We start from the raw sequence: 121,896 nt of genomic DNA, 5'->3' as shown, positions 1-121,896 counted from the left end.
CTCTCTCTCTCTCTCTCTCTCTCTCTCTCTCACACACACACACACACACACAGACACACACACACACACACACACACACACACACACACACACACACACACACACACACACACACACACACACACACACACACACACACACACACACACACACACACACACAGTAGTTAGAATTACTTTTTGTTCCAAACTGAGGCCTTGATTGTACTGGATCCCTTCTACAAGTTGAGTGCTTAAAGGCCAAAGCTGTGATCCAAATATAAACAAAAGTGCTGAAAAAGATTCAATGCACAGGGACCTGCTATGACTCCTGAACTGACTGGCAGATCTTTCAGTGCACCAAACAACAACTGATACTCTTCAGTTATGCATATGAATTTGGTACAAATTTATATTAGGATTGGCACTTTAAGCACAATGTAGCCAGGAACATAATGTTCCCTAATAAGGACTCTAACACTTTGGGCTTTATTTCACTCACGCACACACAAACATTAAAACACACACAAAGTGGGGAGGAGTGGACTCTTTATTGGTACTTACGTCATGGTGGAAAGAACATTTTCTTGCCCATATTCCTGTCTGAGGTTAACGGGCAACATCCGTCTCTTCCTCGCTCTCTCCCTCCCACATTCTCACTTTCCCCAACTCCCTCGTCTTGATTTCTCGCTCTTCCCTCGCCCACCCTTTCTCTCTCTCTGTCTGTCTGCCTCCAACACACATTTATTTCTCTGTGTAGGAGAGCCTTACTGCAAGCATGGGCCCACAGGGACCCTTTCACACTGCTGATGTGCACATTGGCCGCTGATTGTAACCTTATGTGCCACTGCAAGTGAGTCAAGCGAGGTAAAGAAGGTGTTTGTGTGAGTTTTAGAGACAGTGGAAAGACAGTTCCGTACAGCTATTAAAGAAAAAGCCAGGCTACTGAATGTGCCTTTCATAACGTGGTAATCAGCTTACGCATTGACACTCACTAAAAGCATTATTATGGAGTCCAGACCCACAGGGTGCACATTATGTCTGGCCTCGGAGTAGATATTGATTCAGCACTCTGGTGCTTTACATACTAACACATCATAACGTCATTTGTGAAGTTTCGAAGTGTCATCCATTCAGCAAATGATGTATGGCCCAATTTTAAATTATGGATAGCAGTCATTAACATTGCACTATAATGCATTTTTCTTCTTTATTTTATAAGGATTCCTGGGCAGGTTTCAATGCTTGTATCTGTGTTTAGTGATCATGTTACAATCTCAAAAGTAAATGTTACTGTTGAAATTATTTTATTATCTATGATTTTATATTTGATGGTTAACCTCGTGTTTTTTTACAAGGTAAACCTGAGATAAAAAAAAAACAATAAAGTCTCATAACTGACCACATATTGTTCAATTATTTACTTGATGATGAGTGAAATTCACCTCTGACACAAATGCCAGCCAGACTGCTGTGCTGACGTTTTGCCAGCAGGTGGCATAACGCAGTCTTGCTATTATTGAGTGTTTCAGCTCTGACTGCATGGCCTCAGGCAGCATGACCACAGCAAAATAGACTGACTTCACACTCCCCAGTCCACTGCCAGCATGACAGCGCTGGATTACTCAGCTGACAGACACACAGACACACACAGACACACACAGACACAGACACACACACACACACACACACACACACAGGTTAAGATGCCACGCACATTAAGAGCTTCTGCGTTTTTATTTTTAATAGAAAAAAAGTATTCCAAATAATACAACAGGAAGTATCGAGTAAAGATGTCAAACAAAAAAAATGTGATCAGATCTGTGTCTCCACAGCAACCATCATCCTCCCCCTTGAGCTAAGCCCAGTTTTGCTGCTTCAGTGCCCGAGTGTGTATGGATGTGTGTTGATGTGTGTGTATATGAACACTGAAACAAAACAGAAATACAGAGCTTGGCATAATACCTCTGAGTGATGCACATGAAAGTCTGCTGGTGAAATGAAAGGGGGATACGATGATGAGTGTTTGTCTGTGTGGTTTCTATGTACAAGCAGAGGTGTTTTGAAATGAGAGTGTGTTGCCAAATGTACAATAAATTCCTCCATATATGTGCGTGCGTCCGCTCAGCTGTGTTATGGTATATGTCGGAGGGCGGATTGGGTTGAGACACAGATGCTCTGAATTACGCAGCTTCAGGTCTGCCTGCTGTGGTGATGAGGATGATGATAATGACATTGTTGATGATGATACACTACGAAGGAAGCCAAGAGTTTAACAAACTGAAGAAGGAACATCAGAAAAAGGGAGAAAAAAATAAGTGAACGAGTGGCTGCGGAACAGAATAAAAAATAAAAAACAAGATCCTTGACAAAAGAAGGCAGGAGGAGTTTAGAGTTTCTGAATCACCAGCTCGCTCCCTACTCTCTCTTATTAAAATATCACAAAATTTCCCCTTTCTTCTCCATCTTCCCTCCCCCGCCCTCTGCCCATTCTCTCAGTCCCTCGTGGCCCAGACCAGCCTGGCTGTAGGTAGGCAGGTTGGAAAGTTCAGTGCGGATCCTGGTGGCGTTATGCAACTCCTTTGCCTTCACCATCTTTTCCTCCCGAGGCTTCCTTTCTTGTCCATGTGCGTGTCTCTCAGTCCTCCACACACACGCCCACCAGGACAACATTTGTCCTCACTGGGCCTACTCCATATTTGGGAGTTCCACTTTTCCAATAGCAGGGGTTCTTTACTCAGGATTGGACAACAGAGGGACAGACGGACAGATATGGAGGGATGAGGAGCTGCCGTCCCGCTCGAGGAAATGACTCTGTCTGACCAGACTGTGGCAAGTCCTTCCCTCCGTTCATAACGATGTGTGCCCATCTGTCGTCACGTTCTCCTCCATCTCTTCCCTCCTTTCATCTGTCTGTCCCTTCAACGCTCCACCACCTCCATCTGTCCGCTCAGGGGGCCTGAAGGGCTGAGGCGCTAAGAGAGGAGGGCTATAGTCTCTGAAGAAATTGTTCTTTATCCCATTCTCTCTCCCTCGCTTTCTCCCATTTATACCTTTCATTCACTTTTTAAAAATACTATCTTTGCCATATGTTCAAAAATCACACACATGTTCATACCAACACATACAGTGTCCTGTTACATCACCGCCCCATTGGTCAAACATTGATTCAACTCTGTCTCTCAGTCACACATAAGCACATACGTATGCACACACACACGCACGCAGACGCACGCACACACACTCTATGAGGCTCTCTGCGAGGATGAATTCTGGGGGCCTCTGTGCTATGTCCCATCTTCCTCCTCCTCCTCCTCCGAACAGTAGTCTCGTCCCTGCAAACACACAGATAAGAAAGATTTGTGATAACCTGCAAAGTGCATCTTCTCTTATTTGTTCCAGTTAAGTATACGCAGTAATAACCTAGCCTACTTTAAACGACACTCTCTAAACTGTCTGCATGCAGCAAAACCCCCACGCACTTGTTACTCCAGTCACATTTAAACAAACCCTCGTCTATTTGCAGGTACTCACATAGAAAATACTTGATGAGGCAGTAAAGTGCTGACAGGTGGGCTGTTATGTTGTTTTGTCTTCCGTCAAAATGAGGATCTAACTTAACTGCTTCTCTTCCTCTACAGAGCTCATCTAACAGCTCGCCTATAACTCTACACTCGGTCTCTCTTCAAATATGGCTTTAAATCTCAGCCTGCCTCAGTAGTACAATGAAAATTAGTGATGGAAAGTACACTTAGATAAGAGCGATGCATATGTATTATTGGGTACTTAACTGCTGTATGTATACTGTACATAGCAACCATAATGTTTTTCCTCTAACTAATTATACATTTAAAATTCTCATTGCATTTGTCTGACTGCTTTAGTGATTAGTTATTTTGAAAATTAGAGCTGAATCAATCAGTCAATCAACAGAAAAATTAACAACTGTTTCAATATTTGAAACTTTGATCCTGAAACACTTTTCAAGCTAAATGCCAAACACCTCATAATTGTCATAGTAAATTGAATATGTTTGTGTTTTGGACTGTTGGAAATGTGGCTTCTCCATTTCACCATTTCAGTATTGATATTAAATAGACCAAACAACTAATGGATTATTCAGGGAATAAAACTGTCAGAAATAATTGTTAGTTCCAGCCCAATTGCAAATTAACATTTAAAAAACATGAGAGATATGACTATTTCATGAATGGTGAAGCATTGTTTTAAATGTAACTGCCCCACAGTTGCTGCAACATTAACCTGCTGCTTACACATTCACATTCATCTTTAATAATAATGCAAATGTCCAGCACTGTGAAAGGGTCATTATTTTGATGCTTTGAACCTGCATTCAATGATTTTTTGGCCACTTATGCAACAAGCTGTAATCACGACACAATGCAACACACTAAAACCATATAAATAACCATATTCACAGAGTTGACACATGTTCGGCAGCAACATTTATATCATCATCAACATTCACTCTTATTTTTTGTCTTTCTGCCCTTTGGTGCTGTACAGCTGAGGAGAACTGCCCAATGTGTTGAGAATTCTTGGTGGGTTTGTCAATATGAGTGACCAGTTTCACATTATAAATAATACATTAATCCTTATAATATAACATATTGATTATAGGCCCTTAAGTATATTTTACAGATAATATATATAGGATTTAATTATAATTTGAATACAGGACTTTTACTTGTAACAGACAATATTGCCAGTTTACATACTTCAATAACCACTTCTCCCACCACTGCTGAAAAACACTCTACCATTTCTACCATGGTAGAGTTAAAAAGTGAAAGCAGCTCCCAAAGCAGAAGCCAACCATTACCCACTGCTATTTCACTCTGCAGCCTAATATATAGTCAGAACCAACCAGTGAAGTGTCAGACAAAGAGTAGTAAGTGCTCATCATCAGTGCAGCTATTACATGTTCCTCCACCTCAAACATGTGGGGCCGAGTGTAGAGCTTGTAAGCAGAACAACATTGTGGACTAATGGATGCTGCTGCTGTTGTTGTTGCTGTTGTGCAGCCTGTCTCTTTAAATGTTGAGACCCAGCTGTTTCTTTAAATGCTCTGAGACCCATTCCCCTTCGCACCCCCAAACCCCTTAAGAGTATGCAAACACACAGCCCACCCCGACCCCCTCTCACCTTCTCAATCTTCTCATCCAGCATTCTGAAAAATTCCTGCTGGCTCTCTGACGTGTGAATACTGGGAGAGAGAGAGAGAAGGAGAGAGAGAAAACAGAGAGCGAGAGGGGGGGGGGAGTTGGATGTTGGAAACGAGGAGGAGAAGGGAGGCAACAAACACATCATGAGAATTTTCCATTACACCCCCCACACAGCACAAATGTACACATAAACACACACACACACACACACACACACACACACACACACACACACACACACACACACACACACACACACACACACACACACACACACACACACACACACACACACACTGCAGGCTGAGAACTCTGAGTTCGGACGCTGTGAAGGAATCTAAATAATTATTTTATAAAAGTATTAACCCTGTCTCCCATCCAAACACTAAATACTCTGCAGCCTCCAGCAACCAGTATAGATATATATACAAAGACACGCAGAGTATGAAGCTGGCCAGACACAAAACATCACTTACTCCACACATCATAATATTACCAAACTGATTTAAAAGTTGGATCTTAATGGGTATTATCAAGGAACTGTTTATTAAAGGGTTAGATAAACCACATTACTTTAACAATACTGTGAAAATGAGCAGCTGACTATGATAAACAGGTTATTAAAAAAAAAAAATCTACCAACATTTACACTGCAAAGAGTGCGGCCAACGAGCAACTTACTTGGACTTAATGTTTGCCCCGGCGACCTCCTTCTGCTGTTTGCCCCTGTACTGCACATTACTTTTCTCCTGAAAGACACACAAACGCACATCGTTAGTTCTCGTTATCAGCTGGCAAAATGGGTAAAAAACAAACATCTCATATCAGCAAACAGCCTCAGCACCGAAAGCATATGTCACCTGCATTACAAAATTATCTCCTCACCCATTTGGCACCTCCCGACATCCATATGACATGAGGATATAACTGTATCTAGATCTAATAAAACTGATTATGGTTGGTGGCCTTGCACAGTTTTTTTTAGATCTATGTGTGTAGTTTTCTGCTATAGTAAAACACTGCTGTGATTCTGAATATGATCAAGCAAACTGTATTACAACTACAATACTGTAACCTGCACCGTTTACTCCCAACCATCAACACTCACTCTGCATATATGTGTGTGTGTGAATTCCTCTCTGAAGGAAACATCTACAGTAATAACAAGTGTAAAGAGACAAATACTGGTCTGACCATATGTAGAAGTGATTGGAGATTACTTGGTTGTGTAAAAATGTGGTTTGGGTCTTCTAATAACCTACCGTCCATTTTCAAAAAAACAAAACTCAGGAGATATCAGGAATGAAAAGTTGTGTCTCAATCATTTTGCCGTCATCTTATGTACAACCAACAAATCTGCTGACACCTTTCTGCATGTAGCTTTCAGCTAAGCATGAGTCGAGCAACATTTTATCTGATGTTTACATAAAAATCGTTGCTGCTGCTGGTGCTACACAGTGAGTTTCCCAGTATAAGAGGTGCTTCCCCTTTTGGTTACTGTGATATGTTGGCTGGGTATTGAGCTACAGTAATATAAATCAGTGGGAGTGTGACACTGCTTCCGTTTTTTAATCAGGATTTATAGTTACACAAGTTATTGTTTCACTGCTTGCCAGGATGCCAGGCAGACTGACCTGATTAACTGAACAAGCACACAGGATGTCACTTCACACTAACACACTTTTCACTCATTTAGTGTTGTTGATGAGGATGCACACAGGTATATTTTTAAGGGGTAAATGTGCCCGGATGTATTAATTATTTACGTTGTTTTGAGAGACAGTTGAGCTATTTGACTCTACCAATATGTCAAACAGTAAGAAGGCTTTGCAGGACAGAGTCAAACCAACCAAGCAATCAGCCCCCACATTCCACACACACCAGCATGTTGTCTCTACCTGCGTGTGAGGCACCATTGTGTGTGTTTGTGTGTGTTTCTGCACAGACATTGTGAATGTGGGGAATGTGAGGGCTGACAGAGCTGCCTTTGGACACACACACACACACACACACACACACACACACACACACACACACACACACACACACACACACACACACACACACACACACACACACACACACACACACACACACACACACACACACACACACACACACACACACACACACACACACACACACACACACACACACACACACACACACACACACACACACACACACGCCTGTTCGCTTGAGCTGATGAACTGTCAGGAAAAGGTCTGTGTGCAGATGACGAGCTGTCAGCGGATGGGTTTATGTGTGTTTGTTTTTGTGTGTGTGTGTGTGTGTGTGTGTGTGTGTGTGTGTGTGTGTGTGTGTGTGTGTGTGTGTGTGTGTGTGTGTGTGTGTGTATGTGTCTGTGTGTGTGTCTCACCAGGTTCTCCTGGTTGCGGGCATTCACCCGGTTTTCATCTCCTCTCATGTACTTCACCTCCTCCACTCCCTTCATCTTGTATTCATCTGAGGAGAGAAAGAGGTTTGGAGAGACAGCGACATGATTAAAGGAGGGAGAGAAAGGCAAGAGAGAAATAAACAACATGTATTTATCAAACGACTCCCAGAGAAGAAACACTGACCAGATTCCCTTCATTCATCTTGCTCAATATAATCTGAAAGGTCAGAATAATTGAACCATGTAATTTTACTGCATCATATTAACATACCAATGACTATTCCATCGATTCACATTACAGGGGCTCCAAGGTAATCTGATAAGTGAGACCTGACTCAGTGCTTTATAAAGTGGACATGGCAGTTGAGGTATAAGTGGGAGGACACTAGTCATCTCCGGTACATTTTAGCTACAACAACTCGAAAAACAGAGAGACAGCGAGGGCGAGAGGGAATACACGTGTAGCGTGTAAGTGAAGTAAAAGAGGAGACAAGATGGTAAAAAGAAAAGGAGGGAACAGATAAGAGGGAGCAAGCTGGAGGGGATTAAAGATCAGTTGAACAGCTTCTAGTCTACATGGACTGCTTAGACAGTTAAGACAGTTAAGACAAGCTCAGTGGCAGCGAGAGTGGTAACACTTCTACAAGACTGCACAGCACCACCACGATCACCATCACCACCACGCCCGGCACTGAGCGTCCTCACTCACTGCTAAAGATAGAAACATTGATGAATAACTTAAGTTATTGAATTGCTGAAATGATGAATTTCTTATTAGTCCAGGTTTAAATATAATGCAATTTTAAATACAGTAAATATGTCTGATTGCAATAAAAAAGAAACTAAGAATAGCTACAATGGCCGGTGCCTTATCAGAAGAGGGTCAACTAATCAATCAGCCTACAGATGTGCAGAGTCTTTAATTGGTCATACATAATTAGAACAAATGAATCAGAAGCAAGCCAGTACAAGAAATTAAATATCATGCACTGACGCAATAAAACAAAGCTTCACTCATTTATCATGATAAATTTAATTGTGACTTTTAACTGTATATACTGTAATAGAAAATCAAATACTAATTTAATAGAGCTGAAAATGAATCAGCAACTATTTTGATTTCAAAAACCAAAAAGTTACCTATTTGATATTTTTAAATAATTGTTTCAGTTATTTTTCAGATAATATTAATAAATGATTGCAACATTAATTTCATGATATACGACATTCTCTACTGATGTCACCTCAACACTGTGTTTGCCTTCCTGGTTGAAATGTTCAGGACATTTGCTGTGTCGCAACCAATGACGCTTTTCATGATTTCATTGTTACAGTTCATTATTTCTACAAATGACCACTTCATCATTTAGTGAATAAAATGTCAGAAAATGGTGATAATAATTCTTCATATTCCAAGGTGATGTTTTTAAATAGCTTGTTTTGACCAACCAACAGCGTAAAACTAAAAGATATTCAGGTTATAATCATATAAAAACAGAGAAAAGACGTACATTCTCACATCTGATAAGTTTTACATACGTACATAGTAAGCAAAAAGTGTAAATTTTGGATAAATAATCACTGTTCTGCTTCATCGCTATTGCGCGATCATGATTTCACATCCATCAAATGCGATGCATTGTATTGTGGGATTGTTAGCAGAAAGCTTCACTGTGGAGAGGTTTGAAAGGCACTAAATACTGCAAATACTGTTCAGATACTCAAATAAAATGAGGGAAAGTACATATAGTGCATTAGAATATACACTCATTGTGTTCCTAATATTTTCCCTCCTCACGTATGTTAACGGAGTGGACAAAATATTACAAATATCATTCAATATAATGCACTCCACTACATCACAACCACTCACTACGACCTCATTTAGAAACATAAAGTAGTAGTAATTATAACCTTTCTGACAATGACAGCAAAAACAGTATGTATGACTGTATGAGCTTTGTAAATGCAGGATTTATAGCACAGCTGTTGTGTAAGATTAGATTGGATTGCGAAGGTGCTTCTCATAAAGTGGCCGGGGAGTTTATAGAAGATGAAGAGTGACATTAGACACAGCCTAATTCTTTCAGCGCCAAATGCATTAAGCCACGAAAATGACCAAAAGCCAGAGGAAGAACCCCTCCTGGAATTTATACCAAGGTATCAAACTAAAACTGGCAGTGATGTAAAGTGATATGATGTTTGAAAACTCAACATACAGCACCTTTTATTTCAGACTGAACCCATCTAACCTTGAGCAGAACAATACAATCACACCCGCATTTCTGCTGACTCCCTGGTTGTTGGACATTTAACTGATAAAGTACCAGTGACATAAACACAAGCGCGCACACACACACACACACACACACACAGTAAGTAAACGCCCTCAGCCTTATCTCTTGCACACTTTGTATTTTGCCCTCACTCTATCAGCAGTCGGTCTGTGCCCAGTTGAAGGGTTCGCTCCTCCCTCTGGGGCACACAATCCACCTCTCACCTGGATCACCTGTGTGTGTGTGTGTGTGTGTGTGTGTGTGTGTGTGTGTGTGTGTGTGTGTGTGTGTGTGTGTGTGTGTGTGTGTGTGTGTGTGTGTGTGTGTGTGTGTGTGTGTGTGTGTGTGTGTGTTTGATCACCTGTGTTTTCTACATCTCACACGTGTGACACTATCGAGCCAAACATGGGCTTCACTTGTCAGATGAACGCAGCTGATTTGAAATGACTTGGAAGAGAGAAAGCTGGCAGAGATTAAGAGAAACAGAAGGAGAGGACGAGAGAAACAAATGCTGGCTACTTTTCTGCTGTTTGTCTCAGGAATGTAAACGAGTCAGAGCAAAGCGGCTCCTGTCTGAACATGCCGACACACACACAAACGTTTTTTTAACACTAAACAGGCTCACCGAGCTCAGATCTGCTCTGTAAACATGCAGCACATACAGTGCCGGAGCAGGAAACAAAATTAAGAGCCATTTCCTCTGCTCTCCTGCATATTACAGGGGCAATCCACATAAATTTCAAGCTATATAATCTGTTACTTGATTGGTGGATGCAGACAAATAGGAAGTGGTAAAATTAGCTGCTGCTGTGGGCTGTGTAAATAAATGTGAATGGACATTTTCAAGCAGCAATTGCGAGAAATGTCATTTTATAATTTGGGTGAGCTTCGGTCTCACTGAGCTTAATGTGACGTGCATAGATAGATGAAAGTGACCCAGCTTCATCACATCAAGACTCATCACATCATAGACTTTGCTTCAATTTAGATAGGATCAAGAACTGGTCATGCTGTGTGAGTGTACGGGGGTGTGTGTGTTTGTGTGTGTGTGTGTGTGTGTGTGTGTGTGTGTATGTATGTCATTGTCACGAGAAATGACAAGGGTGTTTCGTCACGCCGATGACGGGCTAGATTTAGGAGAGAGGGAGGGCAACCATCTGAGAGAGAAAGATGAAAGGGAAGAACTATTTTGAGAAGCTGTGATTTTTGTGATGTGGACATATTTCTCATGTCTGATTAGAGGCTGCGCCGCTGCCCTGACCTTAAAGTACCGACACTGACTACGTGTGCATAAGTGTGTGTGTGCATGTTTCTATTTCAGATAGCAGCGCTGTGTCTTTGTATCAGCACGTTTATCATTTTATGCAACTGCAGTGCTTGTATGGGTGTGAGTCATTTAAATAGCCTTCTTTGGGTGTGTGTGCGTGTGTGTCCTGTGGCTATGTCACTCTGTCCTTCCTGCTGTTTGTCCTCCCTCTTGGCCAGTCTGGCTCCAGGCCATCACCAGCCTAGCCATGACATTCACACACACACACACACACACACACACACACACACACACACACACACACACACACACACACACACACACACACACACACACACACACACACACACACACACACACACACACACACACACACACACACACACACACACACACACACACACACACACACACACACACACACACACACACACACACACACACACACACACACACACACACACACACACACACACACACACACACACACACACACACGACTAACAACCAGTTCAGAAAGAAATATATAAATACATGCTCTAGCCTACTGCTGACTGAGATGTAATGATGAAAACTGACTGATCTGAAAAGACATTTTGAATTGTTTTTCATTTTTCTGTTACTGTGATGCCAATTTAAAGCCATTGCTGGAACTGAACTATTAAAATTGCTGCTAACCCCCTGAAAGTTTCTCATCACCCACTGAAAAGCAACTACTACAATCACCTGAAAGAAAAAACTGATTCACTGACAGTCAGACTTTTCTGTCCCTGTAGTCCGAGTACATTTAAAATGATACATGACATGCACATGTGAACAAACATTAGCCTCCACTGGCAAGCAGCAAGAGTCATCTCATTAGCTTAATGTTGCAGAAAGTTCAGTGAATTATGTGGTGATGATTGATGATAAAACACAACTGCAATTTACAGATGCTCTAAATGTGTCTCAAAACTATTAGACAGACACGGACACTTCTGTACTTCTGTACTATGAAGACTGACCTCTGCTCTGTGATGGCGACAGGGCCGTGGATTGATGACGTTAGCATGGATTGGCTGCACTAACTATTGATTTCATGTGTGGACCTCAGGTGCATTCAATAAGCCACAGATGTCACATGGGACATGGTGGTGATTTTCAGGAGTTGATCTTTTCGATGAACTTTAACTGTGCCGACACATTTCAGAGAGGTCTCTCTCTCGTCGGCGCATACAAATCACAAACCAGACTAGCAACAAAAATAATGAGAACAGTCAGAGTGGAGAGGGAGAACATTTCCTATTGGGCCCGTACACAGAAACAAATACATGAGGCATGCTGGGTTCAGAGCATCATGCAACAGTTCAAGTAAAGGAAGGGAATTGAAAATACAAAAAAAGTAAATATAAAAGTGTGTGCCAATGTGTATTAAGAACCAGTGGAGTCTGAAAGTCTGAATGGGAAAGTAGTCTCAGACTTTTGGACCCCCCTGTGTATATGTATATATATATATATATATGTAGCTCCATGTACGTGCATGTTGTGTTATGTGCATTTAAGAGATGCATGCACATTCTTTTTCAATTCAGATTGTGCAGAATTCTTTCCAGGGACGCCATGCTCCACAGTCACACTGTTCCCAGTGCGACCACAGTCTGATCTTTTAAGCGCTGCTCTCTCACTTCCTGCATCCACATTTATCCGAACAGCTCAAGGTCACTACCTTCAGGTCATTATCTGCACCTCTATTTCTGTGTATTGCCTACACATACAGTACACAGAAACCATATTTGTTGTGACTTCAGTGTTTAATTCATGTTTCCAGTTTCTCAAGGAAGAAGAGAGAATTCTCTGAAAAGTGGTGACACAAAGAAGCTGTGTACATGATTATATTTCCAAGGACTGAGCGCCAATTCAGCGGTGAGATGAAGACAGTATGATTGAAGTGACAACATTTCTTTGAACTGCTAATGAACCGAAGAAGAATCTGTAACCTAAACAACATTCCTGTTAGTGTCTCTACATTTGTGTCATGTTTACACACACACACACACACACACACACACACAACCTGCAAATTGTCAGTCAGTAACATCAGATCAAGTCTGTTGGTAGGACAGACCTTTACACCACTCAGCTGTACTGCCGCCACAACACAACAGCTAACACAAACAGTGAAATCTGCACCGCCACAGTGTTCTGTGTATATGTTAGGGTGCCACGTCTACTTGCATACACTCATGCAGCACCACATAACGCTATCTACACTCCGATCTCCTCCGACTGTGATAATTGCAGACATCAATTGCATGATGTTGTGGAGAGTGTTGCTATTTTCCCTCGTCGTCCTTCAGTGTTTGTGTAATGGAGCTCAGCCTTTTCCGGTTATTGTGCGAAAGCGACCAAGAGAGGAGGATGGTGGTGGTGGGGGTGTGGGGGGTTAGTGGCCGGAGTCTGGCAGAGCGGGCAGCCAGAATATCTGGGACAAACACACACATACACACACACACACACACACACACACACACACACACACACACACACACACACACACACACAGGCATGCACACTCAGGCACACATACAAATACACACAAGGACAGACTGACTGGCAGACAATCTGTTGGAGGCGGATCAAGAAGGGTTCACTGTCTGACTGAATGCATTGATACACACACAAAATATACACAAATACATATGTGAGCATGCACACACAGACATCCACAGTCTACTGGGGGTATATTTATGTGTGTGCGCGGGCTGAGTGGCCAAACTTTTCCGCCTCAATCATGAGAAGTGCACCGGATGCAGTGAGCCAGTTTGACTGGGGTTAGAAAGGGCTCTGACTTAAGTGGGAAAGAATGACTACACAGTGATGTGATGCAATACAGTAGAGAGGAGCTAGAAGTGCAGAAGAAACAAAGATAAGAGTGGATGAAGAAAATATCGGGGCTCGGATAACTAATCCACGCTATCCGGGTCAGCAGTCGCTTTTCACACACACACACACACACACACACACACACACACACACACACACACACACACACACACACACACACACACACACACACACACACACACACACACACACACACACACACACACACACACACACACACACACACACACACACACACACACACAGGCTGACGAGCTCAAACAGTAGTCTGGTCCACACTGGATTCCCCTCTAACCAACAGCCAGAGAGAGCGAGGGATAGCATGGGAGGAAGAGGGAGGAAGGAGGTGAAAGGACACAAGGTTCTGACCTAATGTTGTGCCAGAAATGAAAGGAAAAGAGCTGGAGAGAAGAAAAACTGGGAGATGAAGGCAGGAAGATATGGGGGAAGGGGGGGCAGACACCCAAAATAGAGAGACATAGAGAAAGAGTGAGGGAGTACGAGGCCTTGAGCAGGGGAAGGGAAGGAGAGATCTAAATGAGACGGAGAAGTTGAGGAGAGAGAAGAAAAAAAGAGCAGCAGTGTCAACACAGCGTCATTCTCCCTTCCTCTCTTTCTCTCTCAAAGAACATGCTACACTCCTCCTATCACTTTCTCTCTCTCTCTCACACTCTCTCTCTCTCTCTTCCTCTCATCTCCTGCCTCATTCTGTTGTTCCTTAAAAGACGACGAGGGAAACAAGACGTGAGAGCAGAGATATGAGAGGGGAACGTGTCGGAGAGAGAATAGAAGGGACGAGAAAGAGCAGGGAGTCAAGAGTGAGGTCGCAGAGAGGGAGAGGCTGAACAGGAGGGAAGGAAAAGGGTCAAAGAGAGAAAGGGATGGGAGAGGGAGAGGGAGAGGGAGAGGGAGAGAGAGAGAGAGAGAGAGAGAGAGAGAGAGAGAGAGAGGACCTCCTGTGGATCATCATCTGCCACCACCATCCGCCCATGTGTAGTTATACCAGAGTGTTGCTCCTAATTCTTAATCGCCGTTAATCCCTCAGCCGCCCATCAGCGCTCTCACTCTCATTTCTGTCCCTCATTGCACAACAGTCTGCCAGCTATAATTGAAGCCGGGGCTGCAGCTGACGATCGCACGATCGCATTCATCACGATTCGTTGGTTATCAGTTCATTGATTAATTATTTAGTCTATAAAATTACATTTCATTAATTTAGAGCATGGTTTTGTCCAAAGCAACTTACATTTTTGCCATGTCATGGTTGAGTAACTCAGGATACTAGATGACACTTTGACATATAAACAGGAGGAGCTGGGAATCAAACCACCAACCCTAACCCTACAATTAATGGGTGAGCCGCTCAACCACCTGAGCTACAGCCATGTAAAATGTCAGAACTATTACCAAAACTCTAATAGGGAGGGGGAAAGGGTCAAAGAGAGAAAGGGACGACAGAGGGAGAGGGAGAGGGAGAGGGAGAGGGAGAGGGAGAGGGAGAGGGAGAGGGGGAGAGAGAGAGAGAGAGAGAGAGAGAGAGAGAGAGAGAGAGAGAGAGAGAGAATGCAACAGATTATAACTCAAATAGCTTTTAGAGTTGAAAGTATTCAGAATTTCACAATGAAAAAAGAACAATTAGAGAAAAGTAAGGAAAAAATATATAATTTGTTCAGCAGAAATGTGTTTCCTTTCCTCTTTTTAAAAAAAAATATTTCATTACTCAAAACTCATCAGATTTATCTTACTTCCCCTTAAAGGGTCTTAACCGTCGGTTAAAAACCACTGGAGTCATCAATTAACAGGTTTCTGCAGCGTTCACTCAGACTTTTAAAGACCTAACATACCAGCCATTATCAAAGTATGATGGAGAGCAGTTGGGACAATGAAGGCCTTGAATTATTTATTGTTATATCACATCCCAGCAAGATGTAACAATAATTCCTGATGGCAGAATTAATTAAATTAACATGACCTGGACCTGGATAAGCGACAGAAAATAGATAGATGGATTAATGGATTAGTGAAAATGGACTCATTCATTTAAGTTTTAGCTAAAATCTTGACTTGTCCACTCAGAGCGAATTCTAACTGCCTTAGCGAGCAGTAGCGACAGCGTTTCGGATTTTGCTGACTGAAAATCCACAAAACAAGTTCCTGCAGCACAATCCACTGTCACACCATTCTCACTGGTAGTTTATAGATAGTTGTATGAATGTCTGAGGCCTTGTGATGGGGAAACTGAATTTGATGCTTTTTAAAACAATAACCAATAATCGTTTCATCACTAACAAAATTCTCAACTGTTTTCTTATCTCTTTCTTCTACTTGCTCTCTCTAATTTCAGCTTTTCTGTCCATTCCTCTCAGTTTCTTCCTCTCTCCACTTCTACAAACTAAAATATTAAAGACACACAACACCTGAGTGAGCAGCCTCACACACTCGTTACTTCCTCTCTCTTCCATGTACTGTCAACATGGATGACTACCATAAAACTGCAGTGTTGACAGTTACTGTCTGAAATGGAGAACTTAACACTCTGCCAGAGGACTATGAGCTATAATGAAGAGAATATATTGTAAGGGCAGACAGGGCAATGGGTCCACACTGAGCAATTAACTGAGTGAAATGGAGCTGTGAAGCTTTTATTGACATCCCTGCATGTGTGTGTGTGTGTGTGTGTGTGTGTGGGTGTGCAAACTGACCGGTGAAGAGGTCTCCATTGCTGTAGGCCTTGCCGCGTCCCTCCTCATCGTTGGGCACGGCCGACACCTGCTTGGCCGAGGTGCAGCCCATGGCCTCACACTCTGAAGCCTCTCCTCATCGCACTCACACCTGAGCAAAAACAGAAGAGAGAGCAGACTTTTTTATAAGCAAGACAACATAATAAAATGAACACTGCTGTTGTGTTTTTACAGCGCGCCATGCAGATGTCATTTATCAAAAGTACTGTATTGTTTGTTTACTCGTGGTAAGTGTCAAACAAACCAGCTCCGTCAATGTGAAAATGCTTTGTGCGGTGTTTTCTCACAACAGCTTTTGAGATTTTGCTTCTCCTCAAAAGAGGACACCGAGAACCGCTGATCTGTTCAACGCTATAGCCGCAAACTGTTCGAAATGCCTCAGAGCAGGGTGTTATAAAAGCAATACCGCCTTTCTTAGAAATACAAATTTAGTAAGAGACGTTATCTCGCACCGGGTGCTCAGAGCCACAAATGTAACAAAAAAGACTGACAAAGAGGGCATTTATATGAAAATTTAACAGACGATGACTTCACCCTCTTTTAGGCTTTAACATAACCACTATTATTACATGTGGAGAGCAGGAACAGCAGGGTGGCCCAGTGCATGAATAGATCACATGACCTAGTTCCAAACAGGGCTGTCATTTATGATTTTCATTTTTTCATTATCAGACAGTTGATTATTTATATTTCATTATATTAAGCTATTGGTTATTTTTCTAGCTTTTAAATTAATTGTTTTTAATGTCAAAAACAGAAGATTCACATCACAACCAAAACCAGAAGTTTTGTACAAGGAAAAAAGGTAAATTGTGAATTCAGCTGTGCGATCTAAAATGAAGAAAAGCTGGAGGTACTCACATTTTTTAGAGTCTGAAACCTAAAAAGATTTATTTCTATTTGTTAAATTACACATTGATTACATTTTTTTGGTACCAGCAAAATAAACTACTGCAAAGCTTGTAAGAATCACTTGGGTTCACCATTCACATTACACATATTGTGTTGATTCATTGTTCATGTATAAATTTTGAAATGAATAAAATTGATGAATCTGTCAGTCAGATCATTTCTGCATTACTTTAAACCTCTTGTGGCTCTAAATCTGCCCTGTTGAAGTTTCCTTGAACCAATCAGATATCTCTGCACATCATAGGGGTGGGAGCAAAATAAACTTGACAGTTATTGAGAAAAGAGGAAAGCGAGACCCTCCCACCCAGCAGGGCAGCTGACATGAGGATGTGGACATTAACTGTCAGTCAAATCACATGCACTGTCAGTGGAGGCCTTGTACACTGTCAGACACATTACACTATAGATAGTCTCCATGTCACTCACACAAGCCATATGCTGTCATTGAAGGAGCCCATCTGACTGCTGCCAGTTACCAAAATGGACACACACACACACACACACACACACACACACACACACACACACACACACACACACACACACACACACACACACACACACACACACACACACACACACACACACACACACACACACACACACACACACACACACACACACACACACACACACACACACACACACACACACACACACACACACACACACACACACACACACACACACAAAGGCAGGCAATGATTACCCATCACCGAAATGTAATCTACAGCGCTGGTACACAAAACAGGAGTGGGAGGAGATGTCAGATGAAGAAGAGTGGAGAGGCTTTTTGGATAGAGTGGAAACACTGAAGAGACAGAAAAGACAAAAAAGGGAGGGAAGTAGTTGAGATGATGGGGGGACAGGGGTGAAGTAGAGGATGGAAAATGGGTGGGATAGAAAGAGGCCAGAAAGGAAGACAAGTGCAGAGCTTCAAAAGAGCACCAACCGCCCCTCCTCCCTCTCCTTCAGTGATCCTCGCAGCGTTTGAAGTTGACAGGAGGCCAGTGTTTACTCCTGTGTTTAGGCTGAGACCCACCGGCCTCCGTCTCGCTGGACACGACTCAAAGCGGCAGGTGGACAGAGAGCAGGGAGTGGCAGTAAGATTAGTAAGACTGTACAGTTAGATTGAGGCTTACTGTTGTAGTTGTGGGTGTCACCCCTTACTGGTAATAATAAGATGACACTCAGCAGGTTACGGCTGAGATTTGGGAACGTACTTACATACAAAAGGAAAAGGAACATGAGCAGTCATACGGGTTTCGAGGTTGGTAAAGAGGGATTATTATAACAAGCAATTCAGATGTGCTCACTTTCATTTTCGCTTTTTTCTAAAGCGGTTTAGAAATGTTGCTACACTGTTGGCTTGTTTATAACCTGCTTGACTGTCTGAGAACTTGTTTCTTTCCCTGTTGGACTTTGTTGTAGGGCTGTCACCACTCCCAGATCTCACTAATTAACCTTTATTTCCCTTTAAGGCTGTCAGTTTGAATTCAAAATTCAAAGTACCATTCAAATGTGCATAAATGTAATACTTGATCAGCGCTGCAATTTTGGATTATTTTCATTATGAATTAATTAGCAGATTATTTTCTTGATGAATCAATTTGGTTATAAAATGTGAGAGAAAATGGGCGTTATAATGTCTTAAAGTTCGAGGAGATGTCTTCAAATGTCTCGTTTTGTCTGATAAAAAGTTCAAAATCCTCACATTTGAGAAGCTGCAACAAGTAGCTAAATATTTGGCATTTTTCCTTAATAAATGACTAAATGCTCTGACTGCCACACTGATTTACTGCATGCTCTGTTGTCCTGTCAATAAACTAGGCAGCTGTTGTTCTCTTTGCTAATGAAAATTTGAAGAAAATAACGAGCCGTGCTGAAAAGATAATCATGACACGTCACTGTCTGAGAAGTAATGTCTGGAAGCACTTTGGATTCAACACCACAGGCGGAGCATTTGTGAATTAACATGAGCGTCTTTGCTGCCCTTTAAACATGCCGCTGCCTTCCAGTAACGTTACCATGACAACAAATATGAAGTCACCTGTTTGCTTACCACTTATCAATTCCCCCGTTTCCTTGATACTTGAAAAAGAGTCAGTACAATGTTATTACTGATAGAACAGGTGACCAAAACTATAAAGACCCAGGTTTTGACGAATAATCCTGTAATGCTGCTTTGAATGTGTGTGTGAGGTGTGTGAATGTGTGTGTGTGTGTGTGTGTGTGTGTGTGTGTGTGTGTGTGTGTGTGTGTGTGTGTGTGTGTGTGTGTGTGTGTGTGTGTGTGTGTGTGTGTGTGTGTGTGTGTGTGTGAGGTGTGTGTATGTTCAGGATAAAGGAATTTGTATATAAATCTCTTTCTCAGCTCCTCAGGTAAAATGACAATAATCTCCGGAGCCTGAGCAGAGCTTACACATGAATTTCTCAAAGGGCCTGCAGGTGAGAGGTGGCTTTACCTAGGAGGAGGACAAGATCAAACACTCACACTCACACTCACACACACACACACACGCACAGCTGGGAAATCTCAATGCGGTCTGAGGCGCGTCTTTGCCAAGAGACACTGGCTGCAAAGTTTCAAAAATAATCTCATCCAGCATAATCCGCCTCCTGACAGCATCGTTTAAATGAGGATTCTGCGCTGAACAGCATGAAGTGTGTACCTGGAAACCCTGCCACAGGGGTGCGTGTTACCTGCCAGAGAACCCCGTGAAGCAGAGAAGTAAAGCCACTGTGGAGCTACTGTACAGAGGAAAAACACGAAGGGGAAAAAAAGAAAAGAAAGCGAGAGAGAGAGAGAGAGAGAGAGAGAGAGAGAGAGAGAGAGAGAGAGGATAGAGAGGGGGAACATTTCAGTCTCTCTTAACTCCGGGTTATTAGTGCAGAGCTGAAGTGAATATTAGATTAGCAAAGAGCAGAGACTCCCCTCTCTAACCACTGAAGCAACCGTATTGAGAAATGTGAGCAGCCTTGATAGATTTTAAATTTCAAAGGGTCTCCAGTGTCTGGGCAGCATCTGTGTGAAGGGCTTTGATTTGTGTGTACTGAAACATCAAATTGTGAGAAGGAGCAGGCTAAAAATAGGCCTAGCAGTCCCAGAGCTATTGTTGTGTGGAGGGATAATGCTAGGCTGTATGAATCTGTGAGCCAAGCTGCTATTACATGGGTTACACATATGAGCCACAGCTAGTAGACAGACTATTACGAAGCCAAATACATGTATAAATAAATAACAGTGAGGTCTGTAATAAAGCAATAGACACAGTGTTCATTTGGTGATTAGTGAGAGAATTAGTTGTGTTGAACACAAACAAAAATCCATCATTTGGTTCCATGTTTTAATTTAAAAAATAAAATTAAAATCAGCACTTTCAAGTCCATCAAATCCAAACTACTTCTCTGAAATGTTCAGTTTTCATCCTAAAGCAGTGGCTCCCATTCTGAGAGGCTCACAAGATTATTACCAGAGCAGGAAAGAAGAAGAAAAAAAACTTCTGCTTCACAGAACTCTGTTTATTTTTTTTTTAAGTTTTTGGTTTTGTTTCTTGTCAAATACTCAACTACTCCCCATGTAGATATTGGTTCGGGTTTACAAGCAACAAAAAAAAAAAAAACTAAAGGATCAGGATGTCTCAGTGTGCCACTCTTTTGCATCCACATACTAGCTTTTGCATGTGTTTCACTGTCCAACGAGATCAGTGCATATACTTTGGCGACTGCAGCTGGAATCAAAACACACAAGCCCGAGCTCTACCCAATAAGCCGCCCGGTGCCACATGTGAGACCGCAGCGGGGCGTTGCTCAGTGTTGATTTAACCCACAGGACAGCTGGACTGTGCTCCTCCGAGTTCGCCTACGCCGCTGTAGACGTTCAAGTGTGTCAACAGGACAAACTTAGTCTGGTAAGTCAGCTAAGATCGTCACACACACACACACACACACACACACACACACACACACACACACACACACACACACACACACACACACACACACACACACACACACACACACACACACACACACACACACACACACACACACACACACACACACACACACACACACACACACGCTGAGCCAACTGATAAACATCCAATTTCTGAAGGGGATAAGAGTTTTTAATACTAACTGGCACACAAACACTCCAGGATTCATACGACTCGCTCCAGATGCTTATCATCCATCGTGGGCACACTCGCCAAAGCAAAGTAGTAGCCTAATTTAGAGATAAAAATAATGTTATGATGTCAGCTCACAAGGCTTGCGTCATTTCTAGCTGAACTTGCGCCAGTGTTGGCAGAGAGCCTCATGTCGATGTTTCACCCTGCAAGCGATCTTAAATATGTCAACACAATAATATAGTGGAAGTCTCGGCAACACAAAGGGCTCTAACTCTTTTTAAATACATGCTAAGGCCAAGACGTGTCTTTAACACACGGCAAATAATAAAACCCTTAATATGAATACGATTTGGCAAACACACAGACTCGCCCGTGTCTGCATACCTGGAGGTGGGACGTGACCTACTCTCAGTTGTGTGAATAAGCCTCCTTTAGAAGTCAGTTTGTCAAAGGAGGAACTCGAAAAAGGACTGTGGAGTGAGATGTGAGCGTACACGCTTGCTTAAACACACAGTGCGCACACAGGCTGAGCAGTGTGCAGTCAGTGCTGCTAAGGTTTCTCAAACAGCAGACTGTGCCAGAGGCAGAGCAAGCAACCACAGAGCCTGAAAAACTGGCTGGGCAAAAGTGAAAGAGAGAGAAGAATACTAGTACTACTTTCTTTTTCTTTTTTTTTAGGGAGGCATGGAGCAGGTTATTTTCTGTATGGATTTGATTGCTGTCTGAGTTTATCAGTCCACATCATAAAGCTGCTGTAACAGGACAGGAGTGCCCGGCTGTGATTCAGCTTCCTGGAAAGAAAAGAGATTTGAAAGCCAGGGAAGGGAAGTGATGACTTCAGCTGCGGTAAAAGCCGCAGGGAGACTCAGAACGGCAGGGCAGGCCTTTCAGTAAACCCACCTGTGACATCGCAGAGATTCACACCCTGCTTCATCATGATGCACTGCTTAGTGCTGAGTCGTGCTCTGCGGCTCCGTGTTAAAGTGAAGTGAACTGAGCAAGTCAGTGAATTGTTATATGTTATCGGTGCTCTTTGCTCTTCTGTGAGTCAAACAGGATTGAGTATCAAGTTTACCCAAAGAAACTCATCTCATGATCGAATTAGATAGTGGATAACAGCCTACTGCCAACAACTGTCACTCTAAATAAATATACTGTATATGGCCTTGTGGCACTGTTTGAAATAGTGTATCTGCTGTGTTTTCCTTGAAGTTAATGTTTTATCTCATAAAAATATATCACGCTTTTATGATGTTACTCTTTTTTAAGTGAGGTATCCTACCTCTGCTACTGTATGAAACAGTACAGGAAACCTAAAATGGGGTTGAGAAATGTGATTATGCATATGACAGCAAGCGGTCTTCAATGAGCAGGACAGATATTTCACTAAATCACATTATATATAGTACTGTGCAAACGTTTTAGGCACTTTAGATGTTTAGAGTCTTCTCCATAATGCAATATCATCAGGCCGGCATCTGATTGGTCCCAATTTTATTTTGCAGCATGACAACGACCCCAAACATCACCACTGACAACAAGGAGTCCTTTAACAGATGTACTACTTCCACAGAACCCGGATCTCAATATCATGGAGTCCGTTTGGGATCACATGAAGAGAAAGAAGCAACTTAGACAACTTAATCCACAGAACTGCGGTAACTTCTCCAAGATGCATGAATAACCAACCTGCCAAGAACCTTTAAAAAACTGTGTGCAAGTGTACCAAAGAGAATTAGTTGTGTTTTTAAAGGCAAAGCCTGCTTCCAACAAATATTGATTTAATTTAAGTTTCTTTTGTTTACTGCCCTTTGTATGAAGTTAGCTGATGAATGAGAACTATTCATGGCATTGTTTTTGAAGCATCCTCACATTACTGCTTAAAACTTAGGCACAATACTTAATATCAATATTTCCCCATCAAAATTACCTCTATAGAAGCTTTTCTCTACATGGCCCAACCCTAATATGAAATGTCCAAACCATTCAAATGAAAAAAATAATTGTTGTATATTTGTGACCGTATTTATTTGTTTTATGCTTATCCTCTGTCGTGGTATTCTTTCATATCATAAAGCAAAAATAAATAATAATAATAATAATAATAATAATAATAATAATAATAAAGCACTTTATTTACCCCTGTAAGTGACTGTTTATGGATAAAATCACCAGACAACAATGAGAAAGTTGAGACATTTTGACTTGTCACGGCAGTAAAAGCAGAAGTGTTACTAATAACATAAACGATTGTTCAGCTCTATTCAAGTGTCCCAGTAACTATGACAGTGTGACAGTGAGCCAGCACGCACAGGATCAGGACCCTGAAATTGAAGCAGCAAAATGGAATTCAGCCAAAGGCCTACCAGTGACCCAGAGATATTAAAGTGATAGCGACCACAGTATGAACTGAATGACAAGATCGACGACAGCTGACAAATGTATATTGTACATCATCTCAAAGCATATATTGTGCATATTACTCAACCGTGGTGCAGCTGCAGACACTTCCCACTGATGGCTAACCTAAAAAACTGAACAGTATGTTTGCCTCTTACAGTAAAAGCAATCTAAATTACATACCTGAAAGCAACTTCACGACACGTGAACGGTGGAGAGTCACTGCTGTGTTTCTTTGCCTCTCTCCTCCGTGACAGAGCAGAGTTTCAGCACAACTCCTGGGCCAACGCGCCATAATATTTACTCTAGCCAGGCAGCAAATGCTGCACCTCTCCTCCTGTCCCAGTTTAAGCACTCCATCAGTCTGACAAGCCCAGGAAGCCGTGCCAATGCACACAGGCGAGTGGACAGTAAAGGTTTCTCCTGAGTGGTGTGGTGTTGCTTAAAAGTGTGCGTCTCTGTTGTCAGTGTCACTGCCTGCTGTTGTGTGAGAAGGGGCTCTTTCCTCTTTCCTCACTGTTATAATGAAGCTGACAAGTGGTCAAAGAGGGTACGGGGAGGGGGGGGGGGGGGGGGGGGTTGCTACACACAGGAGCTCCTCTGTTCTGTTGGCCTTGTGACTGACAATGAAAGACATATTGCACATAGCTACAACATGTGCTGGTATGGTGTGGTAAGACAGTTGAGTTGTTACATACATACTGTTTATTTTGGCAGAAGGCCTTTATGTCTAGGCCCATAGAAACCAGTTGAGTCGAAATATAGACGTTGGCATTGCTCTTACCATTTCCTGTCACTACTGTAGTCTAATTCACATCTGGCCTACTGTTTTTATAGAGCTACAGTATATTGGTACAGGTATACCTAAACCAAACCACAAGGGATTGCTCTACCCAATACAGACTAGGATAAAATATCTCCTCCAAGGCCCATTAATGGCTGGAGTTTGTACACCTCAGTCCTCAAGAGCCAGATGGATTCAAAGAGCAAAAGCTCATTTTATTCCCTCTGATACTCCTCTGTTCAGCCGTTTCCAGTCGGGAGGTAAAAGCAGGTCAGAGTCCAAGGTGACTGGTTGGTAAAGAGAAGGATCAAAAGGGTGGAAAAGTGGGAAGAAATGCTCCAGCAATATCGTGACTTCCTCCTGTGAAAGACTGACTCAAACTCAAACTCAAACTCAAACTCCTCAGAGGGAGAATACAACTCCAGCATCAGGTGGGTCATTAATAGCTTTTCAGTGATAGTGGTGAATTTTGTCGAAGTTTGACTCTTCTATCAACCAGTCTGCAAAGTGCTTTGATCAACCTTTGATATGAGAACTTGTTCTATTCTTAAGATGTATTTAACAGGTGTATGTTTGGTTTTAGCAACACCTGCGGTTTAAAGAAAACCTTTTTTTTTGTCACGGCTTCAGTTCCTCAAAAGTGAAACAACTGCTTCTAAATGCTCATGTTAGGCTTATGAAGAGGCCTGCATTATGGTTGTTTTTCCCATCATTGCATTGACGTATTCAAGTTCAGTATGCGTGTGCCTGCTCATCAAATTCACTAACAGACAGTTGCACATGGCTGTGTGGTTGAACACGAGAGATCATTACTTCTCCAACACAGCGGCCACACAAGGTCAAACATGTTTATGTTTTCTCTTCCAAATCCATCTGAATTGCTAACACACCAACCCACAAACCGGCAAAATGAAAGAATACCAGCATTAATATTCATTCGAAATTACCACAGCTGAAAAAATAAATAAATATCAATCTATGCCTAATTGGCGAACATGCTGCAGGATAATTGGCAACGCCGTTTCGGATGTGTGCCTGGGTGCAAATGAAACACATTGAGATGTTTGCCTGCTGTAGTCCTTCACCAACAACCAGCTGCAGATGAGCCTGTATTTCATGTCTCGACATGGCTGGTGTGATCGCCACAATGTTATTCTTTCAGATGCAAACCAGCGCTTTTACTCGTCTATGATCCCTTACAGTGGTACCCTCACTACAGCAAGGACGCCTTTCATTCAACGGGCCCTTCATCAGTTTTTAATCATGTGTCCGATAGACAAATGACAGCCAACATGAGGTTATGATGCTTCACAATTAGCTGACAGTATTGTGTGAAATGGTTGAAACCTTTATCAGAATATTAATTGGGATATTTCCCACTATTCATATTAGTCACAATATTGCAAATGTATGCAAAACATATAACAGGGTTTTGTCCAGGAAATGGTTGTGCCAAGGTGGTGAGCCACAGAAGTCCTGAAACATCTCATTTCATAATAAGTTTACTTCATTCATTAAATGTACTATGTTTATGGTCATCTTTTTCCTAAAGATTCATGTTTTGTTATATTAAAGTTGTATTATGTTAAAGCAGGTGGTCGAGGTGAAGTGGTGCACTTTTCTGCATTACAAGAGACCAAACTCAACAGAAAGTGATTTTGTTAGTTTTTAAATGACAGCTTGCCTCAAACTCATTAATTTGGTACATTAGAAATTTAAAGAGGGCCTGCAACTCATGATTGTTTTAATTATTGATTAATCTGTTCATTATCTGCTTGTTTAAATTATTAACGCTTTGGATTAGTCGTTAGTCGTACAACAGTGAAAAATGCTCATCACAATTTCCACAGGTGCCCAGGGTGACGTTTTCAAATCGCTTGTTTTGTAAGACCAACTGTCTACAACATGAAAATATTTTGTTTTCTACCATGTGTGGAAAAAAAGCCGCAAATCTTCAGAAAAAAGGAACTGCAAACAATGAATGTTTGCAATTGATTGAAATTAATTATCGTAATAATTACTGATTAACTAACTGTTGATTGACTAATCAATTAGCTGTTTCAGATGTAGTTTGAGAAACAATAATTAAGGCTGAAAAGTAGTCATTCGACAAAAAAATTATCTGCTGCTATTTCTGTAAACAGCTGATCATTTCAGTCATTTTAAAAGCCAAAACATTTGCAGGTACTTCTCAAACTTTGAGAACTTGATGCCTCTGATTTCGAATCCTGCAGGAAAAAAAACTATTTGAATATTGACCCTTGGTTGTGGGCCTTTTCGTTACTTTCTGACATTTTAAATAGAAAATGCTGAATTGACTAATTGACAAAATAATCAGCACTGTTTCATCACAATATGACTCTCAAAGTTGATGAATAAGAACACTAAAGTAGATGATTCACATTCATGGCTGTAATTTCTAATCTGTCTATACAAATCAATGTTGATGCATCAAGCAGCATAAAGACTTGTTTTGTTTCATTTCTCCTGCAATGCCATATCATGTGAAAAGCAACTAATTTTACACAGCAACATCTAAATACTGCATAAAGTAATAAACTCCTGTAGTTTGTGCACATGGGAACTATGAAGTAACTCAATCACTGCGCAGACATTGTATTTTCAAGGATATCTGATCCAAGACAGTTAGTATGCTTGAAGTTATTTTACATTCCCCTAGCTTCATATTAAATGTATGGGGTTTTCATTGAAGGTTGAACACTCCATTTGTCTTCTCACATCAATCTAACTGAGGATTTATCATTATCAAGGAACGGGCCTGCAGTGATCCAATCAGAGACCACGTTATCTATGGTGGAGGTGGGAAACAGATTCATTCTAGGAAAAATGATGGGAAAAATCTGTGCAGAGATTCACACAGCGCTTCAGAGTGAACATAGGAGTAAGAATGAGAGGTAAGCTAAATCACTACCGAACCCTCCATGTCCCAACCCAACTGGACTCTGAACACAAACTGCACTGTAAACACAGTCAGGGACACAGAGATGTTGCTTTATCATGTGACAGACACAAGCACACAAAACATGCATGGGGACTAAAGGCTGCACGGCCGACCCCCTCTGACTCAAAGAGAGCAGTAATGAGGCAGACCAATGGGAAGAAACAGCCTATGTCCACTGATCTGCACGTCAGCTGCAATGCAGACACACACACAAACACGTGTGTGCGAACCAGACAACAAAGCAGACGATAATATGACAAAAATGCAGTTTTTCAGGGTTTCATGCTGCAACATTTACTGCTTAGGCTTTGATTATTCAGTCAGATAGGCAAACCGATAGGCCGGCAAGCCGATCAGTCAAAGTGACACACACACAGGAGCCGGAGAGATCGTGTTGTGCTGGCCTAGTGCTTTCTGCACCGCAATATAGACTACCTCATCACACCTGACAGCATGAGCACTCCCACAGACAGAGCACAAACTGGAAGTAAAGAGACGGCCACGGGAACTCCTTTCCACACCCACACACATACACTGACAGACACAGAAGACATCCTGGTAACCATGGAAACCCTCCACCTACTCACACGGTGACATCACAGGTGTTGCATCATGACCCAAACAGAGCCCCAAACAATCACCTAAACTATACTGTTAATCAGCTCAAGGTGAAGAGGCCACGGGTGGACAGGCTGGAGGGACAGGGTGGGGGGCGTGGGGGGGGTGTGATGATGATAATAGTGATGATGATTGAAGGGGACGAAGAAGAAAGAGAAGGACTAATAATAGATCTTCCCGCCTCTGAGAAAGAGACAGAGTGAAAGAGAAAAGAGTGAGGAGGAATGAGACTGTCTCTTCTGATAACCAACGGAACCAAAAGCCATATGTGAGCAACGTCACACACACACACACACACACACACACACACACACACACACACACACACACACACACACACACACACACACACACACACACACACACACACACACAAGTCTGTGAGATAGGGAGAGAAAAGCAGATGGAGGCAGATAGATGAAGACGGACAGATAAATCAAGAGTAAAGCAGGGGAGGGGGACTTGCAACATCCACTCACAGGATTGCTAACCTATATACTGTAGCCCTGATGTAAGCTGCTGGTGACAGGGGGGTATGCGCCACAACCCCCGGCCACACCAACCTACTTTCACACCAGGGCAGCCACCAAATGGATGTAAAGGTGATGTAATGGTTGATCGCAGGCTGAAATCTACAGTAGCTAGTGGTCTTATGGCACACTTAAACACAGTGTCCAGGAAGGTATTCAGGAACTTCTTGAGCCCCTTTTGGCAATGTGATGTTTTTTAATAATGTCTGAGGAAGTGAGGAAGGATGCATTTGAAATAGACTCGGGCTAACTTTTACTTAATGAGCTGCAAATGAGCCTATATATCAAATCTAATTCTGGCCACTGTTACTTTTCCTAATATTATCCAGCAGCTCCTGCCTTCCCTCTGAGGCAGACACATTGCTACATACAGTAATGCAGCTGCCTTCAGGGGTTTCTAACGTTACTCTCCTCTCATATCAGACTATATGTGAGCTGGGAGGCAGCACATCAGCAGCAGGGGCAGCAGGAGCTCCTGGCCTCGGCCACAGAGCTATGCCCTGTGCTGTCCTGTCCTGGGGGCTTGCAGAGCTGCAGCTCGGCTCAACAGCTGTGTCCAGCTGCGCTACAGGGAGACACTGGGCGCTTTGTTCCCCACAGGGGGGAGGCAGGCAGAGTTGTGGGCAGAGGCAGTGCAAACGGTCTCAGTGTATGTACACATAGTTTCATTTCCACAAAAGGTTAACGGCATGTAGCCTCCAAAGACAAACGGCCTTCCAGCAGCAGCAGCAGCAGCAGCGGCTCCAGCAGCAGACAGACGGAGGGAGAGGGAACAGCGGGACAGGGTGGCACAACCAACCAGGATGTGTGGAAAATTTGAAAATGAGCTGAGCCAACGTTGTTCAAGCCGAGCGAGCACATTCACACACTCAAAAGGAAAAAAACGAGAAACGTGCACAATCTCCTTCGAGTCCTCTTGTGTTTTAGCTGCCAGGAATAGCTGAGATAAAGCTGCGTTTAATCCCCCCTCCACCCGACATCAAAACATCGACACAGGCTGATGAGAAGCCCCGTGTGTGCAGGAAGGAGAGCGCCGGGTAATCACGGTACTCTCAGGAAGCAACAACAAAAGAGAGGAGTAAAGAGAGAAAGAAAGCACGAGCAGGGACGTGCTTTTTTTTCTCTACTGAAGGATACACGACACCTCTGGGAGACAATTAACGAGCGATACACGCTGGTACTTACTCAGATGAACCGGTGCAGCTCGGTCCACTGGAGGTTTAGCCGGTCGGTCTTCCGGCTGCGTCGGGCGGGATCTGCGCTATGGAGACAGGAGAGCTCAGAGCCTGGAGGACTGAGCGTAAACTGTGGCTTGCGTCATTTCACCAGGATGCCACTATTGCGCGCAGCAATGCAGCCATCTTGCTGAGGAGTGCCCCAGCAACTCACCAATCACTGCCGGACCCTGAGCTGCTTCCTTATTGTGGTTCCCAGAAATGAAAAGGAACTGCTGGTATTTATGCAGACCATGCATTTACTATACATCAGTTATGTTTTCATATGCCCCCCCCCCTCATATAAAGATGCTTGCAACTTTAATGCAATAGTGGGAAGAAGATAAGTACAAGTATTTATGCTACTTTACTCAACTACATGTATACATATTGTACTTTTTCACTTGACTTCCTTCATCAGTACTGTTAGTATTTGTTGTGTTATTTACTATTGTATATTGTCAATATTTTTACTTTGGATCTTTTACTTGCATCATGTTTTGATTGTAAAGCACTTATTATTAGTATTGTGTATATAGTATATAGTGTTATTATTAGTAATAGTGAGAAGTGACCACATAGAAAACATGAAAAATGATGCATTGTTAAAGATTAAGCTACCAAACAACACATTAAGTAGTTATAATAAGCTCCATCTAATACTGTTTTAAATCATCAATAATAATACAATATGATATACAGTGATATAACACTATGATAGTACTGCCCAACAATTTGTAGTAAGTAGTTAAAACTTTTGGTACTTTTACTGAAGTAACACTTTGAATGTCGCAGGATTTATACATTTCCACACCTGTGTATTTCAGTCTTTTAGAATATTTATTTTTATCATTATTCTAATCCCTATCCTTATTTTGTTATTATTGTTTTATTCTATTCCGTGTATTGCTGCTGTGACAATGAGATTTATCCCTAAGGATTATTCAGTACGTACCTTTTAAATTTCACAGTATTATCAGTTGCTTTTTCTGAATGAAAAGCTGTGAGATCCTCCTCCACCACATCTTACAGTAATGCTATAGTATATGGTGCATTATGTGAATTTTCCAGACATATGTCACATTTACTGGACTGTGTGGGTGTCCGCTGACTGATTCGAAAATAAAATCTTCAGCTTCCACTCAAATATTCCACTTTCTTCGTTTGTTTTTTTCTTTACACCATTTTCTCAGCAAAGGACATGACCAAAATATTCCATAAAGCCCTTTTGACATCATTAAAAAGTGGTAAGACAGTTAAGGTTTACAGTAAAATCAGAAACTTGTTGGATTCAGCTGTGTCTGCACCCAACCATCATAACTCTGCTTCCATTTTACATAAATTCACTGACAGTTTTGCATTAAAACCAAACATTTAGTCATCAAACAACAAATCCAAAGAATCAAGTCAGTCTTTCCAGTTTCCTTCTCAATTTTTATTTGTTTCATCTTGTTAACTTATTGGCTTATTTCTGCTCCTTTCAGTCAGTCAGCAGCTACAGCATGACAGACAGATCATATAGCACCCTCCTGTGGCGATCCACAGGGGTGTAATCAATCCCAACCCACTGCTGAGGGTGTGTCTGCTCCACCCAATATGGTCCACAGGGGGTGAACCAGAACCTGAGCAAACACTATATATTTTTTTTTTCCCATCAATACATCTTGACAAATACATATTTACACTGACAGATGACTTCATATATCCTCCAGAAAGATTAAGTTTGGTGTTGAATTTGTCTACCATAAAGCCATAAAAAGATCCTGCAGCTTATTATGTCACTGACCCTTAACTGAATTAAGTCCTTAAGTCTTAGTTAACCATCAGTGTGTACATATGATTAGGCCCAAACCCCTGAAAACAGTTAATTTTGCATCACAAATAAGTCATCGCTTTTAAATAAAACAAATTGGTCGATGGATTAATTAGTCTAAAAGTAGTTGTTGGACCAGCATTCATTTGAGCTAAATGAGTCAAAAATGCATAGAGAGAACAACAGTGTGAGAAGTAATTTGGATTGGAAAGTGAGACGCTGACACATACAGTCTGGTCCTTGTCATTCATTAGGATTTGTTATGACAGATAAACAAACTGCATGAGAATGTGAGGTAAGAACCCTGGTCTCATCCGTCATCTACCAGGCTAAGAAGGACTCCCTTATGGTCCAGATACACAGTATGTGGGCTGCCTTGGCACTTGATGCCATCCACAGAGGGCAAGAGAAGAAGCAGTCATGAAAACAGTCGATTTTTAACCATGTCTGATGTTTAAAAAGAAAAAGAAAAAAAAAAGGCTTCTCTTCTGCTTCTTCTCATTTCTTCAGTGTTTGATTGAGGCTGGTGACGTGTGAAGATGTGCTCCCTCCGGGTTTCTTCCCACGGTGGGATCAAACCACAGTCACAGGGCACGATGTGTCGGACAACTATCAGAGCTCATCCTTCTCCATCTGCTGGAACGCCTCCAAGTCTTCCCGCCAATCAGCTAGCAGTTCATCCACTGACTGGCTGCTGGAGTCTGTGTCGCCCTTGTGCTCCTCTTTCGAGTCTTTCTCCTCTTTAGGTTGTGGCACATCAGTTTCTGCCTTTGTGGGATGAGCTACCTCTTCCTTTGGACTAACTTCCTCTGTGGGACTAGTGTCTTCCTCTACAGGAGAAACTTCCTCCCCTGATGGCGGAACATCCTCAGGAGAAGATTCGTCTAGCTCCACCGTGCTGATTTGCGATTGGGTAGTAGGTGCAAAGGAGGTGGGAGTGGTTGCCTCAGTTAGGCAATCCTCCTCTGCTTCTTGCACGTCCACACCTAAAAAGACAGCAGGGGTGTGAGACTGAACTGCTCTGTAGAAAAAAAAAGATGAAGAGACACACACACACACACACACACACACACACACACACACACACACACACACACACACAGCTCTTTACCTCCCCCTCAGTCACTAATCTATACAACATGCCTGCCGGTAGCCATTCTCAGTCAAAAATAGAACAGTTTTCATCAAGGGGCTGTCAACTATAACAGCACGATGCTGATGGTGAGTCATGTTTCCTGCAGGATAAAGCCTTTCTCATATAGCGGCACAACCAAACTGAGAGTCAACTGAGAAAAATAAATCTGGAAAGAGAGTGTCCTGTGAATTCTGTGCAGATCAGGTTCAGGAAAGAAATATCTGATGTGTTATAATACCTAAAAATGTGACCACTTTTTTGCTCTGCTTGATGTAAAATGTGTTAAAAATACGGGTCAGTGATTTTAATTACACATTTGAGGGAATACACAGGAGACAGCTGCAACATACAATGACAATAACTTAAAGGCTTACATGATTCCGGTACAGCTACATGAAGGTTTTAGTGTCAGGCTGGTTTTGTGGTTAGAAAGACAAGTCATAAAGCAAAGAATCTGTGGTCCAGTGTCTGTCCTATAAGCATCTCTGCTCAAATCCCTAACAGCTCTTGAGGTGCTGCAGGTTACTTTTGATTATAATAGTCCCTATTTAAGCTTCTTGGCAAACTGAATACATAAATGTAAATGTAGTTACTATCAAGACAAACTGACCAGAAGCTGCATTAATATTAAATGTGTTGTACATGGCTTAGATAGAAACCTAAAAGTAGGGTCTAATCCTGCCATTCTGTCCAGCCTTGTATAACAACTGGTTTGCTCTAGTGATATATTTAAAAAAACTAAACATTAAGAGCTGTCATGCTCCTGGGCTCCCAGAGGGGATATAACAAACAACACAACACAACACTGTGATGGCACTAAGCTTTTCCGTCAAACACAAACAGAATCCTGTGGTTGAAGGGCAGACTGAGAAAAGGGGAGGGGTGGAGAGATAAGGGGGCATTAAAGACTGAAAAATTATAGAGGAAAAGGATAGGCTGAAATTGTGGCTAAGAGATGAAGAAAGAAGGGAAAAGAAGAGATACTTACTGCCCTCAATCAGGCTGCCAGGAAGAGGTTTACCTTTGAATATGGCTGCTGCTCATCCAAAAGGTTAGAGGATTGTCAAAACACAGAAGAGAAATCGAGAAAGACAATAGAGGAGAGGCACCGTTACAGTCCAACACAGGGATTACAGGGATTTAACAAATGAGGAAAAAGAGGAAAAGGACTAGGATGCAATATTGATAAAGGTGTAAAACCTCCAGCATGAAACATTATAACCACAGCTGGTGGGTGGCTTTGGAATGAGTCATGATCTCTAAAGATTTCAAATAACGCCTGAATCCCTGCACCTCAACTTTATTTTAAGCTCAGCACATAATGAGACTCAGTCAGTAGAGAGATAGAAGCACACTGATGTGATCAAACTTTCAGTATCAAGAGAGATAAACAGAACAAAGAAGTATTTAGAAAGCATATGAGGGATGTCATACCTCGGTCTCTGGCTTTGTCACTCAGCAACACCTCCACCTCCCTGTACTCCTTCAGCGCCTCCAGCAGGATGTTGCCCTCCTTGTGGAAGAGGAAGAGAAGTGGCAAAGTGATGTCATCTGTGCTGCGGCCATCCCCGGCCATCTGAAAGAGGGGAGCCGTGTCACTGCTGCTGCCCTCGTTGTCATCTGGGAGAAAAGGAAGGGACCAAGAGGAGGAGAAAAATAATAATTATAATTGTCAAACAATCAAATCAATTAACTACCAACTACTATTATTGCTTTGACAAGTTAAACTGACATTTTAAATTTTAAATCCATTGCAAAGAAATGTGTGACTTTTGATGAGAAAGGTGCAATACTGATTAATATTATAACTATTATTTCATTTTTTAATAAGTTTAAAGAAGTTTGCGACAGAAAAAAGCGCATATCAGTCATCATATACAGGACCACTGTATATAAATATGGACATCATGACAGCTCCCCAAAAGTGAAGCCAAAACATCTTCATCGCCCCCTGGTGGCTGGCAGTATAGGCATTAGTCCAACCCCCTCTATGAGAGCAGATGGGACATGAGCCAAACTAAAAAATATTTAGGTAGGTCTAACCATGCTGATGTTTGTTCAAGTGCTAATTTTTCTGATAAACGTTTGTAATTAGTTATTAGATATGAAAAGGGAGTGTGATGTTATGATTGTGCCACTTTCAGACCCCCATCAAGCAGCAACTGACTCTTCTGCACATACTCTGGCTCCAAATGACTCCACACAAGCAAGATGGCAGCTCACAGAAAAGTGATATGTTGGCTGACAGTATGATCTCCATATTTATTTTTCAGTCAACGAACAGGACTTATTCAACTGACTGTCCTCAAAATAATCTACTTATTGAGCCCTAATCACGTTGATATCTTCCGCTTTGAGTCATTAGCTGCTTGTGCTCACCAATGACAATGCCTCCAATGGCACCAGCCTTCTGGATGTGTCGGGCCTTCTCTGCAAACATACACTGACCCCTCTGGAGCAGGGCAATGTGGCCCTGGACGTAATCAGCATTAGTTATCTCAGTACAGCCACTGTAGGGTTCAGCCACAGTCACAAAGCCTCGTACCTATACACAGAAGAAAGGAAGCAGAACAGGTGAATTCTTGCAAACAATCAAGGAACGTGCTTTAATGTTATGCCGTACAGTACTGCGGTCTCTCTTGGGACTGAACCTTATATTTCCTTCTGTCTGGATTATGAAAATATTCTGTGAGAGGAAGTGCTCTCTCAAAAATACAGGGAGATACTGAGTGGTTCTCTCAGGCAGCAGGACAGTTAAGTGCCCATTTGAAACCTGACAGCTTGGTGAAGTTACAAAACCCACTCACTCCTGTGGTACTTTTGGAAAGGTCGGTGCCAAACTGCGCTGGGCCAGCGGTCAGCACAACCCTGCCAAAGAATGGATGTGAGACGATCTGAATGGCTCTGGGAGGCAGTTGCTCTTTCTGCTGCTGGCTGGACAGCTCCATCATCTCCTGCATGAAACGCACACCGTCCTCTGCAGCTACAGCGCTCACTGCCTAGGCGTGGGTGTGCCAGAGTGGGAGAGGAGAGGAAGAATTTTAAAAAGTCTGGATGGAAAGAACACCGTAATTTGCAGGTTTGGAAGATTTTATCACAAAATGTATACAGTCTCTTGCAGTTCCTTCTTGGTACACCTGCACCACTATCACAACATGTCCTCTTGCTGTTTTACATTTAAATGATGGCACACACATTTATAATACATAATCATCATTGGTAATATTATTGTGGTACCATTGCTCAATGTCACCCCTTTTTGTTAGAACACATGGAAAAAGCAGAGGTGAAGCACACTGTTAGGAAACAGAATTATTTATTCCATCAATTTTGTGTTTTTCATGACAATCAGTCACTAATGAGAACATGTGGTTGTTTTCTTATTGCTAAACTATTTACCTGCGTAGCGTGCTGTACAAGCTGCACCCTGCCATCTTTCAGGTGGATGAGACTGACTCCCATCCTCCTAAGCAGCTCCAGATGTTCAGGGTTGTTTGCCATGAAGTCCTGAGCTCTCAGGGGCGGACGGCCCATGCCAGGCTCCCTGCATGGAGGGAGAGGGAATTTAATGAAAGAGATACAGAATGTAGGGAAAATAAATAAGTGCAGCTACAGTATACAACTTGAGAATATCTATATGTTTGCATACCGGTAAACAGCAGGGCGGGGACAGCTCTTATCCACGGCGCTACGGATGGGTTCCCTCAGGTTACGAGGGAAGGCGGGGTCAGGAAACAGGAGGCGGGTGTTCGGGCAGGTCCAATCAAAATTAGAGTCGTCCAGCTCCCCCTCCGTCTGAGGTATCATGAGTATATGACAGGTTGTTAGAAACTGGATTGTATAAAGGCTTTCATCATTTTTGTCAGATGTAACTATAATATCTCCAATGACAGTTACCGTTCTATTTGAGGGAATAGATGAAGAGTGAGGGGCCGTGGAAAGAGACAGAGGCAACAGGTGTGCCTCAGTTGTAAAGATATAGTCCTCCACGTCAAAAGGCAGGTCCTCCGGGTCAGCAAACAGCAGGAAAAGGTATTTAAACATCTCCGCAAGGAAGAATGAATCCATTCTAAGAGGAGAGAGCAGACATAAAATACGGGGCATTGGGTTAATAAATGGAACATGTTTAATGCATCTGTGTTTTTATTAAATAATCAATATGGGCATTAAAAAGTAGAGCCTGACCTATTGACAGACAAATAATATTTTCTTACTGTAAATCATACCAGCATATTCTGTATGCTGGAAGATATAAATAACATCTTTCTCAGTATTTAAACTGTGCTTGTTCCTTGCACAGGCTGTAGTTCATGCCATGCTTTACAACATCATATGGTATGTGAAGCATGTCTGAATGTGTCCACAGTTGCAGTTTAATAGTCTATCATCCAGCAAATACTCAAGTTCTCACCGGTCCTCGTGGCTCCCGGTGCGCACATCCTTCATTGCAGCGAAGCCGCAGGGAACACGAGCAAAGCGATTGAGGTTGTCCAGGATAGTGCGACCTGCCTCCAGGTAGTACGGGTCTCCTGTGGCCTGAGAGAAAGAGAGAGGACAGTGGTGTAATCATAAAAGAGGACAGCACATCCACTGTGAAAGCTCAGGTCAAACACGAAACTGTAACTTACACTCCTTGGACAAATTATATCAACTGTTTTTATCATATTATGTTCCTTCATTACTTACAAGACATCAGATTGCTGAAGGCAAAGTATCAGCATATGATCATTATGAACACTAATTACAGATCTGTATGCTGGAGGTTGATTAATACCTGCAGAAATGAAGATGGTGTTTCTGAAATTTTGTGAAAGAGTCTAGTGTTTTAGAGATTTTGGTTAATTCCAGAAACTCATATCATTATTTTAAAAACATTTAAAATAATGATACATGATTATATTCATCTATCTCTGTACTGTGATGCTGAAAAGAGAATGTATCCATTTTGTCCACCTTCCTTAATAAATTACCTTGTAAAGAAAATAGGTGCTCTCTGCAAACTCAGGCCTCAGGGGATGCTGGGCCCAATGTACCCTGAAATCAGTAGTGAAGGCCTGGGGACAGATGCAGAAGGACACAAAGGGTCAGCACACCATTCCAGCATTGTAAATAACACAGAAAGACGAAGCTCAAATGCAGCTGTGTCACACAAAATGCAAGCTTATTAATTTTGAAACAGTTTTGGCTGCCAACACAAGCTATACAGAGTTATTCAACTCAACAGTTAAATGATACTTATAGTAATTTATTGTGTGTGCAGTTAACATCCAGGTAGTATTCTAAGTTGGACACACAAGAGACAGATTACCTCTGGGAGGAAGTTGTGTTTCTTGGTAACTTGATATAACATTTCATGAGTCTCGATGGCCGGACGGATATCCCCCTTCAACACCTGGATCACATACAGTATAAACAGTATGTACAGAGTTACTGAAATGGCAAAAGACAATAGAGATAGTAAATGCTTCCATTCACGTGATCTAATCTGACCTGCAGTCCCGGGAAGAAAGCCAGCAGAGAGTCCATCCAGGTGCGTGCAGGAAGCAGAGGTTTGTGGATGTGGACATCCAGCAGCAAAGGAGGTTGGCTAATGTACTTCATTATAGATGCATAGTGCTAAGTGGGACAGAGTGGAAGGATTTAAAATATGGTGCTTGGTGGAATAAAACAGAAATAAAGAAAACACAACACAAATAAATATACAAAATTAGACCAACATGAGTGTCAGGTTAAGAATAAAGTATTTATCCAAGTAAATATAGAAAACATAATATTATGAGTGCTACTCTTTATACTGACTTAACTGAACCTTGTAATTCAGTAACTTAAAAGTATAATGCTGTCTTTTGAAGGAGAAGCCTTTGTCACAAAATGCTATTAGGCAGATAGAAAGGTATTGAGTTTCTCGCCCTAGAAGTGTGTGTGTGTGTGTGTGTGTGTGTGTGTGTGCTCACAATATTAAACCGCTGCAGAAACTGGTCATCTCCCAAAAGGACGTAGGCCTTTAGCAGATATTCATAGTATGAGTCAATTCCTGCTCCTACTCCGCTGTCTGGAAACACAAAATCATACAGGACTGTTAATTTGAATCTTCAAACAGACACTCTTTTGACTCGTCGACCATGTTATCCTTCTTCCTTCTCTCCGTCCCCTCATTTACACCCCCCCTTCGTTCACCTCTGCGAACCCACTCTCCAGAGTGGATGTTGATGGTGGTTCCCACCAGATTGCTGTTCCTCTGTCTCTTCTCCCACAGGAAGTCCAGGGCTCTCCGGGCATGGGCCTGCATGTATGAAGAAGGGTGCATTATTGACTTAAAAAATAAAAATCAATCTGCAGTAGCTGTCCACTGTTAGAATGATTACAATGATTGACTATGTGCTTGTTCAGCATTTTACCACTGCCAGGAAATGATCCAGTCCCAGGGTTTAACACTGTATCACAAGCAAATATATCGAGGGGTTTTACAAAAACTTCATGCAAATAAAATTTACAAAGAAAAAGAAAAGGAGTTGAATTTTTCAGGTTGAGGCAGGTTGAATAACAAGCAAAAAAAAGAATACTGGTTCAATATAATGTTACAGCCCTTTCACAAATTGACTACAACACTAGGTTTAGCTTATTTTTATCATAAGTTTGTATACATGCAAGTTTTAATACTTAAAATGTTTCAGTGGTTTTAAATAAGCAGTTTAAATGCAAATATTTTATGCCTAGCTAAAAAAATCTGCTTTCTCAACTACTAATGATGACAGATCAAAGAGCTCAAAGTTTACGTCTATCATGGATTAGCATGGACGATATCATGGTAGCAATTTAAGTCTGCATAGACTGTTTTTCACCATGTAAAAAGGAAGTGGCATAAAATGGTTTGTAATGAAGGGAAGAAAAATATTATTTGGCACAAACTACATTTTATATGCTGCATTTTCTTTGTGATCAGTTGGTCCATGTCCAGAAAACTTAACTGTTGCTCTTTGATTTTCCTGGTCTAAAGTGATCAGAATTAATAGTTGGCTACACCTAGTCCATAAATCTATATATAGTATGAGCAGTGTAATGAGGTTAAAAAGTTAAAAATTAGGTTAATACATGACAGATATTGTCTTTCACATCATGTATAGTCAAAACAACAGGGTGGTTTCACAAAAGAAAGTCTCTGCAACCTGACCTCAAGAAAACTAAAAAGACACAGTGTAACTTGGCCTGCAGATAAATGAAGAAAGATGAGCCAATTGAAGGGTGCGGCTGTTCAGCCTGGACACATATCAATTTAAATAGCTGAGGGCTTTCTTACAATTCAAGAACTCTTTGACAGCAGTGATGCATACATATGTTAAAAATTAGGCTTAATATCACAGTAGACCCACAAACACAAAATGGAAGTTTGTGTATTTAAGCGGTTCTGCTTAAAAATAATTAAGAAAGGTCAAATACATTCACTTATTGAAGTCGAAAGATAAAATGATTCCTAATAATTATATTGCTGTTTTAGATCTTCATCTCATATAATTTATTGAACAATATATGGCGTAAATCTCTTCATATTGGTGATTAATATGTTAAACCAACATCATGATGGTTAATATTTCTAGTCGTTTTCACCTTAATAATGTGGACAGAGAATTTGGAGTTAGTTAGAAAGACATGAACATTTAGACATGTGCTTTGGAAGAAAAAAAAAAAAGAAAAAAAAGGTAAACTAATTTACATGTTAATGTAAGCATGAGGGCGCGCAGGTGGTCGAGGGGTTAAAGCGCATGCCACGTACGCAGCCGACCCTGGTTCGAATGCCAGCCAGAGGTCCTTTGCTGCATGTCACACCCCCCTCTCTCTCCCATGTTTCCTGTCTGTCTACTGCTAAAATAAAGGCATCTATTCTGAAAAAAAACCCCCAAAAAACCCAATGTAAGCATGGGATAATCTGATTATTTGATGTGTTACCTCAAACACAGGATCCCCAGTGAAGCGACTTAAGGCGGCAAACTCCAGTATGATGGTCCCTGCACACGCTGTGCAAGTGTCTGTTTCTGTGCCAGTCCTCGTCTCAGGACCCCTGACACCATATTTCAAGTTCACCTGTTAAACAGGAACAAAGGGATTTAAAATATGTTTATCGAGTCACATTTGGTGTGCATGAGACTGTGCGTGAAAACCAGTCAGCCAGAAAATGTCTGCACCTAAAGCTGTGACAGCTGTGTACGGAGCACTGAAGCAGAAAATGGAAATATGTAGTCATGATCTGATAGGATGCTACGAACAAATGTAGTTGTCAGCTTGACTAATATCAACCATGGGTACTTGTGTGTAAACTCAAATATTTATTTTTACAATACATATATGATCAAACATGTTTAAATGCATTTTAAACTGTATTTTATTTAAGTGGAAATGGTCTGTTTTCATTGATTCTCCTAACTTAACTGCAATAACCCAAACAATAGCATGAAAACTGTATTTGAAAAACATGAAAATTGATTAACCTGGGAATACCAAGTAGCCGAGTGTGTATTAGCTTCTGGTTAAACATCCCACCTTATACAGATTACAGTGTGTTTAGATTTGTTTCTGGGATTAGGGGTTGAATTTATGTATTTCAGTCTCACCCGGGGGTAAGGCAGGCCACTGCTGGTGTTAAATGCCGGCAGCAGTCGGAGGCCCAGGTCTTTGGCCATATGCAGGAGCTCATCCTGGTACCACTGCATGTGTTGACCTCCCTCCTTCAGCATCACAGCCATAGAGTGCCCTCCTAAAAGACCACTGCAGACATGCACATATACAAATCAAACATACATTACGATTTACATACATTACAACTACTGATTTCTTCTCTCTACTGCTTTTCTTCCCTGTGTGAAAAGCACTGTCACTATAATGTGTGAGCAATTACATGAGCAATTTCCTAACAGGAACTGTGTGTTTATAATCCAGTCCAGTCTCACCCAAGGACTCGAATGTTGGTTTCAAAAACGGACACCACGATGTCATTGTCCAGCCTCACATCTGACAGAACTCTCCTCACTGCAGCCTCAAATTCTGTCGTCTTGTTCAAAAGCTGACAATGAGAAATAGAACAGGACTGTAAAAATCAGCCTCAGACTTTTTCACTGTTTAAAAATGGAATTAAAAGGACTGACCCCAAAAATATTTAATTAGGGCCTTGTTCATTTGTATTTAGTAACACTCACATTTCTCTGTACCTTTAATAAAGGACATGTAAACACTGCAAAAATGACAACTAAACTCCAAAAATACACAAAAGCCATACTCACCACAAGAGTATCCAGAGTGTCTATGAGAGTCAGTGAGAACCTAGCAAAGAGACAACGCAACTATTTACCAGGTTGAAATGTCTGATGGTCTGCCTTTATTGCTCCATTAATACATTAGATCTAAAGGAACAAAGACAGTTTGCTACTCACTTTCCCAGTGCGTCGTCTACATCACCTCGGCTGGGTTCTAGCCCACGTACTCTTCCTCTGCATGTTAGAGGCATCAGCTCATCTGCTGGATATGCATGGTCCTGGGCGACACATAAACACGCACTTTTTTAATTCATGCTTTGAATTTCAATTTTGTGAGATCCATTGGAGGCTGGCTTGGTGTAATTAGACCTTAGGCCATCTTAAAACACACACAATATGACTTAAACCAACAAGAAAAAGCCACTTGAGGTGTTTTATATAATTATATTTGCTGTGGGAATTACATTAAAGATATGCAATGAAATATCAAAAAGTGTAATTATGGATAGATAATTAACCATTCCAGGCCTTAAACAAACCCAAATATCATCATCAACAAACTCCTGTTATTTTGAAAAACTTACCATGTAATTCTGATAGGCATGGTCAAACATCTCGACCACTTGGTTCCTTTAGTGAGGGGAGAACAGAGATAAATCAGCATGTGTGACATCCTTAAGTGGGACAAAAAGTTTTATTCTCACATTAAACTCTGAGAGTCTTGTGTGTTATTCTCAACTCACCTCAACTTGTGCTTCTCCTCTCGTGACATGGCTTGTCCGGAGCTAAATAATGCTCCGAGCAGCATCAATATGAACAGTACAGGCGGCATTGTGGTAAGTGGGGAAAATTAAAGCAATACAACTACGGTTTGGCTTTCAGTCAGTCAGTGAGCAAATACACTGTCATCCCCGCCACCCTTTTCCAACAGCTCACACTACCAAAAAACACTAAAGAAACACAAAGCTACACCTTCTTATCAACATTATACCTCTAAGATCATATCATCAATGTTTACAAAAAGTATCATGAAATATCCCAACTTTGTTGTTCAGTCTCGGTTGCATACGCTCCATCTGGTGACTATGTACAATGTGCGCTTCAATAAGTACACCTTACAGATGAAATACTTTAAAGGAATGTTGTTATTTCAAGTAATCAAATATCTAGGTATAACTGATAGAGATGTACCAGATGTACCACTAGTGCAAAGTTGTCGCGAGTGCTGTGAGCAGGGTTGTCTGTCAGACTTATTTACTTTTCCAAGCTGTAACCCGGACCTAAACTGATGTAAACAGGGCGTGCGACACGTTGGCATGCAAATAACAAAACGTTACATGTAAATGTGCCTTAAAGAAATGCCATTAAATCAAAGGAAATCCACCTAAATATGACATTTACACCAATGTTACTTCCAGGTGCTTACAATTTCAAGGCAACTTCTAGGCTTTTCAGTTATCAAGACCCACTGTCATGTTAAAAGAAGAAACGTCGAGTGTTATCTCTATAATATCTATAACAGAGTTTACTTACTCCAAACCACCTAATGTTACAACCAATTTAACCAACTTAGCTGATACACCCGCAGTCCTTGAAAGCTCCTGTTCATACCGGCTCCTTCTTATCACTCTGGTGTGATTATTAGTTAATAATTTCCTCCTCCTGACAGTTTTTTCTTCCGTCAGCTAGTCAGACAAGCAGCCGAGCACTTGTCAGGGTTTAATTAGCCAGTTAGCCGGTAGTGCTAACTCGCCTAGCTGGTGGCACCGGACATATTAACAAAATAACAGATATCGACAAAAGAAACTCATCCATTGTTTGACAGACGACCAGACCTCGGTATCTTTTCTGTCTTTCGAGGTGTTGTTGAGGGTATTTTCACCGTATGCGGCTATTTCGCTAAGCTAGCCTGCCTTAAAAAAAACCGGATGCTGTGATGTAGACGTCAACAACTTCCTGGTCTTTTACATAACCCTGAGTTTTGCTTGTCAGGCAGCACTCTGGTTCAGTGTTACAATAAATCGCTACTCCTTCACTGAAACTGTCAAAGTACAATTACATAAATGAAATTATGATCCATATAACCAAGAAATAACACTTTTTCAAATGGATTCTGCTGGAGTAACACCAGTTATTACCAAAGTAGGAGGAAGAGTTACCTGACAGTCATTATTTAGGACATTAATAACTCAACCACTTCCACTTCCACTTTCTCTTGTGTTGCCTTTACGTGCTGTTCAAAAAAGCTCGGGGAAAAAAACTTTATGATCCTGGTGCGCCCAAGTACACTCATTTGTAGGTAGTAACGACATATAATGTATAGTAATCTTAACATTAAGCGTATATTATTATTTGAATTAATTAAGCAATGCTAAATTTATGATAAACATTTATAAACATTTTATTTAAGAAGAAAACTTAATTAGGCCCACAACACAATTTCTAGGCTATTTGACATGGCCCCTTCTTTACAAAACATTTTCAGTTACTTTACAGAGTATAAATGTATTATATTTAGTATTAGACGGATGTTTAGCAGGTCTCTATTTCTTTCTGCGTATCCACTTTGTGTTTGTATCATATATTTTTAGATGACATTTGAAGTCAGGGTTGATGTTTTGTAAATCAAAGAAAAAACGACAAATTAAACTCTAAACGAGAGAGAAAGCATTTGGAAAACGCTGGTGGCGTATTCAAATGAGAGCTGTGTATTTTATAAATCACAGTTGGATTACGTCTCTGTTTTTTCAGTGTTTAATCGGTAACTACATTTCCCACAAGGCTTTGCAGTGTCACTTGATGTTTGGTTGGTCTCACATGACAGTCGTATGAATAATTCCCTGACAAGCATAAACAAGTTAGTTTGAATCCGGTAGGCTCACTTGCACCCCCGGAACATACATTGATGTCCACAACTCAGCGAAGGAAAAAAACTTTAACAGGTAGGCAGCTGCTGACATTGAGATTTATTTTACATCTTTCTACTAAATTTTGTAATTCCCTCCTTTTTTATAGGTCTCTGCAAACCTGTTACATGTCTGAATACGTACAAGCCTTGTACCCTATCGGTGTATGATGCAGTATTTATGTAAACGTGTCTTTTAACAAGAAGATAATGTGATGTTTTCACTGGCAATATCCCCCTCATCTCTCTGTCTTCTTTTCTTTGTCTGTACCTCACATGTATGTCACTTTGTGTGATAGATAATGTCAGTCATGGCTCCTGCAGCAGACAAAAAACTGACAGGTCTGGTTGCAGCCACATTTACTCCATTCACCACACAAGGGTAAGTAGCTTTCAGAAACCACATCCTCTGTCTGCCTGTTTTTTCTACAGCACTGAATCAAGTGTTTGGCGTGTGAGTGTAGACATCCAGTGGTCCCCTGTAAGAGATCAAAATGAGAAATGAGTGTGGAAGTATTTGCAAACTTGCACCCATGTAGACCTGGAGTGCTGTAGCGTGTTTGGTATTCTTTTTGCCAAATCGTATGTAGGCCAATATTTTTCACATTTTCCCAAAACAGTGAACTCAACCTATCAGAGATCGGACGTTATATTGACTACTTGAAAGAGAAGCAAGGTGTAAATAACATATTTGGTAAGTTTTCAAGTGGCTTGTTCTTTTGATATTTCTCATTGTCTGTATCCCAACCCGAATCAGCCCTGACATGGCATGTTTTGTTTTTCAACATAGTTAACCATGTTAACCCTCTTCCAGTTTAAAAAAAAAAAGAGTTTTGAAATGAAATGTAGTCAGTTTGGGTTATAAACACACTTGAATACCAAACCTTAGTTGTCCAGACTAGTTTGACATAGAAAGTATGTTAATAAAACTGGTTTAAAAAATCTATTTGAGCAAAGTGTTCAATCAGTGGGGAGAAGAAACAGATGAAGGCTTGTGTGTGTGTCTACATGTGTTATTCATTTCACACAAGACCTCTAGAAATACTCTAAATAATGGAATACCCTCAGTTTTATCAGAAAAAATGCATGTCATTGTTATATGGCACAGTTATCAGTAGCAAAGAGGATAATCATTAAGTCTTTTTTATTATTTAAAAAAAATTCATTAATAAATCATCAAAAAGTAACCACAGGACCCTTAAAAACCTAATCATAACCATATGGCCTTTTTTTCAAATAATCCCACCCTACACACATAATTATTGTACTGTAATCACTTATTTAACTTATTTAAACATTGCTTCATACCTTAGCATATTTTTATCAGAAGAACAAACCAGTTAAGATTTGTATTGTACTTGTTTCTACAAAACAGGTAATTTTACTGCCTACAGCTCTATTAAAGCTACCAATTCTTTAAATAATAATCCCAATGTTTTTGTAAGCCATGTTGTCAAAATGAAACAAAATCCGTTAATACCCAGCTGTATCTTAGTGTATGATTCATCAGCTTTAGTGCTGTTTTTTCAGATTAAAATGCAAACATTTGAGCAGTTGTTCCTGTTTTCAGTAAAATTACTTTATTCTAAAATATCTTCTTTATTAGCCCCATAATCCCCATTCAATACACTCAGCTAACACCTATATCAGACCTTCCCACCAAAATCATTTTATTTTTATCTTATAGTCTGTGTGCTATCTGTTTGTTCCACTTCAGCCTCTGTCCTTGTAACAGACACACAGACAAAAGTTAGATACAATGAGAAAATGCCCTTTCCCCTACATTGATCAAGGCTGCTTTCTTTTTTCTCAAACGTGACTTCTTCTTAAATTTCACGCTTTGCTCATCCCAGTACATACTAAGCTTCTCCTTCATTTACATACTAGTTACTGTGAGATATCTGTCTGGTCTTCGTGCTTCTCATTTCACTGTCATTGTCTACAAGACTGCAAGCCTGGTTATGTAGATTTGGGCATTCTTTTATGCCTATATACCCATTTAATTAGTATTCTAGTAGTATGTTCTTCTATTTTGTACGACATACTGTACTGTAATGTCTAATTTTTTGTATTGGGAGTGAGCATTGATTCATTAGAACTAGATTTAGGTCAAATTGTTCTCTTTACTTTCCTTTTAAGACATGTTTTTGTCATTAAAGTTTAAAGTTTTATGTAATTAAGACTTTACATGCTTACAGTGAATGGCACCACCGGAGAAGGTATGTCTCTCAGTGTTGCAGAGAGGAAGATGCTGGCAGAGGAGTGGTGTAAAAAAGCCAAGGGAAAGTAAGTCACAGCCTCTTTATTTGGAGTTTAAAATGCAGGAAGGAGGGGAAAAAAAGTATAGTTTGTGAAATGTCTGCATGTGTGTGCACGTCTCTACAGAATGGATCAGGTGATTGTGCATGTCGGCTGCATGAGTCTTAAAGACTCCCAAGAACTGGTGAGTTGATGCCCTCACGTCGCCTGTCCTGATGTGAACATTAAACACAACACGTGACTCACAAGAGGACCAGAGGTTGTGTTTCATGACACAAGATTAACTGTCAGAAACCAGGCTTACTTTAGCAAATCAAGCTGATTTACCATGGAAACGTATCCCTCCAAACTAGCACAGGTTTGCTTCACCTCAGGCTTAACCAGCATTGCAGTTAATTCTCCAAAATCAAATGCAGTGTTTTCTCCAAAATCACATACACTCAGAGCTCATATCTTTTTTCAGTCTACAGTGTCTGAGTAGCAATTAAAATAAAGCTAATAAATAAGTCTGACACAAAGTCATTTCTACTTGTGTCAGAGCCTGAGCAAGCCGCTGGTCTACAGTAAGCTGCCAAAAATGTTCTATGACTCTGCTTATGAAAGTGGCTGAATCTTGTTTTCCTTCATTTTTTTTATTCTTCATATTATATCTTTAATATATGCTGCTCTACAATTGGGAAAACATCAACGTTTTGTCTTTCTATTCTTTACACTACATGTTTCTAATCAAAAGTTTAAATTCAAGATGGTCCTCTCGAAATAAACCCCACATTCTTGCACAGCCTTTTAGGAAACATCTGTTTGGAACGTCATCAAATTTCACAATATCCCTAAGAAGAAATGGAAGAGATTATGTGCCAACACATAACAAGCAAATCTAATCAAAGTTCTTTTAAGTGTAATTTTATTAGAACATTTTAAGTTCTATGTTTACATACATGTAGGTCATTGTATATTCTTGTACATTAGTTTTTATGGTTGATGCAGTTTCTCAGCTTGCCTTCTCTTCCTATTTCAGTCAACATTTGTCTTTGTCACTATTTCTTGTAGCTACATTGAATTTTGATCCGTTGAGGCTTCTGTCAGTAGAGATATTTATTCTTTTACTATATACTGTAATTTTTCCTGTATGATTGTTGAATTATGATACATTTCTAGGCCTAGGATAAGCCTTTGATCTTTGATTTTAAGAGTCTAACAACAGAGTTTCTCATCTATGCCCGGCCAGTGGTTAACTTGAATTAGAAAAAAACAGCATTAAACAATTAAATGGGTTCTGTCCTATAATGTTAGTACACCGTACAAATTGCAATGTCAGAAATATCTGTTTTTATTATCATTATTCAAATTATTCAGACATTTCAAATAACTTTGGAGGTTACAAATACCATAGTTTTTGTTTTTCATCCTCACTGTGTTCATCCTCCCTCCAGGCTCACCATGCAGCACAGATCGGGGCTGAGGGGATAGCAGTCATCGCCCCCTCCTTCTTCAAACCCAGTTCTGCAGGTATGTAATGGATTCAGTGGGAGTTTCAAGTGATCGAGCACAGTGAACATGTGTGTGGCACATTAACATTTCATTCACATGTCAATACTGCTTTTGTTAAAAACTTAGCTTTAATATCAATATTGTCAATTTTCCACATTCCTTTCCCCCTCATCCTGCTTCAGATGTGTTGAAGAAGTTCCTCCAGGAAGTGAGTTCATCTGCACCAACTCTGCCCTTCTATTATTATCATATCCCTGCTGTCACTGGTGTTAACGGTTAGTTCCATTGATGATTGATTTTTGCAACCCATTTACAGCTCTGCGTGCTGAATGTCTTTACTGATGGCATACTGAATGTCTTTTCTGTAGTGCTGGCAAGAGATGTGTTGGAAGATATTGAGACGCTTATCCCTTCCTTCAGAGGTGTGAAGTTCTCCGCCTGTGACCTGATGGACTTTGGCCAGTGTATCAGCTATAGTGCCCCCCACTGGTCTGTCCTCTATGGTGTGGATGAGGTTAGCTTTCTTCTCCCACTCCATCTGTTGTGTGCAAAAGCTGTTTATACTGCACCATGACATACTGTATTGTGACGCTGACCTCATCCATAGAGTCATCCAGAGTCAACTACTTTTTTTTTTCCTTCTCCATAGCAACTTCTAGCATCTCTGGCTTTTGGAGCCAATGGAGCAGTTGGAAGGTCTGTGTGTGATCTCTTTGGCTCCTTTCATTTGCTTTGCTAAACAGTTGTTTACATCATTCATTTCTCTGCCCACAGCACATATAACTATGTAGGAAGTCATGTCAACAAGCTCATAACAGCTTTTGAGAAAGGCGATCTTGTCCAAGCCAGGAACATACAGGTACTGCGCATCTCTCTCTGTTGTTGTTTCCAGCTTCTCTTGATATTTTGCATCAATTTCGGTTGCTAACATCTTTATCTAATTTCCACAATCAGTTCAAGATACAAGAACTTATCAGTTTCGCCAAAAAACTCGGTAAGTTATGTTTGTGTCGCGATATTTTCCACCAAATTAGATCTCATACTGTAAAGACTGTATAGATGTCGTTCTCAACCTTAGAAACTGCTTCCTTAACCTTTCACCTGTGACCTAAAATTAACATTCTCTCTTTTACATCAACAAAGTAGTGAACTTTCTCATATTGTTTTACTTTTATTTCATATACATATGTTCAAAGAAAATGAAAAGAGCATATTGCAATCTAATTGTATGTATAATTGTATGAATATATATGCGTCACGTATATATATGTCAACATGCTCAAATTTCTTTTTTAAATGACACAAACTTCTTTATTGTTATCTACAGGCTTTGATGTTGGCGTGAATAAGCAGCTGATGAGTGAGGTGTCAGGCTTGAGACTGGGTCCCCCTCGACTCCCTCTGATGCTGTGTCCTCCAGCTAACGCTGTGTCCATTGCACAGAAATATCACAGCCTTTTTCCTGAACCCTGATTATGTTCATCCTGTACTGTTGAACTTAACATCCCTCATTCTCTATACATTTATTGCTCACCTGATTCCTGTTATTAGTGCCTCAGATGCACAATGACAGCAGGGGCCGTGTGATGGGTCCAGTTACTGAATTTTCTACTAAACCAGCAATCAGCCTGCATCAGACACTTGCACTTTGCAACACAGTTCACCTTTAAACAAACTGAGAATGAAAGGCATCTCCATTTTTCCAATAAAAAAATAGATTTGCATACAAGTGGACTGGAAATAAGTGATTACGTAAACCTACAAAATCAATCTGAAATCATCCCTTAATTATACTGTAATTTTTATTTTTATCTCTTAATTCTTAATGCGTATATCCTACTGTGGCAATGAAACTCAACTTATCTCAAGTGGCACTACACACCACCACAAGAGTAAGTTCTCTTGACTGAATACACTCAGTATTTTTTGGGCATTCTCTGTCTCTTTTAAGGTAATCTTTTCTTTGCTGAGGAATATTCTAATATTTCAACATGTATTTTAATCTCAAAGTTTCTATCATTTTATTGTATGTAAACAGTAACTAACGTCCATTGCATAGGGAATTATGGAACTTTGGTTTTATCGCTACATTTAGGAAACAGAAGCTGTATCACAATTTTAACAGTATTATCTCTATGTTATCTTGTACTGTGTAAGACCATAAATGAATCTCACTTCTGGAGTGTAGATGTGTGCACTCTAAGCCTTATTATTGTAAGTCACGTGGCATGAGGAAAAAATTAATTAATTTGAAGGAACAGTCATAGTTCAGATTTGTAAAGTGTTTTGCCTCTGTCTGTAAATGCTACCAGTCAAACAGAAGTTTTATTGAAGAATGTTTTTCTGATGGTTTTTTTACCTTGAAAATCTGTGTTACTGAAAATATGTTTCCTTATGCTGACCCCACCAGAGAGATCAGGTGGAAAATGGAGACAGAAGGGTATTGATATGAACTGTCTCACACTCCAAAAAGGGACTCAAATTGAATGTCCAAGTAACTAGAAGAGATCTTAAAATACTTGAAACTTAAATTGTCCTTGTTTCTTTTTGAGTTATAATGATGACATTTTGATTATATGTATACTTTCTAAGGGCATTAAATGTCAAATTAAGAATCTTTGCTTTGTATAATGACTTGCCAATATTATAAATTGCCAATTTCTTAATAATAAATATGCTTACCTATTTGTTGTTTCACAGTCATTTCTGTCTCTCATGTTCTGTCCCAGAAATGTTTGAAAATTACAAAGTCACATTCTGTGAGAGCACATAATCAATAACAGATGTCACAGATGTTTGCTCATCTGTGACTGCAGGAGTTTGCTAGACTGGTTTAACTTATCAACAAATTAAACCTCATTAATGGATGAGCTGTATGTCACACTATCAGTTAACTTTAAACCTGAACAACAAAAAAGTGGTTTTATGATTCTTTTTAACTGAAACTTAGTCCCCAATTCTATAAGGAATGAAAAACCCTTCCCTCAATTTTCTAACCCTGGAGGGGCTCTGCTCCAACATAGCCTTTAATGGCTGGTTTTGGCCACATATCTTTACAAGGAATTAATTTCAAGATATTGCTTTTGGTTTATAAAACACTGATTGGTTTAGGGGCAAAATACATTTCTGATCTTCTGCTTTATCATCAATCAACTAGACCTCTCAGGTCATCTGGGGCAAGGCTTGAAATTAACTTAACCTCAACCTAATTTTTGTGGAAAAACCTTGCCACCCACTGAGATAGGAAAATCTGGAGCAAAACAAGTGCAGTGAGTAGTTCGTGTGTGTGATGAAGCACCCTATGCCTAGCTGCATGTCTTGTTCTTGTCTCTGTGTTTTCACCCTTTTTAATGAGTTTAGCAGCACCTCTGCAGTACAAACAACACATTACACTTTGTTATTAGTATCAGTGTTGTATTCTATTTTAGGTATTGGCAGTGAGACTCACCTGGTCGTGATATGTCATGGCTTTGTTTGGATAGAAGCTGAATCATGGTCGTGCTTGGATGGAGCTGTAGCTGCAGTGGCACAGGACTGGTGCCATGTTAACAGATGGAACCTGGGGAGCAGACAGAGAGGAAAAATGATGGCACTTTAATGATCTCCATGATGACACTGGGAATAACTGTTGTGTTAAATAGTTAGAAATATATAGACAAGGCTAAATAGCAGCATGAGCAGCAACAGGTGAAGATGTTCCATGGCTGCTTTTAAGGATTGAATGTCCAGTTTTTCAGTTTTTTTCTTAGTTGTTACATGAACACACCATGCACAACACCTCGAACATGTACCAAACTAGACCCTATCATCTGATTTTTTACCAAATATCCAATGAAGGGATACACACTGTTCTTTTATCTCCTTCCCCTGAGCTCATGCCATGTGTCGCCTCCATGAAATGTCAACCGGGCAGCAGACATGCTGGGTGGCAGATGCCGGAGGTCACTTGGTGTGAGTCTGTCATGTCAGGGTCTGTCATGTAAGGGCTGCAGTCTGTGACAGTGACTCCCTGGACGCACCACCTGACTCACTCTGCTATCACAAGTCAAAAGACTGAGAGGTCGTGAAATGACTGGTGAGCTGCTTCATCTGGGCATTTTAACTCAGGCCAACATTTGGAGGAGGAGATTCTCACTGTGATTACAGAGTATGAGCTTCTGGTTGATGCTGTCTTATAGCTTGATTATGAGTGCAGGCTGCTTGTATAGTAGTATTACAATGTTTGAGTACATGCATGCGTTTGGAGAAGAGTTGCCAGAAAATAACTCCACATCTCATGAAAATTGTGTGGTACTCCTTGTAATGTTATTGTATCAGTGTATCATGAGAAAACTATATGTTGAATCCAGAGAAATGCCCTTAACTTGACCTTTCTTTTCACAAGATGAATAAGTGTGATTTGTTCTGTAATAATACAAATGTACATTTGAGTGAATTGTTTAATAAAATTAACTGAATAGGAATTATCTCAAATTATTGCTGGGACACATTCAGAGTGTCATGCAATAACAAGAGGTAAGTCACTTTCTTCTTGTCTCACTGTGGATTTCCCTCAAAGTGAACAACACTGTCCCCTGTTGCCTACTATGCACACCTACATTTACTGGATGAAATGACTCATGTTGATATTTACCAGCTTCGTGGTAAAAACCCTAATAAGGATTGGTGGGGCAAGAATAATAACACATTGTGCAATGAACAAAAAAATTAGATGTGACTCATGTAATGACTCAAATCAAGTATTGCGTGCTGGAAATGATTAGTCTGTATTCACAAGAAAAGCATTAATGTTTGTGGTCATGGCAGAATTGCATGCACTGACTGGGGTAGATATTTTTAATTATTATTTTAACATTATTAAATCAATTACAAACTATTTATAAAAATGTTTTATTGAAAAGACAGCTGAGAAACATGCAATTGCTGCCAATTATTGTTATATCAATTCAATAAATTATCCTTACCTAATTATAGACAAAAATAATCTTAAATTCTCAAGATGGTTTTCTTCAGCCGATGTGGGTGAAATCCAGGGTTGGGAAGGTTACTTTGGAAATGTAATAGGTTACAGATTACTAATTACCCTATTTAAAATGTAATAAGTGATGTAACTATTTCAATTACTTAATCAAAGTAAAGTAACTTATTACATTTGATTACTTTTTGATTAGCCTACTTTCCTAATATTCTAACGAATATTTTTCCACTGTTAGGGTGTTTAGTGTAAATTCAGGTGCTTTTCATGGATACTGATATAAGGGAGATCATTTCTTACGAAGCAAGATTTATCTCTCATTTGAAAATGTATTCATTAGTTCATGTACATTTTGGAATATAAAATAAAGATATTTTATGAAAAAAGTCAAAAATCTGGTATGGACTTAATTGGTACTGTGACACATTTAAGCCCATGTGTGCTCCAAATAAGCCCCATGTCATGATTTATCTACAAAAAATAAAACAAAATGATTTCAAAGAATTAAAAACAGCATATGTATTCAGTAACATGTTGAATATTTTAAAATGAGGGAAAAAATCCTCCTGAGCAAAATCTTAAAGGTCTGACTTCAGATGTAACTTTATAATCATCAACATTTTCACAAGTAACTGTAATTTAATTACACTTTTTTTCTCAGGAACTGTAACGGACTACAGCGACATTTATTTTGTGATTAAATTACGTAACACCGTGACATGTAACTTGTTACTCCCTGTCGGGTAGCGATCATCATTTATTATGTCTATGGCGACCATAGTAGCGACACTCCCCAACACTGGTGAAATATCCGGGAAAAGCAAGTAAATAACCATTTTTTGTAAAATATCCTTATTTAATTTACTTCATCGACAAATAATAAATATATGCATTGCATTTAATAATTTTATTTCAAATAGTAATTTAGTAGTGATAAAAGATTTTTATTTTGTATTTCTTAAAATGAAACTTTATTTGTGTCCCTTTGGTTCCGCATGATAGGTGGACGGAAGGATTAAACTGTAGCACACAAAGCTGTAGAGTTTCCGGCCAGCTCAGCGCGTCAGTCCCGTCAGTCAGTCTTGTGGTGTTGTCACTGTACAGCCTCTCAAACACTGGTCCCAGTTACCTGCGGGCTTACATTTACTGGTGCAGAGCTGAGAGCGGACCGGCGCGGACATGGTGCTGCTGACGATGATCGCTCGGCTGGCGGACGGACTGCCTCTGGCTGCGTCGATGCAGGAGGACGAGCAGGTTACAAATTCAGCCTTTTTTATGCCTGTCTGGCCCCTAAAGCTGTCTGTCTGATTTCCACAGCACAGTAAATGCCTCTTAATTACACAAATGCTGTTGTGACATGTTTATTAGCTGAGTAGCGGTGACTCCTCAACTCTCAGGATGTTTATCCTCCACCCAGATGTGGAGGACACGCACACAAAGTATAACGTTACTGCTTATTACGTGAGACCTGCTGATAATACAGGACCTGGAAGTGGAGCTGCACCTGTAGTAGGCCTGAGTCAGCCGTTTATTTACCTAAAGCAACCAACTAATTCCTGAAGACTTAAAAACAGGCTCAGCGTGTTGCAGCCACCCTGATCAAATAGGCCCTATGTATAATCATATGAACAATACACAGCTTCATCAGTTAGTAGTTCATCTACCATACACAGACCAATTTAGGTATTCCTTAATCACTCGTGTATTTGATTTGATTGACATTATTTCTAACCCTAGAGGACCATCCATACCAGTGTTATCAGTTTTAGCTCCAGCTTGACCCAACAGAGTGAAAATCAAGTCTGAATACTGTCATTTTTACAGATAGATATTATTGTTACATGGTAATGCGGTATATGGGTCATTTGAAAATACTGCACCTCACCACAATAACACAACTATGACTCGAGTAAAAGCAGACTTGATCTCCACCATGATGCATTACATAACTCAACTTCAACATTAGGCAATATGACTATGGTGGGTGCCTATAAGCATAGGTTGCAAAATACCATTATAAAATAATAAATCAATGATTTGTTATTAATGGACTAAACATGAATAATTAATGGTGTGGTGATTTAAGCAGTAGGTTGTGCTTAAATTAATTGTAAATGCTCGATTGAAGGCATTGTTTTTAACATTTCCTTTTGTAGATCGCTTGAACATGATCGCCCAACCTATATCAGTGGGTTTTAACAACTATCGGCATGTATATTGCCTGATAAGAAAATTGAAACTTCAGAGCACATTATGCCAAATATGTCATTGTGTTGATTGAGAAAGAGTGTCTGCATTACATAGTTTGTCCACCAGAGAGCGCTGACTGATGTCCAGATCAGTTCAGATCCTGCCCACAATTCTTTAAAACATGTGGGATCCCTGTCTAAACAAAAATGTTTGTTATGTATATATGAATATACATCCGATGATATTCTGTTAATTGACTCTTTTGTTATTTTAATATTCAAATATTGGTGCATCCTAGTGGTGAAGGTGCATAATGAAAATTGTAGCGTCCCTGATTCAGTTCCAATTGACGTTTTAGGTTGAATGGAACTGATCAAACATGGCCTGACACACAAAAACAAGCATAGCATGTGAAAAATGTTCAAACAGAAGTCTTTGTGACATGATGAGTTGTTGTATTATGTTTGAGCATGACTTTACAGGAGTCTAACACTTTTTCCTCACTCTCTTGTGTTTGCTTTCAAAAAGGGAAGTGAAAAGGTTTGTTGTGTCTCTGCTCTGTGCTTCAACATCGTGTGTGTGCCTGTGATGCTACAGTATTGCTTTAAAGGACCATTTCTAAATCATTAGACTCAAGAAATAAATAGCATTTAGCAGCTAAATGCTGACCATAATGAATTTGTGATGGTAAAAAAATAAAATAAAGTGCACTGTCACGACTAACGTTGCCCCGGGCTCAGATGTAGCATCACACTGCTGAGTCTGTCTGTAGTCTTTTATGCCAAGCATTTATTTTCAGCACACTTTACAGGGCAAGAAATGAACACCAAGTCACACAGTGTGAAATGTGGATCGTAGGTGGTTTCTATTACTGTCTAACACCTAAGCAGGTCACAATACTTAAAGTTAGTCATTTTTGTCTCTTCTGTTGCCTGTGAAGTTTATACATAATGTGTGAGAACAGTGCATACAAAAGCCAATTTCTTGCCCTGATTAAACACTATAATGTCTGTGTGAGATGTGGCTGCAGCGTTTGTTAACCTGTGCTGGTCTGCTGTCTGTTTAGTTGGGTCGGGACCTGCAGCAGTATCAGAGTCAAGCAAAGCAGCTCTTCCGGAAACTCAATGACCAGAGTCCCACACGCTGCACATTAGAGGCGGGATCCATGGCATTTCAGTGAGTATGAAGAATTACCCAAAGAACTTAATATTCTGATGTTAAATACACAATGGAATTCTGCATTAATGTCTGTCTCTCGACCCACAAACTGCCCATACACACTTTGAGTTTTAAATCTTATCCCTTTCCTGGTTCTCTTTGCAGCTATGTTATAGAGAAAGGAGTGTGCTACCTTGTGCTGTGTGAAGCCAGCTTCCCCAAGAAGCTGGCCTTTGCTTACCTAGAAGACCTGCAGGCAGAGTTTCATGAGCAGCACGGAAAGAGAGTGCCCACAGTATCCAGACCTTACTCCTTCATCGAATTTGGTAAGAAAAAAACATGCAAGTGAAGAGGGTGGGTGAAGAGTTGACATTAAATACGTGCAATGAGAGTTTTAAGCATGTAGTTCTTCTGTCACACCACTGATGTCAAAACCATCAGAAGCCTCTTTCACACATAGTTCCTGGTAAATTACTGAGATAACCTTTCAGGCACCGTTAGTGACTCACTACTCACACATGCAGCTACATTCAGGATGATTTCCATCGTGCTATTTTTCACACTTGCCATTGTAAATGCCTGAATAGATGGGGCAAAGGACAGTCCAGCAGATGGCGGTCGTGCAACACTTATGGATGCCAAAAACTCTGCATGGGCTGAGAGGAGCCTGCTTATTTCTGAATTTGTCCAGTTTCAAGCCATTCTTGGAAAAAAGGGAGCTTCTTTTCAGGCAAATGAACTTGCATTTTTTGTTAATTATCAAATCACCTGTAAAAGCATTGGCAGGCAACAGTAAACTACTAGCAGATTCAAATACATCATCAGCGGAGTCTTGTGAGTTATTCGCTCGCTCCATGTGAAAGTGTCTTTCATCAGACGGACATGATATTGCAGAAAATGTTCATGAACATTTCAGGGACAGACTGTTGTTATGTTGTATTACCATGAATAGCTATGGAAAAAAAACCATGACTTTGCCTGAAGTGGGTGTATTTATACACATACTGATAGCCATTATCTTGCTTTTTTGCAATCATTATGTAAATAAGCATCCATCACTTTCTCCAGTAATTTACTTAGCGTCAGGCAATTTACATTTGTTTGTGTCTGTCGTCTTGGGGTCGGGGGGTATCCCAGATTTTGCAATATGGATCCTCTTGCGAAAATGAATATCATTTAAGTTATGTAGTATCCATCAGGGAAAAGATATTGTCAAACATGCAGACACAACAGTCTGGGCTAAATGTCATCTTCACTCCACTACTCTGGGAGGTTCTCTGCAACTGCTTTTACTATTCGTCTTTTCTTCGCCAGACACCTACATTCAAAAAACCAAGAAATCGTACATTGACAGCCGAGCGAGGAGGAATCTGGGCAGCATCAACACAGAGCTCCAGGATGTACAAAGGATCATGGTGGCTAACATAGAGGAGGTCCTGCAGAGAGGAGAGGCTCTCTCTGGTAAGTCTCATGTTATCTCAGGCCTCTCTTGAGGTCAAACTGAATCAATACGCATTTCTACACTGACTGCTACAAGCATGAACCCTCCTCTATTTCACACTTTGATCCGATTTTGATTTTATGTCTACATCTGTCTCTCCTTCCCTTTTCCTTCTCCTCTTTCTTATTTTGTTTTGAACTCCCTTTCCTCCGGTTTCTCCTCCCTGCAGCGCTCGACTCCAAGGCCAGCAACTTGTCCAACTTGTCCAAGAAGTACAGGAGCGATGCCAAGTATCTGAATACCCGCTCCACCTATGCCAAGCTGGCAGCCGGCGGTGTTTTTTTCATCATGCTCATTGTCTACGTGCGCTTCTGGTGGCTCTGAGAGGGAAAGAGAAGAAAAGGAAGGAGGAATTGAAGTGGAAAATGAGCTGCGACGTGTCCGCAGACTAAAAAACAGGATCCCTGACCTTAATAAGACTTTACAGACATACCACCGCCCATGTTGTTGCTTGATCTGAATATAAATTATGTCATAATACACAGTTTCATTATTAGCAATTACACAGTAGTGCGCTAGTTGTTGCCCTGAAGATAGGAACAGGAAGTGTGTGTGTGCGTGTATGTGTGTGTATGAGAAGGTGATTTGTGTGCAAGTGTGGAGGAAAATTGAAGAGAATACATTTCCTGTTTTGTGAGTTTTCGAACCTGTACTGTACTATAACATGACCGTTTGATTTAATCTTGTATAATGTCTAATGATACGGAAAAGAGAAGAAAAAAATGGAGAAAAAAACCCATTTAATTTATCACACATTTATTTTCAGCACGTCATATGGGTATTGTCTTTCATTAACATTATAATGATAAGAGTGATGGTATCATGAGTCTGGATAGATATGGAGAACATCACATTAATCCTTAGTCAGTTGAATATCCTCAGAAATGATGTAGATAATTTAAGTAGACTGTTTATTGTTTTGTTGTTTGTTTTTGTTTTTGTTTTTTAAGATACTAAATGGAAGCCTTTCAAATGCTATTTTACCCGTGTCTGATTTGGCACGTCAATGACCCTGAATAACCTGACTTCAACAGAGTGTATTCATGCCCTCTTGCACCGTGACTGTGTGGACATGCACCTTTCTGTTGACAGGCATAAAAACGAACAAAAAAAGATTTGATGTCCGGTTGGGTCCATTTATTTTGTATAAAGTTTACACAAATGTAGACTCAATTTAAAAGTCGATTTGGGTTGAGAGGAAGAGTCGCAGGTGTTAGGGCAGCTGCTGTCTGCTCACAGCTGGAAAGGACACCTCTTTTTCTGTTCTGTCTGCTTATCTATGAATAAAAACATTTGCACAAAGCATACTTCCTGTCAGAGGACCTTGAGTTGAACTGATGATTATCAGGTGCTCTTCCATTGGAAATGCAAATCAAGATGCATGCCTTGTGAAGTCTGGGTGAAATTCTCACTGTTACTGAAGTCATATGCTGTATGCAAGACTTCAGCTGCTTTATTTCAATATTCTGAGTGGACTCATCTAAGACAGTAAGTTGCCATTTCAACTCAGCAATTAGTCTTTAAATTGATTATGCTTTGTCAATCAAATAGTGTGAGGATTCACCTTTTTCCTATTGTCTTTTGAGTAATAGCCACCATGCAAAACGCCTCTGTCTATATATCGGGGAAAAACACCAATTAAAAAACACAAAGTCACCCTCAAATTCTGAGCTAGAACCTCCCAATTAATGTATCATTGTATTATACTGATGAAGTGTTTTTAAAGAACTACAGAGGGTTTCTAGGGAAATTAGTTAGGAATATTTACAGACTAAAGGTTTTTATGTGGATTTCCAGAAATCTCTATGCTTCAACCTAATGCTACATCCTTAGGGTTTGCCACTGAAAACACATTCTGATGATACCACTCTTGACCAGCAGGTAGAGTGCTTTGCTTTCTGTTGCACTGACAGTTGAAAACTGAGATCTCCCTGACTTGCAACTTCTGCTGCTGACAGAGGCCTTCTGTTAGCTGAGCTCCAAATCATAGGTTCTTTTTAAAAGATGGGGAAAAATATAGGCTGCAGCTTCCGGGGGTAAGAGAAAGAGTAAAAATACAAACTGCTGCAGATGCAGGTTTCTAGCACATAACAGTAAAGGCAAAAAAACTGGTATTGCAAGCTGACAAAGCAGCAGCTTGAATCCTCAACTTGAGGTAGAACAGGAAATGTCAGAGAGAAAATGAGAAGCAGCAGAGGGTAGTGTGCCAAAAAAAAACCGCAGGGCACAAGCTAACCTTTTCACCTCTCGAAGGAAGCTGTTATTTGTGAGTTTGGCCTCAGTTATCTTTTATTTGTAATCTTGTTCACCTTAAACAGTTTTGATTTCCTGAAAGATACCTTTAGTAAATCTTCCTTTTATTAAATATTGATTACTGTTTGTGTTTCTGTTATACTTGTGAGCCATTGTGTGTGACACTGTGCTTTTTTCTTTTCGAGCAGATCAGAACTATGCTTTTCGACAATCAATATTTATACTGCATTATTAGTACTAGTAATCGTTAAATTTCTTCATTTCATCATCATCATTTTAATATAGAAAACAGTTTAGCTTTCTAGGACAAGCTGACCACTAAAATTGTGGTGTAAAAATATAAAACACTGGTGACTTTCCAGACACAGAAAAGTATATAACGCTTGAATTTCCTATTGCCTAATATTTTGAATAGTATTGATATTTTAACTGCAGAGTATTAGTGATTTCCCAACATTGCCTGCATTCTGTTTTTCCACTGAACGTGATTACAGTACATTTTCTTCCTCTGTCACACATGCGCAAGTCTTTCAAAGAGCCTTTCTTGCACAATCAAGGTTTGTATTTTTGTTAAGTCATACACATCTAGATTCTGCTGGGGGGGGGGGGGGGGGGTAAGGAAGTGAACCATATGGGTGAAGTTAAAATCCATGTGTGTGTGTGTGTGTGTGTGTGTGTGTGTGTGTGTGTGTGTGTGTGTGTAAATGTCACAGTGATTAAAGAGAGGACAACGTACCCCACTCTTACTCCAGCACTTTCTCTCCTTCTTCTGCAGGTTACCATAGCAACAGCGAGTGTGTGACAGTCATGTGAAAACGAAGCTGATTGGATTAAAATACTTTGTGTGATCAGGGGTCAGGAATACGGCGCATGTACTAAACACACACATGGCCAGATTTAAACACACACACAATCCAAGATGGGTTGAAAGGTTGCTGTGTCTTCTATACATTTATGAGCTCTCGTGAACTAAACCTGTGGTGTGTACTACTGCCACTTCCTGTCAAATACACAGACACAACCACAAGACTGTCCACCCACACTCTTCTCCTTTCTCCTGAAGCTTGTGCAATCTTAAAGAAACAGGACATTAAAAGAGCACAACCTTGACCTTCACCTTCATCCAATTCGTCTCAAAGTCACCAGGACACAGTCAAGCATGAAGATTCAAAGCCAGCCAGAGAGTTTCAGTCATGTTTCTGGCAGATTGGCATCATGTAAGCTTTTAACTTTTGTTGAGACAAAAATGCAGACAGCATGCTCAGTTACAAATTCATTGATCCTTCCCCTTGTGCCCTATGTCCTCTGACCTTCACAGATATGATCTTATTAAATGAGATGCCAGACAGTAGAGGAAAGGAGTCTGTCTGGCTGCATTGCAAACTCTCTAAAAACTTCATCTACTTAGTGAACCTTAGTGACCTCGCCCTCTGACAGGAAATGACAAAAGTGAAGAAAAAAACCCCTTAGATAATTTTACCCAATGCTTCATATATAATTACTGTAAATTCCTGCTAGACAGTTCAAAAGAAACATTACAGATTTACAAGAACAATACTTTTTTCTTTTTTTTTTTTAAAGAAAATGCTTTCCTAGCCCCCCTGAATATTGCTTGCATATCCAGTGTTTTAGTCATTTACTGCTAAGTTTCCCACTGTACGTGTGAAGTGTGGTTGGGAGGTGCAGTATGAAGCAGACCACAAAAAAAGGATATTGTGTCCATCTCGTCTTCTGTGATGACTGATAAAAACTTATTTCATCCCAGCTTCCCACCTCATCCCAGCTGCTTCCCCGTCTCTTCCCGTTCATCATCTTCTCTCAAACTTCCCTTCTGGTCCAATCAGAGCAAAGGGAAGCTGCAGAGACAGCAGCTGTATGGCAGAGGAGAGGGTCATAAAACGCAGAAGGCTGAAAGAGGAAGTAAAAGGACCTGGTGAGTTATTGCCCCCCAAACGTACACACGGGGCCCTGGGAACCGGGAACTTCTCACAGGGGGGGTCAGTGTGGAGTGCGGAGCAGGGCTGTTCCACAGGCCTCGACCTGCGCTGCACGCTGTGTATTCTTTATCACCTCATCGCAGACCACTGATGACCCATCACACCTTGCCGTCATAATTCTGCATGAGTCTGTTTAAAAAAGAGCGGACCTTTACATCTGTAATAAAACTGATGTAATAAATTATCTTTTTCCCAGCAACACATATTTACCCAACATCTCACCCTGATTGCTAGAATTGCCCTTTAGGTGTGTGAGAATAGCTATGCCATGAACAACAACAGGATATAGAGTGGGAACAGAAAAATCTATGAAAGTGAGAAAAAGGAGGAACAAGAGATATTCACACACATAAATCTATGTCACTCTGGAGGAGATGCTTCACACGATACCTGAGCAGAACACACCTACAGTATGTCGTCTGCATTTTCTGCATTATTGTGTGTTGTTAGTCCTAGAATAACAGTATAACGCACTGCGCATTAAAAAACTAAAACCATAGATTTTTTTCTCTGTTGCTTCTCGGCAATTCACATTTGTCTCTCCATTCCTTTTAAATAGATAACATTGTTGGTTTATTAATAGTTTCATATCTGGCACACAAGCACACACACACACAAAGCTGAGCTGTGCCTGTGAGAGCTGTGAGGGCTGAAGTGTGAATTCCAGCCATGCCTGTCTTTTAGCAGCTTGTGAATTTATGATACAATTAACCCTGGAAGATACGCCGAGCACACTCACTTTACACTCTCACACAGCTTTCAGCGTGCACAGTAACGTTCACACCGAAAATTACAGGAAGAAGCTCAACCCAGTTTTGATACCGTATAAAATAATCACCAGATGATGTCAGATACCTAAAGTAGGAAAACTTTTGAAAGAAATTAAAACAGTATAAAAGAGTGAATACACTACTGACTAGAGATAGTGTTTAATACCTTCCATTTTTGTCTGTAATGCAGCAAATGCACATATGCTATGCCTGTGTGGTAAACATCATGGACTGAGGCAGATTAGTTTGACCTCATGCACCCTCGGGCAGAGACCAAGGCATGATGGAAGAGCGTCTCAGTAACATGCGTGTCAGTATTTTTGGATGTCTATGTTTTGGTATTAGTGTGCATACGTGCGTGCTTATATGTGTCCCTGTATGTGTGTTAATGTATGGGAGAAAAAACTCGGGTGTCCTTGGATGGGAGTTGGCAGAACTGAATTTGCCTCTCTTGAGACCTCAAATCCAAATATGATCAGCAACAGAATGTGTACATTTCTCATGGTGAATTACTTGCAGAGGTCACATGTGTTGATTTCAGGTCTTTTACTATTCATCCTTTTATCTAAATCAGTCCCCACCATCCAAATATACCTTCACCCTTAATGCAAATTGCAGCAGCAACTGTCAAGGCTAAGGTGTTTTTCCACTGATGCAGAGTCATTTAGTAGTAAGTAAGTAAGTAATAGTTCTAATCTTTCACCTTATCTTACAATGATTCTCAAAATGTGACACCAACGGTTGTTTTTGTGAGTCAAATCAAGACTACTGTTAACATCCTTTCACCCTCTTTACTGCCATACTGTTGCTGCACATTAGCAAGCATGTGTGTTTTCATTTACACCTTTATTTCATTTACATCTCTCTATTTGCTTTCTGCAGCAGACAGTAAACCTTTATTAATCACAGAAGCGCAGTTCTAGACGGCAGAGGAATGTTTGCGCTTCTCACACAAATATGGGTTTTGTATGCATGAGTGCATGGCCATTGTGTGTGCATATATCCTATCAGAGTATGCACAATCTGTTTCCTGGTCATCGCCTCAGGTAGTGGAACTTAAAGGTATTACATAGTATAGTCTTAACCTGTGTTTCTAGCTTAGCGACTTGCTCCTCTGCACAAATCGAACCATCAAATCTGAACTCTCTGCTACAGTAGGATGAGTTAAGGATACCTTCATCAGTGATAATGTCAGTGAAAAAATGCAAATGTGCCAGTCAAGCTACATGTTGACCTTAAGTTGTTTGTAACTAAGGGAGTTGGAAAAGCATGGTGGTGTTTTGTATGTGTGTCAGTGTGGGTGTGGGTGGAGAGTATAAACATGGAAGGATCCAGATGACAGTGCTGGGGCCGTTATTTTCCCACAGTGCAGTATAAATAGCCTGCTAGTGTGGGGTGACGGTGGGCAGGCAGGGGCGCTCAAGGGAGGATCCCGTCCGCACACAGCACATTCCTGTCCACCTGGCCCTGCCAGAGCCATAGGTCACCTTACAGTATGTGTTCCTAAACACAAACACACACATACAAACACAACCAATGCATACACACATCCCTCCTCGTCCTCCTCACACCTTTCCTTCATCACCTGTTGCCTCACCTCTCTGCCAGCTCCCCTTTTCTCCTCATCAGGGACCCCCTGGCTGGCTGAGGCCACTATACACATCACGCTTGGTCACATTGGGGCACTAAGGCTCGCCAACTCTCCACCTTTGACCACTGTGGAACGCCATGACGCACACGTTCACTCACACACACACTATCTCTGTATCTTGCACAAACATACATACAGAATCCTTGCTTTCTCCAAGGAAGTTGACCCATGCAGATTGCTACTTTAATGAAACTTTATGCTCTAAGTCACAGGATATCAAGCTCTAATGAAATCTACTGGAGATGGCATTATAGCTTTTTCCTGCGTCATGTTGCCTGTTGCCTGCAGCATGACGCTATTGGCTCAGTAATGGTTTACAAAGTGATTCATCAGCTTCACAGCTCACAATTTATCAACTAATTACTGCCTTTGACAACAACATATGCCTTTATCTATAGCTACTCTGAACTGCTTTTATTGTAATATATCAAAATTTAAAAAAAAAAAACTTCCACAGGTATGTTTACTTTCTTTTGAAATGGTCCCATGACTGAACACGTAAATGATTACACTGATTTAGTGCTGATCTGTGTGCCTTTTTAAAAAAAAATTATGCATGCGTTATCTGCTGTTATGTTGACATTTGGCTCATATAACCTTAGGTTCACACAGGAAAATGATTTCCTGTGATTAAATAGTTGGAAACCCTTTTATCGGCTCTGCATCATGTAAATTAGACACTGTGTGGCTTCTCATCTTGATGACCCCACTCTGGTGGCCAAACTTTCCCTGTTGATGCTTTTAGCAAGGAGATCTGAAACTTAACTGATCTGATATTTGCCAATGTCTTACTTATTATGGTCACAGCTGCAGAGCAGTACCGTCAACTTGAGCTACCCTGATTTTATTTTTAAGAGACACATGTAAAGCTGTCTAGATGCTACTTCTTTTGCAGCAGTCAAAACAGGGCAGTCAGAAAGGAGGTGATAATCAAGCCTAAATATACCCCCTTTAGCTTCCTGTCCTCCAGATCTGCTTACACAGTAAAGACGACATTCGATAAACGATGCTTCCGCCACAACATGTGCAAGAGTCTTGGTGGGGGGCACAGAGGGCATTAAAACTTAACACCCACAGCTTTCATGAGGTTCATGAATGCTCATCTCAGAAGGCCAGCAACAAATGCATACTACCCAACCCGTCTCTTAACGAAAACTGATCTGAGGGAAGCATACTTATCTGCTTTAAAAGATAACAGAGTTTTTTTGCTTGGGTTTTAGAGCAAAAAGTCAGTAAAGTGTAACCCAATAAAAGCCATCAGAACTACTTCATGTCATTCACAACTGTTTATGGAAGCAAATCAGCTGCCACAGCAGGGTAATGAAAAGTGAATCAGTCCCTGCCACTACTAATTATAGAAAGGCATCATATATACACTTCAGACTGACTCTCCCGCTTGCTATCTTAGAACGTAAAGACTGAGAGACGTTCTTCTTAAATGACAGGCGCTGATTCGGTTTCCCATGGCTATCATGTCAGGGGGAAAGATGGCGTGTTTATGGTTAAGGGGAGTGTACATGTACACGCACACACAGACACACACGCATACCCTCGGCCTCTCTCTCTCTCTCTCTCTCTCTCTCTCTTCTCTTCTATCTGCCCCCCGAACACCATGTTCTGCAGTATAAATCTACTGGCTGACAGCTGGAGTCACCCTGACTGATGAGCTCCAAATCAGCGTGAAAAGCCCCAACGTTGATGAAAGCAGCTCTCTGACCAACATGGCAGAAGCCGATGGCTCTGATCCAGTTATATTACTACCCTGTGGTGAACAAAATACTAACACAAATACAAAAAACTCACACTCATGCAGGGGATCCAAAACTAAAGTTCTTGTGACACACCCAATGATTTCCATTTGTTTCTGGCAGCCCTGACTGAAAATAAAATAAATTTGTAATGTAGTTTGTCAAAGTGTTCACTACTAACAAAAACTCTAATTATCTAATATACTTTTGTTTCACCAGTCTGATAAAACTGGGGCGTTTTTGCCATCTAAGTCAAGAGATTAGAAGCTGGGGTCACTGATGCATTTAATACAAATGTGGTTCAAAAGGATTTAAAGTCTCAGTGAGACTTTGTTTGTTAATGCTTTATTTTTTCTTATTTGAAACTATGTCAGACTTCTGTAGCAGAAGGTCTTTCATCAGCGCAATGGCAAGGAGGAACTAATCAGTGTTTTCTGCTCACGAGGCAGATCCACACCCTTCCTCACCCCATCTTCCCAAACTATAGAAGTCCACATCTGGAGTGACATCATTAGGAAAACAGTGCTGCAGACAAACTGATCCTCTGAAGTGATTTATATCACATTATTACTAGCTTACATGACCAATGGTTCAACCGTGAAAAACGAGATTTATCAAAGTGTATGAGAGGAGAAATCTGAATTGAATTTACCATCTAACAATCTGGTCACAACAAATTACAAAATAGAAATGCAGAAGTAAGGAATAGAACTGAGAAAGTGGTGCATCTGTGGCAGTGGATTTATATGTTTTGTTGAGAGATAAGAAGAATAAGCAAACACAAGACATGGTTTATCAACAAAAACAGCGCCTGACCAAATGCCTGAACAGCGTTTGTTGTCCTGCCAGCACCTGACACCCAACCACGCATTGAGAGCTAGAGCTTGACATTGGCCACAGCAACAAAAGCATTGTCAGTACAGACCCCTGAGGAGATCAATTTGCTCCCCCCGGTCCCAGGCCTTTCAGCAGGGTTGAATAGAGGACAGAGGGCCGGTCGCAGCGGCAGGAGGCTCGGCAATGTTTCTCTAACAGGGTGTAAAGACAAACAAATCACTGGGATGAGACGTGGTCTTGTTATTGCGACGAGCCAGTGCTTTACACCTGGATCATTCTGGCTGATAAGGGATAATTAGTTTGGGATTACTAACAGTTTATGAAGCTAGTGTGAGTGTGTCTATCTGTGAGTGACAGAATAAAGGGCAACGCTGGGGGTTTCCTGTTTTAGATGTATAAGCACTAAAGTCAACCTTGATGTAATCAAACAAGATAATCTACTGTCAAGTATTTTTCTTCAAGTAAGCCATAACTGTAATCTGATGATTAGTTTCTGCATTAATCACCTGATTAAAAAAAAGAAGAAAAAAGAACAAAATAGTGAAAAACGTCATCTGCTTTCATCTCAAACTCAAATAAATTCAATTTAAAACTTATTTTAAAGGAAAAACATTTCACAACATTCTCACATTTTAGGAACTAGAAGTGTTTGGTACATTTTTTGCCAATCCACTAATGAATTCAACTGTCATGATAATATTTTTAAAAAAAAGTTAGATAATAATAATCGTTTGCCTTGTAATGGTAGGCCTATAAGTTTTCATTTTTGGGAAAGATTGAGAAATTTGCTTCTTCTCACACATTTCTTACGATATTACTAATTCTTTTTAAAAAAAAGAAAAAGAAATGAGATCCTCCCCACAAAAAGGCCTTAATAACTTTTCGCACACTTACATCTTAGAAACTGTTGCTCAATATGACACTTGAAGGCGGTAGAATGAACACTGATTAGAGAGCTCACCTGGATTTACTCACCCGCCTATCTTTACTTTTATTTGCTTGCACACAGTAACTAAAATGTTGTTGTATGGGTCTTTGACAAGAAAAAAAGCGTGAAAAGTGTTGATTCATTTCGTGTATAAAATATATAGAGGTATTTTGGAGCTTAGTGGGACATGTTTTGCTTTTATCTACTACCACTCTTTCTAAACTCATCTGTCCAAAATACCTGAACGCTGCAACTGTAACGACATAGAAACCTGGTGCTCAGTCTGGCATAAAAAGCCACGCTTAAGCAGAAAGCTAGTGGAGTGTGGGTGTTAAAAGACATATCGGGAAAAAACGTGTAGTTCATGGGGAGGAGAAAAGAAAAAAACATCATTGAACGGGTTAATTTTGAGTCATCCAAGCTCCGAGAAGTAGAACAATTTGAGAAAAAAATTCCTCCGCCGCTGCGACACAGAAAAAGACAACTTCGAGTGTGCTGTTTTTTCCCCCGTTGTGTCCTGGATATAATCAACGATATATGGGGTAGTACGAATTTTATAAAGCGATTATAGACAATCAGAACTTAGATGTAAGCGTTTAAAAAGCTTTTGCCATCGTTTCAGCCCGACAATAGATCCCCTCTGACTTCAGCGGAAGGATACCTGTCTTGTGCCTCCCCGTAGGGACTTCAGTGAGTAGTGAGCGCAGAGAGGTGGGAGACTTTTCAGCGCCGTGTGTGACTTGTAAAAGTGAAATGTATGTGTATTTTTAAGTTTTTAACCTAAAGACAAAGAGGTCACACGTAAAAAAAAAAAAAAATCAACTAAAATGTTGTAACTTGGCACAAGAAGTCGTTTTTCATCTTTCTAGTGCGTGAGGCATTTCCAGCGAGACTTTTTGAGAACTAACCGACCGGGGAGACAGCTCAACTTTGGGCTGGCGACCTTATGTGGATTATACCAAAATATGGAGCCGATACCCGGTTTATCCTCGGGCAAATCACTAGTCTTCGTCTTCTGCTTCATTCAGCTTTCTCTGGGTAAGTTTCTTTTTACAATGTTGACGAATGTTTTGTCTTTTTTTCCCTAATACTTCATAACTTGTCATGATCACGTTTTGTTGCCTCTTCATCAGCCGACAAGGCGCTCATAGCATCTCTACACACACTGCGTACACTTGTGTCTTGAATAGCCAGGTGATTTGACTTGAAAAAGTTATGTTTGAAAAAGGAGAACACTTACCAGAAAGTAACTTTAGATAGAAGTCTAACTTGTAGCCAACATTAAAGCGTATTTTTAGTGATTTGGTGTTTGTGGCTTTTGAATAGGCACAGGTAACGCCATGGCCTTTCATCCAAACATTAACGCTAACTTAGCTAACGTAAAGTTACTTTGGCTTTATTGTAACATCCTGTTGGGGTTTAGTGCGTCACTACAAGGCTCACCTCTACTACTCTAGTAACGCTACCTTGCATTTTTCTGACTGCATTATCACTAACTATTATTTTATTATTAATACTCAAACACTCATTAACCATATTCACACAGTTTAAAAGACTAGTTAATTACACACCTCCACAAGGCCTCTGAAAGTGAAGCTAACTCGCACTGTGTCTGATTCAGAGGGTTATGGTCTGATTGATTTGGATACTATCGTCTACAACTGCTCTGTCTGAACAGCACAGCTGCCCAGATGTGAAACAGCGAGAGCGAAAGAATTCAAAATGGACACTTAACCATGTCTAGACTGCCCTGCTGAATCAGGAGAGCTGACAGTGACGAAGAAGTGGATAAAAGGCGGATCATATATACTCACCAAATATTCACCATTATAATCACAGTTAAATAGAGTTTCAGGAAGAAGCTAACTTTTTTTGGCAGTCAACAGTATTTGATTACCGTACATACATCTCTGCATTTTGAGTGAATTGTCAGGCAAGTTATCTCATTGTAAATGCCCTAACAGGTAAAATAGGTGAAATAGGTGTAAGTGAATTTGGGGAATGGTGAATTTGTCACCTTCTAAGAAAGAATCACTCTAAGGCACCTTTACTGTGATCTGTATAATTGGTAACAGGTTTAACATCCAGTGCACCTGTCTTTAATAAAGTACTAATTAGTGTCCTCTGATTAGACTCCATTAGCAACTCTTAATGTACATGTTTAGGCTTTGTTTAGGTCAGGTAACAATGAAGAATGAATTACTCTGAAGCAGTGAAAGGTTGTCTTGTATAAAAATTGCAAACAGCTTAAAAATGTCTTTGGGCATTGTGGCTCACACTATCATAGGTCATCTGCCAACAAGTTCTGGTAGACCAGCTTTGCAGCACATTAAACACACAGATAATGCTATCTGTCAATTCAGTAGTAGCACAAATATGCATCAATTTGGCTGTGAGAGGTCTTATTAAATGATAGTCTGTTTTAAAAAAAGAAGACGTAATAAACAGCATTCAGTTGTTCCTTGAGGCTATTGCCAGGAGTCTGTTTTGTAGGGTTGTTTACAAAGAGATTAGGCTTTAGCCATGACCAAATATGCTAAAATACAGAAAAGTACATTGATAAAAACTTTTAACTGACAGTTTACATTGATCTTTTTTTCCCCATAATGTGTAATTATATAATCTTAAATAATGGTATGCGTTTGGTCAGCAAATACAGAGGTACCTCTGAATTTCCTTGTTTTAATAACATAAAACCTTAATGCAAAATGTATTGGGGATCAGTTAAGTTTTATCTGCACTTACATTAAACAGAGACTAGGTGGGTTTACCCTGAATCTCATCTCATCACATGGTTGTCATATTTGATTACCTAAAACTAAATGTTGAATTTGACTTTTGGACAAGATGCATATCTCAAGAATCAGGCCTTAATTATTTTTCATTAAAGGCCTGTGCAATAGGAGAATGCTTTTAGTCTAATTAAGGGTGAAATTTACTAAATCTCACATGCTCTTTCAGCCCAGAGTTGATACACGCAGCTCTGCTATTCTTTCTCATGTTTTTTTCATGGACTATAGGTGACTTGTGAACAGAGAAGTTACACAAAAGAAGAAAAGACAATGTAAAAGTGCTGCAGGCTGTGCAAGGAGAAGCACTGGAATGTTGTTGGTGTTTGACATTCCTCCCTCTCTCTCTCTTTCCCTCCCTGTCTCTCTCTATTTCCCTCATTCCCTCTCTATCCCAATCTTTCTCTCCCTCTCTCTCTCTCACTCTGACACACACTCCCTGCCCACCATAATGGTCTTTTCCTTCCTGTCCCCATCCTCACCTTTCCCTTTCTCCTGCTAATGCTGAACCTTTATATTGTCAGGACACCATGCTATAGTCTATTTCGCCAAGCTGGTCACTGTAACAGTGGTTTTCTATATGTAAGGATGGCAGGGTACAGGGTGTTGCTTACCTTGATGACATGAAGGAGGTTTGAGGTCCCCAAGCTGCAATAAACTGCTGTCGCCTGCAGGCTAAATCTTACCAGCTCACTGTGGGTGTTTTTTGTTTTACTATTTGTTGTTTGTGATGTATAAAAACATTTTGCCAACAAAAAGGTGAAAAAAAAGTCTCAAAAATGTTGCTGTGTAGACGGATTTATATCAAACAAGGAGTTGGGAGTTGGTTACTAAACACTGTGACAAATATGGCGGCACTTCCTATAGCTGCTTTATGATAAACACCTGCCAGACGTTTGCCAGTGAAAAGATTTTATTTTGAAGCTGTTGGTTTGCATTAGCGGTATCTTAAAATGACAGTTACACTTCAAACATGGCAAATGAAAATAGATCAAAAACAAGCTGCAATCTGCTGAACATAAATGTCCAAAAAAAAAGAGCCTTCTGTCCTCTCGTCTGCAAGATCACAACCAAACCAATTAATTTAGAGATCACAGCTCAGTTGAGGTTTGACCTCACCTCTACAGAGGACCGCAGTCTTGCAGACCACAATAATGAGGCCCTGCTGTGAAGATGCATGGGAAATGCATTTATAATCACAACATTGCACGCAGCAGTATGACTAAAGCATGTTATTCCTGACGTGGTGGAAATTGGTCTTAATACCCCCCCCGTGCTACATTAATCAGCAGAATTTATATTGTCTTACGACGGCACTGTCTGTATTTCCTAAGTCCTGGTTGCAAAAGGTGGTTTGTGACACATTCCTAAACTACTTTAAACAACATACCAGAAGGTTCACTGTCATTTGTCAACAAGTCTCTGCGGTTCGTTTAGCGTATTAAACTTCATACGTTGCTTATACTAGATGTAAAAAAAGAATGAATCACACTTAGGTAATTCATGATTTTGCGGCTTGTAAACATATTTCTGTGTTGATGCAGGAACACAGTTAATAGTACAGTCTGATTCTTGAGGAGGCGTGCCATCTTTATGGCACACGACATAGTGTTGCCCCCCTGGTGTGGGCATGTGTATGGTTGCATATATTTGCAGAGTGCAAACAGGAGACAGCTGACATGCGTGTGTGTATCTATTTGCGTGTGTGTATGTATCGCATTGTGGATACAAACTGACAAAGGCCGGCGATTGTGCCGCCCATGGTTTACTTGCATCTGACCCAAGCTGGTGCCTGGTGTGAAATGTGATTTATCTGCACCATGCTTCGCCCCGCGTTCTGAAAACAAAGATATTTATTGAGCTGCCCACAACACTACATTATTTAATGACCACTGGCTCTACCCACTGCCTTGTGGCTTAAGACATCCTCCCTGTGACACCCTCCTAGCTTTCTCTTTGGTTTTGTTCTTTTCTCCCCTTGTCTGCAGTCTCAGTGAGATACACTTGCCTTTGCTACAGTGTGTTCATGTTATATTCAGTCTTCCTTCCCCACCCTTTTGATTAGTAGTGTAGTTATGCGGCACGTAGACCGCCTCCGGCAAGGACGCATCTGCATGCACTGGACCACTAAATGCTCCGGCTGGTGGGTGACGTGGTGGGTGAAGCACTGCGAGTTGGACAGTGCTGGGTTTTGCCTCGTCTGTTTCCAAGCAGGAAAAAATGGCGGCCTGGTCAAAATCGTTCTGATATAGCAGCTAAAATATGTTTCTGACAACATTTGCCATACCTATCAGTCACTGTGAGTGCCTGATACATACACACAAACATGGACTCTTGCAAGGTCTTGAATTTGAAATGCATAGCGCAAGGTGAAAGTCAGAGTTACAGGCCTTTCTCCATTTTGTGTCACAGTGCTAATGCAGAGACGGAGCAGTGCCTGCTTAACCATTGTGCTCGTTGTGACTTTGATCCTCACGCATTAAATAAAAGCCAGTCAAAATGTGAATGAAGCTCAATGCCTTCACTGCACGAACCGCATGCACTGTTACTATAGGAGGTGGTGTATGCGGCTGTGAAGGTCGAGGGGATTACAGAGCGTTGTGTCTGCACTGTTGAACAGGTTAGCAAATTAACAGGGAATTACTGTGGCCTGCATTCCTTGGCCCACACAGCCCTGTAATCCTGGAGACAAGCAGGCAGGGCGCATAGAGTAATGAACCAAGCAGGCCACATCAGGTACGAGAAGAAGGGAAACCACACAGAAAAGCTTCAAAAATAAATCCTTAGTAATAATAGGCCGGAGGATTGATTTTGTCCTGTGGTTGAGTGGTGGTTTATAATCAATCTGATTTGAGTGTTTGCATGTGGATGTGAATTACCTAGCGTATATTTGTCTGTCCTGTCTCTTTTTTCACATTATTTCACTATTTGGGGGGGAAAATAGAGAGAAGTCTTTAACATCTGTTCAAAATAAGCCAGCGGAAATAATTTGCAGTGGTTAACCAACCATGAATCTTGATATGAGAATAAAAAAATCTCATATTGAGATATGTTAATTAAGATACTGGTGTTTAACTCAGATAACTACCACATACCAACAAGTAAAATGTTATCACAGTCTGTAGCATGACATCTGAAATAAATGAGAACAAACACTCTTGACTTTTATCACATGCGTCATAAAATCGCAGCTTATTAACACTTAGATAATACTGTGATCATTATGAATCTTGTACATACTGGCCATGGTCAGCCCTACGCCACGTCTCAGTTTGAGTATTAAAGAGAGATTGACAAAGCCTAAAATTAGTCCAAGCTACAGTTTAAATTATATAAAAATGAAGTGAATGTAACTAAACAAGTCTGCCCAATAGTGTATATTTTTCTATTTTTTTATCATAACAAAATTGTTTTGAAAGAGCAAAAAAGTTTGGACATGAATGAGCAAAGGAAAGTCCCCAAATGTATCTGGTCTGCTCTCACACTTTATATCTGTCTCTTTCTCCCTCAAACACACACACACAGGCAAGCCAGCAGTGTGTCAGTCCCGCTCGATAAACACTCAGCTTTGGATGAAAAGCAGGGCATATGTCTCAGCTGGGGGGTCAGCAGGGTAATCAGTTTTTGTCCTGATCTTAATCAGATTTCATCAGTTGAAACTATGGTTACTTTATATGTGTTATGCTAGTCTCATGCAGTTCTTTTGCATAAGTTCAGGAAAAGGTTTCAGTGATTTAATGTCGGGCTTCTGTACCTGGAGTGCAGCGCATTATAGAAAACAAATAACTAGAATCAGTGATCACACGCTTTTGGCGTTTCTGTCACCACCCTCAAGCCAAACCTGACCTCGGACAATAAGACCTTAAAGCCCTGGCTCGGTTCGTCTGCTCAGTTCTTCTACCGTATGTGTGGGCCAGTAAAGCTTCCCTCAGGGTAATGGTGTTTAGTTTGAGCCTCATCTCCCTCCTACCATGCTGAGCGAAGGGTATTTTATTGCAAGTTACCATGACGACTGTTTGGCCTGCTGGATATAGAGGCTTGTACAGCAATTCCAGGAAATGGGGTTACTTCCTCACTCAGCGCGAACAACTTCCTGCCCTCTGCTGTATGGATGTGTGCCAGGGCTCAGGGACACTCATTCGTGTGCAGTCTTTGTCTGTAGTTTCGTAATTACTTCCCCATTGCAATCCTTAACTATTAGCTCAAAGCCCGTCCATCTCACTTGTATTTTCTGCCTCCTTCACCCCTCCTCTCCCTGCCTCGTTGACAGTCACTCTCCCTCATTGTTTTTTTCTCCTCGTGACATTGCTGGATCTCCCGGGGGACCTGCTGTGGTGTCTGACAAAGCAGCGGCGAGTGCTGAAGGAGGGACCGGCGTAATGCCAGCTGAACAAAAACTAACCAGACTCCCCCCTCCATTTTGTTATCTAAACCATTAAGGGCTGTGATTTCTGTCTTCTCTTTAAAAATGACTTTTTTTCCACACTTAAGGCTCAGTTTTATCAGATTTATACAGAAAAATATCTTGGTTCCAAAAGTATTTAAAAGTAGTTGTGGTCCCTGCTGTAAGAAGAAACATTTCACTGCAGTTTACAAAAACCAAGACCCTCTTGTAATAGGGCCAACTCAATAAATGCCTTCAGTAATAGAAAGCAAAAGGAACATTTGAAAGACTTGCCCTGAGTTGCTGATTCTGCACAAGAGTCCCTCAGAATAACAATATCCTGTAACTGTATATTTTATAATAAAAGCAAATAGCTAACAGAGTGCTGGGAACTCAACTTAAAAATGTCACTTTTTGTATTATTTTCACCTGTTATAATATTCTAAATAAACAAACAAGGACTGAAAGCCACTGGAAGCTGCCAGATTTCTGCTGTGCACAATACTGGGTGGGTACGTTGAAGCAGTCTGCTTTACAGCTTCGACTGGGTAATAAGTGTCATCCTTACTTATGTTGATGACAATGACGAGGCTCACCTTTTCTCAATACTCTAAACACACGGGAAAGTAGAGAGTGACTCACCATGTTGAACCCTGCAGCTGGACGGGGTTATATCAGGTGAACATTGGCTGATTACTTAACTGACAAGTTTTATATTGTCCAAAACCCGTGACCATGATATTTGAAGTAGAGTGCGAAAAAAGTGGGAATTATGTATTCATTATGTGTTTTTGTTTTTTAATCAAACGTCTCTTCTGGACCACTTGTACCTTGTGGTGTAGGGAGTGGGTTGACATGCAAAATCAGCGACTTTGTGGTTACATACACCTCAGACACCTGCACTATTTATATCCTTACTTTTAGGCTATCTGGTGGAGTGCAGGTGTGACATAAAATATTTTTCTAGAGTAGAGTAACCCAAAGCAGGTACCATGACATCAACAAGTTTAGATCTTTTTTTTCTTTTAATGACATCCTTGAGTGAGACGTTTTTGGCTTCTTCTTTTTTCTTTATAAATGTGTGTATAACAGGTGGATGGAAACCTTTTTGCTACTGCTTGGATGAACTCTCTGATTTTCCAGGCAGCAGCTCAGTGAATAGTTTTCTTTTTCCACACACTGAAACTCCTAGGCGATCCTTTTGCTCCTCACCAGGCCAACAATGGGCGTCTAAACTATTTAAATCGACCAGATTAGTTTTATCTTCCTTTTTATATTTACATAGCGTGTATTATTGTATATTAGTTTTTCCATTATTCTTCACGTCAGCAGCAATTTGTTATATTGTTTGTAAAATACAAATAAAGTTACTAAAGCCTCTTTCTAACATGTACTGCTTTATGCTAAAGGGAAACTTAGGTATTTTTCAACCCGAATCCTATTTCTTCTTCTTTTTGTGTTAAGTGTCTAATGGGAACAACAGTTTTTGAAATTGGTCCAATTGAGCGAGGGCGTTGCAGGTGGCAGCTGTGAAACATGCTGCAATGTAATCTGATGGGCTAATAGCACTCTGTAAATGTACTAAAAGTTTTTTTTGCCAGTGACATCTTTTCCTCCCAGTCCCACCAGACTGCAGACACTGTAAATCTGTCTGCTCTGTGTCTGCTTTTGTTCTCCACTTCAACTCCTCTCCCTTTCCTCACCTTTAGACATAGAGACAAACTAACACAGACACTCAGATCTGTAAAATGGGGTGGGAGTGAGTGAGATTACAAATGAGCACTTTTGGTCATGAAGGGTCCAAAGAATAGTCATCATTTGGTCATTTAAAATCTGTGTGTTTCTTCTCAGCTCACATCATCTGGTCATAGTTTCACTGTTGACTTTGTCGATCTTGTCTTATCAAGGCTCTCATTCCTGGGAACTTTCCCAAACATGGTTCATTGATACTGAAGTGTGAGAACACCCAGGCAGAGAGGATGCAGTGTGGCTGTGTGTGATATGACCCTGGATTAGTACACGCTGGTCACTCATTTGACTGTGTGTGAACGTTTTGTTTGTTTTTATTTTAGAGACCGGGATTGTTGAAACCTTTTCCAAACTTTCAGTCAGGGAATTAGTGACCTCTGCAGCATGGGGTAATTGTTTTGTGTGTTTGTGTTTAAAATGGCGTAATAAGAGGCAGGCTGTCCCAAATCTGCTAAGATCATTGCGTCTGGCATTACGACAGCATGCATGGGAAGCTCGTCAAACCAGTCAGGGGATGAGTGCAGCTTTTTTCCGGTCTCTGCTCTCTTGCTTTCAGTCTTTTACCCTTCCTGCAGTATGCATACGTCTTCTCAGCTCTCCCTCCCCACATCATTACTCTCTCTCTCTTTTTTCTTTTTTTTCTTTTCTTGCTGATTTTGCAATCATTTGTTGTCCTCTAGATGACTGGTATCCTGGCATACCCTGTGCTTTGTTGCCTAGATGTACTGTGCAATAATCAAATTAATTTGATGCCCTGCTCATGATAATTTAATCATTTAAAAGTCAATTAAACAGGACTTGGCATTACATTTTTAACTAAATGTGATCAAAACCAAAAGTGAAAGCTCTGGTGTGTCACAGGTTTAACCACATATGTATGGATTGTTTGCTATCTATAGTGCATCTGTTCAGTGTTGACTTGCAGCAAGTTTGCATACCGTCTGTCTGCTCAGAACAGAAATAGTCACAAAATAGCACAGTATTTTTTGTGGTCTCTTGTACTGCAGCAGTAGTCTGATATCAACTCAGACTGTTAGAGTGGCTGTGCTAGTGTGCACATAGAGGCATACATGTGTGTGCATGCGTGATGGGATTATGAATTTCACAGTGGTTTATGGATGGGTATCCCCATGTCTAATGGAATATGTCTGTCAGCCTGGTTTAAGCCACCAGTCCCTCTCTGACCAATCCAGTTCAGATACTGGTCCTTGAATGTACAGCACATGAAAATCAACTAACTACATGTGCAAAAATAGAAAATTATCTAAATTGGGTTAATAAAAGGTAAAAATGTCATCATAAAGTCTCGTCAACTTGGGTGACTGTGATTAATGTAGGCGCAGGAAATAACACCACTGCTGAGCACACTTCCTGTAATGCAATGACTGTTGTTTTTTTTAAGACATTGTTGGCGTTTCTTTGAAATCAGCTGACCTAGCCTCAGTGTTGTAAAAAGAGCTTTGTACAGAGTGAGGATTCATCACATAACCACTTAAACATGTGAGACTATGAATGAAACAAAATGTTAATATAGCAGTATTTGTATAACCAGTACTGATGATCTGTAGCAGTTTTGCTCAATTAATCACACATACTGAACAGTGGCTCTCTTCATCTGGTTACCATATCACATTGATAAATAAAGACTGAGAACACCACACTTCTGTTTGGGATGTTGGGCCGGCATGGTGTGCGTGAAGACCACTTGAGCCATGTTTCTCTGGTGGCTTGAAGGACACACAATGGCTGATGTGTCTGGATATGAGTGTCTCACTTGCAGGGAGATAGTCGGGCTTTGTTGACTTCGTCAAGGCTCATTTCTGTCTGCGTGCCCATCCGGCCGCCCTGTGACCACTGGCTGGTTTCAGGCTGGCCCTGCATAGTTGGCTAGATAGATGACGAGCCCTCTCTATTTTCTCTTTGTAAGGATGAGGGGGAAACTTGGGCTGTGTGGAGGGTTTCCCTCTTAAGGGTGGGGAGTGTGTGCCGGGGGGCGCGGGCCTTACCACCTCCGCTCACCAATTTTCAGGGGGAAACCCTGAGTGAGTTTTGAGCAGTGGCTTTGAAATTCAGCAGCAATGAAACTTACAAGCAAGACTAAAGCTCGCCAGCTTGTAAGAAACAATCTTGTCATTTCAATAGGTTAATCTTTGGATATTCATAAAAATAGTACATTTATTTTTTGGCACATGATGCAGCAGGTCATTATTGTCATCATAGTACCTGTATTTCTGTGTCTAGTAAGTCAAGAACAAGACATGATGGAAACCGTATCCTTTTTAAACCAGGTTCACCTATGGAGCAGATAACTGGCTTAGATTGAGCTGCAAACATTTGTTTAATATACAAATCTAGGTTTTTTTTTTTACAAGGATATGAATGTTCCTGGAACTTGTATAACTCCTTACTGTTTTAAGATACATAGATTATCATACTCCCAGGTGGTACAACAAAATAATCACATTTAAGATATTGCCAGAATAACTAAACATTAATCAGATGAGTTGCTTCTCTGTTTGTTCACTTTCTAACTCATCTGTTTTCTCTTGCAGCTCTGCAGTGTGTGGACAATAAGGCGCCTTGTGTTAACAATGCTACGTGTCTAACCTTCAGCAATGGCACTGGATACTGCAGGTAATGTTGACTGACCGGGTCTGTGACCAAAAACTGTGAACACAGCAATAGAAACACCTCATAAGGGGATTGTTGGATGTGAAAGCCAGTACAGAAATAGGGTTTTTAGATCAACCCCAGTCAGTCCACGAGACCATGAGGTTTTGCTCAGGCACGAAAGGGGGAATAAAAGACTGCTCTGTCTGACAAAGTACACCAGTACTGGGAACAATACCAATACACACATTTCCACCTCCAAGATGTTATTTAGGACATTTCGGGGGTTTTGTTACTTATTCTCTTGTTGCTATAGAATTGATAGCTCTAAGTGTTGCCAACATATTTTATTGCCCACTGATTTTTTTTTTTATTGCCGGGGGATTTCAAGGCTGTAAGACATTTTTATTACATGAGAAACAAACTGTTGAGTGCATTTGATTAGAACAAATAATCTGAAACTTGGCTGATTTTATCAAAATGACAAGAGAGCTATTAATTATTACCACACATTAGTGTAGCCTCCTGTTTCCTGACACAGGTTATATTGGAAACTGAAAACACCCTGAAAGTAAGTCTCTTCTACTACCAGACCATTAAGGAAAAGTGCCTCTGAGTAAAGGAGCCCATTGGCCTGTTTGATCTATGCCTTCCACTCTCTGGCAGCTTAGCCTAGTTTGTAATTAAGACTGAGCTATCTTTATAATTGCTTTGCCACTCCCGAGCCAAGTCCCAATGAAAAAAACACACCAGTTCACGAACCTGATCATATTTCATCAGATGTGATGTGAATCACACAGTGTGTCTGTTCCCAGAGATTTTGGAATTTCAACACTTTGCTACTTCTGTTAAAAAGGGAGAAAAAGCATTGTTACTTAATCAGTGTTTGACATTCTTTCCATCTAATTGAAGGTCACATTGACGTACCGCAGGTGCAAAGAGGCTGATTGTCTACATACTTATGTGCATGTGTGTGACTCTATTAAACTTAGGGAGGGGGGGGGGCTTCATGATGAGACATCTGATCAAACTTTTCTTATTAAGCGTCAGTTATTGTATTTATGTAGACAGACGATTTTAAAGTTCTTAACCTTACAGACAGTCAGTGAAGTGAGGTCAGGATGGGTGGGATGTGATGTTGGTTAGTCAGTTAATAATGTGGCAGCTATATTTTTAACTAGTTTGATTCAGGGTGTTTGTTCAAGCTAGGCTATTTCTGTACAAGATTTTACTGTTGGAAATGTTTCTTAAGTAGAGGAAACATAATTGGATTTTCTTGGCTGGATGATTTTCAAACACCAAATCCAAAATATCCCACCCAAATTCAGAGCTGTGCTGTTAATGTGGGCAGACATACAGTACTGTACTAGTAGTACAGCAGGTATGTGCCAATAGTTAGTTTAAAATGCTTAAATTATTTGCTGCAGTTTAAAAAGGCTTGACGACATTCTTCAAGGTTCTGTTACCAGTTTTACTACTTTAATCACTGTTGTAATCACATGTTATCATTTTTTACTTATGTATTTGTGTAATGAAACTAGCAATTATACATGAGTTTTTTCCTATTATATTTGTCTTGTATTTACTCTTGTTCTCGCTCAGCCAAACTGTCTCCAAGTTTTTTCTCAATGAAATGATGATGTTGATGATAAAAAGAAAAACAGTAGAGGAGCCTCTTTCTCTCAAGACACACAGAGAGGAGTCTTTCAGTTTAGAGGAGTCAGCTGACAGAGCGCAGGCCTACTGTTATACTGATTAACTAGTCAGTCAATTTTTTCTGCTATTCACAAGCAAACATGGATGAATATACACGCACTCATACACACTTGTGCGCACACAAATGGCACGCACTTGCCTCTGTCTGGCCTTTCTGCACTGTGCTGCTGCTCAAAAGGCTCATTGTGTAAAATCTAATTTTGTGTTTATTAGTCTCCTCTGTGTGTTAAAGGCAGCCGGTTGTAAATAAACAGTCACTGTGGCCTTTTGGCTCAGACCAGCCTAATTATGTCACATGGAGCACTCCTGGGGTCAGACATGGAGTAACTGCATAATTAATCATATATTTAAAATGATTTACTAATATGAGTAAAGGTACCACTGCGGACAACTGATGGAGAGATTAATCTGTTTTGTGAGACATTTCAAAGCATTTCTATGTTCAGTTAGTCAGCCTGTGTTTAATGCTCTAAATGAGAAGCAACGACAGGTATCTACTCTAGTCATATCTGTTTTTCACTGTTTAATTCCTTTTTAGAGACCTTTCACAACTTTGGCTCATCTGTTTTTTTTTTATTTAAGAGAGAAAGAAAGGGGAAGGGAAACTTGTATAGGGTAGAAAGCAGATATTTGGGTAGACTCTAGTGTTGGGCTGATGAGTGATGCCATCGTCTATTGACCACTAAGCCTCTACCATTGTAATATTGTGTTTTTAAAAGAGTGTAGTTAGTTGTTGTCAACTCAAGCTGGTTCACTCTCTCTTCTTCGTTCACACACACAGAGCGCTCAGCCACACCCACCGTGAAACAGAGGAGAGAAACTCAGCGCACCTGTAAATTACAGCAAAACACAGTAGAGACTGTTTATCTGTTATTTATCTCATTTATTGCACTCATTTGATTTCAGCTCAGAGTGAGCGTCTGCTGCATTTTGCTGTCATGTATGTTCATGCTGAGTTTCTTTCCTCTCCTGTGCAGACGTTACTGTAAGCACCTCCCCCGCTCACAATATCATTGCAATGTTTCACTGTGGACATCGTCAGATGCCAATTCTGTTGACATCACTGAACCCTAATAGACTAAAACCAGCCTGCATTTTAATGTCCATAAGAACCATATTTGAAATGGAGATTTTGTTTGCATAGAAAGTTCAGGTGTCTCATTTTGGATAAAAAACAGTGTTGTGAGAGAGAGTCGGAGTGCATGGGAGAGGCCGACAAGCTGTCTTGCAGGACAGGGTACAGAGTAAGCTGTCTAACCGGTGACACTGCAAGCCTTGGGTGTGAGAAAAAGGTGTGTGTTATGAGTGTGGATCTGTGCATGTCACAAGGTTGAGCTTATTTCTAACTTATGTCACTGTTGAGTGGAAACATGCTGTACATACAGCATATTCTGATAAAATATTGTCAGAGATCTTGTGTATTTGAGGATTCCTGACACTAACATGGAGTCTGGCTCATGAAGTTCATACCTGAGCAATCCAAGCAAGAGTGAGGCTGCACACATAATGCTTTCCAAACCCTATTTTACTCCAGAACAAGATCCCTTTGTCTACTGTTAGGCCGTGGTGCAAACTGATTAACTCTCCCTCCCTCTCAATGCCTCTTTTTTTCTCTCTTTTTCTCTCACAGTCGCTGTCATGCCTTAATGTTTTTTTAAAGAAAAGAAGCTCTTCTTAAGAGTGAGGGGAGAGAGTTACTGTGTTGTGTCGACTGGCTGCCTGTTTGATCTGACAGGTAGAATTTGCCCACAGGGCAGACAGAGGAAGAGAGAGGGCCAAAAGAAAAGAGGATGTCTCTTTTCAGGTAATTTGAGGAGGAATACCTCGAGGCACAACTCCTTACTAATGATGAGAGAGCAGTGAGGAGTGGGGGTGCGGGGGTGGCAGAGGAGGGAGACACGGAGCGGAGAGGGAGTGTAATTTCCCTTTCTACATCTCCTTCATCAAGCTGTCACTCATCCATCTGTGCTTCAGTTTCACCCTCCGATTCAGGGATTTAGATGCCTCCGGACACAAGTCACCTGGCCTCTTAATCCTCCTACAACCCCAAACTCTTTTCACTACTATAGCCATTATCTAATCTTTATTTTTGTTTAACCACTGACCCATTTTTAACACATTCACCTTTTAGTATAACTACAATTTCTATCTTCCATTCATATCTGTGTGTTCATAGGACTTTCTTTTGCTATGATTGTTGTTGTTGTCTCAGTCTCGTGTCATTAGGTTAAAACAGGAGGACCAGAGTAAACAGAGAACGTGGACAAAAAATGAAGATGGGAGATCGGTGCTTTCAGGCCAATCAGTCCTCCTCTCTGCTCCATACCTCCACTCCTCCACAGCAAATGCAGCACCCAATCTATCAGGCACATATATATACACACACTCAAAGAGATCATAAATAGGTTAGTCTTATGATCTAAAATAAAGTCAGAGAAGGAGATTGGAAGCCACAGCAGTGATTTCCTGCTCTTACTTAACTCTCCTTCCCACAGTCCAGCTAATAGTATAGATGTGGTTGAGACAGGAACCACAAGGATAAGAGTTTCTTTGTGTGTATGTTTGCATATGTACACTGGTGTGTGTGTGTGTGTAGTCAGGGTCACCTTGAGCCCAGGGGAAGTTCACATGCTGGCACTGAAAGATTTGAAGTGCAGCTAACATTAGATCCAGCTTATGATGACACTAGACTGTTCATTAGTGTCTGTCAGGGCTGCAACAAAATGATTATTTGTCTTATCAGTTAATTATTGATATAATTGTTTACATTGTAGTCACAGTTTCCTTAGTCCAAGGTGAATTTTTGCTTGTTATATCAGTGCACAGCCCAACACACAAATATTATCAATTCATCATACATTTGTCAGATATTTAAAAAGTTTGAAAGTCTTGACACCAGGTCTTAAAAGATTAAACTATTATCAAGATTGCTGACAATCGACTAACTGGTTAATAAACATATCCTTTCATTGCTAGCGCTAACTCAGATTGAGAGCAGTCATCGTAGCCTAATGTCAGTGGTGATTGGGATTTTAATCTGTCTTTGGGGATCACCACAATAAAGGAAACACTCACATACCCACAAAAATAAACAAACAAATGGTTAAACACAAACAGGCAGATGCACATCATGCTGCTCGTAGAGTCAGAGATTAAAATTAAGTCCAAGAAAGAGGAAGCTTTACAAAACAGTGGGGAATGTAGCAACCAGACTGTAAACCCGCATACAGGAAGGTGACAATTGGCTCTCTGTCACACAATGATGGTAACACTGTGGGGTCGAGAGGACCTCAGTGTTGTCACATGTTCTCCGTACACACATTGTGGTGTAAAGTTGGGCTGAGTGCATCTGCTCTCTGTTCATTAACAAATCATTCCAAGAACAACTTAAAAAAAAAAAAATCTAATTTAGCTTTTATTTGTTATTGAATTATCCACAGATGAACACACAATGAAATACATCAAAGAACCAAAAAAACAACTTGCTTCTTAATTTCCCAGTGGGAGGTTCAAAGCAGACTTTTGAAATAAACAAATACCAAAGTGAAAAAAAAAAACATTTTAGCTGGCAGAAAATGTCTTTGTGTGGGCTGCAGGCAATTGATTCAATATTTAGTCAACTCTAGCAATTTAGTTATCAGGTAGCCTCATGTAGACAAAGTGTACACTATGTTCTTGTTAGTTTTATATGTCTAAATGAGTCAGTGGTGGACTATGCATAGCTTAGATATACGAAACTTCTTTTATAGGCAGAGAAACCTATTGTCGGAGATTCCACTTTAAACAACCACAGAAACTGGATAATAACAGAACAACATGGACAGGCAGACTGAAAGAGTGTTCAGAGGCAAAACGGGTCCTGTGTTGTGTACCACAGCCTCGCTGAAAAGCCTTTTTGAACATGTTACTAAACGCAGTCTGAGATTTTACCACATGGCCCGAGTTTGGACTCCACCCTGCTCTGCACTCCTTTATTCTGTCTGCACTGATGCTTTTCAGTCTGACTGCTCAGCCTCCTTCCCACTATGCATGTCTGTTGTCTCACTCTCTCATTACTGGCTTGTCAGGTTTTTACCTCCACCTCATTGCTTTCTCTTCACTATAACCACCTTCCTCTTTTTTTCCCCCATCGTGTTTTTTTCTCGATTACTTTTAACATCACTCTCACAGCTCCCTCTGAGCACCTACTCTCTTTTTTTGTTGTTGGCCCTGCTCTATGAAAATGAGAAAAAAAATAGTGAGAAGTGAGGAAGCGTGCCTGATACACACCCCCAACCCACAAAAACTTCACTGCTACTAAGGATTATTTAGTCATAGATTCATAGTTTCCATCCCTCACAAAAAGAGCCCACAATTTAACCTTTTCATCTAAGTTTAGATGTGTTTTATTTTTCCAATTTACAATAGACCTATTCTCCTCTGTAGCACCAGCTCATTTGTGAGACTAACTGGTACAGTCCTGCCAGCTTTTCTCTTTCAGACGTACCACATTGACAGTGTGAAAGTGTGGCATAGCTGGTGCCCTTCTTCAATGTATCACTGGGGTCTAGATGGTTAGTGTTATCTGGAAACCTTTTTGCATTTCTGTAAGTATTTTAGCACCCACTTTTTAAGGTTGACCACTTATGACCATTTATTATTGAAAATGGTTGTGGAGACCACAAGTGAGATTGGAAGGAAGTAGAATGGGCTAGTAAGCTTCCCACACATGCACCGCTGCTGTCTAATGTCTTTCCACTATCTTTTTCCTCTTTGTTACATAGTAAAAGCCACCTACACTGTCTTCTACCTGTACTTTCACTTCTTACTCTCAGCATACAAATGAGGGTCCGGGGTCATTGTCTCTGTAGGTCTGAGTGAACTGCAGCTAGTTATTTTGTGTGTAGAAGTTTTGACTAGTAGAAGTGGTGCCAAAGCATTTCTCTGTCTAGTCTACAAAGTGCCTCGCTGTTTGTGTCACTTCTGGGTCTGATATGACTTTGACGGTTCATATCAATCATCATCCAGGTGCTAAATTGTCTGGAGAAAGATTCAGATTTACACATATGAGGAGTGGGATGTCGCATAATGAATGGCAGCTCATTGCTTTGAATGCCATTATGATTATTTTGGGCATGAGGTTGACACTCATGAAATTCATTTTTGTGGGTTTTTTTCCTAGTTAAATAAAGGTTAGTGTAAATAAAAAAGATAGAGCTGCAGTCACAGTCTGAAATTGCTCTTTATTTGTTCCTTATTAACCGCCATCAAACTAGGAGCGATGTCAGGAGTAGAAGCAACAGGAAATCCACTGGCGTGTTCTGCACTTGACCTGTAATGTCCATGCAAGCACACACAGGACTACAGTACGGTGAATAGGCCACCGGTGCTCTAACCAATCCAGGGAGAGATCCAGGGTTTGAAATGTGAGCCGGTTTATGCTCTCGCTCTCACACTGTTTCTCCGCGATGGCCACAGGGGGAAAGCATGATAGAGTTATTAAGCTTCGCTGAGACTAGAATAGTGACTGGAGGAGGCGGAGGTGGTAGCGGTGGCGGGGTTGTAGTTGAAGAGAGGAAGCTAGAGAGGTAGGAGGAGAAAATTGGCACAACCGAAAGTGGGGAATGAGGGATTGGGGAAGGGAGGAGAGCAAGAGATTCAGGAGCTGGGGACATAGGAATTAGGAAGGAAAGAGGTGGGAGACATTACATGAGTGAGTGAGAATCAACCCAACCCTCTCTGCTCATTGGAGCCCCATGGCCAGCCAGGACAGGCAGAGGTCAGCATGAGGTAGAGGAGGAGGAGGAGGAGAACGAAGGAGGGAAAGGGTGCCGAGAGAGGGAGGGTGGGAGGGGTGTTCGTAAGATGGGGGCGCTAATGTGAACCAGCTGTAGAAACCTGACACCTCGAGAGTGGGTTAGAAACGAGAGGTGGAGGAGTGAGAAAGAGAGGGAAAGAAGGACTGCAGGAAACTGCACGGAGTAAGAGAAGGATGGAGAAACGAAGAGGGAAAAAAAAGTCCTCGTGGAGCAAAACAAAGAATCCCATAGATGAGTTTGGCTGCAGAAACCCTCTGCTGAGCTGTTCATGAAAGTAGAGCCCATTATATGTGTATAGGCGTCTGTGTGCAAATGTCGTGCCTGTGTTCTGTATTGTATATAAAAATGCGCTTGTTCCTGCGTTGTATTCAGTGACAGACTGTTTGGTTATCTGTTCCTCAGAATGAGACACCACTCCCTGACAATAATGTGAATCATGCACAGCCTTGTCTGTTTGCCTCAGGCAGCAGTGATACAGCCGGAGGCTAATAATGAGCTCTCTATCTGGCACTGAAACCTGAAGGACAGGATGGTATCGTTTCCTGACGCCATGGCATTTAGTTCTGTCAACACTGGTTAGATAGCGGCGATTGAATTTAATAGAGTTTACCATGCATCTCTGCTGTCAGCACTATTGAATTTTTACACCATTTTCAAAGTAAAAGGTGAGTCTTGAAGGGTTGTGTTGAGTTGCAAGACAGATCTACAGTGGGAATTATGATACCTTTTTTTCTCTTCTCTCTTACATTGAAGGTTTTTTTAAAAACTGCATTCATCTAAAGGTTTAACAAAGGAAATGTCACTTGTAAACAGTATTGTTTATTTCAAGCTCAAAAGGCTTAAAATGAAGCTTAACTTTCCAACAAAGCACAAGTTTCAAATGTCCTTTCTGTCACTGAAGTGGCTATTCTAAATGCATCTCATATTCCCCATAGTATTAGTGGTGAAAATGTGTGAAATGTTCCCCATGAAATGTAAACCTAGCATTAACCTGGACACGGTGTTCTTTGTGTGACAGCCTGCTAATGTGATTTATTTCACAGGGCATAGGGCCATGTCGTTACTCAGGGAGAAGAGGGAGTAGAGAAAAAAAGAGCAGTCTTAATTCCCAGGACGGCCGTCTTGTTGTGATATCTTGACCAAGCTGTGTTTGTGTTTAGATTGGGGAGGGACGTCTTTGTGTTTGTGTTTTCTTGTGTGTAGGGGTGTGTTGATGGGTTGTGCTGCAGTCATGGTGCTCATACAGGGACGGGGGGGGGGGGGGAGGGAGTCCATGTCTAATCAAACAGGGTTGAGGATAAGAGGCATGAAGTCTGTCTCTTCTTTGAAGATCTTGTTTGTGAGTTTACCAGAAACATAAGTGTGTGCAAGTGTAGGATTTATAGAGTATTATTGGGAGATGACCTGTATATTTAAATGATAAGGCTTTTGATATTCTGTATTTTTTTATTGTCAATAAATCCTATGAAAAGACTAATACCAACAATGTGTTAGTCTGTCTCTCTAGACATTGGGAATGTGCCAAGATGTAAATACTTAAAATATAGGTTACACATTTATATTTTAATTTAAACAAAGGCTCAGTAATCTCCTGATACAGCAGGGAACTGTAGTTTTTAACTACATTTTCGCAACTGGAGAAAATAGTGTTTTTTGTGATGGACTATTGTTCCCCACAGATTTGTTATGGTAGTCAGTAGTTATGTGTATATGAAATCAACTCACAAAAAAAATCTGGCATGCCCAAGTTAAGGAAGGAACATGTCACCCAGGTGTGGCTCATGTGTTTATGGGTCAATGACAAAAACAGCTTCTAAAAAGGATTTTTTTTAAAGTATTTTCAATATAGATGTAAAGCATATATTTGAGTCCAGAACAATGTGTTTAAACAAGTTTCATTTATTGAATAATTTTTCTAACTGTTTTAACTCATTTTTTAACAGTTTTTTTTAACTTCACAACAAGAAAAATGTCAGGTGGCGCAACCAAATATTTATAAAAATATATATACATTCCTAATATTCTTTTTTAATTAAATCTTTGGCAACTATCCTTCAGAGTGTCTACACTAGGTAACACATTATTATTTTATCATTGTGGTTTTTCTTTTTACAATAATTTAAGATTTTGAATTCTGTAGGTCAAGTTATAAGTATCATTAACATCCCATTTTACATTTAAAAACAGGAAAATAATTACACAAATACACAAATTCATATATTCAGTATAATAACTACACAAATTACATTTAGAAACCATTTGGTCATTTTAACCTATCATTTTTTGATTTAAATTGGTTGCACCACTTGACGAATATTGGTTGTACCACCTGACAACATTAGTTATGACATGAAATATGCTGGGGAAAAAATGCATTTTCATTTCAAATAGTAACATGTGTCTCTATTTAAGTGTTCTTAAATATAGACTTGAACCTAACCCTAACCCATCAGCAACACTTCACATAAGATTACATTCGATACAACACTAACTATAACACTATTCTAAATGGCAACAATGAAGTATCATTTAACAAAACCGGAACATTTTCTGAGTTGTTGGGTCAACATTAGTAGACAATATCTGAGCTCAGTTTTTTGTATTGAAGTATTCCCAGTCAGAATGCATTAGACGCGTGTGCCGTGAATTGAGAGGCTCTGGCTCTGCAATCACTTTTACCCCTTTTCCACCGAGCTGGAGCCAGAGCTTGTTGGGAGCTAGAGCCTGACTAAGCACCTGCTCTTTGCTTTTCCACCGCCAAAGCTCCAGCCCCGAGCCTCAGAACGGGAGCCAGAGCGAGCACCAAGTCTTTGCTTGTCTAAAGCAAGACCCGATTACGTCAGCGGGCTGGGGGCGTGGTTATGTGAGCAGGACTCAAGAATGAGATAAAGTCATATTTAGGCAGAAATAACCTTTCAGTAACTGTATTTGGCCTCCAATCAATTTTTGGCAGGTGAAAATGCCTTATTTTGTGTTGTAATGGTCCTTTAAAAGAGTTCCAAACTGTCCTGTGAGCTCTAGTGTTTATATTATGAAGCTTATGAATGAGATCAAGTCATATTTAGGCAGAAGTCAGCTTTCAGTAACTGTATTTGGCCTTTAATCAATTTTTGGCAGGTGAAAACTGTTCGTTATTTTATAGGCGTATGTAACCCTCCCATAAATCATGTCTTTTATAGTCTTGTCTCCAAATAGTAGGCATAAACAATAATATTAGATATAAAACACATCCCAACATGGGAATCAAATACTACGTAGGGCCCAGATCAGATAAAAAACAACGCTGAGTCACGAGGATCATTGCAAAAGTGATAATTTCTTTACTGAACACACACCTATAAATCACATTCATTATAGTCTAATTTATAATTGCGGACGTACAGTTGTATGTAAATGCATATTATGACCGTTTTAGCGCTACCGCTCAACGGACTGCTGTGCGTGCTCCCGCGGCCAGAAATCAGATTCTGGCAGACGATCACTTTTTGGCGCGACACCGTTCCTGTATTTCTATGTAGGCTTGCAAACACATGAACAGCACTTGCATCGCGGCCGCAATTTCCTCCATCTTCGTCGTCTTCTCCTCCTTCTTTGTTGTCTTTTGTTTTCTTCTTCTCCTTCTTTGTTTTCTTCTTCTGCTTCTTCTTCTTCTTCTTCTTCTTCTTCGTTTCCGGCGGGCTAGATGCCTTGCGGCATGTTGCTGCCTCTCACTGGTGAATCATGGAAGTGCTTCAAAGGTGCACGCTGGCTACGTTATACAGTGACGTAATCGCGTGGCTCCTTGCCGGTGGAAAAACAACAGGTTCGTAAGAGTTGCTCGGGTTAACACCAACTGAGCACTCGCTGTAGCACCAGCTCCCAGCAAGCTCTAGCTCCAGCTCAGTGGAAAAGGGGTATTTGAGGACTTCAGCTGCGTAGAAAAAAATGATGTCAGCACGTTCGGGCCAAGTGAATGCATTTTTTCCTCCCAGTTGCTGCATGCAGCTCACCTCAATCTCTTCCCCCACTATTTGAAGGACCTGCCCCACAAATGGCTGACCTTCGTAATTCACCATGATAAACTTCCCATTTAGATCACTGCTCTCATGGGCGCTGGTGCTCTCATGGGCGCTGGTGCTCTCATGGGCGCTCTCATGGGCACTGGAATGAGCACTGGTCTGGACACTGGCTGTTTGGAGGTTTACCATTATGGGATTGTGGTACTGGCAGATATGTGGTCTGCTACAGAAGCAGGAGATCACTCTGTGCATGACTTTCCCTGGTTCGGTGGAGATTACTTGGTGCATCGCCAAAGTTCCCTTTACAGGAGGCACAACCTCAGGGACCACTTCATCAAATCGTCTGATGTCCTCTTCAGTCACCCAGAAGAACTTGACATCAGATTTATTCTCTGTTAAGAGGTTGTAAAAATCTTCTGGGGTCTGGACATCTTCACCCCTTTGGACAGCAGAGTCAGCAGTGCGCTTCACTGCACCGCCAACTCCATCGGGGGCGCCTTTTCCATGGGACTTCTTCTCTAATCTTACTTCTGCTGTATTATATATTTATATATAATACAGCAGAAGTAAGATTAGTCAATTACTGACAATAAGAAAATCTCCACACCTGTCCTTTAACTTGAATATAGTAAAGAGCTTTATGTCATACTAGTGTCATATATTATTATATTAATGTATTATTTGTTGGCTTGTGTACATACCAGTCCATTAAATATGTTAAAGTGGGAAATGTCTGATGTTATTTGTAGTTTTTGAAGAGACATTGGGTGACCCACAGACCTGATTAATTTGTCTGGCACGATGACTCATAACTCTGCTGCTTTCACATGGGCTCACAGTCTAATATCTTCAAGCAGCTTTGGGGTGGAGTGACTAATAATAAATAAAAGTTAGAAAGCGAGAGTTTGGTCTCGGTGTCATTATGCTCTTAGCACATAACATGTGCCCCATTTGGAATAGTTATGAAAAGAGGTTTTGATGTGTTGGTGTTTGTTTTATCTCTGCTCTCCTATTATGTTACATGAGTCCCTCCAGGGAGGCAAGTTTAGAGGCCTGTGTAAGAGGCAGCATGTTGCTCTGTCACTCACAGTCCCCAGACAGTGTGTCTGCCATGTGCCATGCACACACACTTACACAATGCAACAGGCAGCTCATCAAAATAGTATACACAGGAAATTACCTGGTTAATGACATTTTTTGCTCAGAGACAAAATAACACCCCTTACCAGATACTGTCACAAATAGAGAAGTGGTGAGTAAAAATGGGAGGGACTGAGATGAAACTGAGGAATAGAAAGTGACGAAGGGATCATTGTGACAAGCTCCCTAGTGGACACAGTGTATAATACTGTAATTTCCTCTCTGCTGCTCGTCATGCAGCTGAATCACTGACTGAAAAACAAGAAAAAGGAGGCATCGAAAGCAAGGGGTGATGAATAGATAGAGGAAAAAGCAGACACCTTTTTTCATAACACAGTACTGTGTAGACTAAACATAGTCATAATATAATAAATAAGTGTTTTCTTTTTTACTTTAAATTGTTGACATTTTGTGGACACATTTGTGTAGATCGTGGCATTGCTGTTGGCAGTAATATTATTGATTTTACATTGGTTTGAAAAATCGCGGTTGTTTGCAACTGGTTGTTTTAAGTTTCTGCCAGTCTTCAGTCAACAACTTCCAGATGACTCCACCTCATATCCTTCTGCTTTTGAACTTCTTCTTTGTCATTGCTGACCCCAGTTTAACCCTTTCACCAAGCTCAGCTTCCTCCTTTTCTCAAAGCTGGGTTGATGGGGCAACAGCTCTACGTTCAGAGCAGTGTGTTCAATAAGATCAATTCTTGTCTCATCCTAGTAGCTTGTCAAAATGTTCAGTAGTAATACCCAAAACTTCTTCTCGTGACATATGTATATGTAATATGAATGTGTGTGAGTGTGAGCAATATGTTTTAATAGATTCCTACTATATGCAACCACACAACCGCATACTGTTGAGATCACCATACAGCAATGGTGAGACTGTGTATTAGACAGTAACCTGTGCTGGTTCATTTGGCTCTTTGATGTCTGTGTGTGTGTACCGCACCGTAGTGTGTGGATGTTACTCTCAGCTATCAGTGCTCTCAGCAGCAGTTGTCTGATGTGGTGAATTACGTGCAAACTCCCTCTTTGTTTTGTTTGTTTGCTTGCCATTCTGTCTAGTACACACACACACACACACACACACACACACATATTTGTCTCATCTTTCAACTGTATTGTTTGTATTGAGGGGTGATTAGGTTTAAATCCTTCTGTGTGCCTCTTTCAAACTCCATCATTGATTTGTGTGTGTGTGTGTGTGTGTCCAGGTGTGCTCCAGGCTTCCTGGGTGAATACTGCCACCATAAGGACCCATGTCATCCTGGATACTGCCTGAATGGGGGGAACTGCTCTGTGTCTATGTCAGCTGGTGTACCTGTACCAGGCAGCGCCAGCTGCACCTGCCCTCTTGGTTACACTGGACAGCACTGCCAAACTCCACAGAACTCCACGTGCTACCCCAACAACCCCTGTGCCAACCGAGGTGTCTGCACCCTGCTGTCCCTCGACAAATACACGTGCGAGTGTGCCAGAGGATGGACAGGTGAGATACTTCATGAACCCCTTGCAGGAGTTTGCACCAAGGGAAGTCTGTGTTCAGAGTGATATCTGATGTTTGTTTATCGCCAAAATAGTAATTTATGTTTAAACACATGGATGCAAAAACGTGTGTGTAAAAAAGTGTTTCTCATCGCAGTTTCTAAGCAGGTAATTTTAAGCTAATGGTGTTAGCTATCTGAGAAGCCTCTGCCAAGAAGGTTACTTTGGCCTTGCTTGTTGATCTGTTTGCAGAATATGTCAAAAGTCAACAAAAGACATAAATGAAATGTAATTAAATGTTAGTCCATGAGGAAGATATGGCTTTTTCGGTGCAAATCACAAGATTTCTTTAGAGATTTTTAGATATTGCTATTTTTTTTGCAAAACTACACTTGGCAAAGGTATTCCATAATGTTTGTCTCACTATGACTCCTTTGATGCATTGAAGATCCAAAATCTGATTAAAAATGTTTGTTGCAGGTCTAATTTGTATGGAAAGTTTCATGACATGAAAATGTTTTTTGATAATCAGAAATGCCAGCCCATCATTGCATGTTGCTTTCCTCTAGTATCAAAGCTGCATTAATCCATCAGAGACCACATTCAGAAAAATGGGTCATGGGAAAGCTGAAGCACTAACGCTCTGTTGTTTGTCCTCTCTTTCCTCTTCAGGACTGCGGTGTGAGCATGAGGACAGCTGTCTCTCTAGTCCCTGTGCCAATGGTGGCAAATGCAGCTCTTTGTCAGGTAGCAGCTACACATGTACCTGTCCTCCTGGCTACACAGGTCTTCGCTGCCTCAATGACACAAATGAATGTGCAGCCACACCCTCTGTATGCCAGAATGAAGGAATGTGTGTCAACACCCCTGGCTCCTACAAGTGAGGATTTAGTTTATAATACATAACCACATTTGAAATATTATTAGACTACTAATAAATAATCCAATATTTTTTTAGAAAACACAACTGGGTGCTTCATGAAGGTTAAGACTGAATTAAATGATATTGACTTTTGCTATTGATACAGGTGTATTTGTGCCCCGGGGTTTACGGGCCGACACTGTGAAAGCTCATACATCCCTTGCTCACCTTCACCATGTCTAAATGGAGGCACCTGCCACCAAAATTCTGAAACCAGCTACTCCTGCCACTGTCTTCCAGGTACTTTTGTTACTAATATTGAATATGAATATGAATATAAACTGATATCTAATGTAAAAAGTGAACCATCCATCACACACCAACAGACGTGGACAGCTTTGTTGCATGTTGAGAAAAAGAGGCAAAGTAAGGTACTAAAGAGAAATGGAAATTTAAGGGAAACAGATTGAATGCAGGGAGAGAAAATGAGTGACAGTGTAACTGGTATTTATCTACAAATGAGTGTAGATTTGAACTTCTTTATTGTTACATTATGTTGTTTTGGGTGCAAACAGTCTGATCCTGCAGGCTCTGTTGACTTATTAGACACACTGTGCTGTCAGTCTGCTACAGTTATAAAGTAGACACAACAAACACACACACAGCTGCATTTTATATACTATGAGGACACGCCATGATCCTTAAGTACACTGGTGGCTTGTCTGGACACGCTGCAGCCATGTTTTTCAGTCAGTCTCATGCAGATCTGAAGGAACAGATATTAGTATTTTAATTAACAGAGCTGTCTATACAGGCTACATAATGGGGTGTGTTTCACTTGCTCTAGACATGCATAACAGCAACAACACATGCTGCTTCCGCTATGCAAGCTGTGCAGACATTGTGTATAGGATATACAGTATTATTAAATGTGTTTCTATAGTGGACCCATGATTTAAATTGAAAAGTTTGCTGACATTGTTTACCAAGGGTGGATTGAGTGAGTTTGGTAAACTGGTAACAGTGTTGTTTTTTTTGTTTTGTTTTTTAATGTCTGCCAGGATTTAATGGGACAAACTGTGAGAATAACATCAATGACTGCCCAGGTCATCAGTGTGCCAATGGAGGAACCTGTATGGATGGAGTCAACACCTACAACTGTCAGTGTCCCCCAGAGTGGACTGGTAAGAGAGTCTTAATGTGTATGAATGGTAGTTTGTGCTTTGTTTCAACCTTGAAACAAAGCATTAAAAAAGCAACATTATGTATCCCTGACATGTGCTCTTAATCATATTTGATCTGTATTACACTAAATCCAGTCTTTGTTTGCCCTCTGTGTTTAAAGCCTTGCATATTGAATGTGTTTTACAGACTATTTTATCATCTTTAACATTTTTTAAATGTCCACAGAGGATTGTTTGTGTTTTTCTTTTCATTTTGTAGACACTCTAGCAATATCGTTAAAAAAAAAAAGATGCTTTTCTACGTAGGAATTTCCCCTTCTGTGTTCCTGTCAAAGCTAACCTGTGAGGTTTTCTTGTAGACAAACAAAAGTTATGTTTATATTTAGTATGACTCACCAAAACACATTGTGTGTATCCATGAGGTCTAACAAAAGTGTCAAATCCATTTTCCTCCTAATAAGACATTTGCAAAGCTGATTTTTCTTATAAGTTGGAGTTGTGTATTGTTAACATCACTGTTAAGTTGCTTGCAGTATTCTTCCCTGTTTGTTGGTGCATTGCTGTATGTCTTGGCATATCATTGGCATGCACGTGTGTCACATCACCCGCATGCACATGCATCAGACAGACGAAACAGGGACCCACCCATACAAACAGAGTACCTTAAAGTAGTCAGGGGAACTCAAATACTTGTGTTGTGATCAGAGATTGTATCTTGTATCCTTTCATGTTGTGTGCTGTGACCTTATACTTCCTTCTGTTTTCTCTCTTCATCCTACAGAGGCTTGCAGACCACACAAGGCGTGCCTCTGCTAATATGATTGTGTGGCATACGCAAGCTTTCCGTTTACAACACACAAAACAAACATGCATACATCAGCTTCCTTGGGCTTGTCTAAGTTTATATAGCACTAATCCAACCAGGGAAAGCAAAGCTAATGTGATGCTGCAGCAGGATAAAGTAACCTGTTCTTTTACACAAGACATGACATTTGCATTTCAAAAGTAGGTGGTAAACATCTAAAACATGGAGGATATTATTCTCTGGTTTTGCAAATGTATCAGCTATTGTCTGTGGCTCTTTAGCAATATTCTTTATTTTTCCACCTAAAACACAGTCCGCAGCAGATTTTTGACACTTCTTATTTTCCTATCCAGTTTCACGACTCCACTTCATGTCCATCTCCCTACTTCTCCACAGGTCAGCACTGTACAGAGGATGTGGATGAGTGTCGTCTGCAGCCGAACACATGCCAAAATGGAGGGACCTGCAGCAACCTTCTCGGCAGCTACGTCTGTGTGTGCGTCAATGGATGGAGTGGACCGGACTGTTCTGACAACATTGATGACTGTGCAACAGCTTCCTGCAGCGCCGGCTCAACATGCATTGACCGAGTTGCCTCTTTTCTCTGTCTCTGCCCCCATGGAAAGACAGGTAAGCCAGTAATGGGAAACCACACACAGATATATTCAGTTGCTTAATAACTGATGTTTTCCTAAGCAGATCATTTCATCAACTTTGACATCTTGGAATCTACCCTTGATGAATGTGATCCATGTCACACAGCCTGATACACAAATTACATCACAGAATAGATGAACACTTTTAGATTTGAATAAAATGCGCCTTATAGAGAATCCTCTTTGTTTCATTAGCAAATTTGCACCAAGTTTTCTTTTTTGCTTGGAATTGGGCATAAACCTAAATATAACATAAATGTTTTTGGAAAAAGATTTTACTTTTTCTCACTCCTTGTCAACATGGTGTTTCTTTCAGGTTTACTTTGCCATAAAGATGATGCCTGTATCAGCAACCCGTGTAGAGAGGGCTCTCAGTGTGACACCAACCCTATCAGTGGCATGTTCAACTGTAACTGTCCACCTGGATATGTAGGCAGCACCTGCAACATCGACAGAGACGAATGCAGTATTGGTGAGAAAGAAAGAGGAAGTTCTATACGCACACATAACTTGAAACATTTATCTAAGCCATTCCTCTGTTTCACTGTGGTTTCAAACCATGACTCTTTCCTCTTTATTGTCAGGTACCAACCCCTGTGAGCATGGCGGTCAGTGCGTGAACACTGATGGCTCCTTCACCTGCAACTGTGTTAGGGGTTACGCTGGGCCACGCTGTGAACAAGACGTCAATGAGTGTGCTTCAAACCCCTGCCAGAATGATGGAACATGTCTGGATCGCATTGGGGACTACACATGTATCTGCATGCCCGGTACACTAATTGACAAATTCTTAAGAATTGTTAAAATTGCCAGTGATTTGTGTCAGTCTTTTGCAGCCAGGAAAAAGTGTAATGGATGACAGTACATTAGTTATAACTGGCTGGAAAGCCCTCAGAAAGGAAGCAATTCCACTAAGGATGCACAGTCTAAGTGTTTTACTAGAAAACAGTTACCTACATCTTAATATGAGGATCCAGTGTGGTAGACATTTAGGTGCCATATTTTTCAATCTAAGCAAGTGCAGCAGTCCTGGAGTAGTATTGAAATCAGTATTGAAATCATTGAACGTTTCCTTGGCCCATGGCTTACCTTTTCAAATATGTTGTGGTTTTTTGTTATTCTGCTAAAAAATAGAAAAAAACAGGACCTAAAACTTAGCCTCCTTGTTTGGTAATAACAGCCCACTTAGGCAGTTAAAACGTTAGGTTACATGATTTACTTAGAAACTGCAAAGAAATTAGCCTACAGTAAAAACATAATCTCCTTATCTGAGGTAATTTTACAAGATGAAGAGATTATAAAACATTTCTTTCCATTGATGCAGGATTTGGGGGGACTCATTGTGAGATAGAGGTGAATGAGTGTCTCAGCTCACCTTGTCTGAACCAGGGTAAATGTCTGGATCAGGTCAGCCGCTTTGTCTGCGAGTGCCCAGCAGGTTGGTACACATAAAACAAAGTTTGTGTATTTTTGTTATTGGTTTCCAGCCACTCACAGTGAAAATTAACTCACTTATAGCTGTTTTAAAACTGTTTTTTAATTTATGGGTTTGTTATGCCTTTGTTTTCAGGCTTCAGCGGTGAAATGTGTCAGATAGACATTGATGAGTGTTCGAGCACACCTTGTTTAAATGGTGCCAAGTGTATCGACCGACCCAACGGATACGACTGTGAATGTGCTGAAGGTAAAAGGGAATAGCCCCATGTCCAACTAGACTGAGAAAATACTCTAAATCGAGTTAATTGATACAAGAGCCACACAAAGCAGTATCCTTTGCTATTATTCTAAAAAAGAATGTCCTCCCGCCAGGCTTTACTGGTCTACTTTGTGAAGAAAACATCAATGACTGCATGCCCGAGCCGTGCCACCATGGTGTGTGTAAGGATGGCATTGCCACCTTCTCCTGTGAGTGCCAGCCTGGATACACTGGCCTGATCTGTAGTTCCCAGGTCCTTGAGTGCCATAGCAACCCTTGTCAGAACCGAGGACGCTGCATTGATCTGGTTAATGCCTACCAGTGTAACTGCCTACCAGGAACTTCAGGTGTGTATTTAATGTGATAAACAGTTATTGCCTGTATAATTCATTCTAATTTATTCTTTAAAAAAAAAGTTTGACATGTGAGTCTTCCACCAGCCTGCTGTGAGTGCTGTAGTGATTGATGTGCAATTGATCATCAGTTTTTCTCATCTGTATCACATTTTTCTTGTCACTGTTCTCTTCCGAAATAAAAAAAAATCCAAAATTTGTGCCACCACTCCTTTTTTGGAGTTTAAACAAAACTCATCTGGTTGCTTTAGTTCTTACACAGACTTTTGCTGAACTAAACATATTATGATGTTCTAAGAAATAACAAAAAATTTGAAATAATTTGCTTATAATCACCAGCTGCCATATACTACTGGTGGCCAAGTTCGTCCTGTGAGTTTTTGTAATTTATTTTTGTGACCATTCAAGTTAATTGTTAAGAGAGAGAGCACAAAATTAGCACCAGCCAAATACTGGTAAAATATATAAAGTTGCCAGTAGATTTGCTTTATCCACCAGTAAAAAAAAACAGTAGTAATCTAGTGGAGTGGCTGGTAAAATAGTAGCATTCACTAACCTTTTGACTGGTGGTCAAAAAAAGTTAATTTTGCAACCTGCTAAGGGAACAACTAGAATTAAATGTAAAGACCCCCCCCCCCCCCCCCTAATCCTCCACATGTCAAGCTTCCTGTATAGCTTTCAATGTATTTAGAGCATTCTATGAGAGTGTGTGCGCATGTGTGTGTCGCAGTCACAAGTCTGGGTCGAGCCGTGCTACCTCACGTTGCTCTGTGGATTAGTAAATTCTGTTCAGTACTTGGTACCACCCTGAGACCTGGTACTGGTGTCTGTTCTGTACTCACTTTACCAAAACTGGCGTTAGTTCACTCAGTCAGGTCTCACTTTCAGGTTTCATGCCCCCACTTCCTCTCCTCTGATACGCCTTGTTCTCTGAGTCTAATTTTCTCTTTGTATTTCTCTCCTCCTTTCTGTTTCCCTTCCGTTTCCTCGTGCTTACTCTCTCCCTCTTTAACAATTGTGCCTCTTATGTTAACTGTCTCTTCAATTTTGAAACTTTTTGTCATACTCGAGGGGTTGCAGGCCTCCACTGTAACAGCTCTGTCTCAGTTATTGTTCACATTTTCTCACCTCTTGCCAATAAATGACTTTTATGGAGTCTGACTCCCCCTGGAGGTAAATTAGTAAACTATCATATTTTCTGACTGCACCCCTAATGCTGCTCCATATTTAATGCAACCAAAAGAGATTTGAGAAATGTTCATGTGCTGCTTTTACATTTCAGCAAACATTATACAGTCGTATAAAAATATTTTGCACTCAACCTGATGAGTCGCGCTTTCTCTGAATTAGTCTTTGTATTTTTTCTCCTCAGGGGTGAACTGTGAGTTCAATGAAGATGACTGTGCCGGCAACCCCTGCAAGTATGGAGAGTGCCAGGATGGCATTAATGAGTACAAGTGTGTGTGTTCCCCGGGATACACAGGTATGCTTTGCTATGTACACCTGTACACTACAACTGGATATTTATTGCTATTTAACTGCTGTGGATTTGGATGCTGAAATCAACACAGTAATCATGTGTGTGCTTTTGATACAAGTATTTTCTCTAAATCATTCTCTAATAGGAACTAAATGTGAAGTGGAAATCAATGAGTGTAACTCAAACCCATGTATGAGTGGGGGAACCTGCAAGGACAATATCAACGGGTTCCAGTGCCTGTGCCCACCCAGCACCCATGGGCCTCTGTGCCTCTCTGGGACTGACCACTGTGCACATCGCCCTTGTGTGCATGGAGATTGTATTGAACAGCAACATGGGTACGATGCTTTAAACTGTCACTCTGAAGTCTTATGTCCTGAGTTTCATCTTTCCTCATCTAATACAGTCCTTTAAAATGGGCTAATGTACACCACTCGTATAATAATGTTCTTTTAGATCTGTAAGGTAAAGTAACGGCCAACAGCAAAATCATTTCCCCTCCATTAGTTTATTTTAATAGTGTTTCCCTTTACTTTTTATGGATGTGGAGACCCCTACTAATTTGTTCCAGTCTTTCTTGTTTTCCAAATTTGCCACAGCTCAACACTAAAATTGCTCTGTCAGTACAACTACTTGTATTTAATAATGTAATAATCCCAGTAATAGACATTCTTTAGCTGCAGTAACTAATGCTGGACTTCGTCCACGTAGGACCTGCTGTTATTATTACTATGAGGTTACTTTCACATTTCATATTTTTAATTCGTACTTGCCTTTTTTGTAAAGGTACCGTTGTGAGTGTCAAGCTGGCTGGATAGGACAAAATTGTGAGCAGGAAAAGGATGAGTGCCAGCCCAGTCCATGCCAGAATGGTGGCACCTGTGTGGACCGACATAATGGCTATAACTGTCAGTGCCAATCTGGATTCTGGGGTAACAATATTAATGATATTTCAGCAACATAATACTGAATCAATTCATCCAGAACCACTTATTAATAGGGGTGTAAATCACAAGTTTCTTCACGATACTATATTATATCGATTCAATGAACAACGATTCGATGTTTGCCGATATCACAAAGTCTGTCATGATACGATTTCGATACGATTCGATTCAGGAGGCAGCGTTCTATATGAGACGTTATCACAGCTGATTTAACACAATCACTTCCATTCATATCAAATCACAAAACGCTTTCTATATCATTTTTATTTCTGAGCTTAGACAGACATTTAAATGGAAAACAATCTATTCTTTTTTGATAAAAAATAGACCTCCTGTTCACTATGAAGTGCCACATTTTGAAATAGAGCATTAACATTTTTGCATCCTATAAAAGAAAAAATTGAGTGGTAGACACACACATCCAGAGTAAGAAAGCAGGAGCTGGACCAAATAACTAAATCTGTAAAAGCACGCTGCAGCTCCCAATGCAGGTAGACTGGGATCCACCTGCATTAGGAGCTGCGAATGTGTGCCTCTACCACAGTTTTTTTCACATCCTATAAAAGAAAACCTAAAGAACATTAAGTCACTATTTTTATACATTAATGCAGGATTGTTGCTTCTCTTTTAAAACTGCGGTGTCTACCGTGCTGCGGAGGAAAAAACAACACGACAAAAGACGAGCAGCAGCACATTTCAGTCTTTCTGTGTGTCTAAGTTTACAGTAACGTGATGTCTGAAGCATCTGATGATAGTCTCGGCCTCTACGGACATGTTACTGCTGTTGCAGCAGTGAAACTTGTCGCTCTTTTACAGCTGCTCAGGATAACTTTTTTCTGGTCGTTGCCATGGCGCCGCTGGCATTTTGTTTGGAGGTGTTCGAGCTCGGGCGGAGACAGAAGTGCCACGGGAATTTTAAAATTCGCTCGTTGCTCATTAAATCGATGTAGATCGGCGTATAGTTACACCCCTACTTATTAAAGACAAATATCCACATCAATCCTCTTCTCTCATTAGGTGTGAACTGTGAGAGGAACATAGATGAATGTGTGTCTGGCCCCTGTCTGAACCACGGCATTTGTATTGACGGAGTCAACAGTTACACTTGTCATTGTAGTCCACCATTCACAGGTTAGTGATGTCGTATATCCATTGTATCATCATCCACTTATTAGCATGCTGTAGCAATCTATGTAGCATCATTTGAATATCATTTTAGTGAAGATCATTCACATGTTCTTATTGTTTTTATTGGAGCTGAAACTATTAGTTGATCAGACGGTCAGAAAATAAATCGGCAACTATCATCAAGACCGATTATTGTTTCAGTCATTTTTAAAGCAGAAATGACAAACATTATCTGGTTTCAGCTCCGCAGATGTGAGCATTTTCTGTCTTTCTTGGTCATATATGATGCTAAAGCAAGGAATTTAAAAATGCCAGCTTGGGCTCTAGAGAAATAAAAACAAAGACTAACTGATATGAAAATAATAGTTTTTATTTTTATTATTAAAAATGTCTAAATAGGTAAACACTGTGAGGACGAGCTGGTTCCCTGTGCTTCTCATCCATGTGAGAGGGGGGGAGTGTGTCGTCCAACTGCAGACTACACCTCTTATACCTGTCGCTGTCCTGCTGGGTGGCAAGGTATGTGTGTCTATCTGCAAGATACTGAATTCTTCTGTGTTTGTCTGTTTGAGTTTGTTGAATGTGAGTGAGTGCCTGAAAGCAAAATCACATCTAATATCATCAAAAGTGCTGTATTGCTATGTTATATTAATATGTATTTATTCACACAGGTCCACGCTGCACTGAAGATGTGAATGAATGCAAAAAGAATCCTTGCAAAAATGGTGGTCATTGCATGAACAGCCCAGGCAGCTACAAGTGTAAATGTCAACCTGGATACAGCGGCCACAACTGCCAGACAGATATTGACGACTGCTCACCCAGTGAGTTTCACTTTGAGAAAATCAGTCTCCTTCCTAGGAAACCTGAACTTTTGCATTAATGAAAGTTTTATTTTCTGATTTATCATTGGAGACTCAAGATATGCAATGAACCCCATTAGAAAGTAGGATAGAAAGTCCCCTAAGATATTTAGTCACACATGGGTGTAAGCCTGTGTACAATATATAAATCTCTCAGACAAACACAACAAGGGCAGTTGTTTTCACAGAACCTACTACCAATTTCAGTCCAAGTGGATTTTTTATTGATGATTTCCATTAATTCTATACTTGATGACTGCTATTGAGATGGGGGGAAAAACAAACATGTAAACCCTTTCCTCACTCTCTCCTCTTAATTCTGCAGATCCATGCTTAAATGGAGGTACCTGTGTGGATGATGTTGGGAGTTACACCTGTGACTGCCGCCCCGGTTTTGAAGGGGATCGCTGTGAGGCAGAGGTAGATGAGTGCGCCAGCCAGCCCTGCCAGAACGGGGCCGTCTGCAGGGACTACGTCAACAGCTTTGTGTGCGAGTGCCGACCAGGCTTTGATGGAATCCTGTGTGAACACAACATCCTAGAGTGCACTGAGAGGTGGGCTGTTCAGCTTATGCATGATCCATTAAACCTGCATTTTATTACCAAGCAATGAATTATTTCTAAATGATTTCTTTTTCCTGCTGTGACCTGAACAAATGTAATAATAACTATGTACTGTTTTCTCCTTTTTGTTGTTCATAGTATACTTACTATACTTTTGCCCCACCTCTTCAAGCATGTCTTAAAAATATGTGTTATTTCAGGACTGCAGGCAAAAACACATTCATTCATTGCTTCTATTGTTGTCCTTGAATTTCCAGCTCATGCCTTAATAATGGGACTTGCATTGATGACATCAACACCTTTTCATGCCGTTGCCATCCTGGTTTTTACGGGGTGTTCTGTGAGTTTGAGAAGAATGAGTGTGACTCTCAGCCCTGTAAGAATGGAGGCACCTGCACTGACGGCCTGGGCACTTACCGGTGCACCTGCCCTGTGGGATACAATGGACAGAACTGCCAGGTAACGTGTCTGTGTGTTACTGCAAGTTTACAAACTGTCTCTGCTGTATTGTGTTTGTTCTTAGCGAATAGAGGAGAGACTATTTAATATTTAATAACATTTACAACTATTAAAGTAAACAAAATGATCCTCACTCACAGCTCTGTGTTGTCATATATTGAACAAGGCAGTTGGGTTAGGTTAGATGCACCCAACTGAAAAATCAACCCTCACAGTTAACCCTAAATCTTCTTTTTCTTTCTTTTTTGCATGCAGAACTTTGTGAACCTGTGCAGCAAGGTGCACTGTTACAACTCCGGCTCCTGCTCTCAGACAGCAACCTCCTGGACCTGTCACTGTAAAATGGGATGGACAGGACTTTACTGTGATGTTCCTAACATGTCCTGCCAGAACTATGCTGCCAGGGAGGGTGAGGAACTACTTTCTGTTTTCTCATAAACCAACAACACTTTATTCATAAATAAGAGAAGACATCATTACACATACAGCAATGATGTATTTTTGTTTGATGAAAACAGTCAACATGACAAGAGTTGCATTGTAGATAAACACATTTACCATTTTAATATTGTTCACTGTTGATTTCTTTCATACAGTTTCATCAGACAACAATGTAAAAGATGTAGTAATTATAGTAGTAGTAGTTATATCCTTTATTCAACATGTGGGTCTCCTTTTCCAAATTACTGCAGGTCTGGAAGTGGAGAGTGTGTGTAAGAATGCTGGGCGGTGTGTGAATGCTGGCAATTCCCACAAGTGTCAGTGTCAGCCAGGATACATGGGCAGCTACTGTGAAGAGATGGTCGATGAGTGCCAGTCAAACCCGTGTCGCAATGGAGCTACATGCAAGGACTATCAGGGCACATACGAGTGTTTAGTAAGTACATTATCAGCTGTGTGTGTGGGGGGGTGTCAGGGTTGCAGGTTTGAAAGCTTTCATGTTTTAGTGTTTTCAGTAATAACTGAATAAGATATTTCCAGCAACATTGTCTAAAAGGCAAAATGAGCTAACATCTGTACTGTGCGTCTTTGCTGCAGTGTAAGCCAGGCTTCCAGGGTGTGAACTGTGAGTATGATGTTGATGAATGCCACTCTAAGCCGTGCCACCATGGAGGAACCTGTATAAACCTCATCAACCACTTCAAATGCTCCTGCCCACCTGGGACACACGGTAAGTCTGTACACACTAAGTTTTAATTTCATTGCTTTGAACTTAGAAGAAAAAATGCTCCCATTAATTAAAGTTGGAGCTTTTGAACATTTAAGTACATGCAGTGATATCTTTCTGTTCTCTGCTGTGTAGGGCTTCTTTGTGAAGTGAACATGGATGACTGTGCCCCCAAGCCTGGTTCTTGGGAACCTCGCTGTCTAAATGGAGGACAGTGTATGGATGGCGTGGGCCGTTACACGTGCTCCTGCCCTCCAGGATTCGTTGGAGAACACTGTGAGGGAGATCTCAATGAATGCCTGTCTGGGCCCTGCCACGCCCCCGGCAGCCTCGACTGTGTGCAACAGGTCAATGATTACCAGTGTCGCTGTCGCCTCGGATACACGGGTACAGAGCATTGCTGTCCTAGTTGTAATGCTTTTCCAGATACAATTTAAAAGTGCTTTACAAAAAAACAGTCTACATTAGTGCAGTGTGTCAATATTTTTTATGTAAATAAGCCTGCAAAGTATTACATTTTTTAACTCTTCCTGTGTTGATTTGTCTGTTTCTTCAGGTCGTCATTGTGAGTCCATGGTGGATCTGTGTCTGTCTAAGCCGTGTCATCACGGTGGTGTCTGCTCCATGAACATGAGCTCAGTACACGGCTACACCTGCTCCTGTGTTCCTGTAAGTTTCTAAATAACAAAACTGTTATTTTGACTGGGCTCACAGAGTTTGTTTTACAGTTTATCAACCTAAGAAACAGTCAGCACCAGTGAAGTTCCTCTAATTTCCCAATATATTATTATTAATCTATAACCTACCAGACATCCCCTCAGACTGGACTATCAAACAGTGAATGTTAAGTAGTGGGGAACACAGGATATTATGAATAATGTTTTAATGTCATTAAAATTCCACAAAATACACAATTAAGTACACATTTTAATTGTGTTTCTGATGCTTAACTATCACCTCAATCTTGGAAGATCATCAAGTTTTTCAATGAAGCTGTCTGCTCACATTAGACCAGTTATTATGTTCATATAAACATACTGAGTGACTCCAGAGGATTATAGAAATGGATCTGTGGCTGAAATTGCGACATCAGTGTTTTCCTTGCTTTTGCTTTCATACTAAACATGAGCCTTTTCACACTAAGTCCTTGTTTGTCTCACCACTAACCTCTTGCTTCCTCTGTTATTCTCATGCTTGCTTCAGAGGGCCACACTATGGTTCAGGTATGGTAATCAAGCAGCAGATTTGAAAGAGAACCTAGTTGCCTATTAGTTATTGTAGGGGTTTATTGCACTTTTCAAATGTGAATCCAAACTTTACTTCTAAATTACTTTCTCACTATGACATTTCAAGAGCATGGTATGTTTTTTAGGGCTTTACTGGGTTCAACTGTGGTGAAATAGAAGGCTACAGCTGTGCTAAGCTACATTGCCAGAATGGCGGGCGCTGCGTTGAGTCATCAGCTGGCATCCTGTACTGCCAGTGCCAGTCAGGCTTCAATGGGCCACACTGTGAGAATGATCAGAGGTGTCTGACACCCTGCCAAAACGGAGGAACCTGCATCAAAGACCCATCCAACCCATTCCAGTACACCTGCCGCTGCCCCACGCACTTCTCTGGACGATACTGTGAGAACAAATTACAATCCTGCCCCTATCTGCAGTGTGTGCATCACGCAGGGGATAAAGTGTGTGATGATCAGTGTAACAACCATGAATGTCAGTGGGATGGAGGAGACTGCTCACTCAACTGGCGGCAGCCTTGGGTTAACTGCACCGCCAGCGTTCCCTGCTGGGATCTCTTTAAAAACGGACGTTGTGATAAAGAGTGTGACAACCCTGGTTGCCTCTTTGACAGCTTTGAGTGCCAGGACACTGCAACTGCCCTCTGCAAGTATGTAATCCTCCTCTTGTATTTGTCATTGTTGTTGCAGTAAATTATTGCCCAAATTACTTTAAAGCCAGGTCACAAAACACCCATCCTCCCTGTGCTGTGTATTTTCAGGTATGACAAGTATTGTGCAGACCACTACAGCAATGGTGTGTGTGACCAGAGCTGCCACACGGAGGCCTGTGGCTGGGACGGCCTGGACTGTTCAAGTGACACTGCGCCCAAAGTGATAGACGGCACTCTGGTAATCGTGGTTCGGCTGCAACCTAAGGAGCTGATTGGTGACTTGAAAGGTTTCTTGCGCTCCTTGGGAGCCCTGTTACACACCAATCTGCGGGTGAAGCTGAATGAAAAAAAGGAGCCTATGGTATACCCATACTTTGCAGAGGCGGAGCAGGGACGACACATACAGAGGAGCAGGAGCAAGCGGGAGCTGGACAAGGAGGTTATTGGGTAAGAAAAGCTCATGATAGGATTCTCACATACTCTTTCTTTTTTTTAGTTCTCATATATTAGCCAGTAACTTGAGATCCATCACCAGTTAATTGTACTTATGAGCTTTTGTATTTTAATGTTTTCCTGTGCAGGTCTGTGGTGCACCTGGAAATTGATAACCGCGAATGTTCCCAGAGCTCTAACTACTGCTTCTCCAACACTAATGAGGCTGCGTCCTTCATTGCAGCAGCACATATCAAGGCTGACCTGCCTTACCCTCTAGTGTCTGTTAACAGTAAGTAGGCTTGTTATTCAGCAGTCATCACTTTAACTGGTTTATTTTCACGTAAAAACATAAATCAAGAAAAAACACTCGACATTCAGACTTGCCTTCCACAGGTGACCCGACCATTCCACCGGAGTCTCTTCAACCTGTGTTTTACCTGATTGCTGTGGCTGTGGTAGTCATCCTGCTCATTCTGGTGCTGGGGATGCTAGCAGCCAAGAGGAAGCATAAACATGGTGTCCTGTGGCTGCCTGATGGCTTCATGGCCAATAAAAATGACAAGAGGAGGGAACCTGTTGGACAAGATGACTTTGACATGAAGTGAGTGGACATACAATAACAATAACTCAGGGATAATTCATATCATAGTAAAATGCAGCAAAGAGTTTCTCTGATTAGCTAGGTGATACGTGGACAGAAAATATACAAATATCCCTCTAACTGTTGAGAAGGCTTTGTGTTAGATACTATATGTTAAACAGCTGCTTCAGTTGAGCATCAGTTGAAGATTGTGGTTTTGACCAGCTTCCAATGATCAACACGTGTGTGACAAGCATACTTTGTCAAGGTAATAAATAAAAGTAAAACAAAATGTTTTTTTCTCACACAAGGAATTTCAAGACACAGGATGGATCCATGATTGAAGGAGGTCAGAGGTGGCTGGAGGACGAGGTTCCATCCAAGAAACCAAGAGTAAGTAAAATAAAAAAGAGAAGATGGAGCAGAGAGATTGGCGATTATTAAAATTAAATTGATTTAAACACACAAGAAATGTTCAGAACACGAGGAAAGATGTTTGGTTGTTGTGTAAATTTTAAGTTCATCTTGCCTTTTATAGACTGAAGACAAACCCTTGCTGCCCATTGCTATGGATGGAGGTGTTGATCGAAGGGAGTGGACTGTGCAGCATCGCAAAGCTGCTGACATCACTCTCACTCCCCCGCAGGCCGACCTGGACACTGACTGTCTGGATGTTAACGTCAAGGGACCTGGTGAGAAAACTTTTTTACTCCGTTTTGAACCAAGAGCTCATCATTTCCCCTAATTTCTCTTATAATGAATTTCTCTTCCCTCAGACGGCTTCACTCCACTGATGTTGGCATCGCTGCGTAACGGCGGAGGCCCAGACTGTAGCATTCACGGAGAAGAGGAGGAGGAGAGTGGAGGAGATGAACCGGGACCTAGTGTCATCTCAGACCTGATCGCTCAGGGTGCCTCACTGATGGCCCAGACTGACCGCACAGGAGAAACAGCACTACACCTGGCTGCCCGCTATGCCAGGGCTGATGCTGCTAAGAGGTTGCTGGACGCTGGAGCCGATCCCAACGCTCATGACAACATGGGCAGAACTCCCTTGCATGCCGCTGTGGCAGCTGATGCACAGGGAGTCTTCCAGGTGAGACAACTGTCTGATCCAGATATAAACTGAAGTATAGTTTGAAATCATCAGCCAAAACATCAACATGAATTCCACTAAGTTACTGATTTTAACTGAACAATAGTAAATCAGAGGAGCTAACTGTGAAATTTGCATTCCTTACATGTATTTTTCATCATATCTCACGTGTCTCTTCCAGATTTTGATCCGTAATCGTGCCACAGAGCTAGATGCCCGTATGAATGACGGCACCACCCCACTGATCCTGGCAGCCAGGCTCGCTGTGGAGGGCATGGTGGAAGAGCTGATCCACTGCCATGCTGACATCAATGCTGTAGACGACCACGGTCAGGAAACCACATTTCTCTTATTTACTGCCTGTGTTAAATATTCTATTTTTATGCTAGATGTGCTAGAGGTGTTTGAATTAGAGCTGTAGTAAATCTAATTCTCACTTTGGTCCTTTTAAAATTTGGTCGCATTGTGACATTTAAGACTTGAAGAGCTCTAAATCGTATCAGAAAAGCAGTTATAATTGAAATGTAGTTCAAAAAATGGCCACTTAAGTTTAATATCCTACCATTTTAGGTAAATCTGCTCTTCACTGGGCAGCAGCAGTCAATAATGTGGAGGCCACTCTCGTGCTTCTGAAGAACGGAGCCAATCGTGACATGCAAGACAATAAGGTTTGTTTTTCTGTTTTCATTTTAATAATTTCCAATCCATGTTCTTTCTTTTAATAATTATGAATATATGTGTTGTAACAGTACTAAAAGTGAAAGATAAATACCAATTAAAGGCGTGATACTCCACCCAACACATTAGCAAACCAAAGCTAACTCAACCATTATTTTATGTTTGAATGGTGACTGTAAAAAGTATGTATGTATGTTGATATTGAATTTGTACTTGATGACGTTATGTAGCGCACAGAGTAACATTTCTGATATTGGCTGTTTCCTACAGGAGGAGACTCCACTGTTTCTTGCAGCCAGAGAAGGCAGCTTTGAGGCAGCTCAGGTACTCCTCGACCACTACTCCAATCGTGACATCACTGATCACTTGGATCGGCTGCCTAGAGACACCGCTCATGAGCGTATGCATCATGACATAGTCCGCCTGCTGGACCAGTACAATTTGGTTCACAGTCCACACAATGGGGCTAATCCCATGGGTGGAGGAGGAAACTCTGTCATGTGTGGGGCCAACGGAGCAGGCTTCATTGGCATGCGTCCCGGGCCACAGGGGAAGAAGAGCAGGAGGGGAGGAGGGGGGGCGAAGGTGGGAGGTGTTGGCGGCGGTGCAAAGGAGCTAAAAGACATGAAGGCGAAACGAAGAAAGAAGCCCGCTGGAGGAGAGGGGCCAGGTGTGGATGGTGGAGTAGGGGGAGGAAGCGGAGGAGGCACAGGAGGAGGGAACACAAATGGCGTCAAGGCAGCAGGAGGACTTCCAGAGAGCTCTGTCACCATGTCACCTGTTGACTCGCTGGAATCACCACACTCATACACAGGCGACGTGTCTGGCGCCGTCTCCACCACGGCAAACTCCCCTCCCCTCCTGAGCAGCCCCACCTCCAGGCCAATGCTGCCTCCTGTCAGCCACATGCTGGGACAGCAGCAGGGCTGGGTGGGCATGGGCAAACACGGCTACAGCGGCCACATGTTCGGCCTCGTCCCGCACCAGATGGGGGGATCCCACACCGGCATGGGCCAGCACCACAGCCAGGGCCCCATGCTGACCCCTATGAATGTCACGATGAGCAGGGAGCAGCTGCCTCCCATCGTCACGTTCCAGATGATGGCCCCGGGTGGAGGCCAAGCTATGCTGAAGCAGTCGCAGCCAAGGCAGGTCCAGGTCACACAGTCCCAGGGACAGAACCAGAATCAGGCTCGCTCTCAGCAGGGGCCAGGCCACCACCACTGCACCCAGGGTATGATGTACCAGATGCCCGAGCAGATGAGCATGGGGCACGGGCTCTCCCACACCCTGCAGCATCCCCACACCGTCAGCCACGGAGGGATCGATAGCCAATCTCGGCCGCTGCCATCTTATCCGCCCATGCAGAGCCCCGTGGATAAATACCCCACACCGCCCTCCCAGCACAGCTACACCACCGCCGGCTCAGAGGGCACCACCCCCGGCCACTCGGCTCACCCACCCAGCGAGCACCCTTATCTCACCCCCTCACCTGAATCCCCAGACCCCTGGTCGTCCTCTTCGCCTCACTCCAACTCAGACTGGTCTGATGTCACCACCAGCCCCACACCTCTGGGTAACCCCCACCATGCACTGCCGTCGTCACACCGCACACACATTCCAGAGCAGGTGCAGCTGCAGCCGCAGTCGCAACAGATGCAGCAGCCCTCTCAACAGCCTCAGCTCGGAAACATGCAGGTGTTTGCGTAGGCCGTACTGTGGAAAGCATAAACAGACTGACTTTGGGGTTCTGTGTAGTAAAACTCTGACACATAGAAACTCATAAGTGCTTTTCTCACTTCTCTGTTAATCTTCTTTGTTCTTCATCATAGTACTCACACCTCGCCTTTTTATGTTTTCTTTTCCTCTTTGCACTTATATAGTTTCTAAAGCGTCAATGAGTGTTGTCAGCTAGAAATCAAATGTTTTCAATACCAAAAAGTGTGGAGTAAGCTGAGACAAGCTAATTTTATTTTTCCTTTGTTGTTCCCTCGATCCCAGCCAAACATGCTCTGCTCTCTGTGGGCGGAGTCAAGAGTCCTGTTTTGGGCTTTTGGCACCAAAACACAAACTTTTTATCGAGGGATCATTGAGGAACTGCCGACCAGATGGCGGTCGGCTGGTATTGCATCAGAGAAACAGAACGTTGAGATGGACACTGAGATAGGACCGAGGATGTTCTGCATTGATATTATTGGAGGACATTGTTATTTCTTTCTGCTATACGCTATCATTATGTTGTTTTAATGTGATAAAGCCTGCCAATACTAACTCCTTGTTGAAACCACTCACTCTATTTTTTTTTATTTTTTTTTTTAAGATTGCTCGTATTCAGTTAATGCTTTCATTCTCAAAGCAGAAAACCACCTAGTTGTTTCCTTATTGTGTTTTTTTGTTACTTGTGCAAAAGGGGGATTTTTATAAATGACTGTAACATGATCAGAAAAATTACAGATTAGAAAGAAAATCCACTCAGAGAATCCTGTTACTATGTGGTTCTTAACTTCTTTTGTAAACAACTTAAATGTATTTTAGTACATTGATTGCGATTAGTGTTTCCCATTAATAGAGACAGTTCATTAAATGCAGTTTTTACTTGCAAGGATGTAAATAGAAACTAATGTATTATCCATGTTTTAAAGGCAGTTACTGTTACAGAAATCAGAGTTCACACGGACACAGTCATACTGTGTTTCTAATGATGTTGCCACATATGGTGCCACCACTATATACTTCATGTGTTTTTGAGGGATTCATTCAGAAGCTTGACAAACTTTATGCAAAAACATACATTAGTTTTGTCACACTGTTACTGTTGTGTTACCAGGTTTAGTATGTTTAAATGTACATAGACTTATAGCACACTCTGCTCATAGTTTACTTGGCAAAGGCCTTTTTCTGTTTTTTTATATGAATACTGTTCGCACTTCTTGAATGATTCTGAATGTTTCTGAGGTGCATGTTTTTTTCCCTTTTAAAGTGCCTCTTTTTTTAAATGTTTTATCTTCAAAATAAATCATAACCAGTTTTGCCTTTTGTTTAACTACAATCAGTATATCTGTGCACCTTTTTTTTTAATTGCAATGATTCATAAACCAAGTCTGGAGTTAGGTTTAATAAGTTTCCTTCTTAAAGTTTAGGTTGATCATGTTTTGTATGACTACTCTGTTAAACACAGACAATCATTTACTGTTATAAAACTTAAAAAAAGGAACATCAATGTCTGCAAGACCAAATTATTCTTTTTTTCAGCCAAAAATGTATTTTCAAATGTCTGTTGATTGTTCTTGTGATCCAGAAAAGACTCAAGTCAGACACACAGCACACATATCCTAAACCAAGAATTTTCGTTTTGTTTGGAATTACTACTGTGTGTGTGAACAAGCCAAATTATTCATGTTTCATTCATATTCCCAATGCCTGTACTGACAATGGATGTCCCTGCAGTTTCACAAAACACATGTACTGTTCATTGAGGTGTCAGTCAACATCAAACCTTTTAAAAACGTTTTATCATAGCATGTTACCTTCCGCACATACAGTTGGCAAAAGCTGTGTATCTATTTTCTGTATATAAAATGTTTTTAATCTTTATGTTTCTTTCCTCTGTTAACCAAATATCCTATAATATTCATGTCATATGAAGTAGTTGTCACCATGTTTGTATAAGGTAGAACTAAAACTGATAAGTTGTCCGTTGGGAAAAAAAAAAAAAAAGATCAACCAAATGTGCTTACTTAAATAAAGCAGAGGTCTTCGTAGATTTGTGCATTTATGTGTTTTTAAAAAAAAATCTAAGTCAGTTAATGTGCAGTTCTGGTATTAATCTTTAAATATAACAGTTTCACTTGAAAAATAAGTGTGACAGATGAATGTGGATTATTAAGAGATTGTGTTGCTTCAGTCAAACATACAGGATCAGTTGTAACAATGACACCAGCATTGAACTAATTATGATTTGTTTTCGGGTCCTCGAATATACCTAAAAAAAAATATATATATATTATGTTACTTTTTTTCTCCATTGTACATAGACCTATATTGTATATATATTATATGAAATAGAAATAATATATGCAGCCATAAATCTGAAATAATTTGCTTGCTAATACCGAATCACCAAAGTCAAAACAATAATTTTGCTTCTTTTATTTATCACATTTAAACTTAATTATGTGTTTTGATCCTTGATTCAGTCTTGGACAATGATCTACAGTACAGTTTAAACATTTTAATACCTCTAATTAACACTTTAAAAACTACATTCCTACATTAATGTGTAGATACATTAACATTAACAAGGCTAATCATCAACTTCTTATGTTCTGCTGTGTGTGATCAAGAAACCAGAAATGCTAATTATTCAGTTATTTTATAATTATTATTAGTAATAGTGTTAATCCATTTTGTAAACTAGATGAACTTTGGAGTCACTAATTTACGCTTCATTTTACAACCTTCATTTTTTTAAAGGTGTATCTTAAATAAATAGGACAACAGTCAGGTGCTCTTATGAACACTAAAAGAGGTTTTCCTTGCTGTTCATACTGGCTATTCAAAAAAATCCCCTTGAAACAAGCTTTCAATGCAAGTGATGGGGTCCAAAATCCACAGTGTGTCCACACAGTCATTTAAAAGTTGATGGGAAACTTATATCGTCAGCAGTCTGAGTCGTATCAAGTGGATATCTGCCACATATACAGTCTTTTTAGCATCAAATTCCCTCTGTGTTTCCTCTGACTGTGTTTCCCTGTTGAGATGTTGTGCAAGTACAGTAACAAAAAGAGGGACTCTGAAAGATATCTACTTGATTTTACTAATTTGGTCAGCTGAAGATTCATATTAGCTTCAGATAACTGAACAGGAGGAATAATTACTGAGGAAAACATGTGTCAGTGTTACTTTTCCTTTACATAAATATGAGCAGTGCAGTTTGTTGCCACACCAGCAGGTGGCGCACGGTCGCACAGGAAGTCTTAACAAGGAGACGAGGAAGAAGTCTGTACACGGAAGTCATCCAGGATGTTACATGTATGAGCTTTGGCTTTTTTGCAGCGTTTCTCGGTATACTTCACTGTTTCTTGGGACTTTAGTGAACCCGCAGTTACAGTGGATCATGCCTCAGTGGTTGTGGAGACCCTGACTGGACAATGCGATGTCTGCGGCGGGCAGTAGAATCCAGAGCGGGTCAATGGACGCCAGGACCTGAAGAGCTGCTGTTTTGACAGCTGGGTTGATCCTCCAGTACCTGCCCTGTCTGACAGAGCTGCTCAGGACAGACACCAACCGAGGCTGAAAGCACACAGGAGGATTTATTGTATGTAGAGAAGCTTTTCTGCGTCTGTGAAGCAGCTTTTATAGCGTCACTGAAGGAAAGGAGGAAAGGTGAGAGTAACTTTGTCACCTCTTTTTGTTTCTAAAAGTCCTCTTCCACTCCTCACTGTGGCTCTGTGTTTACCCTTTCACCACCACTACATTATTACATTGTCTTCTTTCCCTTTTTTTCTGTGTCCAGCCTCCAACCGGCCAGTGCTCATGGCTTCATCCCGGCTGAAGTATCTCTCTCTGGGCGTGCTGGTGTTCCAGACCACCTCCCTGGTGCTCACCATGCGGTACTCCCGCACTCTGCAGGCCGAGGGCCCGCGGTACCTGGCCTCCTCTGCTGTGGTCGTGGCCGAGGTCATGAAGATCATCACCTGTGTGCTGCTTGTCTTCAAAGAGCACAGTGAGTGGGTCACAATGCGCATCTCCATGATCAGCAAATTACTTTTTCAATGAATCAATCAAGTGTGAGGTTGATCAAATGTCAGAAAATCGTGAAAGGGGGACCATCATAATTCCTGCAGTCCAATGTGACATCTTCAGATCCTTTGTTTCACCCAGCCAACAGTCTGTTACACCACCAAAGTTTCACATTTACAAGGTAAAACCAAACCAGACAGAGAAAAGCAGCAAATCATCACATGTGAAAGCTGGAACTGAAGAGTAGTTTGTGTTTTACTTGATAAATTGTTTAAAATGACGAATCAATTATCCAAATTGGTTTTTTTTAAATTTTCTGTCAAGCAACTAATCAATGAGTAAACTAAATGTCTCATGGAAACCTTGAAAAACGTTTTTTATTTTGAAACCTGTCAATATTCACAAAGCCACATTTAAAAAATGATAATGAATGATTCTATATGTAAACTACTTCACAATAGAGTACAGTGCACATTCTCACATGCTGAATGTTGTCTTATCAGAAGCAAACAACTATATTTAAATGCAATACAGTTAAAAACTGGTCAAATTATTATTTAAATCCAGAATCAGTTTTTGGTGCTTAACTTATTTGCTACTTTTTGCTACTGACTCTTGTACAGTACAAACAAAGCACTGAGTTTGAATACTCAGCCTACCAGTAATGAATAGTCTATAAAATACTGTAGTTACAGAAGCTCTCTGCAGTCTGTGGACCAGGTTTGCCAGGTTGCTCCTCTCCTACTATCACAACATCTTAACTATGAGCATTTATTCAGGGGTCTCCTTTTTTTTCTTCTCTCTTTACCTCACATCTGGAACATGGACTCATGTAATAATATATTCAAAGTTATCAAGATAACTCTGTAAACCTGCGTCTACACTCCCCTACTCACAATCACCTCAGAAATGATTCTTTTCTTTACTATCAGCATCAAAAACAGAGAAAATTGAAACAACTTGACAAACCCTGCAGTGCTGTCATCATAGCTTTTTGTATGAAAAAGCAGACATGTACAGATCTCACATAAATGGTCCCAGTATCTAGATAGAAAGACAAAGACATCCACATCTAATTTCAAATTCATTAAGTCCTTTCAAACTGACAGATATAATCACTAATTGATTTTCCATATTTTCTGGTGGTCTAATGTGTCTGTTTCCATTCATCAGGTTATAGCATGCGAGCTCTGAACAGTGTCCTTCGTCAGGAAATTGCTCACAAACCCATAGAAACACTGAAGCTGGCGATCCCTTCAGGGATCTACACACTGCAGAACAACCTGTTGTACCTCGCCCTGTCCAACCTGGACGCAGCCACCTACCAGGTAGGTCAGGATGCCTTTCTGAATAACTGGCACCACCGTCCTTTTTCATGGATGATTTACAGCTTTCCCGCTTTGTCTCCATTAGGTGACGTACCAGTTGAAGATCCTGACCACGGCTCTGTTCTCAGTGTCCATGCTGGGCCGCAGGCTGGGCGTCTACCAGTGGCTCTCGTTGCTGATTCTCATGGCTGGAGTTGCTCTTGTGCAGGTTCAGTGCAATTTTATGTCTTACAAGTGCTTGTAAGAATGGAAATCACACTGTTCCCCATCCTGAAAATAGACAACTGAATAGCTTCTATGTTTACCAAGAAATACATGGGTGTTCTTACCAGCAGCTGCTCTTTTACTCCACTTATAATCAGAACAGCAGCCCATGTAAAATCAGTGGGTATGAATTAGGGCTTGTTTTGATAAACAAGATTTGCATTTGCTCAAGGGTGCACGATGATGGGGCTCTGGGATGGGTAATAGTCTTAATTTTGATTAGAGACTGAGGTTGTTTGCCATTTATGCTCAATAATAAAACAAATGAACAAATCTTTGGACATTAAATTGACAGTGCAGCTGTTCATGCATAGATCTAAATGTCGGATTTCCCACAGTGTTTGCTTTGACGAGTCAGGCCCAAGACTGGATATAATATTAATTATACAAAGGATTATAACTTTATTTATGTACCATCTGTGTTACGGAGATGCAGCTCCAAGTTCTGAAAAACAAGAATCATTCAGGAAAGTAGTATAAAGTTATTCAACCAAAATATTTAACAATAATATGCTTTTTAATGGTAATAATATATAATAAAGTTAACACATAATCAAGACTTGCCTAATAATCAGATGAAATTGTCCTTTTATTTGGACTCAATTATTTATTTGAATTGGAGAGAAAAATAAACGTGGTTGATGATTCAGACGTTGACATCCAGGCTCCGTCCAATAAGAATATAAAGCATCAATCTGCATGATTCTGAAAGGTACTTCTATCTACTTTAAAAACAGCACTGATTAAAACACTTAATGCTTAATACTGAGGATAGAAATAAATTATATCTTTGTGTTTAATGTATATTTTAAACTAAGCTCGCCCACTGATATGAAGTAAACAATGTTCTCTTTGGAAGATGCTCCACTCTGTTTTCCGTTTTTGAACGCTCTCTCTCTACAAATGTTTCAAGCGGTTCTTCTTCTTGTCTGATCAGCCATGTTTGAATAGGTGATGTTTACTGGTTTCGCTGAGGTGATCTTTTGAGTAACTCAAGTAGTGAGAGATTCTGCTAAAATTGTAGAAAGCTCAGTAAATCATTAACGGTACTCGCTGCACTTTCTACAGCTTTTTACTGACTGTGGAGCATGTAACTAGGACACATTTGTTGGGTGTCTCATCTTTACATTCAGGGGGAGAATATGCGTCCTTCACTTTTAAACAGCATGTACAGCAGAGAATAGCTGCCCCAGTTAAATGGTACATTTTTGACTAACCGCTGCAGACTTAGTACACTGACTGATCTCACCACCGCAGACTTTTCCGCATGTTCACTTTCATCTATAAGGGAAGTTTCAGCATGTCTTCGCATTCAAAGGTTATTTTTATGTCTTTACAGAATTTGTAAAACAGCAACATGTTTGCACTCTGTCTGGAGTCATACTGAAATACTGTTTCCCTTTTGTCAGTGCTTTTAAATCTATGAAGAACAAAAGTGTGGCCAGTTCTGTAGGTGGGACTTTGTTTAATTAAATATTTAGTTGTGTATTGGAAGCATGTTTGTTTTAATGACTGTATGACCTCCCTTTAAGAGGCTGTGGCCAGGCACAAAAAAGAAACTATTCAGTGTAAGTTACTCAGTAAGAAAAGGTTAGATAAATAAAACAAAGTAGGCCTTAATTAGAGCGAGGAATAAATATTGGTTAGTGGTCATGAGGGATGTGCTGATGATGAAGTGTCAAAAAAGGATAGACTGTTAGGATATTTCCTCCTCCTCCTTGGACAAACAAAGATGATGCCAGTAAGTTAGTCTGGGTGTGATCTTAATCCTGGCTGAGCGCTCATACAGAAGCACATTGGAGGAGGATGTGAAACTACACCTTCATAAATCTACAGGATCAGACGTGTCGAAGCAAATTGCTCTCGAGTTTATCCTTGAATCGCAACGATGACACCTCCTGAAGGCTCGAATAACAAATCATCACATCCAGTATGACATTATAACACAGGCACAACACCTATTCTGCAAACAATATCACCTACAAGCAAACAAATATTAGGTAAAAAGCCAGCATGAATCTTCTAAGAAATAATTGCCCTGCTTTGTGTTGATGCAGCTAATTTTCACTCCTCATTTTCAAGATCTGTGGTATGTTTCCTCTCTAAGCAGGGTTTATGTAAACGTATTGAAATTTACCCAAAAAAAAGACTCATGACCTTTTTTTGACTTTTTTGTTAACCCAAAGAGAAATGCTTCAGCTGCAATACATTTCTTACTCTGCACAACCAGCTCATTGTCTTTCTTTTGCATTAACACCCATTTTCCCGCTGACTGCAGTACATAACACAGTAACTCAGACTCTGCAGAATTTCGACAACTCTGCAAAGCTGTGAAGGTTCAGAGAGAAATTAACTTACATCTGGAATATTTTCCTCTATACCCACTTTTTGTGAGCATCATGGTTATAGAGCGTCATGGTCATAGAGCATCATGGTTATAGAGCTTCATGGTCATAGAGCATCATGGTCATATAGCATCATGGTCATAGAGCATCATGGCCATAGAGCATCATGGCCATAGAGTATCACGGTCATAGAGCATCACGGTCATAGAGCATTATGGTTATAGAGCATCACGGTCATAGAGCATTATGGTTATAGAGCATCATGGTCATAGAGCATCATGGTTATAGCGCTTCATGGTCATAGAGCATCGTGGTTATAGAGTATCATGGTCATAGAGTATCATGGTCATAGAGCTTCATGGTCATAGAGCATTATGGTCATAGAGCATCATTGTCATAGAGCATCATGGTTATAGAGCTTCATGGTCATAGAGCATCATGGTCATAGAGCTTCATGGTCATAGAGCATTATGGTCATAGAGCATCATTGTCATAGAGCATCATGGTTATAGAGCTTCATGGTCATAGAGCATCATGGTCATAGAGCTTCATGGTCATAGAGC

The 121,896-nt window shown here is 40.8% G+C and overlaps 6 protein-coding genes across 7 annotated transcripts in view; 4 read left to right on the top strand and 2 right to left on the bottom strand.

The window, feature by feature from the left end:
• Positions 1-1,702: 1,702 nt before the first annotated feature.
• On the bottom strand, positions 1,703-30,585 carry zgc:92140 (uncharacterized protein LOC447854 homolog). The gene is made up of 6 exons (XM_062423646.1): positions 30,253-30,585; positions 16,691-16,820; positions 7,545-7,630; positions 5,846-5,913; positions 5,145-5,205; positions 1,703-3,313 (listed from the first exon to the last, which is right to left on the bottom strand). Exons 2-6 carry the CDS (start codon positions 16,779-16,781, stop codon positions 3,266-3,268), a joined length of 354 nt encoding a protein of 117 aa, XP_062279630.1. The 5' UTR covers positions 16,782-16,820; positions 30,253-30,585; the 3' UTR covers positions 1,703-3,265.
• A 1,968-nt stretch (positions 30,586-32,553) lies between these two features.
• Positions 32,554-44,391, bottom strand: edem3 (ER degradation enhancer, mannosidase alpha-like 3). 2 transcript variants are annotated; one of them, XM_062423645.1, is made up of 21 exons: positions 43,218-44,391; positions 43,059-43,104; positions 42,652-42,752; positions 42,502-42,541; positions 42,172-42,284; positions 41,836-41,989; positions 41,174-41,308; positions 39,407-39,512; positions 39,184-39,281; positions 38,720-38,845; positions 38,538-38,621; positions 38,200-38,283; positions 37,641-37,765; positions 37,127-37,298; positions 36,879-37,024; positions 36,629-36,773; positions 36,037-36,228; positions 35,609-35,774; positions 34,664-34,849; positions 34,218-34,265; positions 32,554-33,080 (listed from the first exon to the last, which is right to left on the bottom strand). In XM_062423645.1, the coding sequence occupies exons 1-21, from the start codon at positions 43,304-43,306 to the stop codon at positions 32,707-32,709; spliced, it is 2,730 nt and encodes a 909-aa protein (XP_062279629.1). In that variant the 5' UTR covers positions 43,307-44,391; the 3' UTR covers positions 32,554-32,706. The 2 variants fall into 2 exon arrangements, with proteins under 2 accessions (XP_062279629.1, XP_062279628.1); XM_062423644.1 differs by lacking the exon at positions 34,218-34,265.
• Positions 44,392-45,299: 908 nt separating this feature from the next.
• On the top strand, positions 45,300-51,816 carry npl (N-acetylneuraminate pyruvate lyase (dihydrodipicolinate synthase)). The gene is made up of 12 exons (XM_062424109.1): positions 45,300-45,416; positions 45,679-45,761; positions 46,000-46,073; positions 47,578-47,665; positions 47,765-47,822; positions 49,072-49,147; positions 49,312-49,404; positions 49,498-49,643; positions 49,779-49,825; positions 49,904-49,988; positions 50,084-50,123; positions 50,457-51,816. The coding sequence occupies exons 2-12, from the start codon at positions 45,682-45,684 to the stop codon at positions 50,600-50,602; spliced, it is 933 nt and encodes a 310-aa protein (XP_062280093.1). The 5' UTR covers positions 45,300-45,416; positions 45,679-45,681; the 3' UTR covers positions 50,603-51,816.
• A 3,316-nt stretch (positions 51,817-55,132) lies between these two features.
• sec22bb (SEC22 homolog B, vesicle trafficking protein b) lies at positions 55,133-60,276 on the top strand. Its single transcript, XM_062424656.1, has 5 exons — positions 55,133-55,358; positions 57,361-57,470; positions 57,618-57,778; positions 58,767-58,913; positions 59,123-60,276. The coding sequence occupies exons 1-5, from the start codon at positions 55,284-55,286 to the stop codon at positions 59,275-59,277; spliced, it is 648 nt and encodes a 215-aa protein (XP_062280640.1). The 5' UTR covers positions 55,133-55,283; the 3' UTR covers positions 59,278-60,276.
• A 9,260-nt stretch (positions 60,277-69,536) lies between these two features.
• Positions 69,537-115,415, top strand: notch2 (notch receptor 2). Its single transcript, XM_062424790.1, has 35 exons — positions 69,537-70,175; positions 80,612-80,693; positions 94,535-94,809; positions 95,478-95,685; positions 95,834-95,967; positions 96,729-96,851; positions 98,053-98,286; positions 98,629-98,784; positions 98,897-99,082; positions 99,637-99,750; positions 99,883-99,996; positions 100,122-100,355; positions 101,734-101,844; positions 101,987-102,179; positions 102,628-102,773; positions 103,806-103,919; positions 104,316-104,435; positions 104,588-104,740; positions 105,105-105,333; positions 105,600-105,801; positions 106,057-106,210; positions 106,494-106,678; positions 106,840-106,972; positions 107,105-107,356; positions 107,526-107,638; positions 108,342-108,862; positions 108,974-109,312; positions 109,447-109,589; positions 109,694-109,901; positions 110,192-110,273; positions 110,419-110,572; positions 110,657-110,976; positions 111,158-111,305; positions 111,547-111,644; positions 111,925-115,415. Exons 1-35 carry the CDS (start codon positions 70,103-70,105, stop codon positions 113,362-113,364), a joined length of 7,491 nt encoding a protein of 2,496 aa, XP_062280774.1. The 5' UTR covers positions 69,537-70,102; the 3' UTR covers positions 113,365-115,415.
• Positions 115,416-116,672: 1,257 nt separating this feature from the next.
• The window catches only part of slc35a3a (solute carrier family 35 member A3a), a 9,677-nt gene continuing 4,453 nt past the window's right edge, over positions 116,673-121,896 (top strand). The window contains exons 1-4 of the mRNA XM_062424791.1: positions 116,673-117,039; positions 117,170-117,379; positions 118,570-118,724; positions 118,810-118,932. Coding sequence (XP_062280775.1) covers positions 117,190-117,379; positions 118,570-118,724; positions 118,810-118,932 — 468 coding nt within the window. The 5' untranslated portion in view covers positions 116,673-117,039; positions 117,170-117,189. The remainder of the gene's footprint in view (positions 117,040-117,169; positions 117,380-118,569; positions 118,725-118,809; positions 118,933-121,896) is intronic.

Source organism: Scomber scombrus, chromosome 8, assembly GCF_963691925.1.
Source record: "Scomber scombrus chromosome 8, fScoSco1.1, whole genome shotgun sequence".
Classification (NCBI taxonomy): Eukaryota; Metazoa; Chordata; class Actinopteri; order Scombriformes; family Scombridae; genus Scomber; species Scomber scombrus.
Note: the sequence above shows the minus strand (reverse complement) of the source record. Positions and strands in the feature narration are given on the sequence as shown.

Excerpts from the sequence above, each read along its gene's own strand:
- npl (XM_062424109.1), top strand. The coding sequence starts at position 45,682 with ATGTCAGTCATGGCTCCTGCAGCAGACAAAAAACTGACAGGTCTGGTT. Across the intron at positions 49,989-50,083 it reads TCCAAGCCAGGAACATACAG|TTCAAGATACAAGAACTTAT; the intron begins GTACTGCGCATC and ends TTCCACAATCAG. Across the intron at positions 50,124-50,456 it reads CAGTTTCGCCAAAAAACTCG|GCTTTGATGTTGGCGTGAAT; the intron begins GTAAGTTATGTT and ends TGTTATCTACAG.
- zgc:92140 (XM_062423646.1), bottom strand. The coding sequence starts at position 16,781 with ATGGGCTGCACCTCGGCCAAGCAGGTGTCGGCCGTGCCCAACGATGAG. Across the intron at positions 7,631-16,690 it reads CAATGGAGACCTCTTCACCG|ATGAATACAAGATGAAGGGA; the intron begins GTCAGTTTGCAC and ends TTCTCTCCTCAG. Across the intron at positions 3,314-5,144 it reads TGGATGAGAAGATTGAGAAG|GGACGAGACTACTGTTCGGA; the intron begins GTGAGAGGGGGT and ends GTGTGTTTGCAG.
- sec22bb (XM_062424656.1), top strand. The coding sequence starts at position 55,284 with ATGGTGCTGCTGACGATGATCGCTCGGCTGGCGGACGGACTGCCTCTG. Across the intron at positions 55,359-57,360 it reads CGATGCAGGAGGACGAGCAG|TTGGGTCGGGACCTGCAGCA; the intron begins GTTACAAATTCA and ends CTGTCTGTTTAG. Across the intron at positions 57,471-57,617 it reads GCGGGATCCATGGCATTTCA|CTATGTTATAGAGAAAGGAG; the intron begins GTGAGTATGAAG and ends TTCTCTTTGCAG.
- edem3 (XM_062423645.1), bottom strand. The coding sequence starts at position 43,306 with ATGCCGCCTGTACTGTTCATATTGATGCTGCTCGGAGCATTATTTAGC. Across the intron at positions 35,775-36,036 it reads TTTCCAAAAGTACCACAGGA|GTACGAGGCTTTGTGACTGT; the intron begins GTGAGTGGGTTT and ends TTCTGTGTATAG. Across the intron at positions 34,850-35,608 it reads CATTGGAGGCATTGTCATTG|ATGACAACGAGGGCAGCAGC; the intron begins GTGAGCACAAGC and ends CTTTTCTCCCAG.
- notch2 (XM_062424790.1), top strand. The coding sequence starts at position 70,103 with ATGGAGCCGATACCCGGTTTATCCTCGGGCAAATCACTAGTCTTCGTC. Across the intron at positions 99,083-99,636 it reads CACATGTATCTGCATGCCCG|GATTTGGGGGGACTCATTGT; the intron begins GTACACTAATTG and ends CCATTGATGCAG. Across the intron at positions 106,679-106,839 it reads AGGGCACATACGAGTGTTTA|TGTAAGCCAGGCTTCCAGGG; the intron begins GTAAGTACATTA and ends TCTTTGCTGCAG.